General features: G+C 40.8%; 1 protein-coding gene across 1 annotated transcript; it reads right to left on the bottom strand.

Annotated features, from left to right (window-relative positions):
• Window positions 1-35884: 35884 nt before the first annotated feature.
• Window positions 35885-128056, bottom strand: side-IV (sidestep IV). The gene is made up of 12 exons (XM_043416810.1): window positions 124510-128056; window positions 72876-73005; window positions 69670-69881; window positions 68952-69266; window positions 61761-61912; window positions 55622-55897; window positions 54900-55059; window positions 50779-51113; window positions 49909-50278; window positions 38462-38710; window positions 37747-38027; window positions 35885-36217 (listed from the first exon to the last, which is right to left on the bottom strand). Exons 1-12 carry the CDS (start codon window positions 124595-124597, stop codon window positions 36074-36076), a joined length of 2712 nt encoding a protein of 903 aa, XP_043272745.1. The 5' UTR covers window positions 124598-128056; the 3' UTR covers window positions 35885-36073.
• Window positions 128057-144179: the final 16123 nt, after the last annotated feature.

The raw sequence follows: 144179 nt of genomic DNA, 5'->3' as shown, positions 1-144179 counted from the left end.
AACAAATAATTGAGAAAAACCATAACAAATATAAAACGAGAGCAATGGTTATTGGTAGCGAATGAATTTTTACTCGAGAGTTATCCCCAAAAGGGATTCAATCGAATTTCGATTATGACCCGCACAGTTTTCCAAATTACAAACACAAAACCACGAACCACGAAGATAAATGTTCTTCTGAGTGCAATTTTAAATTATTTTGTAGCAATTTTATGCTCTCGGTGAAAACCGCATAGAGTTTTAGCTTCCAACAACAAAGATATTTTTATATTTTTGCGTTGTCGCGACAAGTGGAAGGTATGATGGAACTTTGGGTGGTACTCTTGCCTGTAAACATCCCTTTACTCCCGGTGTTCTCGACGTGAACCGTGCAGGCACCGCAAAGATCTGCCGCAGCTCGGTCTTGAGGCATACCAATTTGGTCGCACTGGGCTCCACGTGCGAACTTCTGGGCTATCTGTCTTCATTCGCTTTCCATGTGGCACGTAGGGTGGAGGTCTCTCATTATCACCCAGCCATATATCCATTCTGATTAGCCTGCAGAGGTCCAGTTACGAACGTATATATACGTACGTCCCAACCTCCTTGCTCCTTACTGTACAGATGGCAGATTCCGTGCAAATTAGAATTAACCGATAAATTAAGTCTACCATTAATGCTCAAGATCCAAAACGCATACAATTGCACTTTACTGCCAAATTGTTGGAATTTTCTTCAAATTATCTACCAGAGTACATCTAGCCGGATGTAAAATTCAAGATCCTAGAGAGACAGGAGAAGTGAAAAGTAATTATTCATTGTGAAATGGAATTACATGGCTGCTGGAATCAGTGGCAGAGAAGATCGAATTGGAATGTCAAATATTGTCCAATTTGAGTCGTCAATCACCATGGAGTGTAAGCTTTAACAATAGATCGCACATGAATAATTTCAAGTGCTGATCTCAAAGACGTCAATTATCATGCTACGTAAGCTTTGATTGACAATAGATCGCGCTATAAGAAACCTTCGACATGAATAATTTCAGGTGCTGTTCTCGATCAATGTGATCTTCAGAATAATTTCACTGCAGGGATTGAGGCTGTTGAGTATTTTTGTTTCGTATGAATCATGAATTCAATGATCGCTGGATAAAACAAAATTTGTAAAATTTTTAGCTCTTTAACATATGGGAAAATAAATTTGGTCAAAATAAACTAATCTTGGAATGGCGTTTTTTCGAGGATGGCAATAACGTCAAAATAAGCTTAAGTAAATAAAATGAATGTGTTTGGATTGAGGTCGCTCAACAATTCTACAGAATTTCATCGAGTTTTCTCACTCAGTAACAAATCTCAAGAACCAATTCAATGTTTTAATGACGAGAAGAAAAACTGCTCTCTGAATAATCTCGTTGATGTACATGAAAATTATAAACAGTTAGTGGCAAGGATGATGAATTTGAAGAGGACTACAGCGCATTGAGAAATAATGAGAAACTTGAAAATTCCTCGATCTACTGACGGAATAACCCAGTAATCTACTTGTCTCTTTCTCGAAATGCAGTTAACGAGAGGTTCTAGCACGTTTCTGTTGGAGACCAATAAGTGGTAAGCAGGATGGGACCTTTCTAAGTTCGCTTTCACGGGATTGCTTGAATAGTAGCAAAGCCAGAAAAGGGTGCAATGTGGAGCTGCAACGATATAAAAGGGTAAGGACCGGCGGGGCATATTTCTCAAGAAAGTTCTAACAATATCCTCGCTGGCAACCGTCGGAATAGAACTTGAAGTAGATTTGGAAAGGCATTCCCTTGGTAGGGAGAATGCGGTGAGAGAAGCAGCACAGGAAAGAGAGAGGGAGAGTGTGTATGAATCTCTCGTTGAATCACTCGATGTTGGATGGCGATGGTGGATCGTGGAGAGAGTTCACTCCTTACTACGAGTTCGAACTACACAACTTTGTGAGTACTCTCTGCAGCCTCGCTGTCTTCTTTGCGCGTTCTCCGAAGCCCGAAGGCGCTTAAAGTTCGGTTCGAGGCGTCCTCTATCCTAGTGCAGCTAGTGGACTCTCTTCTCGAATGGAAGCTCCTGTTGGCAGGCTGAGCGATGCGAAAAGGGAAACTAGCTTTTGCCAGCTGCACGCTCCTCTCTTGCGTTTAACTATGGCAAATTATAAGAAAATATTTTCGAGCTCCGGATAGCTCGACAGTTTAATACCGTCGTACTCGGACCAGCGGCTACGATCTGCTCGTGTGTAATCAAATAGCCCCGATCGATGGGCGGTCAACATTTCGAAGGAGTATTTCGTCCCCGAGTTTCTCCAGCATCCACCGTGAAGTCTGTTTTTCTCTCATCAATCGCAGTTTTTTGCGGAAACAGTTGGGAGTCGCGGAAAATCAACAATTGAGAAGGATACGAAGCGTTGAGCTAGGCAAGCTTCAGCCTTTATTAAATTCGTTGATTCCGGTAGGGTGGTTTTTACAGTTGAGGATCGTCCAATGTCGTTTCATTATAGGAGTGGAAGCAGGCGCCTGCCGAATTGCAGTAGAGAGATTAAACCCGGTCAACAGTGGCCATTATCTCTTTTTCGCTGGGCAAGACATGTGCGCACGCAGACTTCGAATTCTACGAATACGCGTGCGCATGCACGTACACATTGGTCCACTTATACACTAATTCCAGTTTCCGAACGGTGGGATTCCAGAACGAGGCATTACATCTATCCTCATGTCGGTAATGTGCACATCCTGAGAAAATTCTTACTCGCGATCCAATTTAGTTTTCAACAGGCCAAATAGACGGATGCAACAACGCAAGATTTTCATGAGCATATCCTCGCAATTTCCCCGTTTCTTATGTGACGAGGCTTCGAATCGATAGTACAAACGAGCCAAACGGTAAAAAAGCGTTGCAGAAAGTAGTAATGTATAAATCTCTCTTTCAGATTGGCTCTCATGACATACCGGTAGAGAACGACAGAGCTCCAGTTCAATGAATGGGTATCGGAAACTCATTTTGTACGCAAATGCACTTCGGTAAGGCAATTGTTTCCATTATCCTCACATCAAATGAGCGATACATCAAGTAAATAATCTTATAGAATGAAAATTAAAGGAAAATCATTCCACTAATGGATCACAATTGGATTGAGATGCTTGTTGAGATTCACGGTGCATACGAATTTTCAAATGAAACGTCTTCAAACTGCTGTCACTCTACAGCCGTGTTTTGTGGTCCAACATTAGCGTGCGTATTTTTTGAGTATTACCCACTCCAGATTGCTAGAGATTCTCATTTTTTAATAACTTTCGGTAACCCTAGAACTCTTGCGTGAAAATTCACATTTTTCAAAGTCCACATTGTAAAACGTATTGAAATGTTCACCGTCCCGATGAAGAAAGCAGAGTTGCTTGATGTGTTCAGTATGTAAATGTGATTGGAATGAATAAAATGTACAACCGAACTGCGCATTAACAGGGATCGCGATATAGAAATGCACGATGTACACGTAAATTGATTGCAGTGTTGATAATGATGATTATTCGCGTCATTATTGTCGATCAAGATGATGTTGCCGTAACGATGACTGCCTGCCGAACCAAACAGTGGTCAGCCAATCGACCAGTGAATCAGTTAGTGATGGGTATCAGTGAATTCTGGTTCTCAAGCCGTTTGTTTGCAATGATTGCCTGTAATTGCACGACGTGCGGTACTCCGAAGTGGCGAGCCACCATTGCTCATAGTCAATTTATATGCACGCCCCTTCGAGGCATTGCATTCATACGCAGGTGAGGTTTTTAAGCTTGAATCTTTATTTCGGCTACGCGACGATTTTCGATGATGGTTACAAATAATTTTTCACTAAAATTTAAATGCGATGATTCCTCGAAGCGTCGAAGGATTCATTTTTACTTTGATCAAAGTTCAAGTTTTTTATGCTTCACGAAAAACCGGCTGTCAAATATGGGAATAGATTCGAATATTCGTTGGTCTTGATCGATGAGGAATGATTGTGGTTCATTTATCTGAAAAGATTTAAATTCAAGTTAATCGTATGTTTAGATTAAAATCAGAATTCACAATAAATAACTGTTTATTTAGAACAAATTAACGAGTACATTAGAATCATAAATCCAACAGGTCTCACAAAATCGACGCATCACTCCGACTAGAATTTTGTGAGACGACTAATAAGAACGTACGTATTAATCGTGGTTTTATATTTTTGCATGGGTATATCCCTAATTAATGAATTAAGTTATTAAATTAGACACGATCAACTTATGTGTGATCGGATTTAATATATGAAATCGATTTACCATGAATGTTATCCATTACAGATGATTAACAAGATGATGTCGTGGTAATTTTATTTCGTCAAGATTTTTTGATAGAATAAAAAATTGAGCAGCAAAACAAAAGCATCATCAAACTATTTTTTTTCACTTATTTCTAGTTTCTTATGTATTAGTAAAACATCAATTATAACCCGGCAATATTCACAGTAGATAATAAACGTCAACTATATAATAAATCACGTGACCATTGAATCATTTTGAATTAAAGGATAGGAATTAAAAGACAGAGGAAACACAGTACTGATTTAAAGCAGAATGATTTGTCAAAGCTGAAATAAGATGATTGCTAAAGCAACGAATCATAAGTGCAGATCGAAAAATTAATGTAAACGAAACGAAATATTATACTTAAATAAGCTAATCCATTGAGTAATTCTAGCGATCGGGTTGAGTTCATTATTTGATTATTGATATTCGCAAAAATAAAATATTTTCGTTCGTCTTGTTGCCGGATGCCATAGCCGAGCGTACCATGTTGTTTTTCTCAGAGTGCTGGTTTCATATTTCCATTTAGTCAACACAAATGAACTGCATCGTATTTCTCTTTAATGATGTCCAATTTTGATCTATAAAACCGTGATACCCGGCAAGCTGGAAGGATCTCAAACTGCGAGAGTCTTTGGAGCATGTCAGAAGCAATAACAAGGGAAGATGAAGCCGTCGGAAATAGCGCAACTCAAAACATCGTGCAGTGAAGCCATTAAAGGAGCCTTTCTTGATCGTTTTCATCCTCCGTTCTCAGTCTTGAACTTCTGCATCACACCGTCAAATGGATACGTACTCACGCTGCGTTTTAGTACTCTCGCGAGAATACTACTATCGAGAAAATGCACGGCACGCGCTCGCAATGCATTTGGTACTCCTTCCGCAGTGTGTTGGTGGACGTACCAGGTGTCCTAGAAATGATAGTTCAATGGAAGAGTATCAAGTATTCATCACAGCAAATTCTTGCTGAGTTACCAACTGTCAAGCCTAGTGATTCAATCTTCTCACAACGAACAGATCACTTCTGATGACTAATTAGAAATTCATTGAAATGTTTCGAGTTTGTTCGACCGCGGGAAATTTAGTTTTTCTCGCAGCACCCGCCGAAACCCTACTCCCGTTGTACAAACATGAAAGAAAAGGGGAAGTAGCGTGGAGAGCGGGATCGAGAAAAGTGTAGGAATAAAAAGAAGGGTGAGGCGAATGTGAATGGGTTGAGTTAACAATTTGTACCGCTGTTCCATCATCTTTCCCCGAACACCCTCACAGGCTCTCATGATAGCGGAGCGTAAAAGTGAAAATAACAGTTGGGGCCTGGAGAAGATAAACTGGCTCGCGAGGAAACGAGCTTTAGAACGCTCTGCAGCACCAACATCGCCACTTTTACCCGGTACAGAGGGCTGTCGCTTTCCGCCCTGCTCGCTTTACCTCGTCTCCCTTTCTACTCCCTTGCACCATATAACTCTGCGAAATCGCGTCAAAATTGTGTGCTGTGCCTTGTATTCTATCTCCACTTTACGTTTGCACCCTTTGGAATAGCTTATACCCTCGGCAAACGATCCCACTCCCTCGAAGCTGCACTCTAGTTGCCTTTGAAAATCGAACTCGTCGACTTGGTGATTCCAAGTTTATGAGGGCCTCAAAGATTATTCCCACTCCTGGCATCTTCCTTCTTTGTACGTAGATACCATGTGTGCGTTTTACATCTTGAGTTTCAAAACTACATTACTGAGAGTACAGAGCCGTCGTTAATGACTTCTTCATCGAACGGAGGCTTATGTCTAAAGCAATTTGCATTAGCTGTATATTTCTAAACTTTCTGATTGGATGAATGAAAAGAAAAAAACATAAAGTGATCACGTAACGCTTAAGGAGTTTCGGTACATAAGTCTAAATATTAAGAAATTGATCAAATTTGGTGATAATGTTCTTCAACATCAAGTGCGAAAACACAAATTTTTTCAAAATTTTCTTCTACTTAGTTATCGAGTAATTACGCATTAAAGCAGATTTCTTATTCCCGGAGTGTATACCTATGATAATACAATTTTTTAAAGATTTTTCTTCTGTACAGTTATCGAGTAATTGATTACTAAAGTTCACCTGTATACATGCCGGGCACAAGAAATCTGCTTCAATGCGTAATTACTCGATAACTAAGCAGAAGAAAATTTTGAAAAAAATTGTGTTTTCGCACTTGATGTTGAAGAACATTATGACCAACTTTGATAAATTTATAATTATTTAGACTTATGTACCATACATCGTTAAGGTATTGAAAATCAAACGTCACGACTAATTTTCAATAACCTAAAATCCGTTCTTGACCTGAAAATCATGAAATCGTACTAATTTAAAAGCGCATCAAAGTTAGATGTAATGGGTGCTTGTCAGTACACGGGTAGCTCGGATCGTAGCCGCATTTCCTTTGTAACGGTCGAGAACCGCCAACGGGACGAGACGAGCAACGTTGAACGTCAAGACGTGAGTGCAAACGAGCACGTGACTAGTTCGTACAACCGATTGCTCAGACGTATAGATATGTAGCAACCGATAGTCGAATTGCCCTCGGAAAAGGTACATGCGCTATAGAATAACTTGGAACTTGGTAGATGTAGTATTACGGGAAGAAGCTTTTCTATCTCTATCTTTATTGTGCACCTGGATCTGTGGCTTTGAAGCAGAGAAGCACGCGTCCGTCACCAACTTTGGCCAATACTTGGAGCGCTAGCGACGACGAGGAGCCCGTGTACGACGGACGGTGAGAACGAGAGATTCGGACTACTTTAGAATTCATTACTATGATGCCAGCTGCGTGACTAAAAGTTCAGACACTGCGAGCAAAAGAGCAAAAGGATTTTAGTTGTTACAGACGTTCAGCAACGATGGATACATCACGACTCTAATAACTGTGAATTCATTTTGAATTAATCGCTGGCTTCTAATCTCCGTAAGTCATTAACTCGTCAGACTTGGTCTCGAGTATATGGCTACTGCATCGATTACCTCGAAAGATAGCCTAGGAGGATGGTTTGGGCTGTTGTCGAAAGAATACAGCTAACTTGTAACTTGTAACTAAGTTTCACGGCACTCGCTGAAGCTTATGATGACTAAGTGCCGTAGTAAAAACGGATCGGTAATTTAGCTTTGACATTGTCGAACAAACGTCCTCTTTATGAAGCTTTTTACGTCGCTGCCGAAAGTTTGTTAGATAAATTTGTTCAACTTCTCAAGGGTGGTATCGCGATGAATAAGACGAAGTTTTGAAATGAATAGATCGTCGATAAAAGCAGGTTGGTGATATACGCTTTCCGGCTGACATGCAGCGTGGCAAAATACTTTGTGGGTCTTGTTCATGCTCCGTAGTACTCGGGTAATTCATAGGACGACGACCATTAGCGCGTGTCTCGTGAAAACGGCCCTAGAAAGAGCGCGAGGGCGAGAGAAAGCGAAGGAATTCGCTCTCGGATGGTACAGAAAGACCATCAAACAGAGAATGAAAGAGGAGAGCGCCGTACAGTTACAAGCTAAGAGTACGGGCATGGAGAATACAAGAGAGGAATTCGGGGTATGGAGCCGGCGACAAGGATAACGAGGAAGGGGCAGGAAGCTAGCTTCCTAAGGCGACAGGTTCGACCGGAAAAGCTTGAAAGCTCTCGAACAAATGGCTCACCATAAACAAGCAGATCGTGACCCATCTTCGTGCCAATCTCCGCCCGCGGAAGGACATCCTGCGGCTTGACATAACTGAGAAAAATAAGTGGATATCATTTTTCCCTTGGTGGTTAAGCGATCTCTATTTCTCATTTGGTGTACATAAAACAAATGCTGCTGACCACTGGAATGCCGGTACGAAATTGCAACAACAAAAAAGTCGCTTTATCCGAAGGCTAATGGGACGGTGGAACGAGAAGAAGAAGAAGAAGAGTGTATACATTCGTGAAAAGAGATGCGATGATTTCACTTGTTGGATTCTCGTGGAGATTCTACACAAGATTACAAATAGAGGCAATTTTAACGTTTCCTCCAAACTAGTGACCCTTCAACGGTCATAAGTTTTTCACGAAGAAAAACCTTCTACAAGATTTGTTGTTACGATTCTGCGAGAATTCCATTAGTACGAATAAAGAAGACACGCTGAGCGATAAACATCCTGTTACGTATAACCATAGATCGAGAAAATTTCCATTTCTTACCTTATTCCGAACAATCAACGTTAGATTAACCAATGAATGAACTTGAAAAATAATAAAAAAAACAGTGACAACCTACTAGTTTTATCAATATTAAAATATTAAAATTAATAATACAATAAAATCGTTTATCAAGTTCAAAGTTAATATGTGAGCAATGAAAAGTGAATTTCGTAGTACCTGACACATTCATTCGTCATAAATGCCATGAAGCGCCTGAACTACCTTGCAAACACGGAAGAGATAAAAAGCTGAGAAACCTCGTCAATTATATTTTCACCCTTTTATTTGATTGTTCGATCAGATTGTTCAACGTAAAAAAGTTGCTAAATCACCGAATGCAACGAGTCATTAGATCCGATGAGATTTTTTGTCTTCCTTCTTTTTCTTCTACTTCTCAAGAGCAGTAGAGTGAAGAAAAACCGTGGAGGGTAGTCCTAAGTACTCGACGAACCTCTACGGAACTAAGCTCGTGTCCACTTTCACTACCCAAGCGATACTCTGCTGTACACTCTATTCCGCACGAGTTGAGTGTCTCCTCTTGAACAAATGGGACGCCGTAAACAAAGCTTGTATTACGATGTTCTATAGCGCAGAAGAGGTTAGATACCCGTAAGCAGGCAACCTACTACAGAGGGGTTGTTGTTGCGGATGTGTTACGGTCGTTTGGTGGATGACCCTCGACGTGCCGTTCACCCAAGTCTAGTCCCAATAGCAATCCACACAAGTCGATTAGCCGTGGTGTCGGCTTGTCTGTGGCCATCGAATTAAAGACATCATAAAACCATAAATCGCTTCGAACGTGGTTGAATGAAATGTTTCAAAATACCATCTTGAGAAACGTTCGTTTGAACTTTTACCTCCGAGAAAATGGTCAATATCAAGATTTATATTTTCAACACATGAAAAAAGGGGGATATTTATTCCTCCATATTGAATCATTTGGCAGAGACGGAGACTCGAAATTCTCCAAGGACTGAACATCAAGTACGAGAGACGTAAAAGTTTGATTGAAAAATTTGAAGCTTGGATTTTTAGTTCTCACAGAGGCAGAAAGCAGCCTGAGAAAGAACGATTTTCGAGATTGTTTTATTTTTCTTTTTTTTTTTCATTCTTTTTTTTTCAAGTTTTTCTCTTGCGATATCTGCATTGGCAGATCAGAGTGGGAGCATCGTACAGAGATAAAAGCAGAGTAACCGTACATATGGATATTGCATGCAATAATGTGCAGCTCAAATTTCCTTTCCCATCTGTGAATTCATAGCGTAGCACTTGCTGAACCATAAATGATAAAAGTGGAGTGTATTCGATGAGTGAGCAAGATTTTTTTATTTTTTTATCGATTGCGTAGAGGCTTGTATAGTGAATTCCAATGGGGTATTGGCTATTGGAATTCGTCGATAGTTGACCGAAAGTTAAAGTAGCTACGTGTACCGCTGTGCGGTTTGTATTTGGGAGAGGTCGGTGAAAAGCTCGCTCTGGCTTTTGACTCTTCCCCTGCCTGTTTTTTCTTCAGCAGCCTTTTTACTCTCTCCTAGGCAGGATTGGAACGCGAGAAGTATATTGAAGTGGTGCAACAAACTGCTGCTAGTCGAATCAAAGAGAGGAAAGGGAGGAAGAAAAACAGTAAAAGAGAGGAGTGGCGGGAGCTGAAAAAAGAATATGCAGAACTGGTCGTGTTGATCGTACGGTGGTCATAATAGATAGCGGTCGCAAATAGAATAATGCTGAAGAAAACTCGGCAGAGAGGTGACGAATAAAATAGTGAGAGCCAACAGAAAAGCCACCAAGTGTATCGCAGCTTCGATCTTTTTCATTCTTCTCCACTTTTTGCAATAAGTGTAACGATGCGTTCAATGTTCATTTTGCATACAAACGCCTTTCAGTGGTTTGCAGATTTAAGGCTTTCGTTGACCATTTGATTGAAGTTTGTTTGAGTGCTATGGCTCATGAGTGTTTCACCGATGAATGCACTTGAATATTTACAAAGAAAATATGTAAATATCATTCACTGATTTGTATACGGTTGGTAACGACGCAGCGAAACTCCCGTTCGAAAAATCAACAGTTGAATAAATTTTCATCTCGAATAAAGGGCTTCGGCATGCGTAGTCAAAGTCAAAGGAATGTTTTAACGTCGACAACGAATTGAATGTTAGAATTGAAATTAACATTTCCGGTTCGGTGGCTTGATGAGCACCGCGTGGAGTAGAGCCTGCTGCCCTTCGTTATGGCTCGATCTTTCTTCTTTGACGTATGCACAAATAATGTACCAATCGCTGTAAAGCAATGGGTTATTCACATTTGAAAAACGATTCCCAACGAGATGATAAAGTCTCATCAGTTTCTGATTAATCGCACTGTATAATTTCTCGACTATCAATTTTCAATGCGTTTCGTACCGAAGCTAGGCAAACATCGATTCCACCGCACGTTGCACCATGGAATCAGACAAGCACATATATTTTCCTCGGCCGATCGATCTTTTTTTCCTCGTTTCCACTCTATTTTCTGTATCTTGAATCTTCGATCAAGCAGTTCTCTCGCCCACATACCTCTTTCTATAAAGCTTTGCCCTTGTATATACAATCGTACTACCCTTTCTACAGAACGTTCCGAACGTCTGCACCGACCCTATAGCCCTACCAGCACGCGCTCACACTCATTAGGGTGTATACGAACGTGACATGCTTTCAAAGGGACAGACCGAGAGAGCGCCCATGCTTTGCTCTCGGTCACGATCGTAACCCCCTCCCCAGAATGTGTACTCTCTATCTTTATACATTACATATGTAGGTGTTGAGTAACCAAAAAGACGAAAAAAAATAGACTAGCAGCAGGAAAAAGGGAGACGGGGACGAGGTTCGTCTAGGGATCGATTGGAACGGCAACCAACCCACTGTCTTTCTCTCTTTATGTCTATCCATCTTCTTTTACCTCTATTGCCACCTGGAACGTACGTTCGCGAATACGAAGCTCCGCCCCTCTTTTATCCTACACATGTGTCTCTCTACAGCGCCTCTGTGAAACGAGGCACCTACAAAATCGCGAGGAATTCGGTTATATACATTGGGTATCCTCCAAACTGCTTTATTCCGCCCAGTGAAAACTTTATTCGTCTCAAAAGAGAATAAGTTCTTTTCGTTTGATCAATATAATTGTGAATTTATATCTTTGCCTAGCGATTGCACGAATCCACGTAATTTTGCATTTCTGAAACTCTGAAATTTCCAGTAAGTCTCTTCAACCATTCATTTCTGGATGGTTTAAAAAGTTTTTATTAGTTCACTCAATGATGGATACTGACACGATGATAAGAGAATGGATTCATTCATTCGACACTTGTGATGAAAAATTAATTGAAAAATTCATGCGATAACATCGAAATTCAATAATTGCCTCAGAACGAAGTAGAACTCCGAAAGAAACTTATCAGTATGCAGAAAAAAATTAGCTGAAGCTGGATGAAATGAACTCAAAAATCAAGCAACGGATATCAGGTCACAAATGATAAGAACGTTTATGCTGCAGTTAATAAATGAACAGTAAAATGTTACCATTAAACTCTCATTACGAACTGATCGTCAATGTGACATTCAATGAAATATATTCGATTTTTTAGTGGTCAATTAATACTTCGAAATTTGACCCAATTTTGTTGGAGCTCGTTGGCATGCAAATATTTAATTAAATGAGAAATACCACTGACCACGATGATATAGACGTGGAGCATATCTACGGTGTGCTTGTATGGCAAAGGGTATAAATGTGTATGGATATAAATGTAGAATGCAATAGTATGAGGAGACAAGTCAGTGGGAGACGCGTGGAAAGGCGGCTTGGAGTTTAGGTATACATAGTCTACCTGTCGTAGCTCTCACACACTGTAAATATATGATTATGCATGAGCTTCAGCGCTGAGTGCACTTTCACAGCCCCCATAGAGACGCCGTATTACTCCCGTGTGTTACGCTCTGCGATCGCACGGCTCTGTTTATCTCTACCTATATAGTTACGTGTGCGTATGCATATATGTATGCATAAGCCTCTGTATTCTCATGACTGTGCTCGTAAGCGAATCTACGAATTATAGAGCGTAGCTCGTAATTTTCTCGGTCCTCAAATCGCGCAACGTTGCGTTACAGTGAGAACTCTAACTCCACTCTTAGACTACTTCGCGACGTGCACATTCTCCTCCCACTGCACATATCCGTTGCTCTTGGAATCTCTCTTGGCCCTTGTCATATCTCGAGCATGATATATCATCTATTGGCAATGCGCTATGAGAGGATTGAAATCATGAAAAATTATCAATTCGCATAGTTCAGAAGTTCGTGAATGTTGAAAACTTTAGGGGATATAACATTAGTGAATATCAAATATTAAGATTTAATGGTTACTTGGAGCTTAAAAGCATAGCAATTATCCGATTCCTTTCATCGTACGTTTTGGAGAAATTGATCGTATTCTTGAAGTCAAGACCTATGCAATAATTAGCAATTCAAATAGTAAATACCGGTTAAGCTTTGGGAGAAAATTAGAAAACGGTGGGGGCGCAAAATGGCTGGATCCCGAAAGGTGCACCGGTTGAATCCTCTCGTAGCAGTATTTTCACCGAAATTCCTGCGTGTGTATTAAGGAAATACTGCACGCTTGCATTCGTTACGTATACCCTGAGATGCAACGTGACACGAAAATGGCGAGTCGACGCGAGGAAGGTTAAGGCATGCTCACCATTCTTGAATATATGTTTTGCTGTGAATATCTCGCACTCCTAGTTTTGCCTAGGATATTGCTGGATGACGGTGCGTCGAGATAGGTCCGCTTCAATTTGGAAAACGAACCCAACTCTCGGAATGACTCCCGACCCGCATCATACACATGCACGTCAAATTTATTCAACTTTACATATACACATATAGAACTCGGTGCTGGATGCAGTAACGCGGTATAACATCAGAACCACCAACGCTTCTATCCGCTGGGTCATTTTATATGCGTTTTAATTAATTCTCCGCTCCGAAGCAGTGAGTAACAACATCGCTGGTGTGTTGGAATCCCAAACCACTTTATTCACATCTATTTATATATATATATATATCTCGACGGTTATCTCTGACATTAACTCGCGACAAAAATTACACCATTTTCGTTGATTCTGATTGGACGACAGTTGGCGCAATTTCCAACGAGTTATTCATCTATACATTAATAGTATTCGGAGAATGACATGCAGAAATACAATTCCGTGGACCAAAGTATGTCGACGAAATTTAACAAAAGGAATTCCTACTCGTGAAATTGTGATTCTTCGTGTGGTAAGGACCAAAACAAACAAAAAATGGCACCATGTCGAAAAACAGAAACGAAGAATATTGTCGCAGTGCGCGAGAATTTCATATCCTACGAGACTTTAATGAGTCTAACCTGTGCTATTTCTTGTACTGAAATTCATTGACTTTAATCTGCGTGCACGAGCCTGCCAGTGAAATACTGATAGCATCCGATACTCCGACCAACGTTCCCCGCTATGATCTTGATCTTAAATAAAAAGTCGTCCAAGAATCGTGTCAGCTTAGTGACGTGCGATGACATGGGGGTGATGAATTGCAATGGAGCCGGCTCATCCCAGATGCCCGGAAGTCGTGCGACTAAAATGACGACGTTGAGATACCTAACAAGAGACTCTATATCGTTGTTATCGTCGTCCATGCGGTAGGGTGCAGATCAGCTTAAATAATGAACATACACACATACATACACACATGCACGGACCATATAATATGATGCTCGGGGTGTTGGGTGTTGGGGAAATAAGCAGAATCGGGAAGAGCATGCTGATCCGGTGAGATGTGGTATTCCCAATGTGGCTGCCATGACGAAGCCAATGCCAAGATTCGTTGAATATTCAAGCACTTGTCGTTCTGCATCTACATAACTACGTCTCTTGTCAACTCCGATGTCACGTTGCCCACAGCCGTACACTCTCCACACATACCCTCTCAGCCTCTCACTCTTTCTCTCTCTCCTGGTGTCCCTCTTCCTCTCTCGAGGTTATTGCCTCCAGTAAGATCATTCCAGCACGATGATATTGTATTAGTCGTTGAGATGTGTATCTGAAGATCGTTAATTACGTGCGATTCGCTCAGACGCTTCTCGATGTATTGTGCTTTAATGCGCCTCATGATGGATACATGTATAGATTATCTGACTAGCTGGTAATCTGGTAATTGGGCTGCATACGCTCCTGGAGTGTGATGATCCTCGAAGACAACGGACACGTCGCACTGGAACGTCTTGGTAACCATGATCATTGGATTAACTAATAATAAATATATTAACAGCATGAGACAAGAGACCTCAAGTAGCATGATCACACGCAGCGAAGACAGAGATGATGTGAATTACAATGGGACACGATTTCTTTCGAGCTGAAGAGATTGGGAGTGGAGCTTCTGGAATTAGCTGCCAATGGATCGAAAGTCTATCAAATAACACCATATCACATGGAAAAAATGTTTTATGAAAATAGAACAATGTTTTTGCATTTTTATTGGTAATGTCTCCTTAAGCAAGATCATACGTTATTTGTGATTCAAAAAAGCAACTAAATTTTTTTACTCTTCCATGATCAAAGAAACGATTAAAATTTATTTTCGTAATTATTAAAATTATGTTTAACTTATTTATTGAGATTGATAAATTTTTAATATGATGATAGCGGTTAAAATACTTTCGTAGTTAAATCGTCAAACAAAATGTGACAACAGCCATTTTCTATTTATATGCGTATGCATGTTTTTTTAATGCATTAAGTGTTTTTCTTTTTTCATTTCCAAGTAATTTTCACCGGTAACAAGGCTTTCTCAAGGCATCATTGATATCTAAAAACATTATATTTTCTTATTCTCGTTCTCGTTTTTGGCTCTCTACAGTATTGCGAGGATGCTTTTCATTAAATCCAAATCGTTGCACAGGTGTGTGTGCCTGCCATAAGAGCCTGTGTATAGGGCTTCGAAAAATGTGATTTTCGTTAATTTTTTCTCGACAATTATAGAAGGTAGATCCTATAATAATTCCGGAAATAGACACACGCTGTATATTTCTAGCATATTTCCAATTTTCAACTCCTCGAGTTGGAATTTTCGATTTCCATTAGATGCGCGTGAACTTCCTTAATTGAGTGGCAAATTAAACGAGTTTAGTTTTGCAAGAACTCGTTTGTAAACGCAGATCGTGTGTCGTCATAAATAAAATGTTACAAAAGTTTTTCAAATCTTTTGATATCATTCGCACGAGGTCTCGATCATCGATCATCCGATTGGTGCGTATGATAATAAATACACGGGAGTTGAGAAGCTCTCGAGAACCTTCGTGTCGACGGATCAGCCCACGTCACTCCGGAGTCCTTTCTCGAACTATGCCAAACTTACGGAACCGTTAGGGTGAAGCAGCGGCTTTAGAATTTACAGCTGGTTTACGCAAGTATATATCGTTGTGGCCCAAATCGAGCTACGGTTTGGTAGCCGGTTAATGCGATCCAGTGGTGAGAAAGACGGTGAGCAGAAGGGGAGAGAGCAGAGAACGAGCTTATATCGCGTAGGAGTTTCACAACCAACCAAGAATCGCTCTCGTATAAGCCACGTATAGACGATCTATGAGAGCGCCTTCTCCCTCGTACATCCCCTTACATAATCGCACGTATATGTATACAACACGCACGGGAAGAGCTTTATTCAATCAAGCAATTTAGTCCTCAGGGTGAGGCGAGCCAGAATCGTGCTGCTGTACCGATTAATTTCACGGCACTTTGCTCTCTTCGCGGATAGATATTCAAGACCGGAACCTCTTGACTCCTTGAGAGTTATTCTCTTCGAATACGCCGGAGCCTTACGAGAACGTCCTCTCAGATCTAATTAAGACGAGCGTAATCTGAGAACAAACTGACTGTTGGAGAATTCGTTCGTTGAACATAACGGAAATCGATTTTCCATTCACCGGCTACTCGAGTCACCGTATTTTATGACATTTATTAGTGAAATAACTGAAAATCTCCGTGAAAAAAAAAACTCGTAGAATTTGCCCGCAGAAACTGAAGTAAAGATCCATTTTTTCAATATTCTTCAACGAAAAAAGCAATTTTGCTGATCGTCAAAACTCAAACAGCCAATATCGCAAAGTGAAAAAATGACGAATGAATTTTGGCACTTTCCTAAAAAGATTTTCAACTTACTATTCGAGTACAGCATTTCATTGGTGCACTTAAACAAGATCTCCGTTTTCCAAAAGTCCATTAGTAGTCTGATTGTATATTTTTTCATGTCGCGTCAAACTGAAGTGTCGAATCCTCTGACAGAACACATTGCCATTTTCATGTGAAAACGTTGCCAGTTTTTACTTCACTTTTTTCATACTTGGCGTCAAGACTTTATCACTTCTTTGCTCTGCCATATAATTCGTCGGTTGCGCGGATGAGTACAAGTAAAATAATACCCTAAAAACTCTTTCTCTCTCTCTCTCTTTCCATATATTCTTCGTGGAAGCACAATTCCGAACATTCCAAAGTTATTGTCCAATTTTTCACTGTTCAAGCAATATTAATAGTGTTAAATTTGAGAGAAGAAACAATACTGTTGTATTGCAAGATTGCAGGGGAGCGAACTGCTGGATACACCCATAATATGAGTGGTTTATTTGCTATTTTCTCCACGCGTTTATTTATACAAGCGGGTCTATGTATATACGCACGAAAACATGTTCATTGCATGCCTTTTTTTGTTTGCATACGAGCAAAAAGCTCGGCAAGTTTCAACGTCGGCTTATTCGCTTTTATTTTTTACTTATTTTTCTGTACCCAGCTGTACCTGCCACATACTCACAGTCATCTTATCGATCCTGAGCAATAAAGTCGTGTTTGGCAATATTGCGCCAGGGGCACTTCCAGCACAAACAAATCTTACAAGCCTGCTCCATGGTTTTTCTCTTCTCTTGCTCGACTCTCCGCTCTCTGCAATTTATCCCCGTATAACCTTTTAGCCCCTGGTAACGCTTTTTCTTTCACCCTCTTTCTCTCTCCTTGTCATTTTTGGGGTCGACTCCGAAATAGCATTCACACCGTTTAACTCGCTATCACTTTTTTGCCCAACGGGCTCGCACGGAGCAATAAGAATATTTCTATGTACCACCTTTTCTCCGGAATTCTGGCAAATCTATCGACCAATCTTCATATTCTTTTCTAGTAAAATTTCTAGTCAATAACGCTATGCCCAATTTGCTCCCAATCTTCTGCGGCAACGTATCCACTCAAATGTATTTTATTCCCCTTTTAGGCCACAGAAAAGACCTGGCTTCGTATCCTCCAATACATAAAATGTTATGACCTTATGCCCTAGTGCCAGCGCATCGTAACAGTCGTTCCAAAATATCAGAAATCATTGTTGCCATCGGAATTCTTCTTCAATTTCGCACAGCATTCATCTCTCATATTCGGGCTACCAAAATATCACGAAACATAATTTCTGTCGATGTGCTCTTATCCATCCATCAGTGATCACTCGATTTAAAGATAATCGAATGAGCGCTACTCCTCGTTGCAAATTTCAATTTTCTTACCCAATTAAATTGAAATGAACAGAAGCATTCGAGGAGATCTTCAGTAATTTTATTAATAATATAATGAATTCTAAACGTTATTGCTATCAGTAGGAGAATTCATTTTTGGAGCTCGGTACATTATAAGTATGTAACTATTTATGAATCTCTAGTGTGGAAGTTAGCTTCAGCAGGAAGTCAACGTATATCGATCCTTCGTTCAAGCATTCGAGTTCAGCTCCTCTATTTCTAAATCTTCTCGACTGTTTTGCCACGTTCCAATGTCTGTTTTCAATTCTTCTGTACTAACTCGGCAAAGCTTTGGAAGTTTCAATCGCTTTTCTACATCCACTTCGTTACTTTAAGAGAGAATGTGCAATGAAAATTGAAATCGTGGGGGTCATTCGATAATACGTACGTTCCAAAGTTTTTTGGTTACTTCTATTCAATGATGATTTAGAAAAAAATCCGGTTACTGCCGCAATGTTATTATCAGCACGAACATCTAAACATGGGGTTTATATCTGCAGTTGAATTTATACGAAAAAAATTCTTGCCAATTACAAAAGCAACAATCGTAGATTCGGTTTCACGTCTCAGTGTATGACTGTGGATATTCAGTATCGGCTGTAAATCTACGGAAGAATGAAGCCTTCCAATAGAGCAATCGATTGGACGAGCCATTGTAGCAATTGAGAAATGATGAGCGGCAAGAAAAATGGCAGTGATGAGGCTGCACAGGAGTGAATTTTGCAACGACTGCTTTTCTCACGGTGCCAGAAGCGCAGTTGTGGCTTCACATTATCTGTTGCGAATAATCCAGGTTTTCAGTATCCAAATGAACATAAAAGATGATCGACGAGGATAATGACGTAGTTTTTTACGCTCGAGAAAGAGAGAATTGTATCGCATCGGCGGTCCAGCAGAGGACTACTGATAAAAAGCATCGTCATTGGGTTTGCATACCGGACTCGACAACAGCGCAGTGCGTCCACGGCGAGGCTCAGGGCGTAAAAGTGCCAAGTGGATAAGAGTATTTGCGGAGAATATTCTCAGCGTTCGGATAATGGAGTATAATGGGCTTTTGAGAATTCTAAATGGGCCGAGAGGGGGATGCTGGCGTGAGGGATGAACCACGAAAAGTGTAAGCTTCCAGGACGAAAGATCTGAAATCCCAGGAAACATGTCGCGCGCAGAGGAGCTGCCAGCGCAGATGAGATGGACAAAATGGCTCCGAGGATACTGATATATACACGTATACATAAAACGACAGAGAAGTGAACGGAGGGGCGGAGAAATGCGATAACTTAGTCTCAGCCGGGGTTAATCGTTGTAATGCCGTGATTTAATACCTCGGAGCGCTCACCGAGCGCATATACCCATACGAATGTATGTGCGTCTGTGTCAGCGTGTGAAAATACATGTATCTAGTACGGTTACACCAGGCAACGTGAATTAATGGAGGGACGCACTTTGCATCTATAAAGGAAAAAATATACGAGGCTTACGCCAACGGAAAAAGATTCTTCCTATATCTGTGATTCTATATACAAGTATATGAATGGACGCGCCCCACTCTCTTCTCGCCCAGCTGAATTGCGGGGCTCCTCACCCTTTTCTTTCATTTCCAAGCTGATTTACTGCTCGTTAGATATTATCTAGATCACAATGAATGCCTTTCGTCGGGTCTATATTAGAGGAGCCATGAACGCGAATGAGGCAAGAGACCGAGCAATAGTAACAAAAATTGAAAAAAAAAAACGAAACAAAATCGTCGCAATCCTTCTTAACGGCTCCATTTTCCCATCGTTAAGTCCATGGAGGGTCGCGGTAGTATGAGAATAGCCTTAACTAGCTTCCCTGGGGCCAAATGTCAGCGGGAATAAGGTTTATTGATTTTGCTTAATCGCACCGATCAAAAACGTACGTAATACGATTTTAAATACGACTTCATCGGCACGAAGGCTGTTTGTAATGATCACTGGAAATGTGATTGCATCCACAGTGTGTTGAATGCGCCTTACCTGTCTATGAGGAAATTCGAAAATGTGCGTGACAGCTGAAGTGCTCGGGATCGTTAGTGGACGGATTGGAGGGTGTACCAAAAATTGTGTTTCTTTCCAAGATATAAATTGCTTCTTGAAAAATAGGGAGAAAAACGGATTCCCATTATACGAATTCTCGTTCCTTATTTCTGTGACATTAAATTGACGGTGGATCAACAATAGACGAACATCGTACATCTCGTACGATGAGAGGAGCGAAGCGAGAGAGAGAGAGAGAGAGCGAACATGATAGGACGGAGCGAGTACCTCGTTAACTAGGGAAAGTTCGAAGCATCCACGACGCTTAAACAAGCGAATTGAGCCAACGTTCGTATATTTATGTGTGTAGGAAGCGGTCGTAATTCGGACCCAAATAGGAGCACAAATAATAGTAATGCAAGAAATGAAATTTCAGTTTTCAGCAAACACCGTTACCAGCGATCGATTGGATTATTGATGAACTGTCAAAACAGTTCGTAAATCATCTTTTCGCTGTCGTTCGTTTGATGTGGACAAGAACTAAGATCGTGCGTCCAAATTATCACGTTTCCTTTATGGCTATAGAAGCATTTGACTGTGAAGAGAAAGAGAAAGTGGACGAAGGAGAGAATGAGAGATTGCCTTATGCTCCTACGATCAATCAGAAGCGCCGCGGAAAATCGAAGTCCAACGAGAAACGAAGTTTTTAACGAGTTCGACACGTTCAGAGCCCTTCGACTTAATAGCCCCCGACCACGCTGCTGCAGGCTCGAGATTCTCGTTTCCTCTCCTCCTCTCGCTTTCTCTCTCTCTCCTTATTATCACGTTCGACTCTTTCCTTCTCTTCCTTCCTCTGTATTATATGACGAACAACGTAGTGGCCGTGGGGGACGAAGAAGGAGAGCAGAGCGCTAAGCTCTCCAGTACTGTGTGATTTGACGAAAAAAAATGTGAGCTTGACACGCTCCCCGGTGTATTTCCAATGGCTCAATTCATGTGAAAAATACATAATACACTGCCACTCAAAAGTTTACGAATACTACTGTTTATTTCAATAAATTTTTATTTCAATACATGTTTATTTATAAATTTTAAAGAATTTGGTCGTTGTCAAATTTCGTGTTTTTTCATACACCAACAAAGAAACGTAGAGAAAGAGATCGTAGCGATTTTGTTTGAGATGAAAAACGAATTCTGGGCTAATGAAAATTGCTACGTTTTCTTCTAATATTATTAACCACGATGAATCTAACTGTAAAGACCGAATGGGCGAAGTAAAACGTGAAAATTATTCCTTTACTTTTCCTAGTCATCAAAATTGTATGATGGAGAAACAGAAAAGAATTGAACGGAAAGAATTTTGATTTTTTTTGTAAGAATAGGAAAAAAACAATGTGATTCAATCGTAATGAAAATCAATCCGAATCCAGTTATTTTACCGATAAAGCAATCTCGTTCTATCGAAGAGCAAGAGATGAAAATAATACCAAATTGAGAATGCTAGTTCCATCCTCAATTTAAGTTAAAGTAAGAACGAATTATTCTCATCTTGTTTAATTGCTAATTGATTGAGATTTGTTAATCTGAAAGACCGGTAACAACAAATAAAATTGAGATCTTATACTGATACAATTGAAACAAATTAATACTTGGTTTTGCACAGCAGCTAAGAGTACGAACGCAGATAACAAAAAAAGGAATGATCAATTGAAGGAGAAGTCGTTACCTCGAATATAATAAATAATGTATATGAAGTTAATCAGCAGTTAAGTATTTTAATGGAAATACATCAAACGTAATTTGATTCTTTCACATACATTCCGATTGTTCAGTCGATTGAAAAATTGAAGATCCTTTTTGGACGACCCGATTATGTCGTCTTATTTATTCAAAGATTTCTTTATTAAATAAAAAATTGCAAAGCAGTACAAAGAAGAGATCATCTTGTCAACATTTTTTTTCATATACTTTATTTATCATCCATTATGAAGTGGCAATATACAAACTCGATTAACACGAAAATTTAGAGTGTATATAAAATAAAATTTAAGCATATCCTGAAAACTCATTGAAAAGCCGACACATAAGTTTTCCGAAGTTCTTCGAGGGAAAGCAAGAGTTTGATAACTGCCTCTCGGTCGACGATTGACACGCGAGCCTCCTGTGTGACTTATCCACTTAACCAACGAGATTCGTATCGCCACAGACTTTTCAACTTTGGTGATCACTGTGGCCATCCACAGACAGCACACCCATTACTGTCAGTCCCTGTGTAATTTCGATTTGATCGATTCGCCATAACATATCTGTACACTAGAATACCGTTGTCGTTAGTCGTTCGTGTTAACGCAGTTAAAAAGTAATGTAATCATGTTGATGGGGTGGACAAACACGTTGAGCGGTGGTTTTGATTCTCCCGAGAAGGGGGCTTTCCCACGTCGTTTTGTCTGGTACAACCGAGTAATCATCTCTAGAATATGCTTGCCGACATATACGGATGGGGTGGAGAAATGTGCATGCGCTTGTATTATGTCAAAATGTCGTCGAGGGTTAAAACGAGAGGGTAGAACTCGCGCACGGTTTGTTAGCTACGACATACACCTGCTAAATACTACATATGCACTCTGTTCGTGTTAGATATATATATCCATTCAGTAAGTACAGGAGCCATGGGCTATAATAACACAGACGTGAGCCACAGTATGTTCGCGAGCTCGCTGGCTTCACATGGAGCACAATGAAGACCGAAAAACAATGCGCGTCGTAGCTTGCGCCCGAGCTTTTGTCATCTTGCTTTTCTTGCTTGTGGCTTGGGAAAAGCCACCGTTTGCCCTTCTGTTTGTCTCTGTCTCTCTCTCTCTCTAACTTTTTCTCCCTTATCGTTCTTCGCTGCTTTTGATTCAATGTATGATCTTTCTTACTCTTTCTTTCGCTTACACTTTCTTCTGCTGCCACGTGTGTTCTCTTTGTCAGTTTTTTCTTTCGGCCTCACTTCATTACATGTCTCGCCATATTTCTTTCTCCCTACGATAATGGTAATGCTTCGGGCGAGTCTTCGGGAATTCGTATCACAGGTTGAACCCTTCGATGCACCCTGCTCGTTTATCCATGTACTTGATGAGGCTTCATCATATGGAAAAAAGTTTTTCAAAGTGCACCTGAATATTGAAAGTTCTACACACTTTTGAGTGGTTCACGTTCTTGGCGAGAGCGCTCATAATTTTTTTCATTTCGTTATCAAAAAATGGTTCTGTGGATAATTGACGTGACGTATTCGTGATGAATTTGTTATTGGGAGGCCTTCGTCATATTTGATTGACGAGTGTATACGCCTGATCGAATCGTTGGACTATTTTAGTTTTGTTTCTGTTTCGACGTACACCGGGATTCACTCTTTTTTTTCCGATCGTGTGCTCCACCCTCTCATTCGTAAAATCACTGAGTATGTCTCAATGAATAAAGACTTTTGTTTGTTCCTACCAATGATGAGGTAGTTATATTTTGTTGCACTGAATACACCCCCGGTAATGGCATCCTAATTAGCTTGTCACACTTGGCCATTTCGTGTCCCATATTAGACAAGTAAAGTAGGGGAGAGAAAGTAGAAAGAAAAAGAGAGAAAAAAGCACCGCCCAAGCGTCAGGGGCCATTATTATTTTACAACGCTAACAACGAAGAACAACCTGTACGACGAATTTCCAGCGAGCAATTAGATACGCGCGAACGATTAGACACGAGGCCACAAGCGGGGGCGAAAAAAAGACGAATGTCGCGTGAGTCCTTCGTGTCGACGTCAACTACGCTCACATCTACCACAGGCCTCGTATACCCGACCCGACTGCTCGATCGTGGATCAAGTCCCAGAGGGGCCTTCCTGTCGCGATAATAATTTGTGGAAAATCATGTTGCTTCCGTCAGTACGACACGACGAAAGTACCCTCGTGTGTATAACCTGCGAGTTGTTCCTTGTCAAATTGCACCATTATTCGTGCTCAAGTTTTTTCATCATTTTTTTAACTCACTTTTTTTATTCGAATATCGGAAACTGAGGATCCTGCTTTATTGGGAAAATCTGGAAATATCGAAGCTCAGTGTTGCAAGTGGATCAAATTATTTTCAATCTAATTAAGGTGTAATTTCGTTTTGAATATCATTGGATCAGAGTTCGAATTCAATATAATTTGATCAGGGTACTCAGGATTTCAATCCCAGTCTTGGAAGCGAATCTCATTCATTTTGAAAACATGCGTTGAAAGTTCACTTGCTATTTGATTTCATGAGACGAATTTAGTAAACTTATAAGCTTATGCTAGATCAAGTCATTAATTTTCAATTGGGAATTATTGGGTGACTAGTGACGCTAATTATTTAATTCCAAAGTGTGGATTTAGATGTGTTAATCCGCTTCATGAACCTCTCAGCTGAGAGGAAAATTCCAAAAACTCCTTACTCCCGGAATAAGACATAATGATATAAGCCGATACTCTGTTATAAATGAAAAAAAAAAATAATCCAATTGGACTGAGAATACCTCATGTATGACATCGAGTCAGAAAAGGGCACGATTTTTATCGAGGTCAATAGTACTCTGTTAATCAAGCAATAAAAGTGTACGAGAACACGAAATCGCCTCTCACGTTTTCGAGAGAAAAAGCTTAATTCCCGATTTAATTACGCGGTCTGATTTCCCGATAAGATCATCGCGTACGTTGTGTTGAACAAATGTAAAACGCATTAGCAGGGGGTTAAGCACAATTTTACTTAACATCCGATTCAAATTCATTTTCGTGTCATGATTATATGAGTGAGCTTTGTGAGGAACGTGGCAATTATAATTTTGCTCAAATTCAGATCGTTCGCCATTGATTATTTTGCAGTTTCCCTCAAACAAGCGTGCCACAATATTGATGTCGAGGCGAACGCAATTTCTGGTCTACTTTTCCTCGAATTTCATTGCACTAACTTAATTCAGAGACGTTGCCCACAGTGGGATGATGCAAAACCAGCATTTCGAGCAGTGACATTTTATTGGTAAATTATTAGTAAAATTCATGATTACGATCGTTTTTTGTATTAATGGGAGCCAGTAATTGATTTGCTTGCTCGGCCACGACTGTATGAATTCTCCTGGATAAGTTGTGGTTTCCCTGGGGGACACTAATGACAAATGAACGGTATAGTTCCTCTTTGTCTCTCTTTCTTTCTTCGTGCGACGTTGAGCTAGGAGCAGCCTGAATAGGAACGTAGATGTGTACGTTCGGGTAGCCCCGGTTGACCATACACCACTTCTATAGGGTTGAATACTGCGCGTGAACGACGTGCGACCCCTTATTAATCATCGCTTTGTCATAGGAGGCGGCGTTGTAGTCTCTGTTCGAGCCGAGGACGTTTCACGAACTCACCCTCCTGCTGTTGACTATTGGGTGACCAAGCACGACGTTTGAGCCAGCGCACCCTCCCGCCCCCGCGTTTGATCGTGGTCGTCGATTAAGGTGCGAAACGCGACAGAACAAATCCAATGTTTGCGTGTACGTGTATTCATCCATTGCTGATTTCATGTGCTATTGAACACGATTCTTTGATTGTGTTGGGAATTCAATCCACTGGGAAAGATTTTCTCTGTTGGGAGACTTTTGTTTTGGAGCCGAAGAGCTGGGATGCTTATGATCGGGGATTGTTTATTCGAATTGTGAGCAATTCCATTGGCTCGAACATTATTTTTCATGGAGTTTATCCCGTGGAGAAGCCTTCGGTATTTTTATTATTTATTCGATGCATTTTAATGGAAGCTTCTCTCATTTGAAATGGTACCGCGATTATTCTTGGCACAGAAAACGCTCGGTAATCTCGTAGTTTGAGACCGGAAGTGGGGTTGAACTTTCGCCTCGTATTAGCTATTAGCAGTCTCCTCTAAGTCGCTTCCTCTTTCACCGTCTTCCACTTCTTATTCATTGCGATCCGTTGTCTCATGTATTTTCTCTTTGCTCTTCGTTCACTCTTCCTTCATCGGCGAATTCCAACCACATTCGGCATCTTCTTCTAACTCGTTGTTTCTATTACTTTAGACAGGAAAAAGCTGGAGTGAGGGGAATAGAAACGGGGATTGGAATATGTGTGTATGGGAGAAATAGCGAGAAAGAGGGGAAAGGAAGGGGGCAAGAGTCAATGCACAGAAGCCACGGTGAACCAGTGACTGAAGCTAAAACTAACTGTAACGTCGTAACTGGTATAACTGCATTACAGTGTACCACTTGTATAAATTAACTCGGAATTTCAAGAAGTAAGTACCCAAAGAGCAAAGCGCTAGTTGACTTGCTAATACTATTTACTACCCTCACAGTGACGTAGCTCGAAGCAAGCTTTTTCGAGGCAGCAAAAATGTTTCTCTTGCCACGTTTATCGATACGGGAGAAAAGATTCGCTTTCTTTGCCAACCGCAAGGGCATTATAAACGCGTGTGGTTGTTTTTCTGTGAATTTCGTTTTCTCAGCGCCTTTTCATCCGAAAGTAGCACAATTTTAATCGATTGGAAATCCAATTTCATTGCTCGGCTGCTTTTTCAGTTAATCGACACATAAAAACACAAATTCATGTCACCCTAAATGAACAGGATTTTATTTAGGTGCCAAAATTTACGAAAATTTCTGTCAAAAGGACGAAATTTCGCGCGAACTACTTTCTTGTTTCGTTTATTTGTTCGAGCACGTAGGGAATCGAATATATTAACATTCTTCAAGACTTATCTTCGATCGGATATCCGAACGGAGTCAGAAACGAGTTTCAATGTAATGCTAAGCGACATGACTTCCACTAAATAAAGATCTTGAGATAGCTGTTGTCAAAGGGGATCCGGAGGTAGGGAAAACTTCATTTCCGCCGGTCATGTAGGGCAATACTGCACGATCGATATCGTTCATTCGCCCATTTGACTTATCATTCATTGCGATATGCTCCAAAAGCACCGGGTATGACCTTGTTTATTAAGTAACTTTTGTTGATTCATATTCATGAGATATTTCATGACAATACTTAAGTGGTTAACAATTTGCTTGAGATTTAATGTGGGTGAAAAAGGTTGACTAGTTTGGAATGCCGAAACTCATTTTCTCTCTGCCTAATTCGTTTAAGATCCCGCGGTCAAAACCACGAGGCAAAAGCCTTATTTTGCATTTCGTACGAGCCCAATAATATTTTTTGTTACATAAATATGATAAAAAATTGGACTTGAGGAGGTTATTTGTTAGCGGAAAATGTAATGATAGCTCTCGAAACGATGAGCTCGCAGAAGCCAGAATAAAAGTGGCGAGTAGTTTTATTTATTGAAAGTATTCGCGACTTGTGTCTTTTCTGTCAAAGTGTGCACGAGCTGTGCAGTGTGTGCACTGTACGCGGGTGGGTATGCACGTATTATGGACAGGAGCTTTTTTCTCCAAATCGAATTTTGTCGCAGCCCCTTCTCTTGCCACGGCACTGCTATTTGAGAAAGGTTGGCACTCGTCGTGGATTCTCTCGCATTTAAATGGCTGGCTCTTGGGTGTGGTAGAGGTGCGCATAAATATGCAATGTGGAAGAGAGCGATGGTGAGACATCGAGGAAAAAGTGAGATAGAGAAACATGCTGGTGGCTGGCGCACGTCGCACCCCCTTTCGCCTGCTGTTTTCGTCCCAATTTTCAAGATTGATTTTAGGCAGTTTGTCCCCTAGTAAACGAGTCGAAAATTTGTAAATACTCAACTATGTACCCCCGGTATTAACACTCCGATCTAAGCGAACGTTCGATAGACAAAAGTATTCGTGCGGTGTTTTCGTAGTCGAAAAAGCAAAAAGTCAAACTTTCAAAGACGGAGCTCGTGAACAAGCGTCGTTAAAAATATGGCTATCGAGTAAAACACGATGTAAAGTGATAGCGTGGTCTCGACGCCACCACTTTACGTATATCACGAATTTATTGTTAGACGCGTCGTCAGCGAAGCCAGCTATAGAATTGGTCGACGTAAGAAAGGCTTCGGACGGTTGAGCTTGAAGAAAGTCTCGAAAGAAATCGCTGTGGCTAAAACTGTGCGAGCTCAATACTTATAATCATACAACATCGAAGTATCGTACATCCACAAGTACGGAGAAAATCGTTCGCTAGAAAATTCAATATTATTTTTGTATACGCGTTAGTGCAACAGTCTTTTCGATGTAACCATGTTTTTTACCTCCATTTTACCCACTTGGAAGAAAAAATACTTAAGAAACGAGATCATCGATCGCACTACGATGTCAGGGACGTAGGTTCTCGTACCCATTTTACGATAACAAGAATACCGAACGAGGAATCATCAAAGTGCGTTTCTAGGATAAATGTTACGGCATGCATAAAAAGTGTTACTTTAAGTCTATTTATATGTGTGCATAGCTTATACCTGACAATGAATAAGTGGATTCATTTTTTCAGTCTTCAGACTCGTCCGACGTACCTGCGCTCAGGTTAGGGCTCGCTATCTACGGACAGTTGCGTTAGTTTACCTGGCTTTGTGCATATTTAATTCGTCTCAACATTTTACGAGCGAAGAACATTTTTTACTGCTGTTTTCATCTCGCACAATATTTTTAGTACAAATATGTTTTCGTCTTTCAAATTTTTCAGGCTTTATCTCGAAAGTTGGACCACATTTATATTTTTCTAATATTATTCGAACATGAGATTCCCATCGGTAGTGAAAATCAGGATTAAATTAAGTGAGTATAACAAGTACATTAGTGAAACGAGTGCTTGTTTTGGACTCTTATAATTTGACAAACGCATAATGTGACGGAATAACAGAGAGGATTCAAATAAAATTAATCAGCGAAATCAAATTATCTCGTTTAGACTGCGCGTCCACCAAAACCCAGATTCTGCGGGCGAAGCCGTAGGCATAACAGCTAATCACACGTGAAGCTACTCACCGAGCCTGTTTTTAATTAATTTTTGATAAGAGGGGCATTTTTTACTTGGGGATAAAATTATGCTAAAAGCCCGACCGTTTGTTGGATACACGTGTAAATACGATGAATGCAGAATACGTGAAATCAGCGAGATATTTTTGGCATAAATGTTATTAAGTGTCTTTAATTTAGTTGAAATAAGCAGACGCTAAAATTACGAATTTTTGCTGGTTGCTTTGCTGTCGAACTTTGCTTCGCAAGTTGCAAAAAGTTTTTTGAAGATCAAATGAAAATATAAGAATCCAACGACTTCATATAAATGAGAATTTCAATTTTTTAATAAGCATTAAAAACTTTTCAACCGCGACATCCAATTATCGAACAAAGATAAATAAAAGCAGCTCGTTCTAGGAGATGACCAATTTTTTGAGCTCACGCTCGTTTTTGAGATTCGTTAATTTACTTTGGAAATCCTTGGATAGTTCTCTACCAGTTTATACTTTTTTCAGGTCAAATATCGATATTCTATTGGTAGCGGTGTATTCGCGAAAATATGTCTGTATGTAGGGTTGCGGCAGACGAGTTTCCGTCGTTAGATCCCTAAACGAGTCTTCCCGATGTAGACGGGACGAGAACTCGGCGGAGAACGTCGTCGTTGATTCCCAGCGGGACGCGTATCCTCCAAACGATTCACTTGCGTTTCCCCGTACTTGCTTCTTCTTTTTCTCTCCCTCTTTCGACGTCTATTCGCGTCTTGCTCATTTTTTGTCTGTGATGCAGTGCACCAAAAAGCGACGAAAAAAGAGAAAAAGCGTGCGTAAACGACACTGCTGTGTGTATTAGAGAATGAGCGAGAGGGAAAGATTTGCCGTCGAGGAATGCTTACCGCCTTTCCTGGTGAACCGACGTCCAGGATGCACCTCATGACCCTCGTGACTGACGCGCAGCATTCTCTTCCCTCCCTTCGGCCCTTTCCTTTTCTCTCACCCTTTTTCTCAACTTTTCCGTTCTCCGTAAGACTTCAATCTCAACTTTTCACTGCTTTCTCGTGAGCTTGCTTTCCTTCCGTCTTCCCTTTTCCCTTCCTGTTCCTTCTTCTCCTTCTATCTCTCTAGACATATATAATGTATCTTTCTTCGAGAACGCTTTCCACCTCTCCCATTTCCCGGAGGCAACCACGGTTTTTTTCGCTCTCTTTCTTCCTTAATCTCCCGCGAGAAAAGTTTGTGAATCTTTTTACACCCGTGAAACGGGTTTCGCTGGTTGTGCTTCACGCGGGGTCCTTCACGTGTCTCTGCTGCATTTCCACCTGTCTGCATCTTGTCACGAATCTATATAAGGCCGAGGATTGACGTCCCATCCACCTTTTCCTTTGCTTATTCCCATATATGGCTCATCCCTTTTCCCAAAAAAAAATAGTCGCATCACTATTCCTTCTTATTCTTTTTTTGCTGTTATCAATTATTATAATAATGAAACACATTTTTTGAACAACGACAATAGTTCGAAAGAAGAATGCCAATTTTTGTTTTCGACCCTGCTAAGCATGTCTTTCAATCCCAGCAGAGTGTGCACATTTACAGTAAAAACTTGATGCTTCAATTATATTGACTAAATTATTACAACCCGTAATAAGATGGTGACGAAACATCCAGTTTTGCCAGACGTCAACAATAATAAACACGTCGAAATAATCATGGCATTATAGTTACACGTTCGATATAAACTTTTGTGATGAACAGGGGAGAATTTATTTTAGAAAAAAGCGAGGTTTTCATGCTGTCTTCTATGTTAATGAGACCAGTGACGGTAATCGATAATTGCGAAGCTCAAAATTCAGGTAACTGTCAAGAATGAAGCCGGTAAGTAAATACGAGAGCTGAATTAATACTTGATCGAGGCTCATTTCGATAAGCGCAAATGACCCTTTCCACGAAGTCCTTCCGGATCGATTCCCCTGTACAAATTCAGAAGCCAGCCTCAATCATTTGTGGAAATACCGACACGTGCGTTTGTAGAAATACCTGCACTTGATTCCGCTGGGACTTTATTGTAATTTCGTCAAACACCGTGCGGTAAGGGTGGACACAAAATTCACGTGAACCTTATGGGAATTGTATTTTTGTTTTCATCTCATTTGGAGATTTAGGGACATCGAAAACGTCGAACGGAATCACACTCCCGGGCCATTGGGAGTTATCGAATTGGAATTAAAAACATCCCACGCACAAAAACTTCGTTGTGTCGTTCCTCGATTCAGGTCGTCGGTATCGACTCAGGTTCTCGATACTTTCGATGATCAATCGAAAACTTGATGGACAAAATAACGAGTATGAAAAATAGATAGAAAAGTTTAAAAGTGTTGGTACCATAATAGCGTTCATATATAACATAAAACAAAAGTAAAATGAAAGGGGTGCATAGGTATATTGTTGGGTTATAGAATTCATCGTTGTCCTTGTCGATGATAGTCCAGAACATGGTTAGTCTTGATAAATCGAGTATCGACCTAGACTGGGGAAGGGCAGCGTATATGATAGAAAACGAGGCTCGACCTCTGACACAATTTTCCGACAATCTCACATAAAGGTCCCCGAACCAAGTGACTTACCACCCTCATTATGTACTGTTTTCGTCATCCTGATGCATAAAATTCCTCGGTATAATGTACAAGCGAACGATTTCCGTCATGTGCCATGTTCCTCAGTAACCTGGCTGATCGTCGTCGTTTTCTTGTTTTCCTCTTGCTCTTCCCCGCTGTACCCAATTACCACAGCTGTATAGAAAAGCCGCTGGTACCAATCGATGTTTAACTCAGGTGCTGCTATCACCGATACTTCAAATATTCATGATGATTGTATAGACCAGCATTGAAGGTGTTCGCTAAATACACAAGCCACACATCTTACGACCACCGCATCGATCGCTCGATTAACTCGAGCAGGCAACAATAGTCCTTGGTCTTGTTGCTCGAGTATCTTCGCCAGGAAATCCAGCCTTCCTGGCTAAACAAACCAACGGACACTTGCTCATCACCGTAAATTTACCCGATACCAAACCACACATATCCAATAATTGTCTTTGTTAACGACCCCTCAGGGGTAGCCTTTGAGGTACCTACACCGTTTATTTGATGTAGTACATCCCCGCTTGTCATGATACGTGTTATTCCCCTCCTCGCGTCATTAACTCAGTGAAGAGACATTGAAATAGAAATTGGATGTTTTTCGGAAGAAGACGGTTGAAAGATGTTTGTCCAGGAGAAATCTCGTCTAGCAATTCAAAAGCAAAACGTTCAGTTATCCCAGCTCGTTAAAGAAAGACAATTATGATACTCGATTCGCAGGTTTCAGGTCCATCTTGAAAGCTTCAGTCGTTGCACGACTCGAACTTTTTTCAGCGTTGCTACTAACCTCTTTAAGAATTTTCATAGCAACGAAAGCCATCCATACGAGTATAGAAGAAAAGCAGCAGAAATTTGGTGTTTATCGATTATATTGAAGAAATAGAATATCGTAAAGATACAATCAAGTTGAATTTTTTATGAAAATACAGTTCGAAAGTGCGGTAAGCTACGATGATCTCTTAAAAAAGTTGGTCCAGTTACTTTTTTCAATGTGTGCACATATTTTACCTACAAACACGAACTAGCGCTCCGCGTCCAATTTTTAGGACGGGGGGCCAGGCGTTAGCTTTAACGCTGCAGATAGTGGAGGAGCTTGTCGACATGGTTTCAGGAATCCAGTTGATTCGGTAAACGTTACATAAAGGGAGGTTATGCACGAGAAATGTTGGACCTGTCAGCGTAATTGTATGCGTGGGGAGACGTTGGGAGGTTCCTTTCAATCATCATCGATTGATGGGGAGTTTCATGGATCTTGCGACGTCTGGAATTTGGGCAAACGTTGGCATTGGATCTTAATGCTGCGATCGTTCATTATGATAAACAGCCGAGAATTCGATGGCGATGTCTGTGACGAAGACGCATGGAATATGCACAAATATCGATTCGGTGTATTTTGTAGCTTCGGATGTGCGAGCACAAGAAGCGGTAGCGGCTGATTATGCTGGTGTGGATAGTGCAGAAGGTGAATGAGGCACGACGAAGAGAGGAAGCAGAAAGAAGGAGGTTAGGGCAATGGCAATGCTGGGACGAAGTGAACCAGGGTCGACTCAATAGCCCTAGAGACGCTTTTGGTGCATAGAATAATAGGGAAGCGGGATGGCTGGGTTAGTCCCTGTTAACTAAACAAGCTTTCACAATGTATGCAAACACTGTAACGCCCGAAGATCCCTTGAGAATTCTCGAATTACCGCACTTCTCTCTTCTCGGGAAGGAACCCAAGCGCGAGCGATGTATTCGTGCACACCTCGTCTTTGTCTTCGAGAGGTATCGGCTCTCAAAAGAGCAGCCGCAGGAGGAGAGGAGAGGAGAACCGAGAAGAAAAGCAGCCGAGGGAAAGCCAATGAGAGAAGCTTGATTAATTGATTTCTCGAAAATTCGACGTAAAGGCGAGTGAAACTTCCGGGAGGGGGAAACCTGATATTTGCTACAATTATTACATGCCACCTTGTCTGAGCTAATCACAAATTTCCATCATCATCAATAACCAATTTGTTTAATGAAAAATTTTCTGGCTCAATACTCTTATCACGCGGCATTTCCGACTCTGTTTCGGATGGCCCAATGGGAGTGTATACATATTCCATGAAATACGAGTGGATTATGTCAACTGGACGTCAGTCTTTCGCGTATGTGGCAAAATGGCGAAGGTCGGTGAACCAGTAAACGATAAAGTAGCCACTTACCGTGAGAGCGTTATTCGGGTCACGTAGTCGAGGAATTTTCCGGACTTTCGTGAGAGTATTGTGTCCCATTCTCCTTCTCTCTCTCTCTCTCTCCTCTATTCAGCTCCCTCTCTCCGAAAGTTGTAGTGCTTTTTATATATGGATGAAGACACACGAGCACATGTTCGTATGCGCATAAATCCATATACACTTCATAGAGAGCATTTTTTGTTTCATCGATCTGCATGAAAGAAAAAATCACACTTGCTGTTGGCTGGAAAGGATTGTGAGGAATAATTTGAAAAAATAGTAAACAAGGTGTAAACCGTTTACTGTAAAACAGACGAAATAGCTTTCATTTTTATTTCTTCGTATAACTTTGAATGAATATCTTACACGAACTTATGACATGTAGCGCGTGACAATAGTTCAAACGTTTTTCTCTTTTACTTTCTTTGCGGGCGTATTTTTTGGTCTCCGATGTTCCCTCGTTTTTCCACATTTATTATGTTTTCTCATTTTCTTTACTCCAAAATCCAATACGCTGGCAAATAAAATTAAAACGCGCTTTTCGTTTCCCTAGAGGCGAAGATTCTCTTCGCCTATTTACAATTTAGTATACGTATCCTTTGTACAAAAAACAGGGGTTACAGTACGTCGTATCTATAGTTGTTTTTTCTTCGTGTGCTTTTTGTGCAGACGCATGGGTTTGTGTGGATGTGTGTCTGTTTATGTGTTTGTGTGTATGCGTCTGAAGGTTCGTGTGTATTTCGCTACGTTGCAAAGTCGACGTGCGTATCGAACGACATTGGCGAAACTCGTGTTAACCGTCGATTATCGGAAACCGAGAATTCAGAGGAAAAAACGATCCCTCCCCGCCCTTCGCGAGCGCGGGCTTGAAGGAGAAAGAGAGAAGTAGAAAACCGAGGGCCACAAGTAGCAAGATGTTGCAAGAAGGTTTTTTCGTATAAGATTTACAACTATTGGCAAAGTTTTGCCTCATGTTTACCCTCGTATTTTTCCGAGTCTCGGCCGCTCGAACCGTTCGGTCAATCGATGCTGCAAGTTGACCCAGCAACTCTTTTTTTTCGTCTCTTCTCTCTTCCACCGTGCTTCACGAACAAATATTCCTGGGCTTGTGACACGGGATCTTCGCTATGGAAATTTTCAGATTTTCACAATTTCCCAATGCTGCCTCAGCTTTTATTCCGATCTCGATCTCCCTCCCTTTTCAACTGTCATTTCACTTTCTCACCCATACGTCCGAGAGTTGGTGTGCGACACCTTTTTACTTTTCCTAATACGAAAATATCAATGGGTTTGATGCGGAGACTTTTTGCGGCCTCTCACTCGACCGACTTCTCTGTTCCCGATTTATTATCATTTAAATTAGTAGGCTTCTCGATTCGGCCGTGTTAATTTGTACAGTATACGATTTAAGATTTTCTTTCAATTTATTCTTTATTTCAGAGCTTTATTTTGTATTTATTTCACGCTATCGAGTTCACTGGAGGTTCCTTCGTGCCAGGCGTAACCTCCATGCCATTTTCAACGAATTTTTCTCCATACCTCGAACCACGTCAATATAAAACAAATATTGCGTTTACACATGTTGCGTCGATATCGTATTCCACTATATTCTGCATGCACCGAATATCGATGATGCATCCGTGAGAATGGCGTGAAATTACCCTCCGTATCATAGGTACAGATATATATATATATATACGTGTGTATATTTTCCTTATCACTATTAGACCAACGGATAGCCTGCATAGTTGTGTTAGTTTGTACAACGAACGTCAAATGTTTATCACGAATAAAAATGTCTCGCAACCTACACCGACAAGTCTCCTACTCCTCCGAGCACGTTATTTTTTTTCTCTTTTATTCTTATTGTATTATTATTGTTGCTGTTGTTCTCGTTTTTTTTACATTCGTAATATTATCACTACTACTATTATTATTATTCATCTTGTCGAATAGACCGTTTCACCCAGTTTTCGTTCAGTTTTTTTTGCCCCCTCCCCCCCCCCCCCCCCTCCCTCCCTCTCGCCCCTTTTTTCACCTCCAATATTTATAATACATGGCACGCAGGAATTCGCTTCGTTTTTCGAAGAAATCGATTCTCCTTGATGAAGGTACTTGTCGTGCCAGCGAATCTTTGAAAGACCAAAAACCTTCACCGGCACGAATCAGATACTCGGAAAAACCTTGGTCGGAGAAGTTTGTCTCCTCCTTATCTTATATACAACTCTCCTGTATCCGATTCGAACGCGTAACGACTTCCGGTTGGTGAAACTTGTTGTGTGCCGAAAGGGACGAGGATACTGGCCTCTGCGGAATCGATGAGAGACCTTTTCCCGACCTCTGAAGACTATAATAAACCTAACACACAAGAGAAATGAAAATATATATTAGAAACATCGTCCGCACGGAAAATAATTGTTCGTCGAATAAGCAGCGTTCACAGTCACGAGAGAAGAACGCAGAATTTTATAGATCATATTGTTTGGGGGAAATTACACATTTTATGTTGGAAAAACTCCAAATTTTTACTGCTCCATTGTTTGTGGTAATCCAAGTTGATGATTATAAATAAATTGAATTTGCGAACTTGCTTCCTCGTCGGAGTGTGTCACGTTCGTGTCAATCGTGAGTTTTGAAATGAAACTCATTTGAAAATTACACCCTTGTAGTTTTTTATGTCAGTTTCGTTTTCCAGAGACTTTATTGAATCCGAATAAAACTTTGGGTTATCTCATTTTAATGGGATTTGTGGGTGAGAGTAATGGTCACGTTACTGCTGAAGAGATTAGAGTAATGATGGAATTTCGGTTCGTCAAAAACTATGGAACGACGAAGAACGTTGAGCCACATTAGGAATCTCCTCTCTCATCTCTTCTTTGCCAGAGGAAAAAAGGACAGTTGAAGATCGCTCGGTCACAAAGAGAGGATGAGACTGAAGAGAGAGAGAGAGAGAGAGAGAGATTACGTTGAGGCAGCCGCATCCAAACTAGTCGCCTGGCTCACCCCATCTTCTTTCAACTCTCAGTTTCTCACATTCAATTTCTCTCTTCTTCTTGCTTTTATCTTTCTCTTCACCCTCGCTTTTTTCTCTCTCAGTTCACGCTGCGAATTATCGAGAAAACTTTGGGTAATTAAACTCGCGAGAGTGCAGATAACCCAAAGTCCGTGCTAAACCGGAAAAGTTTAAGTGGCTGACTTTCGTGTATTAAATTGCAGGTATATACGGCCGAGACTATCGCGTGTTTTTCTTTGCAGCTTTTTGCTAGCGAGACTCATAATGGTTAAGAGTAAAAAAAGATAGGGGAGGTTGCAGGCTGAAAAACGTAGAGTTTTTAGGCCATTACACATGAGAATTAAAGCTTTATTAAGAATATTCCATCGAAATAGTTGTTGAGAAAGCTATGAAATTCGTTGAAGGAAAAAAGGAAGTTGGAAGAATATTCCGACAGGAGGAACCTGGTGAAAGGAAGCGCAGAGGGAAGCATCGAATATCAACGGAGGGTGAGTACCACAAAAACACATTACGAAGCCATTTGATCGAAATGGAAGCACAATATCGTTGAGAGCATTCAGCGCGAAAATGGATAGGATAGGATCGGTGTTATCAGAACAAATGGCGATCGATTCTGAACCTAAGCCTCTTATCTCTTCATTGACTGTGTCGGAAGCTCGACCACTACACCTTGTTCGTTCGAACTTACCCTCTTCGAATTTTTATTTAGGCCATTGCCCCACAAATCCTCGCCAGGAAACTTTCTCTGCTACAAATTCGTGCTTCTTTTATGCACGAATATGCCGTTCAATCTTAAAATACGGTTCTGAGTTTGCGTGACGTATTGTTTTTAATAAACGGGTTTTATTTTCACGAAAATATTGTAGCCACTTACGTTTTGATGGTTGCGTTGATTGTACGCGTCCATCGCCATTTGTTTGAAATCCGCCATCGTCGGTGGATGAACGTAAGGATTTTGTTGAACAGCGTGATTCTGAGAATAATTGAGCGTCGGTGATGGCGAACAATCTACGAGTCGTGGATCAGGATGAAGATCGAGACTCGACTGCACGATCGGTTTTTTCTCGAGCGCTGTCGCGTCCTCCATACACTGATCCTTGCGTCGTCTTTGAGGCGGAGTTTTGTACACCGGTGTATAAGTTAAGGGTCTTCGTTCTGTGAATCAGATTTAAAGAAGCCGTGCGCGGAGGTTGATGAACGTGAGCTAATTCGATTATAATGGCGATTAAACTGGGAGAATTTGGAAGATAAAGGGATTTTCACAGAGAACTCTCTTGTACGGCTTAGCAGTCTCGTACCCTTTTAACCAATCCCTTTATCATAGTCTCTTTCTCTACCTCTGTGTGAGTGTGTTTTTTTCCTTATATTTCCTGCACATCAGACTCGTGTTAATTTCAATGAAATGTGTCGTGCTCATGGTCGAGCCTTCTTTTTCCCACGTGTGAATGGAAAAATGTAATTTCTGCTTCAGATCATTATTTTTCACGACAAATAAGTGTTTATGCTTGTTAGAACGAAGTGTAGTTTTGATTGCATCAACTGAAAATTGTGACTGGAATGTACTTGGCTAATAAAAGAGGTCTACTCACCATATTCGTTTGGAATAATGTCAGGATCGATGTCGTCAACGGCCTGTTTCGTTGGGGGATGCACGGGAGTAGTGGAGCCTGCATTTGGTGGTTCGCAGACGATGGGCGAGTGCTTTGGACTCCCACTGCGTCCACCCGAATGCTTTCGGTAGAGGGCGGCCAAAATTCCAGCAACGGCAAGGGCCAGAAGTGTCGCAGTCGCCGCGAGCCCAAGAAGCAACGGACTAAGCACGGATGCATTTTTATTTCCTGGTGTCGGAGAGAAAAAACAAACAACACACAAGAATATAGGTATATTTGACGTGCTACAACGTCGAGGAAACGTTTCACAATGATTTATATTCAATTGAAAAGGTTTATGTACTTAAAAACGACTACGAGGGAAAACGCATTACTTGGATGCAAATATAAATATAGTTTCCATACGTCTTTTTATTTCGTATGTATTTCAAATAGAAACATAAAATATTGCCAGCCCGTATATACAGTACGTACGCTATAAAGCAATAAAGGAACATGTTGCCCTGTGAAATTTATGACAAAGAAGAATATATATTCCGGATAATAATATTTCCACGGCTCGTACACTCCAAACGAGCGCAACGTTTACTGTGTGTATAAAGTTTTTACGCGTACATAGGCATGTATAGCTCATTCCACCAATTCTCGAGGAGCCATCCGGTACCAGAAATTCGTCATATTTTGTCTCACTTTATGTCCTCTGATAAAAGCCGATGATTTGTCAAATTTCAGCTTCGCAAGTAGAAATATACGAACGTACGTTTAAAAATGTTTTCATACGGAAAAAAATGTTATGTTCTGAGTAAAGTGACCGTTATTTTCACTCTCGCAGTGGGTCGCAAGGTCTCCAATTTTATTTTCGAGACCATAATCCTCGCACGTGTTAATTTCTGAATCCGGACGTCGACGAGATTGGTGCCTCGGCATCACGCACATTTTTCACGATTATCAACAAAGCAGTGGACGAATTCACGAATGAAAGACTCAAGAAAAAAAATTCCCTGGACTATAGAGCCGCTCATATTTTGAAATGATGGTCTAGCTCGAACAGTAAAAAACTTGGTTGTTCGCGTTAACGTCGTAAGAGCTCTGAAACTCCAATTTGAAGCATTTCCCTTGAATTTTTGCTTCCGAGATATTAAAGCTGACAAGAGTTATTGTCCGGAAGATAATGCAGAGCGAGTGCATATGCGGGGAGCATTTAGGCTTCGATATCACCGTCGTACGGTCGTGTACCCGAAGCTTAATAAGCAGGACAATAATTAATGAAGGTACGTCTCTTACGTAGCTATTACGGTCTCCGAGAGCGTCCACGTTGTATATAAATAGATGTGGATCCTGTTGCACAGCCGCAATATGCTTTGGATACCTCTTGGTCAGGCTGTGAACGACCCCGTTTTAACGCTCCACTCTATTTCCACAGACGTTTGGTACGCGGTCTGCCACATACAGAGCATGTCAAAAGTCATGCAGAGTATTCGGGAAACGAGAGGGTCGTTCGATGCTGAAGAGAGAAATTTTCCCTCGCTTCCATCTCTCGTGAGCACCGATTGAATATTCGAAGTTTGTCGATCGCCAATTACTCGAAATTAATAAATAAATAATCGACGCTTCAACGATGTTACAGTCTATCGATACTCCGCGAAATATTCCAAAGACTTTTGAGCCAGCGTGTATGCCCTGTTAATAATGCAGGTTTTGCTTCTCTCGTACTTCATATTGTAACCCTACGAATGTGTGTACACGTCGCTATGTGTGTCCGTACGTCGTTTGTGCTCGAATATTAGGTTCTATGTACTACCACGCACGTTCGTCTACACGTATATTCTATGAGCACGGTGAATATAATTACGTCAATTAACTCGTGCTCTCGTAGCTACTCGGAGCAGGCTAGTTACGATCCTCTTTTACCCTGAGCCACTACCTTCCTCCAAAATCTATGATGCTTCCTGGGAATACTGGTATCAACTATCTTCATTACTTGTCCATCAATCGATTTCGACAGCTCATCTTCGCCTCGTTCTTCTTCTTCTTCTTCTTCTTTTCATTCCCTTATCCCGTGACTGTCAGTCTGCGTTATTTATAGGGATGGTGCAGTCCATGAATGCTCAGTGTATCGGTTTTATCCCCATTTTTTTCGATACAAAAGACATTTTGCTTCGGAGATCCTTCAACAGTGATTTTCTGAGAATATCCAGAAGCTTTCTTTCGTATTTGGAAGGACTGATTGATTGTAACGAACAATTATTTCATAGGAGACTTTCGTGAGAGGGAACGTAGCAGCGGAATTAAATTTGCTTAATGTAGCAATAATTTTCGTTGGAAGCAACACGTTGCATCGGTGATCGCAGACGTTTGAAGATAACGCGCGGTTGGAAAAGCCTCCTAACTGGAATGCATACATGTTCGTAAATTGGCACCAATCGTGATTAAATAAACGGACCTATAGTGATAATGGTTTCATACTGGAAGAAAACGATTGCCATAACGATCTCTGCTATCGTAATAACGGCCTGATATTCAACTTGATATTAAGCTTGATACGCCATTAGTCATGGTCTTTCATTCGCTTTCGTCTCGCTTTGGCTCTCTCACATCTCAAGAAGCCTCTGCTCCATTCGATCCCATGCACTCAAACATATAACGAAGGTGGAGTGTGGCGTGATTCAGAATTCGTTCAATGTTGAGCAAGTTTGAGAACGGAGCATGTAATACATCGAGGATTTACGATCGAATCAACCTAACGACGCTTCCGATAACGCGTTTACCCATATGGAAATGGGATAAATATTCAAGTGTATCGTAGACCATTTGCGTTATCGATTGCGTTTTATGGCTTCATGGAGAGATTTTTTCCCCTCTTTTATTTCATGATTCAGTCAGTATCCCACGTGAATTCTGGACTCGAACTACTACGTGCGTTCGAACCTACTTTACAAGCATCGAATGCGTGGCACTTTTTCGAATTAAACGAGTTTGCTGCACTTGAGTTAATGGGACCGAGTTCTGTGTTATTTCGCGTGTAAAAAGAGCCTTCTGCGCTTGTACGCGCGATGAGATTACGCGCGTAAACCGATATCTACTTGAATGTCAAGATACGTCAGTTTTATGACAACCAAGTGCATGTATACCGCTCTACTTTCTCCTTTTTCATTTACTGCTATACTGATTTCGTTATTCAACGCGATAATAAACGATGTTTTGACGTCAATCGAGTATATTCGATTGCACTCAACGCACTCAACGAAACACTGTGAGGTTGGAAGCCAAATTATTCCAAGCCCGGTATAAAATATCGGTATGGAAAGAGAGGCGGAAACTGATGAAGGGAGAGCGGCCTGTATTTCATTAGGCCATTATACTTTGCCACCCTTGGGGCGTGAGAACGGGCAGGAGATGCGACGATAAATGGTGCAATTCCCTGGAGAACCTTTGACTAAAGAAAATGCTCCGTCACGAGAAAATCGGATATTGTGACAACGGAAAATGAGGGCTGGTTTTTCTCAGGAATAATCTAAATAAAGGAGTCTTAACAAGTCCATCTGCACGGAAGATCGATGTGTTCTAGCAGAGCTTTTTTCATCGAATCAGCAACGACTCTTTTTCTTGTGCATTTTTCATTCACTTTTCAACTCGAAGCAAAACTTTATCAATCTTCTAAAAATATTATCTGAATTCATTTATTACTTATAAGGCTTCCAAAGTTCTTTCCTCGTTTTTGGTGAATGTCAGTTAAAACCTGTAAGGGATGCTAAATAATGCAATTTATGAAAATGATCCGAACGACTCTTGCAGCATCCAGAAGACACTTAATCGCTAATGGAAATATAACTCGTACCGATGTGAATTTGCAATATTTAATATTTATCGGACATGCAAAATTACAGGTCAGAATAAGAGAAATTCAGTGTCCCAATTGAACCCAAAATGTTCCTGTCAAAAATGATTAATTGAAGGTTTTACATAATATATATAAAAAGGTCACGATGTCTGAGTGGACGAGGAATTGCAATTAATAGTCAACAGATATAACTCGATGTTATTTCAGGGGGAATCTCTTAACTCGTCGAGTTCTGGCGAAATTGTTTGTAGGGTAAACTTGGTGATTTATTCGGTGTTTCTCCGCGTCTAGGTTGGCTGTGTGCTTGGGCATCTTGATTTGAATAAACAAAGCGAAGATGAAAGTTTCGTCAGTGGATATAGCTTTGGGGGAGTAAAACTTTTCTTGATCTTCGTACAATTCGATCTGTGTTGAAGGTAGAAGTAGAGGGAAGGGGAAATGCCGATCTGATTTGTTGGAGAATCGACGGTTTTTCGAAAGCTCTAGGCTCTGCGCGCCGCGGTCGCGGGAGGTTCGCGAGCTTGAGCGCTCGAGCAATTCTCCCTAAATCGAGTCCGCAATCCCATGGAAACCCGGAACCAATTTCAAAAGAATTGCATTCTAAAACCATCCGTGTAGTCGCTTTAGGTTATGCGAGTATTTGTGCGGTGGCGCGCATGCGCAGCCGCCCATAAAAGAGTGAGTCTCCGAGAGAAGGAATAAGATACAGACTAGCCGAGCCCGTGGGTGGAGATGGAGTTTTTCTACATGGAAAAAAGAGAAGTTGATCGCGAAGTAAGCGCAAAGTCAGTGCAGGCGAACGGTCGCAGCTCTTTCATGCTCGCTTTTTGCACGATTCGCCACAACACAAAGAAGCATCCGTGTGTGTATGGCTCTACGGTTGTGCACGGAATGCATGGATATTTATCGATAAAATAGCTGGGTTGGTATTCATAGGGCGAATTTTTCTTCTCTCGAACGATGTTATGTCGTTCCTTTTGCTTTTATTTCCCTCTTTCTTCTTCTCTGCCAATATCCATAGGAATACAAGAGCAAACCATGCTTTTCTGTGGCCTAAACCGATACACAGGATCTACATCAAACTTTCTTGTTCCAATCTCACCTGAAATATATCCCGTGGCTCTTCTTCTCTCTAAGACTTTGATGTTCCGTTGCTGAGTTTCGAAAGCATAATATTTATACTTCTCGAATGAAAATCGTGATTGAACTCTCCGCTCAAATGCTCATAAGCAGACATCAATCTTCGGCAAATAAATATGACAGCCCAATTGTGTCTTGTTCAAAGGCGCTTTTAGTTCGTTCTGGAACAATCTCAGCATTCTATTGATTCTCGTTATTTGAGACGTAGAATATCAACGCTGAGTCGCTGTGCTGTCTATGCACCTGGTGTATGATTTTTTTTAAGAAGGTACAGAGACTTGGTATTCTGGAAATTCACATGTCAGTGTCATTCATGCTTCTTTAATAATTTTTAGTCTTAGAGTTTGCGCACGTGACTGAGGCGTTTTGAAAAGACGCTGTTTTCTTCATCGTGCTCCTTTTCTACTGCTGTTTTTTTCCGCCACTCTCGAAGACGTGGTGCTTGCAAAAAACTCAGACGTTTCTCTATGTTTACTGTTTTGCATCTCTGTTTTTTCAGACGTGGCATATTTCGTTGCAAGCTTTATATTTCTTTGTGACTCGTGACCCGTTGAAATTTGCGTTGCTCAACATTTCAATGCCACAAAAACACAAACGCATCGCGTCAGCAGCTTTTGTATTCGCTAACGTCGTGAACGACGGCTCGTCGGAGCAGCAATAATACGGAGAAATTTCGTGGCCTTCAATGTAATATAATGCAGGTTGCTCCCGAGAATAATTTACTGTCGGAGCGGAAGAACTTTAATTTTCTTAATGGATTAGGTACGACGAAAACGCTGCTCGAGCAACAAAAGTACAAAAAAAGAATGCTAAACACTCTCAATTCTCATTTGAAGTTGAATTTAGTTCGTTTTATCTCGAAATTATTCCCCGACGCTTTATCAAATGACGGTTCCAATAATTATTTCGTTTTTAACTGATTATTTTTAATGCTCTGAAATATTTGGATTGAAATTCCTTTATTTACAGTGATCAACGAATAATTATTTCTCTGATATTTCTGTAATTTTCATTTTCATGACATCGAATGAAAAGATTCAAAAAAAGAATTTCGATATTTGAACAATTAATCAGTATTTCTTTATTTGACCTCAAAAGATTATTGGAACTAATGTCATCAATGAAGAATAACAAAATATTTCTGTTCAATGAAGCGTCGATTATTGACGGTTTTAGAGCAATTTTTTTTTTTTATTCTACTTCATTCGATGATTATTGATTTTTTATTTTTCTTTATAGACCGTACATTCAATCGCGTTTCCGGTAATTTGAAAAATGATAAACAACCTTTTGTCGCAACAGATTTCAATGCAGAGATTGTGAATATGAATTTTCAATCGAACGTGAATGAAATTACGGGCGCACTGAGTTTTTCGAAAGAATTTTATCCGCATGATTAAGGGTGCAACGAGAAATTGAATTTTCCCGAACGTTTCGGCCATCGCTGAGAGTGGCGCTCGTTATAACATGCGAAAACGAAATAAAAAGTTTATCAACTCCGTTGCACTTCGAAATTTTTTTGTGTAGGGGGAAAAAGGTCGAACGTAGTGCAGTGATGAGAAAGCGAGCGGAGGTCAGATTGACGAAAATGCTTTTGGAGGAGCAGGAGAAAATCCGCGCAGCGAATGGCCTCGCCGAAGTGTATGGTGCACGAAAGGGAAGCGAAAAGTTCTGGGATAGTGTCCGAGATAGAAAAGACGTGAAAGACGGTGATGGATGACCCTTCGAGCACGAGTATCGACGATTGTCACTGATGTATACTCCACACCCAAACACACGTATACAAATAGACAGGGGAACGTAGTAATTTTCGCTGATGGAAGTGGCAAAGAAGTGCGAATGAAAAAATGACAATAAAAATTCTGAGTCGTTGGTCCACTGGCACATTATGGCGCTCATTTCTCACGAGAATTATGCTCTGGAATGATTTATCACTGCAGTGCACGAGGATAAGATTCAATCTGTATTATGGATGATCTGGCAAATATTGCAATAGGATATCAGGATTATTAGAACCTTCCCCCTCACTAGCCTCAGCATTCAATCTGAAACTCCTCGACGCTTGTTCCCCAAAGATTGAGGGCTTCTGAGGGAAATTATTCAAATGCAAAAAAAATAGAAACGAAATAGATGTGCAATGGAAGTGTTCTTAACGAGCGAGTTTGACGTCCATAAATTGTTCAATAAATTTAAGATCCAGAAAAACTGACAATTTTTCACTTTATGGATTGGTAAAATTTCGATTTTCCCCCTCACTTCGCGGGCTAATATATGAGGGATCTCTTGAAAAACCACCCTTGAAGTCGTCGTATGTATATTTTTCCTTCAACTCGTATTCCGCAACCGGAAAACACGTTTTAGAGGTAAAAAATAAGTTCGATGCCACGAAGAACTTGCGACCGGATCGATTTGACGTGAAATATTTCGCGCATGAAAAAACACGCATAATAGATGCTGAACTTGGAAACGTGAATGGTGGACGTCAACGATGAGATTGGTTCGTGCAACCACGTTGGAAATCGTGCCGGTAAACTGAATTAACTCTCGTTGTTGACCCGCAACCCCATATGTTACCAATGACTTTCTATTATGTAGTACGGTGGTAACCTCTCTAGTCCATTATGGCTGGGATTCGCACGAGCTCCAGACCGCCTTCGCAGGACTGTATATACATAATATAAATGTGTATACGTACATGATAGTTGTACATATCTACGTATGCCTTCTGGTGCTGCTGATACAGAGCTCTCACGAATGTTAACCGAAGGGTATGAAAGCTCGAACGTATTCGAAGAGCGACGGAAAGAGAGAAAGCGAGCGAGCGAGAGAGAGAGAGAGAGAGAGAGAGAGAGAGAAGGACGGAGGAATATAGAAATTTCAATATGTGTATATGAATGTATACGCGACGACAGGAGCGACAAGGAAATTTGCGAGCAAGGCACGAATACGTTATTACATTTATCTGCATTCCCATATGTTCCTGGTAATTAAAGAGCTTAACTTGCATCATACATACGATTCTCCCGAGTTCATAACATATTTTCCGTATGATTATTATGAAAATTTGCAATTTATAATTTATGCTAAATCTGATTGAAATGTGTAATAAATGGAAAGAGAATAAGAACGATTTTCTTCAATGAATTATACTGATTATAATCCGGTTTTACTGCTGCTACTCGTAATTTGTCACTCGTAATTTAAAAATTGTATAACGGGAAAATTATATTTATGAATATAGAAAAGATATGAGATTACATACAGCGGTGAAATTTTATATATGTTTCAATATACTTTTTAAATATGAGACAATAATATATTATGTTAATGTATGGAATTTTATATCGAACAATATAAGAAAATTTATATTTTCCATTAAAAGATAGCGTTTACCTTACGATATATTTCGAGTTGCAATTCCGACTATGTATTAATCAAAAGACACAGTAACGATTCGACGTCTAGGATGAAAAGGTTAAGTCAGCGCACGCTTCATCGCGCACTCCCATAGACATAAAAAAAGAACGACGAGTATTTAAAGCTAAAGTCACTATTTGAGCTTTTCGGAGAAACTTGAAAAATTCAACGATCAGCTCTGTTAGACTTTCGTAATACACAAGTAAATCTGCAAATTTCTGGATTATTCAAAATGCATAACTTTCAAAATTTATAGTAATTTAACATCAAGTAAATGGGTATTTTCATTATAATATTTTATTTGTATGAAGAACCGCGAATATGAGTGGAGGAAAAGAAATATCTGCACACGTGAAGTGGGTTGGAGGATCTTGGGAGAGCACTCACGCGTCGAAGAAAAGATAATGATCTATCGTAATAAATAAATAAATAATTTCATATATATTTGTGTGTGTGTGTGAATCGTATATTAATAAAGATGATAAAAATTATATTAAAAAATATATTGAATCATCCAACATGATCGGCGGCAATTTATATACCTTTTCTTATATTTTTTCGTATATTGAAGAATATATTCAAATATAATAAAAACATCAATATCTTGGCTTGAAACGTGAATCGTAAACTCTCGACCAGTCGATTTCGGAAGCCTGCAAATAAAATATTTGCTAACCACCATTTCTTCGAATTTTTTGTACAATCTCCGTTACGATTCATTCGAGGAAAAATAAGGCGAAGGTACGAAAGTATTAGATTTTCACGTATTTTATGGTCATTGCGAGCTCCAATCTCGCTGGCTCAAGCTTAGTTCCCTTTATCTCCGAAATATCAGAGATTAATCATATCCGTAAATGTTATTGATATTGGAATAAGACTGGTGCGAATACAATGGCGAAACCCAAAAGCGCAATCGTAAATGGTCGCTTGTTGATCGAGAGTAATCTGTTTTGTTAATTGCAAGCTCCGCAGAGTCCGATAGTTGCGGTTGCGTCGCGCTGCGTTCAGCATTAGTATGGTCCAGGGACATCAACCTCATCCCCGCAACACAGTGCATATACTCGTGCTGCTGGTGTTGCTATACTCAGTACCACAGCTTGTGCAGGTTTTGCGTCCGTTTTACCGTATAGCTAACTGTGTGTGCTCTCGCTCGTCGCATCCCTTTACCAGTACTCTCTGCCTCAATGGGAAACTTCCCCCGCGACTTAGTGGTGGCCGAAGGGAAAGAGGGACAGAGATGTGAAGAGAACGAGTGCAGGAGGGTGGGAAGTGGTTAACCGACTAATTGCAATACTGACGCGTCCGTTCCGACTATTTGTGCACTTGCGATTATATCCCGGACCGAAATATCGTCCTTACACCTTCACGTTTTCCAGGCCGCTCTGCTCCGCAGTGTCTTCCGTCAGTGGGCGAGCTCATTCAAAAGTTCATGCACCGTCACACGCGTCCGAGGAATTGCTACTTTGACACGGTCCTGATTTAACCATTTGGCTAATTATGATCAACCGCTCTTCCGACTCCAGACTATTTCCCTAGTTTGTTGAAAGTCAGAAAATGTTTGATGCTCTCAAACACGAAAATGTTGCTATTTTTTGCAACAAGTTATGTGCTGAAAGAAATGATGTGTTCCGAATGCGTTCGATATCGATCGTAAAGCGATGTCGTTTCGTTTTTTTTTTTTTTTTTTTTTTTTTTTTTTTTCATATTTAATGAATAATAATTATCCTCTCATTGGAGCGAAATCATAATCTGATTGAATTTTAACCATCCAGGTTGAATGCGAGTGGATTAAGCCACAGTGAATGAGTGATCTGAATAATTATACCGGCCGATTTGAATACTATGAGGTCTGACACGGCATCAGGGAGATTCGAATAATTTATTTGAAACTCTTTGTAAAAATAATCATCATCATCGAATAAAATTACGTGCGGTGAAAATAACGTGGTTGAATTTGAATGGGTAAAATAACGACCGATATTTTCCCCTCGTCTGTAATTCTCTGGGTTTTATTCCTGCTATAGTCGCTTCGTAGGAATTTACAATGGCAGGATACGTCAGTAAAAAATTACGCGTATTCAGTGAGAATTTTGATTGAAAAACATATTTGAAATAGGAAGAAAATTGCACATATTCAACGGTGCTTCGCGGATGGAGGGACGAAATAAGGTTGAAAACGATTCTGCCGTCATTAGCAGGACGGAGCAAATAAAACGAAATGAATTTATCGATATGACGTTTGCTTACAAGCACAGGGGACCCTCATTGGTTGTTGGTCGCGAACACTGTGATTCGGCTTTTTGCAGGGCAAGTTTTTGACACGGTCATCGTAGTATTTATTGTCATATATTATTGACGGTTTTGTACAAGTACCAACGTTTCGTGTTCATTCACAAGCCAGCACAAATCAACGGCAGCAATTTTTCATCTGGCACACCGACACGACAGCAGCCCCATTCTCGATTGTTAAATATCGATATATATCGCGATGCACGGTGTTTTTCATCATACTATTTTTAAAACCAATTTGACCGATTTTCTCTCTTTTTCTTTTATTTATTCGTTTAGTCGAGGCGAAAACGTGAGAAATATAACGTCATTAGTTTCAGGGCGTTGCTGGCTGTTTCTGTCTCACTCTTAGCACGGCCACGCCACCGCTCAATAAATTCAATAAATAAAAAAAGTCGTCGGAACTACGACACCGGGCGTTATGAAGCTGATTAGAACGAAAACTAATTCTCGGCTGCTCCTTTTCCTATCTCAGTACGTTCGGCCGCCGATTCCACGTGTCTCCGAAGTCGCTGAACCCTCGAGGAACAAGAAGCCACTTGACCCAATTAAGTGTTAAGAAAAGTCAGCGAAAACGTCTTAACCGAAACGGACAGGTTACAAGGAATAGAAATAAGAAAGAAAGAGAGCCGAATGAGCTTTCAGGCCACGACTCGAATTAGGATCTCGGAAGCAGAAGCCCCATTTGTATGAAGAGAGAAGAATGAGCAGCTGGATTATTGAAAGAGCAAAGACTCACCGGTTGTGTACATTGCTGCACCTTTGAGAGTGACCGGTTCCAGGACAGTAGGATCGCTCCTTCCTTTAGCGTTGATAGCGTACAGGAAAAGCCTGTAACTTCTTCCGGTCGTCAAACTGGTAACCTCGAAAATTGGGCCATTCGTACCAGCGGGATCTGTTCTGTTTATCACAAGCGAACCTACATCCTCGTCGTCGACGACCTCGAGCTGATAACTCTGTATCGGGAGACCTCCGTCGTAGCCCTCGATACAACGTACGGTCAAGCCCGAGGCTGACTTAACCACGTGTTCATCGCCCAGTTCCACCGGACTCGACATCTCGGTCGCTGTGCAATTGTGCAAGGCGTACGGTCGACCAGCTGCTATTACCTGAATTTACACATGAACCAATCGAAATGTTAATTCAGTTGCATTCGCACGAGATTCTCTTCAGGCTGTGGGCAGCAGTGGACAATGGATCGGGTCAATTCTGTCTTGCCTCCATATTCGAAATCTCATTTTGATCATTTGTTTACGAAATTATATTGTTTTTATGTTTGATAGAAAATACTTTGATATTCATTGAAAATAACTCGCAGCGTTTCCATCGTCAGGAATCATGCATTTTCTCTCAACATTGTTGCGGCGAAATGGGTCAAAGCAGGAGTTTATTTGAAGGTTAAGAAAAAATCTAAGCTGCTCATAGTAGGCTGCAGAGACACAGAACGCTGGCTACTTCGAGGGAGATTCATAAACGAGCAAGGCAGCAGGAAAAAGGAAAGAATGAAGGAGTATGTGGAAAAAAAATGGAAAAGGTTTCGGATTAATGCATATGTGTATGACTTCTCGACTCAAAGCCCGACTTTGAGGGCAGGGAAATGTGTACTTGCCTGAAAAAGGCACGGTGTTCGTTGCTTGCCGACCTGGTTATTCGCCCAGCACGCCACTGTTCCGTAATCCATTTCCGTAGTCGGCGTATAGTTCAGCCTTGATCCGTGAAACTGCTGGTACTCTTTCAAACTTTCAGCAGCAGTTGGACTTCCAGGTGTTTGTACGTGGGAGTGTCGAGACTGTGGCACCTCAATCAATTCACCGGAGTTGTTGAACGTCCAGTGAAAGGTCAACGGCTGAGGATGACTCTCGACCGCGCACATGAGGGAAACCGTTTCTTGTTTTAGAGCTCCTACCACAACCTCGCTTTTACCTTCTTTGCAGACCGGAGTAACTGGAAAAAATAAGAAAAAAACGTACGTGAGCAAGAAAAAGAACGTTTTTAGTTTTACGTGAGCCAGTTTTTAGAGCTTGGAAGATCTTCGAGCTACGACTCGCCGACAGTTGATCGATAGAAAAGTCATTTTGTTCGCAATCACTGATAAATAATCGTCAGCATTATCAGTTTGATCATCCCATTGCCCAGGCATACAAGAGCTCGAATATTTGTAGATATCAAAAGTAAGCGATGAAACAACCGAAAGAAAAAAACGGTGAGTGCTGCACCACGCGAGGAACAGATTCCTCATTTCTTCAGAGAGTTTCTTCTCCGCGATGCACAAGTGGCCGGGGGAACGAGCAGTGAAAATTCGAGTCAACATTGCTGGAATGTTTAGTGGGATCACGACGACAGGGGTGGGCGAGAAGAGACACCCATGATTCCCGAGTGCTCGTGACAGTTTACGAGCTCTTGAGGCTCCTCGTTCGAGCGTTGAGGGCGCTAACATGCGTACCAGTGTGCCCTGACCAACCGTATAACTATATGCACTTAGAGACACCGCGTGCGATCAAACCAGCAGCCTAACATATGTTTCCTCACCGCTTCTTTCACCCAGCAAGAAAACTCCACCGGAATCTTCGAGGAATGGTATCTCGACTGTTCTTTGTGTGTGCGTGGAGCCAGCGAGCTCTTATCCTTTTTTTACATTTTCACCCAGCGAAATCAATTTTACATGCGGTAATATAATTGAAGAGGATGGCGGTGGATGGAAGAACGAAAGCCTGAGAGTGGCTCCTCGCATTGACGATCAACATATATGGATAAGACATTCCATCAAACTTCCAACAAGTTTTGAACCCCAGACTTTCTGATCCGACTGCTCTCTCATTTGCTTACATTCTGAGACTACTGATGTTTTTTTTTTAAATTCCTAAAGTACGTTGTGTTACGTTAATCGATGAAACAAGTAACGTTGATTCGTGAGAAGCAAATACGTTACTCAATTTAAAAAAAAAAATCCACGACGCAATATAATTTTCATGAAACAAGAAAATCTTTTGTCGATAACGTCATAATTCTGGAGTATCAATGATAACATTAATTGAATAATAAAATTGAATACGATGAGTGGAGGAGTAAGGTTTGGAATGTTTCGAGAGCTTTGAATTAGCGCTGGTGAATTATGGCCGGGCTATTTTCCTGTCTTTCCATTGGTTATTGATCGCAGACTTAGGGAAAGGAATATGTCGGGGAAAGCTAGTAAACCTGTAAACCCGTATAATTTATATATCAACGAAAATAGAGAAAAGTGTGGGCACAGATATTTCACAAAATAGGATATTTCTCTGACATCAAGGGAAGTGATCTCCGCAATAGTTCCGTTTCACTGGAGCTCGGAGAAGCCTGGGATTCTGGCCCCCCACGCCACATCGTTCGATCGAGCTATCCAACAAACTCACGTGCACTCGGACGATCCCAAAAACCTCGTTTAATTCCCTGCATCGTTTTCTAATGATTTACGGGCAAAACTCTAGAACGGTTCTACGGGGAGGAATGGAAAACGGAAATGGCTGGTTAGATGCGACACACCGCGATCCGCATTCCATTGGCCTCATTTCAGCTGCACATTTATCCGTGTATACGGAAAATATGATGCCCGGGACAAAGCAGTTTCATTTCGAATGAGAGATATGACCGGAGAAAATAAGAATTCCGGGCTCACCGAGAATCATTTATTCGCCATACTTTCGTCGTGTGCATCCCGACGGCTCGCTTTTCAAATTTTCCGTCATTTCGAACAATAAACAAGAGAAAACAGCATTGAAGGTTGAGGAAGCAACAACATCGAAAGTCGAGACAAAATATCGCGACAAATACTTCGGTTTATCTAAGAACTCAGTCAGGAGCCCCGTCGTATTCTTGTATACACTTCTCTATCGGCGTTACCAAATCCGAACGGAACTCGGCTTAGCACATTGCTCCTGGGGCTCTTGGCGCCTTACCTCTTTCCCTCTGACTCATATATTGTATGTACCTATACATGGCTATCCTGTCTCTCCTTCTCTTTCGTTCTCCAGGCACCTACACATGAATATTCAGCCGACGGCGCGCTTTACATACATTGAATATGCATCGGGAGTCCTTCCTTCCCTCTTAGGTCATTTACAAGATGCAGATACGCGGCGCCTATGTCCCTATGTGCTTGTGCCGTGCTTCCTACACTAAATCACGAGTACATACGCGCAGCTATATCTAAATACACGTATATTTCTGGAATTATTAGAAAATGTATAGGTATCGTGCTCTTGAGTTGAACCGGAAACGAAGATCTCAGAACCTGCTCTTGCGATAACTCTAATAGAATAATCCTCGCTCGCGGCTTTTCGTTCGAACTCAAGCATACTTTGTTCGTATCACACAAAGCAAGAATCTCGTCAGTCTTTAAATTTTGTCTCGTCGCATTTGCTTTGTCTCCTTTCTAGTAGTATGTACGCCTGTAGAAATCTCCCATGAGATGCGATACCGCTTGATCGCCACCATAACCACACCTAAATTGTCCTGCGCAACGCCAGAGGTCGCCACCGTACACGAGCAACGTTCCTTCGACCACGTGCCATTGATTAAATAATTACAGCAAAGACTGCCTCGTCGCGAGCCACCCTCGAGACTCGGGAAAATTAGCTAATTGCCCACCTTGTGTGATAAGCATCGTTCCTTTCAATGGAAACGGACTCGTGCAAATTTCCGTGTACAATTTTCTATCAAGACTCAATTTACCGAGTACAATATTCAGTTGGTTCTCCGACGAGGGCGCTTAACAAATGTGAACTCTGAGAGCCCTGCTATCTTTTTGGAGGTCATTTTAATCTTCGGTTTTATTGCAACAAATTAATGAATGGTCGCATCAAGGATAACGATTTGATTTGTCATTTATTTACTATCTATTAATGCATTGCTGGTAATCTTCGTGCGTGAGTGAGTGCAACCTCATTTTTCAAGAATGACTCGATACTGAACCTCCATTTTTCCAACTGTGCTGTGTTTCAACGATACGTCAGAAGCGAGTTTTTTCTTTCCCCATCTATTATTTGTAGCGATATTGAAGATCAACGATTGAGATTGCGTCTCCAAATGGAATGGTATTAAAAGAACGAAGTAAAGGCAAATTATAACTAGGGGCCTTCGTTACTCGATAATTCATTCCCATAATACATCGATCGTATCTTATGTAGGTTGGTTTTTTACATAAGTGTGCTCAGGAATTCACCAACTGTGTGGTCGAAAACGGAAATGATTCCTTCCAGAATTTTTCTCGTAAATGAAATGATCCAACAAATCTCGTGTTTTTTTTTTTTTTTTTTTTTTTTTTTCATTGGTTTGCGTCTTGTTATAAATGTATTTGGTGTGATTTTTACGTTTTTGGGATGAAACTTGAGTTCAATTGTATGTTCTGGTTCCCCAGGGTTTGTTCGTTCATTTGTATTCAATTAATTATACTAACTGGAGCATCGATAGCCAGGGCTTCTGGCAAGTGGCATGTACACAGTCATTAGCGAATTAGAGCGATTTGTCTTTGGAGCAAACGAAAAATTCGAATGTTCATTGTATCAAATGTACAATTTAACGAGCACGGGGATCGCTCACTTGATTGCTGCAAAAGGAAACTGTCCATAATGTAGTTTTTTTTATTCGCCACTTCAATTGTCACTCTTTTGTACCTTAATATTATGAGATTACTCACTCACTAGCCCAAAACCCATGGTATGAGACTAAAAAATTAAAATAACAAAATGCGCTTACACATTATCCGAAGTGGCACAGGATTGCTGGCAGTTTTTCCCTCGCTGTTCGCTGCGAAACAGGAGTATTCGCCCGCTGAGCTTTTCATCACACGCTGAAGAACCAACGAATGATCGCTGAGAACTATACCAGATGTCGCATTGTTCTTTAATTCTTTCCCCTGGGAATGTAAATTAAGAGAGATTTAAAAAATGCTTCGTGGATGTAATCCATCTGAAAGGTCGAATCGATTAATATTCTTTTGTTCTTCGCACTACAGGATCGATATAAACACACGGAATTGAAGATAAAAGTTCGCTTTCAAAATATATTATCGTTGAATACGTTAAATACAGCACTTCCAGCGCTCAAAATCGTGTTTTCGTTCATTTATGCAAAAGATCATGTTCACAGACGAAATCTGATCGATCGGTATCGGAATTATTGGAAGATTTTGAAAAGGTTTTCACAGAAAAAAAACCATGGTGGATAAGAAAATTTCTGATTTCTAATAAGTTTTCAACTCATTTTTCAGTAACTTTTGATTTGATTATTTATAAAAATCGATGTTACACCCGCTGCTACGAACGAATAATAATTATTTTTTATCCCCTTTCTCAGCATTACTGCAAGCATTTGATTGCAGGGCCATTGAGTTTTAAGGTCCCAATCACTGATGAGGTTCATTATTGTTTTGGGTGGAAATAGAAATGTATGAAAGTTGGTTGAAAAATGCAACTCACGTCTTTGAACCATGCGAGTTTGTACGCTTTGGGATTGGCCAGTATCTTGCACTCAAAGTAAACGTCGTCGCCTTCCTTAATGTCGTCCGGATTCAGGGTACTTCCCATCTCGAGTCTAACTATTGGCTGATAGTGCACGTCCAGATGCCATTTGTCCTCGAGTGCACTGTCGGGAATCAACGGATTCTCAGCACGACATGTGAGATACTTGCCATTGTCGTCGATGCCCGGCACGAATTCCAGGATGCTGATGCTCTGATTGTTCTCGGGTGGATACTGCAACGGTCGTGATAGTAAAAAAGGCTTGAGAAAATGGGAAAACGTATAAGGCAAGCTTCGAGGGCTTCTCAGGCTCCGAAGGCCTTCAAGAGTGGCTACTTGAGTAGTTGGTCAGTGTAAGGGATCGCTTCTAGTTGATAAAATCGATGGATTAAAGGCTCGAATAAATATGTCTGATACAAGTGACCTTTTTAGACCTCCGTGGCCAGTTTCAAAAGATTCAACCTCTTTGTTCTTCATAAGATTATATCAGCAGCAATTTATCTCTAATTCGACTGAATATTTTTAGCTCTACGTAAACTAATGCTATGAGAATAAGAATCAAATATTTCAAGTAGGGGAGACCGGGGCAAAACGGGATACCCGAAAAATGAGAGGAATTTTTTTTGTCTTTTTTTTTCAATTTTTATACTTGTCCGAAAAGAACATGAAACATATTTTTTCCAAAATGTCTTGTTTTTTTTTTTTTTTTTAATATTGATTTTTTTTTTCAAAAAATTCGTTTTTTTCAAATTCTCTTTTTTTACATCACTTCCAAAGTGCACAGATATACAAAAAGTATTTGTATAACTGCAATTACTGCTTCGCGCAGATATATGTTTGCGGACCATCATGTGTGGTTACACCTGCACACGAATCATGTGCCCACTCCGCACAATTTTGGCATTGAATCCATGATTCAGTGGATAAAGAATACAATTTTTTACAAAATAAACATTGGCAATATTCGTTATTATTCATATAATTAATTTTTAATTGAATTACAGAGGGTGCGTTCGACGTACATTGGAGCGTTGTAAGCGCTGAGAGCGCTGAGATCGCTTTCAATGCTTACAACGGTAAGTCGGAAGCACTCGGTTACGGGTGCAAAATGCACCCAAGGTGCATTGAATTAAAATTATAGTAAAAAAAATTTCGTGAGTTTTGGAGAGGTACCCCGTTTTGCCTCGGGATTTTTTTTTTTTTTTTTTTTTTTTTTTTTGAAAATTGAAAAGAATTCCAGTGCATTTCTTAGTTTTTGGGAGTAAAAAATACACAGAGCTTCCCAAACTTCTAAAAAGTTCAATATTTCCCTAGGTATCCCGTTTTGCCCCGGTCTCCCCTACACCTTCGTAACACTCTGACTGTTTTTTTGATCTTGAAAAAGCGATACGTCGAAAAACATGCACGCAGGAGTGACATTTATTATTTGCATTATTAACGAAGGACATGGATCCAGGATAAACGTCCCTCGTTCAAATCTCGGAATGACATTCGGGGATAGTGGATTTTCAGCTCGGGCGCGACGTTCGTGACGCTATTCGTGTATATAAATATAAAGACATATAAACTGATGCGGGGCTAGCAAGCAAAAGGGCTCGAGTCATACGGTTTGGGGGAGAAAGTCGTGCCCGTTGGGGCCTTTTTTTGTTGACAGTTGATACGAGGAGCGTCAATGCCGAGGTGTGCAAACCACGAGATCCACAAGCGGAGCAAACGCAGCGCTATCGATATCTCGCGTACGATACACGTTGAATGGAAGGCTACAGTATCTGACAGGATGGATGTCGCTTGATGCCGTCGACCGAGTTTTTGCCCCGATCTCTTCCTGGACTGGACACTGCAACGTCAGCTCCAAATGCGGCAGGCATTTTTCTGTTGTTTTAACGTGCTCGGTATGTGAGAGAAGAAGCGTCGGAATCAGAGAGAAATAGAGAGGAAGAGGAGTCGAATAGCCCGAAAACCGATCGCCACGTTTTATAAAAGCTTCTGTCTGAATGGTTTTTAGCATCCGCCCACCCAAATCATGTTGAGCTTTTAAAAGTATCGACTGTGCTCTTGAAAATCACTCATGGTGGGTATACGGAGAATGAATATTCGACGGAACCTCCAAAACGTTGGGCTTGAAGATCGTCGGGCGAGACCATTACCAATTATTCGCATGGGAAGAGTTATCATATTTTTTCTATGCACGTCAAATTTCTTGTTTTCTATAAATTTTCAAACGCCATCAACAATTTCTCGTAGAAAAAACGTGTAAGGACTTTTTTTTTTTTTGTAAAACAATGTAATTAAACTATTCCGTGGACTCTAGTTCTGTCTCTCGAAACACTTGTGAAGTGCCAGCTCTCAGGATAACCGTTTGAAAAGTTTTGTATATTTTTAAAAAGAAGTATAATTCATAGATAATAAGAGTTTCGACGAGACGGAAGAAAATATGCAAATGTACTTCATGTACATTGTCATATAATTATATAATAACGAGAATAGCGCGAGACAAGGACACTTTAATTATGAGAGTATACGTGTTGGATTCTTAATGGGAAAGAAGAAACGTCTGCGCTCCGCGCTGCACAGTATTTTAGAGACGAACCGACGTGCGAGAAGAAAACTTGAAGAAAGGGAGGACGCCTGGCTCGACAATCCTGAAGGACTACGAAGAAAGAGGGTGAAATATGCGCACAAGCCAATTACGAAAGTTCCCAGTCGAATATGAAAATGTCTACGAGAATTTTCGTTTAGGGTCGCGGAGGGATTGTCACAGAGAGAACTAAAGATCCTCTATTTCCTCTCGCTCTCTCCCCTGCAATCGTCTCTCTCGTAACATCTCTCTTTCTCTCAACATGTCTCTTTCTTGATTTCCTCATGCCCTGTCTCCTTCAAGATACGACACGCGTTCCAGAATTCTTCGGATCGTCTTTCGCAGAGAACGTCATCTCTTTCGCACTAAAAATTTGGGCCAGTGGGCGCGTCTATGCTACAACGTATCTTATGACTACGAGAGAGGACGAACGTGCTTCGCCTTAAATGGGAAAAGTAAGCGGACGTTGCAAGTTCGTTGGGTAAGTTTGAAGATTTGGAGAGAGAGAGAGAGAGAGAGAGAGAGATCGTGGGAAAAGTTGGCCAAGGGGTACGCGCTCTTGTCACCTCTCCGTCTGGCGAAAAGGTGGCGTTATATGACGTCAGGGCGAGGGCAAAACGTTACCGCGTATAACAAGTTCTCTAGCTTCGTGTTGCTGCTGGTTAGGCTCTCTTTGGGAATACGACGACGCGAGAACTCGACTTTCCCTTCTCTCGACATCGTCTATTATATGCGCGCGGAACAACTTTTCAAGATACAAAACTACCAGCACGCGCTAATAAGTACGGCTCCCTACAAGAATTGCAAAGACTCGAAACTCTACAAGTTATACACGTGCCGTAACAAGTCAAACGAAATTTTCATAAAACACATCTTCTCTATGGAAATTTGCAGACACTTCGACTCCGGTACATTCATCAATCTTCCGCGATAGCGTAATATGTCAAGTGTACTCTTGAGTATCGCAAAGTTTCTGGCTCATCGCTTTTTCACAACGCATTTACAATCGCCGCAGCAGGCATCTTCCAACGAATCTATCCGTCGCAAACGTCACGAGGAAGTGCTTATCAACGGTGTGAGTCGAGTACGGGACCGACAGCGATACAAAAATTGAGGGAGAGCTGCGTGATGGTAAACTCAAAAATAGTCACGAAGAGAAAAAATGAAAAGATAGACGGAGGCGTCTCTAGAAATAAAAAAAAGAAAATCTGAAGAGCGAGCTACGCCTCAACGGCATCCGAACATCTGTACCGCGGGTGAAGTTGAAATCCCCAGGAGCTTAAGCGGTCTACTCTAATTAGAATTTTCGAAAAATCGATTTTTTTATTGCCGTTTTCGGAAGTATACATATTTTAAAGTATCATACTAAAATTTCATAAAGATCTGAGCAGCCTAAGTGTACTTTTTAGCGACGTTTACTCGGAAGGTCTGAACGCGCTAATACGCACCGCCCAGTGTGCAGTACCGCGTACCTTCCTCTGTTTGAGGAGGGTGGATCGCGACGATACAATGTTGGCATGCTGAATCATGTTAAAAATATTAAGAATTTTAAAATGATAAGAATTTCACAAAATTTGGTAAATGTGTTCTTTAAAAATATATAAGACAATATAATTTTTTTCAGATTTTTCTACTACATAACTCTCGAGTAATTGAATACTAAAGTTCACGTGTATAAGCATGGAGTTTACATATATATAGTTGTACATCTCGCGGATAAGAACTTCGATTTAACGCTCAATTATGCGATAACCATGTGGTAAAAAATTTTTTTAAAAATTGTATTTGTATACTTGATGCCAAAGAATGTGACCACCAAATTTGAACAAATTCTGATTATTTTTATTTCGTGATCGTTTTTGGACGGCTCGTTGATAAAATCTCCGAAACTATTCCACCGATCCTTACCAAAATTTTATTCCATGTTCCTTATGACTATAGCTATAGCGCATATTATACGAATTTTGAGCAGAATTGTTGCTTTTGCAAAAAAAAAAAAAAACGATGAAAAAAACATGCTTTTTCGTAGTTTTTGGAAATAAAAAGAAATAAAAAATCGTATGATACGCGCTATAGCCATTTGCCTATTGAATTTGAAACCATTTTATTTTTCCCCGATCATCCATTCCAGAGATTTTATCAAGAGCGCACACCCATCTTTTTCTGGGGCTGTCTTATCCAAACTAAGTAAAATAATTATAAAAAAAATGTTGTTAAACCTAACACTTTTTATATCCATATGTATAATTTATACCGGTCAAAAAAATTTGTGAAAATGATCTTTATTTTGCCCGTCTAATTAGGGTAGACCCCTCAAATATTCCGAAAAATTTCACAGCCGAAGAGGAAGATCGGATAACAACTATTTTGGGCATGCATCAAAATACCCCGAATCAACGAACACATATTTTACGAGGCATTGGACACTCGAACGTACTAAGTAGTTAGAGAGCTATTGCCTCATCCCGTGTATTCATATATTCAACATCGATGGAGATTGGGACATTGCAGAGGTGGACTATTGATGTACTTCGCGAGTGCATCAGGAGGAGAGCAGCAGGGTCGACAAAAATCGAAGCCCGTTTGTCTAGTCGTCCCGGCCATTCGCGATACGTACAGTTGATTGATTGCGACTCCAGCGAAAATGTCGAATAGGATAGAAGAGCATATAGGGAGCGGTTCCCCGTGGTTCCATTGCCAAGAATAATACATATAAACTCGTGGGGTGACGCACGAGAAAACCATGAGTTTGGCTGCCGCGGAAGTGCCGGGGGACGCGGTGAATGGCGCGGGTGTATGTGGAGAGCAGGAAGAAGGTGATGAAGTGAGAAAGGGAATGAAGGAGAAAGTATGTAACGAGTGAGTGCGAAAGAGAGTGGTGGCAGGATGAAGCAGGGATGATGGTGAGATTGGGGTGCGGAAGAGAGAAGTAGAGGAGTCAGAGTGTTTGACGAGCAACCAACCCCTACGGGAGTTTACCAGCCAAGTGCATTAGGGGGATAAAGTCGAGTTTCTCTCCACACGTCAAAAAGAGTGTGAGGCAAAGAGTGCGACAGAGAGACAGAAAGAGTCGGATAGAGTTAAAGAATGAGGAAGGGAGTAGGAAAGTGGAGCGTTTACTTCGCCGCGTTGCTCATGGTTTTACTTCGCCGCTTTAACTCAACGCGGATTATCATCCCAGCCCAGAAAAGGCGCCAAGCTTTTCAGCCTGATAATGCGAAGAAAAGAGGAGTGACTACACGAGATCCTGGATAGCGTAGATTGAGTGAAGTTAAAGTATGGGGACTAAGGATTCATAAACATTTCCTCTCAACTTTGAAGGTACGCGGAGGGCTAAATATATAGTAAGTTGAGCGATATAATTCTCTGGAAATTCGTAAACTCTGAGGTTTATTGTCATGGAAATCAAATTTTTGGGGTAAAGGACTGTGATTCGTGGTCTAAATTTATAGCGAAACATTGTAATCACGATGAGTCTTGTGATTAATAATTTTACTTTTTTTTTCTTTTAATACTTACGTTTTGAACTGAATTTTTGATTTGTCTGTTGGCCTTCCACCACGTGATCTCTGCTTCGGGACGTGAACCGGTAGTCCGACACTCGACAGCGTATTTTTTATCCACTGAAACCCTTGGCTCTTTCGTCAAGATTTGGACCACCAGTGGTTTCACTGCAATTCAACGAAAAACTCCACTCAACAGATATTCGCATTTGGAAGATTTTTTTCAAGTGATTTTATGGTTTTCGTAAATCGCGTGGACGTAAAAAGGCAGTGGAACCTCGTCGTGAACCGAATGAAAGGTGGCGTTAAAGTTGACAAGTCAAGCTCCAATTTCTGATGGCTCGTACAATATTGTGCGAGTAGCAATAACCGGGAACCAGAGAAAACTTTGTATAAATGAAATTAGGAATTCTCCAAGGACTGGAATTTCATTTCCTAATGGAAAAGGTTTTCGTAATTACACGCTGCAGGGAATCGTTTTAGAACGACCCGTTTCATGTGATTTTCTTAATTTTGATGCGATTGTAAATGAATTTACACCACAACCATATGTGTTGCTCTGGAGATTGATCGCGTATCCGATCCATTATTATATCGCTACACACCAGGTTTGTGACGCGCGCTTAATTAAATCATCGTCGTCAAAGGGGCGTCAGAGTCACGAACATCGATTCCGACGACCCTTTGTAATGGGCTCTTATTGTTTGACATTGCACATCAAATATTTGAACCGCCGCCGGGTTTTTCGTTATATGGTGCTCAAACTGTCGTCCGTTTTCATAATTTTCGGTTTTTAATTGAATCTTCACAATAATAAAAAAGCTTTAACCTCTCACTACGCGAGTGAAAATTCATTTTCTTCCAATGTTTATCATATTTCATTTTTCCCTACCCTCGTCAATGCAGATCTTAGATAAAACATTTGTTAAAAAACAGTTTCATTTGATGTTTTTGCTCTCGCTTGTGTTTTACCCGTCGAGTCAGACCGCAACGAGTGTTAGGAAACTTTGATTTAAATGATTTGACGAAACAGCTTAACCGACGTAATTCGAACATTCATGCCAGCGATTTAACAAACTCGTTTCATCACATTTTCCTTATTTATGCGTACAGGAAGAGTAGAAACATGGATACACACGAAGAAAAGTGTTAAATAAGGAACAATTTTTTTTGTCTGCGAAGAAACGTTCAACGCAGCCTGTTCGAGAAGTTCAGAATGACTCAAGAGCAGTTTTTCGACGCCTGCCATGTATGAGGGGGCTCAAGAAATGACGGCGTGTCACGGGTTGAGTGAAAGTTCAAGATATATGCTGCTTCTACCTTCATCACACGGTGCCGACAGCGCGCGTAGATCTCCTCCATACTCGCCAAAGTGCGAGAGAGAGAGAGAGAGAGAGAGATCGAGCAAGAGCATCTTTTTAAACGAGCTTCACACGAGACCACGATAGATCTTGAGTATTAAATTTCAAAGTCAACGAACCAGGCAGCGGATCAGAAGCTGAAAGAGCTGAAGAATTCGGCGAAATTGTCGGATTTTCCGAAACTCTTCACAATTATTGAATCACGCCATTGGAGTGAAAACCGTACTGGGAATAATGAAGTAGAGAAATTCATATTACTGTCATCGCTTTTGACCCACTTACAATTCTATTGATTCGTTTATTAACAATCAAACAACGAAGATAAATAAAACGATGGATTTGGATGAGATTCAATTACGCTTTGAATGGGCATCCAATGGAGCTGGCTGCTCGTTCGAGTACTCTCGATTCGAAAACTCATTTCACTTTTTTTGATGGATCACCATATTTTCATGGGAAATTCGAAAAATCGTTGTTTGGACGTGTTTTTTTTTTTTACGAACGTACTTCTTGTTTGGGAATTCCAATTTTTTCGCTTGTTCGCTGAAAATCCCAGCACTGGCAGTTTTATCAGTTTTTGTTTTAATGGAAATAAATGCATTTTGAAAGATTGAAAGACTTACCAGCAGAAAGCCTGAAGCTTTAAATAGCGAATGGAGGCATGGAGATTAAAATATAAGCCGATTATTAATATTCTCTCGATAAAGTTTTCAAAGCATTAAATGTTGCTATCAAGCTCTTCAGGCTTATTCCCAACGAATTTTTTATTTATAAAACTGTCTTCATTCCCTCGAAATTTCCTATCTGATATTCACTGTCTTAACAGTTGTACGTACACATCAATTATGTGATGATTCTAGAAATGTATGGATTCATCCCTCTTGAGGTGCATCAAACGTAAATGTCTGGTGGAATCTTCTTTTGGTTTTCTACTAGGATCGATTCACATTCGGCATCGATGCAAATACTTGTGAAAAATTTTCATTTGATTCTAAGCTCGAGAAGTGAACGACATAAACGATGTAAATAGAAAATTTTTATTGAGATTAATGGAAACATAATATTCATGGGGAACCCTTCATTACTCCAGTTGCCTCTGCTTAAGGTAGATCATGCCCGAAGGATCGTATTTTATGGGTGGCTAAATTGGATCGATTTTTATTTCTTAATTAAAGATATAATCACTTTAAATTAATGTCGGACTTATTAATTCGAAATTGTAAATACATTATTTCAACTTATCTTTTGGCGAATGAAATTATAAGCCATTCATTAATCGGGAATCCTGACTGAAACCCAAATTTCATTTGTCCGGTACAATTGTACAATACTATAGATTTTTATGTAAAAAATCGCTTTAGAGATCCCAAAGGGAAATGGGTCGAGAAAAAAGTATTAATAAATAGACAGAAGTCTGTGACAGAAATGGACCAAGCCAACGAGCAACAAAATGTCGAAATAAGCAAATGTGAGATTATACGTGCGTGTTCATCACCAATTTCATTCAATATTTAACATAATATATCTTTATTAGTAGTAAGGCAATAGTCTCGAATTTTTTCCCAAACCTTTATTATGCACTTCATTGTTATTGTGTTAGTTTTTCATGAACTTCCTAAGAAGCGTTCATTCGTAATATGGAAAAATAAACGATTTTTTACGCATAATAACATGATGTGTATTTTTATTCATATCAACACGTTTATCTCAATAACCAATGAGCCGAATCCTTTAAAATTAGATATGGGTGTCAATCGACGATTCATTTAAACTCTGTGTAAATTTCGAGACTTTCTTAAGGAAATCGTTTCGTGCATGAGCCACCTTAACACTGGCAATGACAATAACAGAAACAATAATAAAAATACATATGGAAATTCACAGGAAAAGTGTATCATGCCGAGCCTCCAGCCATTTATCTCATATTGTTAGGAGAATTACTTTCGTGGGTTATTTCTTTCATAGGATAGCAGGGAAAAAGGCAGGGGTTTATGCAACGTTGGTATATATCCTGCAGGATATTGCAACCGAGAGAAAAGGGTATGAAATCGATGGGCGGGTGGTTGGCTCACTCTCTCTCTCTCTCTCTCTCTTCCTCCTTCGCTCGTTCTTCTCTGCTTCAGCCTCATACTCTTGCTCAGTCATTCCGTCTCATTTTCTATCAACTTTTCTATCTCGTGTTCTTTTTACCTTCATCCGTCTTTCCCTCTTTTGAGGTGCGTGCAACGAGAGTTATCCGTTGGTAGATCCAAAAAGCCTGGGGCACGGTACACGAGGTGGCGGCGGGGGCGCTCTAATGGTTTTACGCGTGTTTACATTAACGTTATCGACGATTCGAGGGCATCTGGCTTCGTGTGTTTCTGATCATCAACGTACATACGCAGGTGATGCGAGTGTGTGCTCGAATGGCTTATATTCGAAGGGGGATACAAGATGGTGAATCCATTGGGAATTCCCTTGGGTAAAGAGCAAACCGCCGCGGGCGTTGTTAGTTAGAGCCGTCGTCCTGTGCTCTCCTCTGCGTACTCGAGTGCACCGCATCATTGCTTACGTTGGCTATTTTAATAATCGTAGCGAACGCGACTTTGTGCCGGGACTCGGTATCGCGATGTTATTGCCGTAAGTTTTCACCAAGAATGTGTTTAACATTTTTTCGCTTAACGGTGCGTACAAAAAAAGTGCATGTAAAAAATTTCGTATTTTTATCTTCCTCGCGATAAAAAAGAAAAAACCCTTGGATGTGAATAATCGAGCTGATTCTGAGGCCCTACACTCACAGTGATTCAGAATAATTATAGACGAATATTAAAAGTCAAGCCTTAAGTACATAAATAGTATCCTTTAAGTCTTCAGGAAGCGATCGATATCGCGAGCGAGCTGAGGACTTTGGCAGCGACTTTAATCGACTTCTTTCGGGCTAATTCGCGATTCCGCGTTTACGTCACCAGGTATAGTCCAATTCCCGGTATGCGAGTGCATATCAAAGAGATTTTATCAGCCATAAAATAATCGTGTTTCAACGACTTGAAAGAGCTTCGATGAATGATATATTATTTTTATATATCCCCCTGGAATGAGTGACACGACGGCACATGAGAGAGGCTTTTCCGTACGTTCATTCCCATATACATGTACTTAAGGTGTCATAAATGTTGCCGCGGAGGTGTACTAAACTCACGAGCCAAAACATAATAGTGTGTGTTACTATGCCGTCAAGCCATGGGCATGGACACGAGGCCCACATCAACTATCCATTATACGCATGAGGATACTATATATCCATATCTCAGAAGTAAATATACGTATATGTACTTCGGCATAGAAGCTCCATATATAAACGCGCAAAGGTGGGGAATTGGAGTGCGGGAAATATGCACAGCACGCAATCCACTGATCCATCTTGCAAGAGGCGTTACCGCTATCTGCCATGAGCAATCTCTGGCTCTGGGACTAACAGGTTCAGCAACAGCAACACCACCAACAGCAGTAGCAGCACCCGCAACAGAACTGCGGAGGACCGGACTGCACGTGAACACCTTTTGCTACGCCGCTCAAGGTGTCAGAGGCGCTTGCTCCTTCTCGCACTGGAGCTCAGCCAGATATATAGGCGCTTCTCTTCGGGCATATATATTGTTACGTGTCCGAGGAAACTCTCCGAATGTTCGTGTATGTTACGTGTAGTTTAATACAGGCCAAGGAGCTCACGGGTCGGCGTGTTGGTAAGAGGACATATCATCGTTCTTTGGAGCATGTTCGCCATGAGATGCCACGAGATCACGAGAGAACAAGCTACCTGTACAAATATATATGGTGCAGTTCCCTATGCTATCTCACTCGCTTTGAAGAACTGGCTTGAAACATGCCTGGCAAAAGCTCGAGCGATCGCAACACACTCTGAGAGTGGGATCAAGGAATGTGTCGGAGGAGACAGTGAAGTGGATATATAGAGGCGAGGTGCAAGCTCAAGAAAGTTACTCGAAACGTGTGTTTGTGAGGAGAAAGAGAAACAAAGAGTTGCAGAAGAGGGGGTGAGCAGGGCGCGACCGTAGGTCACGCACAGCCCTTGCACACTGCACACACGTCATCTAATGGTAGGCTAAAGTAACTCAACTCCATGTACCGCAAGGAGAAAACGTGCGGCACTCACCATTTCGCCCACTCTCTGTTCCTCAGCCTGAACGTCTTCGCCTGATCTTTCTCCTGTTGTTTTTTTCCGCCCGCTGCACCCCCTTTTTTTCTTTCTGTCTTCCTGCATAAGTTTTTTCATTTTTTTTCCTCCTGTTTTATATACTTTCTCCTCTTTTCATCAGCCTCTCTAATTTTTCCTGTTCTCTCTGAGTGATATCTCCCTCGGGAACGCCTGAAGAGATCATCCTCGTGGCGCACGCACGAATTCGTGTATCCACTATTGGACGTACAGTTGCGAAAATTATGTGCCAGTAGGGAATTCATCCGCAAGGAAAAAGATACATGGAGTCTCTCGCAGAGGTGAGAAAATAGGCGTGAGACAAATGGCTCACGAAAAGAATACGTATAATCGGAAAGAGAACACGTCAAGTGACCGAGACGAACGAGAAGGAGGAAATATATTGTGCTGCGTTGTGGATACGAGCTTCATAAAACATTGGGGCTGGAACGATGCTATGAATCACCAGGCAAGTGCTGCTGCTGCTGCTGCTACTGCTTTCGAACTCACAATCGAAATATGAACTTACATGTTTAGATGAAGAATCTTATTTATGGACGCAAACATAAAAACCGGAGGTAATTGAACAAAATTTCGATTCTTTCACGACTCTGAATCCAAACGAGAGTTATCACTGGGTGCGCTGGTTTTGGCCATAAGTTCACGAATCCTTTTCGTTATTTTATTTGTTTTCATTATTTTACTGTTAATGTGGATACTGATTTCGCATTGTGTCCAAAATTTTTTAATTTTCATGTGATTTCTTTTATAGTGGACGTTCATTATCTAGTGTAAATATCAATAAGTAAAGTAAATATTAAATAGTAATAAGTGAGAAATAGTTTGATGCTTCTTTTGTTTTGTTGCTCAATTTTAAAACCATCGAAAATCTTGAAGAAACAAGACCACGATATCAACCGATTGAACCGTTGTTTTTAAGATGAAATTGGTTTATCATGGGTTTTAATGTAATTGGATATTTCACGGTGAAACAACTTCACGTATTAATTTTGATCGTATCCAAAGTAATCGCGTGTGTCTCATTTAATTAATTATTCTGTTAGTTAGCGACATATCCACGCAAAAAAAGCTAACCACGATTATTACGTTTGTTCCTGTTAGTCGTCTCACAAAATTCTAGTTGAAGTTCGTACGTCGATTTTGTGAGACCTTCTTGGATGTACAATTCTTATGTGTACTCGCTGTCATGAAGCTATGATTTATTCGAAATAAACAATTATTTATTGCGAATTGTGGTTTCAATCTTAATGTTAAATTAACTTGAATTTCACTCTTTTCAGATGAAAGAACCACAAATATTCTTTATCAATCAAGATAAAAAAATCTTCGAATTTATCCCCATATTTAACACATTGATTTGTATCTTCATACAATTTCACTGACAAATTTCATTCCTTGAGTTCAACTTGATTCTTCAAGAATTATTGGTTTGAAATCTCTTTTATTTTTCGAAAATTCTCGATCGTATTTCTGTGGATCATGCAATGCAAATGAATCGTAATGGATTTGCTTACACTTTCAGTACGTAACGTATGCAAACTTTTGCCTTTTCATTGATGAATTTTTAGAAAATTTTTCGTCGACTCATCTCGCTCGAAATATTCAAACAATTTAAGAAATTAATGAATAAACGACTTACGATTAACGTCGAGAATGAGGAGCGTAGTCTGCGGATGCACGAGGTTTGTGTTGCTAGCTTGGCAGACAAGCCGAGCTTTCAGATGCTGTCTTCCAACTTTGGGATAGGACAGGTGGTTAACCGTCACGCCGGACTCCTCGTTGTAGTGATACGACTCGTCTATCACCGTATTCTCGAGGAACCATGTCAATCGTGGTGGCGGTCTTCCACCATGTGATTCACAAATCAAGTTCACATCGTTTCCCTCGTTGTATTTCGCCTCGCGGCTTGGTATTTTTCTTATGCTGTCTAATATGATAGGTCTGTTTGGTGGAACTGTAATAAAAGTTTGAAAAAATAGTTTTCATCAGCATTGAAACATGAAGCGAGAGAAGCCACTTGGATTTTACTGTTCTGGAAGATCGTGAAATAATTTTTTGCCCGTGGATGATTTTCATTGCTATTCGAATAGAATGAAATCGACGATTTTCTAAGCTTAAGTATTTCATGGCGAGTTTTTTTTTTGTGACGATAAAAAAAATTTGAAAACACAATGTGTTTCGTTAGTTTGAATATTTTAGTAAAATTTCTATATTACGTTGGGCTATTACAGATTCGAATGATTGGATTGAAGAAAATCTACATGTAGATGAGAGGTCACAATTCCTTATTATTATTTTATAATTAAAAGAAGAAATTGAAAACTCCTGGAGGAAACGTTGTGAATAATTGAACGAACCTATTACGGTGAGATTTATCTTCTGATTGGCAGTTGGTGAGTTCTCAAAATCAATTCTACATCGATAGATTCCTTGATCCCTGAGTTGAAGTCGATCAATGTTCAAATGAGCGGTTGTGTCAGTCGTGATGAAAAGTGCGCGTGGACCAAGACCTGCGGGCGATGACCACAAAACTGCATCGGAGAAAGGTCGCCCACCGCGAATATCGAAGCTAAACATAAAAAAGGTCGTTTTAATGCTTTATTTCGAGACAGACGAATGGTGAATTTTTCAAGTCCAAGCCACTAGAAAACGCCAGCTACAAGCTCCATCGCATGATTAAAGAAGAATGAAAAAATATGGGACAACAATTCTTAAACGCTTTGAGCAATTTTTGAAAAAAGGCAAATTAAATTTGCCCATCGCTTCGTTAGAGTTGAGAAAAACCAACGGAGCTTTAACTATGCGCAAACCTTTTTTCTCATTTAATAGCTGGTTCACGCAGAAGAAGCTTTCTCGGTCTGCTGAAACTCTAACAAAGCAATGAGCAAATTCAATTTGCATACTCGTTTTTATTACGTAAAATATGTAAATGAATTTTTCATTCAATGAAGTAAATATATAATATTGCTTCAAAAGAATATTACACTTATTTTAATGAACTTATAGTTATCGACAATTACGTTTTTCGTTGCAACATTCATACGAAAAATTTCTACTTCCAGACTTATCACGAATAGACAAGTTGACTCCACAAACTCGGATTCTCTCGTAATCATTTTGACGAACAGTTTTCCTACTGAGAAAACAAAAAGCGTTTTAAAACTCGAATTTTTTAAGATTGGGAGGCATCGTAACGACAGAAATGTTCTTCCTGAAGTAATTTAATTGATCATTGCCATTCGCGTATAAAGTTTGAGTAGCTTGCATACGTTTGACCTTAAAGGAATATGCATATTCTAAAGTTTGAAACGATCGTAAGCGTGTGTTGCAAGTTTACGACGTTTCTTCCGGCGACAACGTCACGGAAGCACTGACTGCATGTATGTATAATTTAGATTCAATGATATCCAAAAGTGCTTCTACTTTACAAGCCCCAGAACCACAAGAATTTTCCCATTCGATTATATATTGAGCATTCAAAGAGAGTTTGGTGTGTGGGAAGGACGACTGGGCCATAAAGGGGACTTGCACGAGTTTGCATGTGTGTAAATTGTCACGCCGTTCGACAAAGTGAGACTTTGGCATTGCTGGGTGAGAGACGACAGGGAGAAGAGCTCGTAAAGCATCACACATCTCTATTGGATGAGACCGTAAAGGGTTGAGCTGATTTTTCCCTTCCTCCCTCATTCTTACTTCCCAATCTCCTTATCCTCGTTTCCTTCTTTCGGCTCCTCGCACAGTGAACATTCTACGTCGGCAACTAAAAGTTATAATGCGTTCCACCTTGAAGACCTCAACGTTAGTTTTAAACTTGCAGTCCAACTACGAGGACTGTTTGATATAAAGCTTCGATCAGGAGAAACTTTATTGAGAAACTAAAGTAAATTCATCTCATAAAACGGCTATACGTTAAGGGCTGTTAAAGGTGCTTTTCAATCTTGATGCATATTTGGCTCACCTTCTGAATTTGTCAGATTTGAGACTGGAATTTCGACGCAGTTTCTATTCCACTTTGAATTTTCATTACTCATACTTGAATTTTTATGGTTTTTAAAAGGACTCAAAGGAGAAGAGTTTTCGATCACGAAATTAGAAGAGCCACCTGCGGTGGAACATGAAAATAAATAAATCAAAGAATTCGAAGAGGGAGAACTTTATTGGAAATGGGAAAGGTTTCTGAAGAAAACATGCAAAAATTCTTTCTTGATTTCCGCTCTTTTTCCTCCCAGGAGGCGACCTGCGATGTTCATATATGCGCATCAAGGATTCGTGAAATACTCAGGTTCCTACGATGCATCGCTTGCGAACGCATATCTTACAGCTTATTACATTTCTTAAATATGACCCGCCAGAACGCTTGGAAAATAGTCTCGCGTGTGAGAAGCGAGAGAAGCCTACAAAAAGCCCATTCTAGAAAAAGGTTTCCGCCAGAAGCGACGTAGGGTGGAGATCTCAACGCCGTTCTGTATGAAAATTTCACGGGTCGCGGAAGCGGAAAGCTCGCAAGCGAAAACGACTGAGACTCGAGTGTGGTGTGAGCCAACGTGACAAGATACCACTGAGCACCGAACCGTAGAAGAAGATAGAGAAAAAAGAAACGAGAGTGTGATAGGAAAGGAGAGAGGGAAAGAGAAAATAAAATGAAGGTGAACGGGTGAGCAAATGGACTTTCGGCCGCTTGTGTCAGTGGAAAGCAGTTCGGAATTCCGGGTGGAATTTTTCGCGGTAGCAAAAAGTGGTAGCGATGCCCTTTCTCCTTTTTTCTCCAAATTTATTTAATATTCTTTTTCCACTTTCGCCACTTCCCCTGCCCCTCTTATTTTCCGGTGTTATTCGACTCTGCTGAATCCTCGAACTAAACCGAAGCTTTTACTGCGCAACACAAAAGTCCTAGCATGACGTGGCTTTTCCGTAATGAAATTTTCATTCCTTGGTAAATATCGACTTTCGAATCGTTGAAAAACGCTATGCAATGATGCTGAAATTTTTATGATCGAGATGCGCAGATTTTTCGATATTTTTTTTTCATTTTCCACGCTTACTACTTCCCAAGATTTTTCCATTTTTCGAATAGTTCAAGGTCCACAACAACGAGTACATGAAAGCTTTCAAGAAAATCTACTCTCCGCAAACCGACCCTTTAAACGGATCTGGAACATAACAAAAAACCTCCGCGTAAACGAGTATTCGAAAAATGTTGAATCTAGACGCTGTAATGCTACTAAGAATAGTAAAAAAACACACATAAGCCCTCGTAAGAAATTGGTCCCGCAAAGTAGATTTTTTCCAATTTTTTTCCAACGTGTTTATGAGTGCATGAAACGTATCTGCGAGAAATAAGAAATCCGGGAACTCTGAGCCTTCGAAAAATAACAAAATATCAAAAAGTTTTTGTACCCGAATACCAGTTTTTCAAACTTTTCCAAAACGACGTCGTATCCAAACACTTAACTAACTTCATACTTCTACAGTCACCGAAAGTACGCCATAAAAAAATAAAATATGAAACGAAAGAAATTTGTCGAAAATCTGAATCGATGTTGTCACTGAACGAAGAAGTTACCTGTAAATCGGTTCGCTCGCGTCATTCTTGAACCATAAAACCATGATGACACGATCGTTTTTAGGAGGTTGAACGTCGCAGGGAAGCTTGACTATGTTTCCGGCAACTCCAGCAACGTTCGTGACGGGTACTGCAACAGAAAAAGGCACGAGAGATTGAATTTTAGTGCGAATGAAGACACGCAAGTTTTGTAATCATGGATAAATTATCGACGTTGCGAGTCAGGTATAAAGACTGTGGTGTTTCGTTCGCATTATGAAGTTTGTCTCGTAAAAGGAGATGCAGTTGATGAAGAAAATCGCTGATGCCGTATTCCGAGTTCATTCGCACGTATTTATCGCACAATCGTGGTACGATTTTTGGCCTGGGTTGACCAGCTTAATCGAGAAGAAGCAAAAGAAGATGAGAGCCAACTAGAAATCAAGTTGTTCGCTACGTGACTGCTCGAGCCCGCTTGAGACCGAACGATTTTCGGAGTCAAGATTCAGAAGCGAAAGAAAAAAGCAAAAGGGAGAGAGGGAGCGGAGATTAAGGAGAACAGTTTTCTATTACATTCTTGTATTTTCTTTTCTCCTTCTCGCCCGATCATTGCGCCCCCTCCCACAAACAACCTTTCACCTCTCAATCCCGTTTTGCCTCTCCAGCCGATTTCTCCATTAATTCCCTTTACGTCACACATATAGATGGGTATAAGGTGGTTTAACCACTAGACTAGGAGACCGCAAAGTAGATGCTGTGATAGCTTCGCGGCTGGTAAAGGGAGTGACGACGGCGTTATGACTCCCCCGTCGCTATAGGAGATCGGATTAACATGTAGATGGGGTTATCAAGATTTGACGAGATACCCACAATATACATGACTGAGTGCTTGTTCCGGTATACGCCGAAAGGGAGCTTTATTTTTTTCGTACGTTGCATTGGCATCGCATTAGTCAGGCGATTTTCTCAGAAGTCACATTCTTATATGCGAATTTCATAAAATAAATTTCGACGGAATGAGTTTTCGTACGTAGAACGTTTATTTCTCTCGTTTCTATTTTACCGGGAACTTTTTAATGTTGTCGAATCGTTGAACGTTTCTGAGCTCCCGTATTTGAAGTAAGTACAGAAATTTCATCAGCCAGCAGCAATAAGGGCAGTTATAATGAGTACCTAATCAATTAGCAGGCGATTAAAGTTGATCGGATGTTCACTTCCAAGTTTTAAAGTGATAAAAAGTTTTCAATTTTTCTGAGAGAGTCTTCCACTTCGGCCTTTTTTATGTATTCAGGTTTTATATCTGTTTATACATCACTTTTATATACAAGTATATTTATATGCATTGAATATTTTCATGGATGCGAAGATGTGTGTTGTGCGTAGCGTACACTTTATAAAGTGAACGATATTTATATGGTATCTCTTTTTTCGCGAGTTAGAATACACTTTTTTCTTTTGGCCTTGGGTCGGGTGGTTCAGCGAGAGCGCGAGGTCCTTGCAAATTATGAAAGTTGTCGAGGTTAGCACGAAAGTTGTAGAGAAATCGAGAGGGAAGTTTTCGAAATGTCCAGAGTATGCACTAAGAAAGTGAAAAAAAGACACGATGTCGAGGGGTGGCGAGAGAAAACGAATGAGAGAGAGAGAAGAGAAAGCGCGGGTAGAGGGCAAGCAACCAAGCAAGAGATCGTAGAAAAATTTCATTTATCGCGAGAAAAATGGCGGTTAAACTCCGTGAGCGAGCGTGCCATAAACTTTTGTCGAGTACAAGAGGTATTACACGTACACACACGGCGACGCGCGCATATATGTATCCAGAATGGCAGTGGTTTGTCGTCGAGAAGGTGATGTGTGGTATAAGGATGAGATTCTATACGGCTTTACTGCTTGAAGAATCGTGGGAGGGGTACAGGTGTGGTCGCTACGTTTTCTGTATAGGATAAGGTAAGGAGCGAGGAGAAGAAAAGTTCTCTCGCGAGCGATGATTGGGCTGAACGCTGAGATAGAATGAGCTCTATAATACGAAAAAAAAAAAAATAATAATAATACAACAACAACAGCGAGAATTGTGGAATGAATTTTCTCAATGGAGCATGGCATGCTGGAAAAAGAGATAACGAGAGATAGAGAAGGCGATAAAAAAGGAAGGATAAAAACGAGCATGAAGAAGAACTAGCAGGCGTACACATTATCGGAAAGGTCAAAACCTCACGACATCCTCCGTCGTCATCGGAGAAATAAATGGAAGAAGCAGAAAAAAGTTGCTTCCTTGCATTTTTTGACGTTGCTATGAAAAGAGCCATTCGTCTGAAGATTAAAAAAAAAAGAGGAAACCCCGTAAACCATCCTGCTGAGAGCTCCAACGATATCGAAACCATTATCAAACGATATCTGCGAAAGAGCTTGCACGAAACAATAGGAAAAATTGATTTCCACCGACACCTGGACTGGGTCTATGTTTTACAAAACTTTCGAATCTAGATATGCAAGTGACAGTTTTGCAATGTCTTCGAGTTCGTTGTGCCTTTCCATTACTCAATATCGGTAGAAATTTTCATCGTAAATGTACAATCGACTGAATACGAAAAAGCTGCGTCAAAATTCTTTACTTTCCACTAGAGATTTTCCACTAGAGAAGCACGAACTATTGCAATATTTGTTTGTTTCCTGAAGAAAAATATTTCTAGACAGCTCGTTGTATGTTTTCTTCGAAAATCTTTTTCCACCTATTTTTAATTTCTTTGCAGTCGAGAGTAAGACCCTCAAAAGAGGCAGCAACGTATTTGCTTTCCGTTCGGGGTGAGTGAATAGCGACCGTATCCAGTTTGACATTAAACCGTCAAATGCACACACACACGCGCGCGCACACACACACACACACTCACGCAGCACCACGAAAAGGTGTCGCCTTAAAATTTGAGAATGCACGGGGAAAGTAAAATTCGCAGTGCAACAGAGTTGGAAAGCTCTTAAACATAACCTCTTACACGTGTTTGCCAGTTCACCCGGATGTATATACGTCGAAGTTAAAGTGAGCGAAAGTTAACGTCAACAAAATGTTAAAGTTATAGAGGCTGAGATGCGCCAGGACTGAGTATATAGAATTTATAATTTGAAAAGCCCGCTGTTGGGAGCGCATAAGTTTATCGACATTTGGCATCGACTAACACCAGCACCTGTGTGCCTGTGCAGTAAAGCGAGTGGACCTTCCACATACGACGATGATGACGTTGAGTGTATGGGCTTCGGATAAGTATAAGGAAAGCTTCAAAGAGCCCTCCGACCCTCGTTCCGCTATTTTTAGAGACGACTGTCAACTTGTCAGTGGTGTGAAGCGTTCTCTTGTTAACAAGGGTACACCTAGCCACGAACCTCCTTCCATTCCAGCATTCAACCATCCGGATCACATCTCGGCTCTCGTTATCGTGTTCATTCGTTTCCAACACCACAGTAAGAAACAGCATCGTCGTTCTATAGAGAGATTCGGTGCTATATTTGTGGAGATCTGCTGTGTATTTATCTGACGTTACGCTTTAAAATCCGTGGTTTTTTTTTTCACTTGAATAATCTCTCCAGTGTGCTCCTTGTCACAGAGTTCTAGAAGAGCTCCTGATCGCTGCTAACAAATATAAGCTTTGTATTGATCTCTGATAAATGCTTCGACATTTCACTTCTTCCTGACCTCATGATGTCGCTCGGTGGACTTATATTCACTAAGGGGAAACTCTGGCAAATACCTTCGCGTATGTTATAAAAATAAAAAAATGTATGCTGAAACTGAGAGAAAACGAGAAGCCACAGGCAGCTGGCAGACTTTGGAGACTGCATGTCGTTAGAATCTGATGGAAATTTCAATTGACATGGTAACTGATTCTGATCGCTACTGGAATCGACTATGGTTTTAAAGGCAAAGGGTGCTCTTCAAAGGATACGTTTATGGGAAGTTCATCAATTATGAATCTCATCATGGCAGAGGTGGGATAATTTTTCTGAAAACTGGTTCATGAATTGACTAGAAAAATATTATTTTTTTATCTTATCGATAACGTTAAACAAGCGTGAAGAATTTACTCTTTCAGATTTTACAAGTTTGTCGGATTCCAAAAAATACTTCTGAATTCTTCAGGAGAATAATATTATTTAAAACGTTGTTCTCATCTTTAGTTCTTCGACGTCCGTTAAAAGGGCTTGGGCAGTGCAGTGAACTGCTTTCGGTATTTCTTGAAAACTTTGACTATATTCATCGGAAAGTTCCATTTCCCAGAAACGAGGCGATATCAAAGGACACGAGTAATGGCACTCTCAGATCTGATGTAACTTTTTGTTTTGCTTCTCGTTGAGTTTTGTCTAGATTTTCGATCGTAATTTTATCAGTGAATGAACAAGTTTCTGATGCTGCACAAATTCCCAGTTATCTTCTGCGTAACGGTGAACGAAATTTACTTTTGCTGTTTACTTTTATTCTCCGTTTTATAGGTAATAAAATACATCTCAACAAAAACAGTGGAGGGAGTGGAACTTTATTTAGAGAGATATAAAGAATATTCGGTGAATGATCAAAGCCTGAAATACGAAGCAAATTTTCGAAAGATGGTTTGTTTCAGGAGATTTCAATACGGTTTTTTTCAAACAACGTGACATTTTCATTTAGAACTATTCGAGATAAGAATGTATTGATATTTCCTCCATACAGAATTCTCAAAATGTTAATTTCAGCATATCGTGACCAGCTATTACGTTTTTTACTCGATAAATCTTACATCGGATTCTAGGAATAACGGAACCAATAAGAATATTCATTGGTTGCTGTGTATAGAAAAATTTAGAAAATATTCTTCGCTCAACACTTTTGATCTGTAAAAGTATGTGCTAAGACTTGTATCGTAAGAAAACCACTTCGCGAAGTTCACTTTCAATAAAGTTTTCTCACCTCTAGATCATAAATTGGATGCTATTAATGACTGTTAATTTTGTGCTTCTTAATTGATGTCAATGACGTGACAATTAAAATGTAAAATGTGAAAATATCGTGGGAAAAAGTTCCTTCCGCGGACTCTCACTTCTAAGCGTGTCTTCTCATTTCGTAGTTTTCCTTACTCTCAGAATTACCGATGCATAGTGAGGATTGCTTTCTCTTTCGATGATCGTAACAGTTAGTAAACAAACCTCAAACGAACCCGATGCCTCGGCTTGTTGGCATAACTAGATTCACACTGTCCGCAAGCCATGAGAAAAACAACTTTATAGGCCTGTCGTGTGATGTGAAATAGAAAAAAACCTTGAAATCAAACGTGAAATTATATTACACCGAATGACAGGTATCGTCGTAAACTACGGTGAAAACAAACACTGTCTGAAATTTTGATAGAATTATTGAAATCCAAGAATTAATAAAAAACAAAAAATGATATTGGACGCATTGCATTCGGAGAAATTGCATGATACACGAAGTAAAAAAACCACTTCCCACAGCCTTTTCCACATTCCGTTAAATTGTTTCTCTATTTCCTCGAATTCCTTTATCCCCGAGGTTCTTGATTCGTTATAATTCTCAATTGGTTTGCGTAGATTTGGAAGCTCAAGGGGCTCGTTACGAGACGGAGAAATTCCAACATAACGAAAGATCGGAGAACGTTCGTCGGTCAGTGAGTCGTGCGATACTTCACTTTCGAGGAAAAAAATAAAAGCATGTGGAGGATTCGAAAAATTTGAAGTTCGAAATGGCGAGCAAGCTCCGAGGAATGCGATGTAATTAATAATCGAAGTGAAGCTCCCGGAGCAGGAGCAACCGTACTGAAAATGTATATTCTGTTTGTGTGTACAAGTGTGCTATGAGTTCGGTGCTGGGCTCGGCTCGTTCGTTTGCATAGACACGCATATAACGCGCGTCGTCGGCATAAACCCCCGAGGTCGAGTATGCTGGAAATGGGATAATTCCGGGACTGATTATTCGACGCTAATTACACGCGGAGCGAATTAATAACTGCGCTTGGCATGCGAACGCTACTGGCGTGTTGGCGTGTTCCACATAGAGTTCGAGCGCTAGCTTTGCAGTTTCGTAGCTCGAATTTTCTCTGCCTCTCGGCTTCTCTTGCTTTTTATTTCACTGTGTTTTTCTTTGGGAATAAACTTACGAGCTTCCGAGGGAGCTTTCTAAAAGCCACGAATTCTCTGACACATACAAAAAATTACGCATTTATGATCTTCGTTGCAGATACAAATGTACACTGCTAGAGCGTTGTTGAAACTCCGCGTAGCGGAATGATAGAGCAAACGAGCGTTGAGCTTTTGGTTAAACCGTGATTATTGTGTTGTGACATATCGCGTACGGTCAGTGCCTAATTTGAAGCATGAAAGGATTCTTGTATTCTGCGTGTTTTTATTTATCTCATTCCACAGAGCACGCGTATTTTTCCTTAATTGAACTTTAAATTGAATTGATCGTAGAAAATGAAACTTTGCCTGTACATGAGATGATGGACTTCGCAATAGACCGGGCTTTGCCCAGCTTCCGATATTCTCTCGTGAGTCAAATTGCTCGTTACGCGTTGGCCTAGCCCAACATGAGTTCATAAATTTGTGAGAGCCACAATTTTGTTATAAACGTTGTCATACATCATTTAAGGTTCAATCCCAATGAATAAGTCCCAAGCGATTTATTTCGAATGGGAACATTCGGAGGAAAACCATTTCTCCTATAATAATGCGAGTCTTCGAGCTTTTACTTTATGCACCAACATGATAACACAAAAGAACGACGAATCGTGCCATAAAAACGGCCCTCGATGCTGTTAAGGATGCAACAATGCTCAACCGTACTATCAACCTCTCACTACGTAGAGTGCAATGACCCATCAGAGGTATCGTTTATCAAACATATCCGTGCTGCATGTCATTTGATCGTCAATTTTGTCGTATGCAGCACGTTATATCATTACAGAGGACCGTTCAATACTGACGTGTATTTTCGCCTCTTGGTGACATAGTTCCATGTTTCCATTATTCTGGGAAAGTTTTTTATTTTTATTTTTATTTTTATTTTTTAATTATTTTTATTTTCACTATTCATTTCGGCATGTTGAAATTGATTTATTTTTCAGTTTCGCAGATATGACGGGTTCGTCCAAGATAGGAGAACTGCAACGGTTGTGAATTTTTTAAAATTACAGTTAACGCAAAATCTGATGGTTCCTCGGGCCACTTCGCTCCAAAATTCAGTTGATCATGAGCCAAATTGAATCAGCAGGTTCATTTCGCGAGAGAGATCGAACGAGCACAGCAGAAATGTTTTATTTCTTTTTTATTTTTTGTTATAAATGTTGCTTTCTGCGCACTATTCGAATATCCTCAAACCATAAACGGGAGCTGTGGGGGTTGAAATAAACTTTACATAACAGAGGATGTTTTGGCCACTGGCTCTGCCTGCATCGTGTCCCGGCCGCTCCTAGTGGGGAAGTCATAACGAAAGAATTGCACAAACCGAATTAATATACAAAAAATGTTTGCTACGCCTCGGGCAAGCCCTACGGAATTGCGCTGTGGTTGGTGGATATGCCGCGAGTGAAAGGTCATGCGGCAGAATCATATTTACCATTCGTTTTTCGCGAGGGTAACATAAAAACACCGCGGGTCAAAGTTCACACTGATAGGGCATTCAGTAAAAGAGAAAATAAAAAAATGTTTATAAAGCGGGATAATTTGAATTAATCGAAAATGAGACTCGACAGCGTGAGCTTTTAATTTGTCGAAGGCACTCCACCGATTCTGTTATCTGCTCTGTCGCCTCCGATGAGACCCTCCGTTTGATCGCAATAGCCCACAGAGTACTCACACGGATCGTGCATCCACCGTGCACAACGTGAAAGGTTACCTAACAGAGAACGAAGCTTTATATACAGGAGCGAAAGTGGCCTCAAGTTGCGCCTTTTACCGCGCCATACAAGTATCAACTCTGCATAGATTCTCCTGGCCAAGGGTCCGCGAGCGGAGTTTTATTTATGATCCAGCAGGTATTTACTTGCCGGTAATTGCGTCGGCAATTACATTGCGATTTATTGTAATTACAAGTTTTAGTAGCCACGTGACTAAAGTCGCGCGGGGGTGAAGGATATACGAGCAACAAAACGGGCTGCTGAACAGGGGACCAAGGGATGAGGAAAAGAGTCCACATAACATCACTGCATGTATGTACGGTAGGTATACGGATAATCACGACGTTTCGCTTTACAACTGTAGTAGTCGCGTCACCCGTACCCCCAGTACAAGAGCCAACCATTCGGTGTTGTATTAGTATACGCTTTTTTGCAACCTTTGCTCGCGTTGATGTTGCCGCGCTGCTGTTGGCTACAATCCGCAGCTCTTGCCGTTGACGTTAATCCCGCTTATGAGTTATGATACCTGCACTTCATGGAGCCGTCACGGTTTTACTGCCTGCCTTTGAACGCGATATGTAAAAAAAAAAATAACGCCGCTGTTATTCTTCTGTAGCCATGGCCAAGAGTGAAGAAACGAAGAAAAGAAAAGGATATGCGTATAGGAAAAATAATGAAAATAAAAATGTATGAGGAAACGAGATAGACAGCAGGCTCGGAAGAAAGGTTAAAACGAATCCGGGCGTCAGACCTGCACTCTATATGCGGACACATACTCTCCTGAATAATAAAAGGATAAGGCTAAAAAAGCATGTAGGTTAGCCTCTGTAATCTCGGAATGCCCGGAGCAACTATACTCACTGAACATTATTCGCCCCTTAATGGCAACTCCATGCTATTTATGTGTACATATGGAGCCTTCGCTAGACATACTCAATTTGCCTCGCGATAAGGATCCCCTTTAGTGAGTCTCGTTAATAGAATTTTTTACTACTGCAATAATGTTCTCCGTTGAAAATCGGAGCATCTCGTACGTATACCAAGGATACTTAGTCAGGCTCAGCCGGGGATATGTAAATTTTCATCTCAGCCTGTATACCATCCCCATTGCAGAAAAGAACATCCTTCTTCAGTTGACTTTCATTTCTGATTAGGGGGATCCTACCGACGAGCTCAGGCATCGCAATTTTCGTTTGTACAGATTCCATAAAATTGCAAACTTGCACCATTTTCATAAGAAATAATGGATTTCAGCAATTGTTCGCATGTTAAGGTAGTTCGTGCACGACAGAGTTTAAGTGGGTAGTCGACTGACACGCATATCAAATTTTAATGGCTTCGTATACATGAAGTATGTAATGAAGGTTTGGGAAAAAATTCGAGACGATTGTATTACTAGTAAAAAAGATATATTACATTAAATATTGAACGAAATTGGTAACGAGCACTCGTATAACCTCACATTTGCTTTTTTCGGCATTTCGCTTCTTCTTGGCTCGGGCCATTCCTGTCACAGCCTTCTGTCTTTTTATTAACACTTTTTTCTTTATCCATTTTCCTTTGCACTCTCTAAAGCGATTTTTCACATAAAAAACTATAATATTTTAGCCAGAGATGAATGAAATTGCGGGTTCAGTCGGTGATGAATCCCCGATTAATTAATGGCTTGTAATTTCATTCGCCAAAAAATAAGTTCAACAAATGTATTTACAATTTCGAATGAATAATTCTGACATTTAATTTAAAGTGATTATATCTTTAATTAGGAAGTTAAAATCAACCCATTGTAGACACCCTTAAATACGATACTACGGACATGATCGACCTTAAATGCTCTCTTGTTCTCCCTCAATCGCACTCATATTTTGTCTCCTTGTTTACAAAATCTTCCCAAGAGTGTCGCTACCGCACAGTTAGAAGAGATAATTTCTCGAGTTTCTCGATTCGTGTTTCGTGAACCGTATAAGCCACTTTTTACGATGGTGAGTGCTGAGCTGAGGATGAGCCTTTTCGATTTATCGATCGAATTGGAGGGCAAATGGTTATTCTCGCGAGAATATGTATGGTCACGTGGAAAATAACACGAATGAGGCATGTGAGTAAATAAAGCGAAGGGCGCAGAAATTCCATTCCGTACCTAATAGGATTACATAGTACCAGTTGAATATAGGCTTCAATGCAAGTTGTTTTTTTCTTCCCTTCGACATTATTCATCAAAGAATTTCCCCGGAACAGCCGGTGGTGGCTTGAAAAATTGCGCAAAATCACATGTGCGCCTGCAATTACACAATCGCTAAACGGTACCATCCTTCGCAGCCTACATCGCATGCTGTATATTTATCGAGACCCAGGAACCTCCTCGCGAGCGATACATCTATTACGTGATCATATCCTGAACACAAGTGTTCATATACAGGCTGTCGGTAAAATCGTGACCAACTGCCAATAATGAAAAGATCTCGGTATTTGCTCTTTCGATTTCTCCAAATATGTCATTCGGTAATTGGAATCATTAGATTACAGCGTTGACAAAGAGCACATCGAGGTAAGCACGAAGCGCAGTGCTCTGGCACCGCGTCGCTCAAGCTTCTCATTACCCTTGAACGATGTGCTGCTAAACTTCAGTCACACTGGGTATGAATATACTAAAACCACTAAGAGCTCGCATCGGAGGTACGAGGATAAACTGAACTTGGAGACGACAAACTAATAAGCAACGCACCTGTGGGATAAATTGTGTGGTATCTTGATGAACGCTCGGTATATTATTTACGTTGTATTCCATACAAAAGCAAGCATTCCGATCAAGCCGAAATCTTCATGCGTATGCTCATGTGTGGGCATGTATTGGCACACGAAGATCCCGCCTAGAAAGTTTCCTAGGTACCTCCTCAGGGTATTGTCAGGCTGCCATGCTGCCTTGGTAGGGCGCTTGTAAGGCCACCTGATGACGCCCTGTTCCAAAATGTTACGCCCTGAAACAAATGGCCGTGACCAGGTTGCTTGGTCAGGCCCGAATAAGGCGCCCTGGTCCGGGTCGGTTCACGTTCGTTTACAGACCCTGATCAGGTTATCTGACCGGGCGGTGATCAGGGTTTTCGACTAGGCTACTGTCAGGTTGTCCTACATGAAAATCTCGTGCACATAGACTTCTAGAAGACATCGTTATTTTATTAATCTTTATTAAATCAATCATGTAAATTATAAGTCTTTTTTTGAATATTTTTACATGTGTAACCTATAATTTAATAATTATGTTTTATAAACTGTCAAATTTGAGGAACGTGTGGATAAAGAGTATAATTTTATATTCTTAAAAATACGCGTTTATTGGGCATTTTTTTAGCGTATAGCCCGATTTCCGTTCCAATCCTTGGCATTGTTGATGACTCTGTCAACAGCTTGATCAAAATCTTTGACGCTTACGGATTTCTTCTCGTCGCTGGCGAATTTTGTCGGGCTATGTAAATCTGTGAAATATTGAACAATAAAATAAAATGATTGGTGTGCTAAGATTGGCACAATTTTAGAATTTCCAAGAGAAAAATCACAAATTTGTATCAATAATTCTCTCAACACAATTTTTGCTCGTTTGTATAATGTCAACAATTCTAATTCGTTCATATAATTAATGCAAATCACTTTAAAATTGTACATACCTTTTGAAAATTTACGCATAGAGCGATATCTTCGCATACGCATACGCGCCTTATACCGACGTTGGTCATCTCGATTCATTTCAACTTATGTTCAGATACAATTTTTTTATTGTTTGATTTCAGTTGAAAACTTGTCACTCGGATCTTTTATAAAATACGAATAGAATAAAACTTCATCAAATATATGGAAACTCACTTTGAAAATCACTTGGAAACTTGTCACTCGGATCTCGTATAAAACACGAATGGAATATAACTTATTCACCATCTATTCGAATACGCGTTTGTGCCAGTCATAAGGCAAGCCTTGGAAGGACCTAATAGAACAAGTACTGTCAAGGCAGTATTGTGGTAGATTCCAGCTGGAATCTCATAAGGATTTCCACATATGGCGTGATTAAGTCGAGCCTGAGCAGGACCTGAATGAGATAACGGTCAAAAAGGCCTTATCTAGGCGAACCCGATCAGGGCCATTTTAGATTAGGCTGTTTTGGAAATTATTGTGGAAAACCTTATAGCGGCCACATCAGGCTTTTAACAATAGGATTGCCCGTTTCAAAACCTGATCATGACCTCATCATGAACAGGTGAACCCTAACAAATTTCTAGGCGGGATGGAGGGTAATTCGTTTGGAATGAGAGACTCGCTCACCGCTCTCTACGAGACTAGTTATTATGAGTGAATGTGTAATCATAATGAGGTTTCGAGAACGTGGATAAATCATTCTCTGAAACACGCACGTTTCACAAACCTCAACCGCCGCATAGGAGCCTTCTCGTTTTCCACGTTTGTTCAAGAGCTGTGTTTTTGCATACTTTTTCATCCGCTATTCATCCAGCCAACAAGACAATTGTGTTACAACTTCAACATCGTCGCTCACCGAATGTGAGCTTTCTCGCAACAATAGTCCCATCGCGTTGCAGCTGCTCTTCAATCGTGCTCCTGAATGCTCTGAAAAGACTTGCCTTTTACGAGTCACTTCGAGATTCTCGTTATCCAACAATGGATACTCCAGTCGCATGAGATGAAATGATAAAATTTTACAAATTAAGCTGCCTATTGGACGTTATATCAATACAAGTGTAACGAGGCTTTGAATTAAAAGTTGAGTGAGGGTGGAAATCCTCGCTCCTCTGAAACCTACATTTTTCGCGCAGCACTGATCCTCTCCATTTGAACGTGTCTTCGTAGCATTTACGTATGCCTGACGCGGGCCAAGTTTTGTGGCGCTCCATCCACACACACCTTCAACTTCACCCACATTTTAAATTCTCTCTCTCTCTCTGTCTCGTGGACACTTTTCATTATTTCCTTTTCACCATTTGTGTTCCGAATATTTTTTCGCAATTTCCAGTCTTTTCGACTCATTTTTCTGCTCCTGCCTCTTTTTCTTCGAACGTAACACTTGGTCGCTAAGTGTCGTTATCTATTTAAGCTTAAGTAAGCAAGTCTTACGTTTTCCGGCATCAAGATTTTGTTAAATGCTGGTCATGAAGCTCGCCATACGGAACGAACGTTCTGAATTAATATTGATAATCGAAGGACTCTGTTATTTAGGACTTTTGGAAATTTTCGGAGAAAGCTCTACAGTATTTTTGCATGTGAATTTTTACTGTACTCTATTTGTGCATGTGAACCCAGGAAAAAATGACATCGAAAAGGTCTGAGCTGAAACGTAGCAGACTTTATCCTGGGAAGACAATTTGAGAAAAAATTGCGTCGGAAAAATCAGCGAGGAAGAGCGAGACATTGTTTTTTCAAATTTCATATATTTCCATGAATTCTTCTTTCTCTCTATGGAACGAAACTTCGATATTGAGATTGGAGATGTAAATGAAGATCACAGAGGTCATCGATATTCCTTTTAAAGCTTTTCCTCGTCTCCGTATTCATTAATATTACGGACATTTTCAGTAGTATTAGCAATAAAACTTGATGAAATACAATTCCAAACTTCGACAACTGTAAAATTTTAGTTTCACCGTATCCAATTGGAAAAAGCGGACGTTAGAACAGGACTCATTCGATCGAGGAGCTGCCCCAGGGGCTGCGAGAAATTCGCTGAAGACGAAGTTTAATTTCAGCTATCGAAATGTTCTCGAAGGATCCCACGATTGACAAGTGATTAAAAGGGTAAATTAAGGAAGAAGATATTTTTGAGAGAATATACGAGATGAGATGAATCACAAAAAGATACGAAACGAGCAATTTCCAAATGGGTTTTTAACGATCTACAGTTTTTTGTAGCCAACTAAACGATTATGAAATCAGAGCAATCAATGCTGAGAGTCACGAAAATGTACCGCGCCTTTTTACGAGTTTTCTTGTATAAGAGTAAACGGTAAATGTGCACGCCTTAACTTTTACAGTAACTACATACATATTTGGAAACTTCTTGTAAGTATTTTGAAGTTTCTGGGCGACCATTTTGTACACCATTGCTATCCAAGTTTAAACAGCTTGTACCCTCTGAATGCTACACCCACACCATCAGAGGTCACTTTGAAACTCGGCGCCATGTGCATCCATCCATCTTTTCTTTTGTCACATGTTTTTTGCTGGGCTGGCCACGAGAGAATGATCGTCAAAAAAGCTCTAAGGCAACCAGTTGGTTGGATGAGATTTCTCACTACGTAAAGGAAGACAACCGGCGCGCATGTCTCGGCTGGATTTTCACGATAATCGTATCTCCACAAGTGCTCGGGCTGCGATGATTAATGGAATTTACTTCTCGGCATTTTTTCGTGTTAAGTCATACGCGCTAGATTCTTACAATTAATGATCGTTGCAAAACAGTAGAATTTCAGTGACGGCCATTTAAATAAATTTAAGATTCAGGGCAGAGTTCCAAGGGTCGACCAGTATGCGAAAGGAATATCCGCAGCGTACGCTTTGCGAGTATGGCACTCGTGGAAGTTACTCGATGCAAGTGAGAATGAGATGAGTTGCCTCATTGTCGGGAAAATCCCTTTTTTCAATCACCCAACAAATTCACAGTCCCACGAGTGTCTAAACAATTTTCAAGGCTAAATATCTTCGTTTACCTTTCGCCATTTCATTATCTTCTCACATGCCTACATTTAACCATCTCCAACAAGTTTTTTGGCCCCTTGTTTCACGGGCAAGACTAAAGATTACGAGGCAATCATTTTCGCGGCTGTATCATTGCCTTAAACTGGCGTTCCACGCCCCTGTGCAAAGTCCCGGAAGTACGGCTCCTACAAACCTCTATCCATAAAGCTCCAAGTTTCACGTGCACCACGGAGACCGGATGTGCTGGGGAAACTCGTAGTATGCCAAAAACTGTACTGTACTAGTTATATATCTATATATAAATATCATGTGTAAGTGAGTATATAGGACGATGTATACATATCATACAGATATATAGATTTTCTCAGTGTATATGAGTTCAGTACGTACTGAAGAGGAACGGAACTTGGAGGAACGAGAAGCGGCTCTCCCTATCAGCACTAAAGCGTCGGAGTAACTCTCTTCTCTCTCTTCGTCTCATCCTGCTTCCTCTTCCTCACTTTTCTGCTTGATTTTCGTTTTTCTCTGTGTGTATTTCCTCAGCGCGTCGCCAAGAGCAGTATCATCATCCTCTCTCGTGGATCCTCTCGCATTCTCTTAACAGGGCATTCGCAGGAGAACCCTTCTCGTAAATACGCAACGAAAAAGAAGAACGATACACGCTCTGGTGTATTTTTATTTTTATATACCAACACTTGGGTCCATGTGCTTACGCGCATACACATACGTACATGTGGGGATGCGAGCATGTATGCAATGGAAGTAGCGGTACGAGAGAGAATAGCGAAAAAACTACGCGGTGACACAGTCTCGTTTATTCGGCAAAATAACGGCTCTGGAGAAAAGCATAAATACATATAAAGAACGAAAGAACTAGGGAACATAAGCGTGCTTGCTACTGTCGAAATGCGAATATGTATACGTGTATATGCGTCGGTGCGCCTATGAGTGTATACGTACACGCCAGACTGAACATTTTCCTGAAGAATACGAGTAAAAAGGAACCAGGACAAACGGCAAAGCTGCAGATCCTGTATATAGTCATTTCTACTTTTCTCGAGAGTATTTGTATATAATAGAAATGGTTATTCTCGAGCCGGTCTCACCTAAAACCCAGCGGAAAAGAATTTTTCCAGATCCTTCCCTCTTTAAGAAAGTCCTCGTATTACGACGTCATGGAACTCCGGAATTCAATCAAATTCTGCCGTTGCTATTCTTCTATCCGACAGCTCTGACTTTGCCATTTTTCAAACACTACTTTTCGCTTGGGTTTCTCCTTTTTCGTTTCAATCATCCCCGGGTTCGAACAGTGATAAGTTTGTTGGCTTCCGGGGTTTTCCTCGTTCGAATAATTATAATTCGCTCAAGATAGGTGTCGAGGACGAGTATGACTTTCACAAACTCATCAGACATCATACAACAATCATCATGATCGTGCTATGAACGGATTGATTGTGGACGCTTTTGTTTTTCGTATTAGCGCCGGCTCTCTCTCTCTCTCTCTCTCTCTCTCTCTCTCTCTCTCTGCTAATCGTTATAAGATGTCGTCATTGTGCCGAGCGTACAACATACATCACGCTCAGGGTGCGCAGAATTGAAGAGCGAGTTTGAGCAATGAGGGTTTCCACAAGCTGGAGCCCTGTCCTGGAAATTGGAAACTAGTAATTTATGACGGATATAGAGGGCTCCTATTATCCACGTGAAACATAATGTGCCTCGTATATACACACCCAAATCTCGTCTATTATACATCGAAGCGATATTTCATACAGCCCATGAATTACTGGAAAGGAAAGAACGCATAAATCGACTGCTCTCTGTACTTACAAATAAAAAAATGAGCACAAAGATGCTCTTAAAATATATGGATCTTGAGGAAACGAAATGATGAAGAATTTTCAAAACATCAAATAATTTATCTTTATTTACATACTCTGCCTATAACTACGTTTATTTGACTCGTCATTCAAACTATTTTCATTTGGCAATACAGCCCATGCAGCTCTTGGCGAGAAAAATGATGAAATGGTAACACACTTTAAACAAATGTTTTTAGAAGTTTGGACAGTTTAAACAGATCTTGAAAATAAGTTAGCTCTAGAATACAAAAATGAGTTTAAATTTAAAAAGAATATTCTTCGTTGAAAGTACACTTTAAACTAGTATTTTTTTAATGGTTCGAGCGGGAAATCACGAGAAATTTAGTTGCAATAAATCACGGTGTAAAAAGCGTTAGCGTGTCTATAGAAATTTCAAGAGACGAAAAGCTAGGAAGGTTTTAAAAACTGGCAGCCTACTTTCCGCGAAGTAATGAAGAGGCTCGCCGCCTCAGCAGTCCAGAAAATGTAACGTTATCTCAGACCCATGCAGCTACGTGGAGACTAGCATTCACGAAGGTGTATGCGGTACCATGTGTAGAGGTACTATAAGTCACCGTGAACCGAGGGATGCAGGGATTCACTGTAAGCTGTTAGTCCATAAAAGCCATGCCAGCTAACGTATCCTCGCCCTTTGTGAAGTAGTTTCAAGAAGAAAAGTAACGTCGGTCACTCACTTGCAAAGGCTCCTGTTTATTTTGTTTCTTTAAAGTTACAATCGTAGCCAGTCGCTTCTCCACTGGTTTGGAAGGAAACCTTTTCCTAGTGGAGTGGAGGATTGCGGTTAAGTCTGCGGTGCCAAATGAACAAGGAACCGAAGCGCGATAACAAGAAAAAAGGACATGAGAGAAAAGGAGAATACTTAAAAGGGTTGAAAACTGAGGAGTTGAACCTAACCAGATTTTCACGTCGCATTCGTAAGTACACCTTGCGCGAGCTGTTTACGCTAGGGAAATCCGGATGAAGCGTCGTCTGCAGTTAGTCTAAACCGATGAGCCGAGTTGTGGTTGCTACCGCACTTCTTAACCAAAATAATTCAACAAGAAAATAAAAATCGTCACCGTACAAAAAGATTCCACCTCTGCTTTGATGCTTCAACAGGAAGGGTGAATCGCCTCTTTTCCGGCCTCGCTGCTCAAACCAGTGAAGCAAACCTTTTATTTTATGCACACAGCGGAAAATCAACTTTGGTAGTCCAGTTTGTGTTGGTCACAGATGCGTAAAAACGTACCCTGTTATATAGTCACAAGAGTTTGCCGTTGAGCTTTACTGTAAAGGCTATGTAAGCACCGCTAGTGTTGCCACCGTTGCTGCTCCATGTTTCACTCTCGAAACACCGGATAAAATACAGAAGCTGAGAGAGAGAGAGAGAGCCAGATGAGAAGATTTACGTGGTGACGGGTATTACGGACAGGTATTAGCATGGAAGCAAGTTGCGGGTTATTTACGATCAATAGTCTGTCCAGGAATTGAGTTGACGTGGCAAATCTCCTATTCCGGATGTAATTTTGGTCCCCCGTGTGTGTACTCCGATACCAATGTTCATCCGACGAAGTAGTACATGGGTTTATGGTGTGCGAAAGAGCACGTCAAAAGGAATTGCGAAAGTGAAGAACTTTCATTGCTCAACTTGTGACTTATCTCTGGAGACCTTTTGCAACTTTATCGTAATCTACAAACTGCTGTGACTTGACAATGTAGTGCACTGCTGTCGAAGGTCCAATATCACATTTGTAGATCGCTGCGTCAGAATCGATAATCTTGATTAGTTTTCAAGTGGTATATCTATCAAGTCGCTTCAACGTTGAAGACGCTAGATGCCAGCTTGTATACGTAACCTACGAAATATCCCAACCAATTCTGGACAGAGGTCTCCGGGACGAAAATAGTGAGAAAAGGGAAAAAATATGCGCTGATTATAAGTCAGTTTGATCGAATGTCTTTTTCGTACTTTCATCGAAAATAAGTGAAAGCCGAGCTTTATCATGCGAATGAAAGATCAAGCCCCTTCTCCACTCTGATTAAAAACCATACCATTAATCTTTCAAAGTGACAGACGAATTCCCTCGCCTGAGAATCGTTCGTGAGTCCCTATTTTCCTATGTATCCCCTGGGAAAGGGTAGAATAGAATTATGTAGAAAAGGGAGAAAAACAAAGATTCTCCAAGACGCAATGACAGCTGGGGTGACCACGTCGACCATGGTAACGACCCACGTACTCCGTGCGGTCTGTATGTATGCGCCGTAGAATCCGGACACGACAGTTAGCCTCCGCAGTCTTAGTTCCGTTCGATCGCAGGAACTGCCGGAGGTCTGGCAACATGTGAAGAAGGGTTGGTTCGTTCGTCGGATTCTCTTACTCGCTGTAAACCCGACAGATTCTCCTTTACCACGACCTTTCTTCTCATATGAGCATGCACGTATACGAGCAAACTCACTCACACGAGTCCACTTTGAATCGTCTTCAACGTTCGAAGTCGCTCCCATGGGGGAGGATTAAGTTCTTCGACCTAAATCAATTCCCTGTCGACAAATCCTCGTGGACATAGCAATGACATCACGGCGGGTATACGCTTCAGATATTTCATTGACTTCCACAGTCTGGATTTCCTTTATGCTTCGTCATCCCAACATCCGATCTGGCCCACATCCATAGAATTTTACTGTATAAACTAACCGTTAACTGTGCTCGTCGTCGTCGGTTTCCGTTTTTTCTGCTCTCGTGACTCCCAGCCAATGTAAGTAATAGCAAATTTGCTTCTCGAATATTCTACTGCACAGTTTAGGCAAATTCTGGTACAATTACGGAAAACTCTAATGGATGTTCTATTCGTGTGCAATGATGTCGTGTGCAATGATGTGCGAAAGTTTAGAAATTTTTTTTCACTTTTACAGGATGTTATCGAACCCTCTTCATGATCAATAATTTCTTACGATTCGCTGTAAACGAAAACGATCGCTGGAGCCATCAATCGGATCTGGCTCAACTGTCACAACGTGGGAAAGCGTGCAGTAATAATCAGATCCAGAAAACAATAGTGACGAAAAAGACACGAAGCTAGGACGAGGACAAATGATGACAAAAATACGAAAACAATATTTACGTGGGATCTTTCCCCTCCCCTTTCTTCCTTTCTCGGCATTATTGTTTTCCTCCAGAAAAGATAAATTTTGAGTTTTTGTTTCGAACGAGCGTTCTGTGTGTCAAAAAGAAAGAACCAGGATTCAGAAAATAGAGAGAGAGAGAGAGAGAGCTGGTGAGAGAAACGAAAAACCGCAGAAAACGGACGTGGCAATGGGACGTGGTGCGATGGTGGTTCCACGCCATTCTCCTCGTAAAATTTATCGTTGAAATAATGTGAAAATATTGAGAATGTGAAAGGAGTGAGAGAAACGGTCATAGCTTTGCTACTGGTTCCGATTTCTCCCGTGCAACCAATATGAGGAAAAATCTCTATATCGGTGAGGCTTTGTAAACCTTGATGAAGAATTATCCGTTTTTGTCCTGATGTCTAGTTACGCCAGTGGACAAAATAACAGCAATTTTAGTGGCTTAGAAAATAGCCGTAATATCAATAGACCGATAAGCTCACAGAACACTGTCTACGATACTTCCTACACCGAAAAAGCTTGTGACTGATGTGACTAATGATTGAGTTACCAAGAAATAGCTCATGTACAGTTATTCATTCGAACGAGAACGGGGGTTAAACGGGAAACGAGCTCGTTAAATCCTGACGACGATCCGACAAAAAGGCACAGCGAAATATTTGACGAAGCCGTCCCTCCTCCGTTGTGAAAATACGCGTTTAATATACACAGGCATTAAGGGATCGCTTACTCTGTAATGAATAACGTGTCAACGATGAAGAGTTTATGCGGACTCATTCGACGTTAAAAAGGGACGAGAATGCGAGGCTTGAAGAAGAGCTTCTGACGGAACCGAATGTTGCCGTCGAGTTCGTTGCGCAAAATATCTCCCCCTGGTCGTCTTTCCCCGGTACGGCTGTCCGTTCACTATATTAAAACGAAGTTTCGACGGAAGCTAAGGTAATGGAGAAGTCAGTCAAGCTGGTAAGTTACACACAAACTAGTTAGGGCGCGTGGATCGACTGTTTGAAGGCGGGCAAGGCGCCCCCCCCCCCCCCCCGCTGCAACCCAAAGAGGCACTAAATGCATACACGGATAAACATAAATTCACTACGCTCTCTGGCTTCGAGCTAAACTTCTCGCTCGCTTCAATTCTCAATTCGTTCAAACTCGCAGAGTTAATGGTTCTTTTGTAATGTGATGCGACAATGAAAGGTATTGTTAAATGAAATAAGGGGAAAAAACTTCGCGTGTCGGGCCTTACCTTCTGATAAATGAATTTTTTCTTCGGAATTCATTAAATCCTCAAGTTTTCTCCTCTCTATTTTTCACTCTACACTTTTCTATATCTCATCTTGCCCCCCTCTCAGTTCGCTTCAAACGTTCAAAGGGCAATTGCCGAGTCACAGAGGCGAGAGGTGATTCAATCTTTGATTAATTAATCAAACTCGAGAGGAGGAGATCTCCAGAAAAGATCAGAGAAGGAGAAGAGAAAACGACAGAAATATGTACACATGGCCTCACCCTACAAGTTCATCGATTGTATAAGTTCATTCGCCATTGAGGAGAATAAAACAACGATATTCAATCTCCTTTTACCATACTCACTTTTTTCCACAGAATTGCTCGTTTCAGTTTACTTTGTCATTTCAGCACACACCGTTTATCGAAGAGGTTATTATCGGGAATAAGTAATTAGAAAAAATCTTTCGGTTTTATTTACAAATCTGACTCGGAAAATTGCAAGAGTTTTCAGAAATCTTATCACGACGAAGAATCAAAGAATACAAACGTGTTGCCATGTTTATAGTGAAGAAATTGGGATGAGCAATAAAATCTCTTTGAAACAGTGTGAGATAAATCCAGACTGCAGTGGGTCCTGTCAGTTGTTCACGCGTATTTCCAATTTCTCGCTTCGCTCATTCCGCTTCTCGTTAAAGTCATTGTGTACTATTTTAGGGTAAACCACATCATGAAAATAGGAGATTGAAACTAATAGACCTTGCAGTTGGTTTCCACCGTCGAAGGTGACGGAGTCTTGATAAACAGTTTGGTCTCGCTTTTCTCGCTTTCTCCGGTCTTCGCTTTCGCACAGTCGTTGTCGTCGTCGCCGAGCGATATCGCTGGGGCAGACCACAAGCTCTAGTGGCTGCTCCTCTCGGCCCCTAACAACGATGCCGTGGAATTTATGTTTGCTGGACGGCCTTTGGCACGGAACGATTTTTCATCGGTTTCCCTACAGCACTTGAGAGAAAGAAACGAGCGCGAAAGAGGACAGTATGGACATCGAATGAGAGGGAAAGAGATCAAAGTAAAAGGGACGAGAGAGCGCGTGAAAGATGCAACCAGAGATACTCTGGTGGTGGGTCCGATGTAGTACGTTCAACACTGGAAAAAAGCACGAACCACGACAACCAAACTGAAGAATCTCTGCGGCTGCAGGCGCACACAGATATGAAATGTGTATCACAGGAAAAACCAGAAAAGGCGAATCTCGAGCTGATATTGACCGAGCAGGAAATGGAGTACCCAGAGTTATTGGCAAATCATCGTATGACGGTAGAAGCAATGAATCCTTCGCCTTGAAAAAAACGCCATTTTTTGAGTTGAAGTTAAACAGAGTACACAAAAGATGATATTCGGAGCAATCATTATTGTCTTACATCTAATTTCGTTTCTCCAACTAATTATTCCCTTTGCTATTGGTTTACTTGAATAAATGATTTGTAAACAAAGAATTTTGTTACCGTAGTATGCAAAATGAATACCTGGAAGATGCTTCGAACTTTGTTCAGCGTAGAGTGTTCTACGATGTGAGCAGGGAATTTGGAACGTTGCATGGACTCATGCCTGTCCGTAGATTCGATCGAACAATCGTTGCACACAGTAAGTTATGCAAAACGCGAGCACTTGAAAAAACTTTGGAGATAGATAAGCGCATGGTAGCGTATCATCGGACCGTAGAAGCTGAAGAAAAAGGTTGGCTGATCTCACTAGATAGTGAACGAGATAACCGAGGGGTCAGCGACTGTTATGTCGCAGATTAGCAATGAGCAGCGAGTGTTCCCGTTGATGGTGAAGCTCGTGGAATTCGCGAGAGTCCAATGGAGTCAGGAGAGTTATCAGAGATGACGAAGCGTTCCCAAGATGGTCCTTACCGTTTTCCAGCACCGTTTCTATATACCACAAGTCTGCGCTTGCCTGTGATCGTACAGAGAGACTCGCGTGTTCCAGACGACGGAGTTTCATACCGCGCCGTTTCGGAGCTTCCACTTTTGGTCTCTCGCCCCATAGAGCGTCGCGTTTTCAGAGCAGCGAAGACCCCAAGCGCTCCTCATCGTCGTTTTACGTCTCCTACCAGCAATCACAACTTTTCATCTTCATACTGTCGTGACTGTAGCAACGGAATATAAATATTTACAAGGAATACAGCTCGCACGGGGAAAAATATACGCGGTCAGAACTTCAAAACGATGAAAACTTCATATTTTTTCAGGGTACATATTATTCCGGTGCCCAGGATTTCATAATATCGTGAATACCACTCAGCAAACTCTGGTATCTGTGACACGCGGATTCATTCGAAAATCATACAGTCCGACGTCCCCAATTCAGCTAACGTCACAGAAGTCACGATCAATCTTCTGTGATTAATGTGAACAAAAGTATCATCAACATTTTTTCCAGTCGATCCACCCGGGCTACCATCAATTATCCTCAGAACTTAAAATTCCAGTCAACAAAATCACGTCAAAAGTACAATGTAACCTCGACGATTTTGATAAAAATGCACAGTACTTCCAAACGTGATCGGTTACTGAAATACTATGAACGTAGACTAAAATCTTGGTACATGCTTACCGCGTGAGAGCCTACTCAGGATGATTCTCTGGGCAGCGAATAATTTCAAAATCATGTTTGACAAATGAATTGTTACTGTCACTCGACATTTCACAGAGGGTGTCGTACGCTCGTCGGATAAGAGTACAATTACTTTATGGATAACGAAATGGAATGGAGAAAGGATCGCTAGGATGCTGTATATTGTAGTGCCGAGTCTCCTGGGATAAACATATTGGCTGCTGGAAACAGTACGGTTTTGGCAGTGGCTTTGAATTGAGAGGCGGACGGTAGCGCCGGGAGCGTAAGCGGGGGTTTGTGGTTGGCAGGACGCCTCCCTCGCCGGGAGCTCCTCGACTGCTTCTTCTTCTCTGCCCCCGTCCTAGTTCTCTTTCCCTGTTTCTCCGGGCCCGAACGCAGCATCAGAAACACGATGCTCTCATCTTGAACACGGGCGAGGTTGAGACTTCTCAGGAACTTCCCCCTTTCTCGTTAACCCGTCATTCGCGTCACCCACCTCGGTGTATCGGACGCATTGCAACATCAGGAAAAGTCGTCTCTCTCTTTAAAGAAACAGAGAAAGAGAGAGAGCCAAAGGGAGGGGAATAAAAAGAGATGGAAGCACCGAGGGAAAGGAAGAGAGTCGGTTAACTCCGAAGGGAGGTAAGACACGAGGCTTGGAGCCACTGGCAACCGGAAACCGAGCTCTCAGCCGCAAGAAGCCAACTCTCCGGGAGAGCCAGCAACCGAGGCACTAATAAGCAACCCCTTCAAGAGCATCATTTACCGGTGTGGCAAGAAGGAAGGATATAATCCCCACGAACGCAGCACATGCAACATTTTCCAGCAAACTTGTATCCAGCAGTGAGTGCGAGAAGAACGGAACGATCATTTTCTCTCCACGGAACATTACGTTGGACGGCAAATAGTAGGAAAACTAAAATTGAAAGGAGAAAGAAAAAAATGGACAGCGGTGCGAGGGAGATAAAACGACCAAGTGGAGAGACTATTGCAGATTCGTTCTCCATCTACAGCTCGGGTCTAATCGCGAGTTATCATCGCCTTCGTGCATATAGACTTCGAGTTCGTGTTTATATACGTATATAGATATATAAACTTTAGCTCTTTTTGGTAATTCATCATTTTGACGGACGGGCGCCTGGGTTACCCACATCCTGGCGTAGCCCACAGAGTGCCGGAATTTACTGAGTACACTGTGTTTTTACAATGCTATATATACATATACGGCATCAACACACAACGGAGTATCTGTAAATGTAAAGCATAACGCTGCCTCCATTAACTTTCATCCGAGTTTGTGCCGGGTGGCAAACTAATCGTACGAAAAAATGGCGCACCCTTTGAAACGTCTGTTGGGCCATTACACGAGTCACCTTCCGGAGAGCTAATTTTTCTTCTGCTTCGACAAGCCACCATTTACTCGCGGGAAGAGGAAATGGGACGAAAATTATACCTCACATTCGTTACATACCTACTGGATAAATCCATTTCGAGGAACATCGATTCATTGTCATTGCTGGTCGTTAGATCCCCGCGGTACAATGCCATACGTTCTTGTACATTGATTTTATATACCGAAGTCACAGAATTTCTTTTCCTATTGATTTATACGCTCGATAGACAGAATTAAAGTGCCGTCGGGAATTTATATAGCAGCTTTCGGTTATAGGATTTTCCGAGTGTCTATTGAGCGTCATGCATCGAGTGTCTCAGAAGCGGTGTTCGTGCTCTGTATCATTGTCACTTTCGGGCTTCCTCTTTTTTTCCATTTTGCCAAAAAAGAAAGAGAAAATGAAAGTGAGTTTGGTTGGAACTGGAGGCGGAGAAGGTACGTGGCGCGATGCTCCGGCGACCACTATGTTGCTCTTTCTCGCTCATAGTCACTGGAGATAGCGATGCGGCCCTGGTGTCGAGAAGGAAAATGGCGTGCCAGCTGTACGTGCGGCAATCTTTCGCCGATCTTTCATTGCGGTTGGTGCAGCGGCAAGCTGCGCTTGATTCTTGGCTCCCTCTTATATGCGCTTGTCCTAACCGGTGTATAGGGGTTGGCACGCTCTCTAAGCTTCTTGTCTAGACATCACCACCACCACCATCGCGATCAAACCACTAATACAGCTATTCTAGATACGTGCATGCTTAACCGTGACGATTTCAAAGGGAAGAAATGGAAACGGAGCGAGGGAGATGGCAGGATCTTGGCTATTATTTCATTCCACCGTACGCCCGAGCAATCCTACCGGCTCTTCAAAAATCCTACGAGAGCTAAAAACAGTTGGAGTCTGTTTGCGAAAACAAAATCTGTTTGCGGGGCCGCCAGATTGCAGAGCTTACTGGAGATGGAGGATTAAAAGACAGCGGATAAACATTCGGCTCCGATTTATCTGCGTATTTAAGGGGGGTCTTGCTTCAGAAAGTCAAAAAAATTCATTGTTTTCGGGAATGTTTTTGGATAGACGGAAATAACTCACCATAGAGAACTTTTCGGTACAGTTTGAAGGATATTTCAAAAGTGCAAAAACATTGTTTTAATGTTAGAAATACTAATTTGTACGCGGTCTATGCGCCAAGTCTGATTGTCGAAGTTTCTCAGCTGCGTACAATGTGGAGATCGTAACTATTGTCTGCAACGAAAACTCCAAATTTTTTTCCATTTTCATATATTTTCCTTCCGTATGAGAACCTATGGAAACCCGAAAAAATAGCGAAATTTTGTATTGACAGCACGTTCAAGTGATATTCTTCTTCTTTAAAAGCGTTTTTTTTCAAACTCGCTAAAAATATAGAATTTCACACTTTTTTCAGGTTCTCATAGGTTCGTATGGAAAAGAAATGTATGAAAATGGAAAACAAATTTGGAATTTTTGTTGCATACAATAATTACGATCTTCACATTGTACGACAGCTGAGAAACTTCGACGATCAGACTTGGCGCCTAAACCATGTACAAATTAGTATTTCTCGCATGAAAAAAATGTTTTTGTACTTTTCAAATATCTTTGAAATAATACCGAAAAGCAAGTTATTTCCGTCCATCCTAAAAATATTCCTGAAAACGATCGATTTTTTGACTTTCCAAAGCAGGACCCCCCCTCAAGCGCACCAACTGGTCCGACCATCGGTGATTTGTCAAAAATTTATCGATCCCGCAATCGCCAGATTCTTCAAGCTGCGAGCTTCATTTCTGAAACATCCTGTATGCCTGTACTTTTATCTTCCATCGATACATATATTTCGAAGAAAGATGGAATGATAGTGCAATTTTAGGAGGGATGAAAGCGTATAAGATAAGTTGTTAAACCACCCGTAGCCTCTAGCTTTCCGAAGCACCTTTTCACGCGCACGCTTCTTCGCTGCTGTCGCTTGTGCACATTTCTGTACATGAAAACCAGAGAGTATGTTACATCAGTAGCTCAGAAGAGTCTCGGCGTAGAGCCTCGTACACACCTTGCGACTCTCTAGTTTTCGCAACATGGCTATTTATGGACTCTGCGTGCAAGGCATACGTGCCCAGTCACTCTTGCCTCTACGTCCCTTTGAACAGTACCAATACACAACGGCGGGTATACCAGTCATATATCTAGGGACGCTCTAAGCCGACGTGGGAGATGCAAAGGAGCGCGAGGAGGGTTGACACGCGATCGGGTGCTCGACCACGCGACTCTATATACTCGAGTCATATTCTCACCTCTTGTGGCGTATATGTATCATCATGTTTTTTCTTAGGTTCGCGGCTGGCTCGCCCTCCGCGTGGCTTATACTCTCGTACAGCTTAAGTGTTCATTTATGTCATGATTTTCGCTGGCAACATCTTATATTTTCAATCGATAGATCGCGTGATTAAGAGGTTCCTTTCATGAAAGTGTGTCATTATATTTTCATCCTTGAACACGACAGTTTATCATTCACTGTATTTTCCATAATTATCTCTAGCTTAAAGGTCCCATTGTAAGCAGCAGGAGAATTCAGTTTATCTCCGGATCTCCGAATCGCCTTAACTGATTCTGAATTTTCATTCAGGGCTTATGTAGAGTATAAAAAATTAATCAGAGCCTGTCAAAATGGTTATTGATCCTCGGATAAAGTACATCGACGTGCTTCGCACCGGGAATCACGCATCTCACACGCCGAGAAATTTATGAAAGAGTTATGGTATTGGGTGAAATGAAAAGTCCCGGAAGCGTGCGAATACATTCCGCATTTTGAAAGACCCTCGAGGCGCCTCGTGCGGATGCGGCGGATTCCGCTGTGGGATCAGATAAGTTAAAGTGAGAAAGAGATAAAGAGGGAGAGGAAAGTGAGAGGAGGAGAAAAAGGAGAAAGAGACAATGACAAAGAGCGATAAAGCAAGAAGGAAAGAGAATATGAATTCGACAAAGCGTAGAAGCTGCCCGAGGGGCTTCCTCATCTTGGCGAAGCGCTTCTTCCAGCAGTACCTCAGGGGTTTGAATGGGGAGGCGAAAACCGTGCTCACGTTCGGATCGTGCATCATCCACCAGACCGGTAACCACAAGTCACTAGACCTTCACGAGGGCGATATATCGTTCGCGTCTTAGGCCGTCTTGGATATTCATGGCTAAAGCTTTGCAGCATATCGGAGCGTCACCTCTCTGTGCGAATCATTTGCGAAGCAAAAACATTATGTTTTTCAGAGCCACGACACACGAATATCTTTCCCAATTTCAATGAAAGACGGTTCTACCCTGGGGAGTAAAGAACGAGGACGAAGAAATCATATTTTCGTTGACCCTCGATTAAGGAGAATTTATAAAAAAATCACCAAATTCGTCATCATTTGTTTTTACTGCAACTGTTGAAGATTCTAGCGTACTTTGTTTGTCCTGCTTTTTTCTTCGTCTTTGTTGGATTCACGATACCGAGTACGAGAAGAAAATATCTGATAAATATTTTCCTCCACACGTGGAGTTTGTACGTATATATTCTGACAAAGTCGAAGGATTCACAGGAGAGGTTGGAGCACAGTGGATGCCGGCTGATCTGGTATTTATTTTTTTCTCTTATTTTTTCTCATTTTGCAAGAATAAGTCACAAATACATTCGACGCACGTGCAGGTACTGCGAGAACGAATTCACTGTACGTATTTCAAAACTATCGAGTTATTGCGACGATGATGTCTCCAAGGTCATGAGTTTTTCGTCTGCAAATCGTTTATGAAAAATAATAAAACTTCCATGCTGCGAGATAGTATCTCGCCTCTTCCAGATATTATACGAATACGTTCCACGAACGTTTCCCACCAACTTTGTTTTTTTACCCAACATTTTTCCCGGGCTATATATTACTTTCATAACTTTTCTAAGCATCCGTGTAGACACTGCGTATAGATATTACGAACCCTTATAATCTCGTTGCGCTCTTGTGCCTTACTCAGTTCGTCGAAGGTTCATGAGTGTAGTAGTTTACAAGATTTTTAGTTCAAATTTGATATGAATTTGAGAACCTGCGTGACGTGAAGAATAAACATAAAAAGAAATTCGAAGCTTTTTATGCACTTGTGATGGGCGGAAGAATCGAACACTTTTTTATTAGTTCAAAGTCAACTTCAAGTACAAAGTCTGAAGAATATTCTCACCAAATTTCATAAAGATCGGAGAATTAGAATCGTCTTTTTTGAAAAATACCTTTGCGGTGGACACGATTACTAAAAAATTATGCCATTTGCCATTTTTTTTAAATCAAAATTTTTACAAATCCTTCGTGAAGGCCGAAGCTATCATTATAATAAATAAATGGTATAAATTTGGTATGGATCGGACGAATAGTTTTTTAGTTATCATGTCCACCGCAACTGATGCTCAAAAAAAGGTGCTACTGGAATACAGCTGGAGCTGCGCCATTTTGAGAAATTTTTTGGTGAAAAAGATTGTACAAGTACATGAACATATGTACTAATAAAAGTCGTTCACAGTTTTTCAATAAAAAATTATTTTCTTGTCGAAAAAACTATCAGCGTTACAGTTGTTGCAAAAATGTGGATTAAAGTGAATTATAAAAACTCATTTTTCTGCTGCATGTTTATTTCCGTTTTTGTCTCTTTTATCTCTTCATCAATAACGAATTCGAATGCATAAATTTCTTGTGATTCTCCGAAGAGTACATGAAATTAGCCCGAGTATTTCTGGTTGCCTTTTGGTGTTCCCTCTCACCAGACTTGCCTGGATCGACTTGAATCCACGATTGGATATTTCCCGTTTGAATTCTAACTAAATTCTCGAGTACCATACGTGCCCTCGACGTAATCGATATTCATTATATATCTACGTGCTATCAAACAGAAGGCTGTAATCTGCCTGGTTCGACGTCTCGTATTGCAGGAGCTACGTCCTTTCGTTCCAGTATCCAACTGGTATATAGCCAAGTACAAAGCCATCTACCGTCTGTGCTTTCCTCACATTTCACCCTTATAAATCGCGTCTCTTCGTTCTAGGCCCCTTCCTCGGCGTCTATCTATGCCTTCATCGTGTTGAGAAATCCCTTTTCCTCATACTTATTCCTTCTATCCAATCCACGATCTTCAATTTATTCTGCGTTATTTCATTTTGATTTTAGCGCTTATTCATGTCAATTTTTACTTCCGTACTATTTCATTTTGGTATAATCCATCAGGTTTTTAAGTTTTTTTATTCTCAATTTTCCTGCAGTACGATTTTTCTTCCATTTTAATTGTTAGAATTTGTTTCATCGAATAATTTGGCTCACGAACACACCGTGCACGTTTTTCCGTTGCTCCGTGACTTGTTATCGTCGCTTCATTTTTTTATACGATCTTGAGAATATTCCTGTTTTCGTAGTTTTTTTTTTTGTATCGATAGCCTTCACATTTTGCTATTTGTGATATTGGAACGATCGTTTTTAAATTGCTGCAAGGTCCACTTCGACATAGTTATCAGAGAATCGCCCAAACTCCTCCACGCTATAGTTCCTCAACTCCGACCCTCTTTCCTAAACATAATTCGATGTAGCGTGTCTAGTACATTGCCAAAGGGTTCTGGCACGTTGTCGATCCAGTGATGGCAAAAGGTGCAGCAATTTTGTTCCCTCCAGTCTTGCGGAAGGAAGTAGTAGAGCGCTCGCTGCAGAGCTTTTTCCAAAATACGGACACACTCAATATTTTCTCGTATACAGTCAGGGCCGAAGTCGACAGCTTTAACCTCTCTCATGTATACTTCGTGTAAGCTTTTCTCCCAAGTATATAAAGTCCCTCGATAGCTCTTCCTTCATCTTTTCTTGAAGACGAGTATAGCCTCTGGCCTACGATGGATCTTATCAGCTTATACAACGTAACAAATTATATGCAAGAGCAAACTTTGTGAAAGGAAAAACGAGAAGGAAATAAAATTCTCAAGCACTTACATGAGAGTTGCAGCAAGGACTGCGTTTTCAACGTACAAGTGAACGTTGAAATTATGATTTTACACAAAACTCTTCGATCTTGATGATTATTTTTTATTTTTATTTCATTGATCCTGCGCGCACCTTTTCGGTTTCTCGCCAGGCCTTATCCGATCGTCCCATTTTTTTCTTCGTTTTCTCTTTCACTTTTTCGTTTCTGTTCCCGTCCCTGCGGGACCTCTCAGCATGTTGCCCACAGCCACGTTTCCCTGATGCATTACTGAATCGCATTTGCACGCAGGCCAAGGGAAACTGAAAACTCAGGCCGATTCGAGGAACGACATTTTTACTGAGCTTTCGCCGCTCGGAGCTACGCCAGATACTACCAAACTTGGCAGTTCGCCGGAGCCATAAGCCGACCGCACACTCATTGCCGTCGCTTCGTCGCAGGGACAACAAAACTCCTCCGGTCAATGAAAATTTTGTGTCTACCAATCGTTAGTACTGCAAAACGCGGATTTGAATTAATGGCTCTACGCTGCTCGATTGTCATGCGCGCGTAGAGAAAGGGTTCGAGGAACCAGAAGTTTTGTAGGAGCTCGATAATACAAATGGCGATACCAAGTGAAACTTTCATCCTTTGTCCAATATACTTAAGTATATAAACATACTTTCTGCCCACCATAAATGCTGCCTCGACTACCAACAGGATTTTGCGATACTGTATGAATTCGATGCTGCTTCGAACTCGGATAGAGTCAGGAGCAAGCGTCGAAACGTTGCCCACGTTCACCCTACTGAACAGCTGTAATCCATTTAGGAGAGGCGGTCATTTGAGTGTAGGCGTGGGTGTATTTTCATGTGCAAATATATTTGGTACGCCCACGTGTGCGTTCGTACACACATACACGTGTATATAGATATGTAAGTAGATTTGCAGCGAGTGGCGACTAAAACACGAATTTCAGTTGGATTCGATTGCAACGCACAAATGCCGTGGCTCCCCCCTCCTCGCCGGTGGACGAGATTTTGTCGAAACCCATTCGGAAACCCTTTATATTCTCTATATCACCCGTTCGTTCATCCGCTCAATTCACTCTCTCATTCTCGAAACACTGGTACTCGCTAACCGGCTCTAGAGGAAATCCCTCCCTCGTTTTCGCTCTCTCTCTCTCTCTCTGTATCGAAAGCGCTCATTGTTTTACTCGTGCGAGGAGCTCATCCCTTCGTGATTTTGACAGTATGGTGATTGGGTTTTTGCAAAATTTTCCGATGCCCTAACGGACACGGTACGCGGGTCACCAACCTTCGTGACTAGAAATTTTTCAAAACACATACGCCTATCAGAGGTATTATCGATTAATTGGTTTCCGGATTATTAACATCTGACCAACTTCGGTGCCTTGATTTAGAATTTTTTTTTTTCATTTTTTGGTACGAAAACGCATGGAAATTGTTTTCAAATACCTCGCTGTTACCGAGATGAATGAACTTTTTTTTTTAGTGCAGCTTTTCATTCATAAATGTATCCTAACGCATGACGGATATCGGGTAAAGTGAGTTCCAGCCTCGAAAATATATTGTTTTTTTTCGGAAAACTGATTGGAGTTTATGAAAACGTAAAAAAAACTACGAGTTTACCGGAACGTAAAGTAACGATTTGAATGGAGGAAACACGACGATCCAAGAATTTGTTTTTGTACCAACGCTTCGCAGCTTATTACCGCCGATTGTATTTCTCGTAAAATAATATTTCTACGTACAGGATAAGAATAATTGAGGTAGACAACGAGCCAAAGTGAACCAAACGATATTTCCATTTTTTCAATATTTCGTGATAAAACTCGTCGGCCGTTAACAAGCTCGTCGCGAATGTTATAATGAGAAACAATGTAGCCACCTTCTAGAAATTCCGAAGCCCAATATTTTCATAAAAAATAGTACGCATGTCCTTAACGAGCTAACAATTCGTGCGCAATATACTTCAATCCGAAATGTCCCCTCAACCCTCGATCGCAAGTCTCTTTAATGTCGTTCAATTAAATTCGATATTCCGATTGTACGTAGAAAATCCAACGGAGGATAACGAGTGATTGTGAACGACAAGAACCGAGAGCGCTGGAGGATCGTAAAGAGCGGAAACGAAAAAGTTCACTTGCATGTGTAGGAAAAAAGTAGGAGACAGGATTCTCTTTCCGCAATGCTTTGCAACGAGTCCGTACGGAGATTTAGGAGCCATTTCACGGAGCACTGCGCATCACTGGCGAAGAGTCTTCAAACACACACCCACACACATGCACACAATGTATACTGTGTAGAAATGTACATATATAAATCTACCCAGCTAAACTGAGAACTCGGAAAGCCTAGAGAAGCCATATCAAATAGAGTTCTGCTGCTGCTAGGTAGTGGAATGAGTTGTGAAGCTCTTACCAACATTTTTGCAAATGGCATGTTAGGCCCCCATTAGACGCACACATCACATTCGTTTGCGATTCTACACCCACGAAATCTCTTGCTTTTTTTTGTTTTTTAATCCCTCATGCGTACATTCCATATGGTGATATTCTTTTATTATAATTTGAGAAAATTCTCCTGGCTCCTCTATTTCCAGGGAACAGAAGTTCTGAGCGTTCGTTTCAGTATTTTTTCCTTTTCGTGAAAGCTTGTTTATACTTCGGAGTTACTTTAGTATGTCAATGTGTCAATACGTATTCATTCAGAAACTCTTGAATATTTTCGAATTAAAAAATTGGTGAAAATCACCTTTACAAGTCGTTAGGCACTCGTCGAGGGTCGTAACCGTGAAATCCTTCATCTTATACGTTCAATCGATCGATAAGGGACCGTAAATTTTTAAGCGAGTTCGTTGGTGTAATTGATCAGAATTCGATTGAGTTATAAGCGTGTCGCTGAGAATTATTGAAAATTTTTGAACCTGCGATTGACTTTGATGGATGAAATAATATAAAATATCATTCGGAAGTATCACCCCGCGGTACAGCAGAATCAGTTAGGCGTAACTGGGTCATAGAGATGCGTTTGATCTAATTAAATCGAAGCTAAAGTTATTGCACTACGTATTGAGATTGTGACGGGCTGATAGCGCAGGGGCGATGCTGCTTCGACAGTAGCAACTCCAACAGCAAAGGGATCGACTTTAACGTCATAGGGAACTTCGAGCTGGCACGCGAAAGCCTAATTATCGTGGGTGACGCCCGTCATTCGTCGACGTAGAGCATGCTATACCTACATGCGAATACGTACCACCGTCGTCGATTTATATATGTACACGTACGTACATGAGTTATGTATTAAACTTGTAAATGGCCCAATTTCGTAAAAACACCTGCTGACAAAGCAGTGCATGGAAACATACGAAGTACATGGACTCCTACGTGCATATCTAATATCGACATGGAAGACTGAAGGAGGCATTCTTTGTAGACCGGAAGTTCAGTCAAAGCCACGTTGAATTATCGGAGCCGATATTAATTAGCGTGTGCTATATTATATAACTTACTCTCGTTAAAGAGGAAAAGCACAGTACATGGCATTGTATCTTCTCGTTGTCATCATCATCGTCATCGTCATTCACATTCGCGGTGCATTGATGTGCTCAATTTACGAGTAGCATATACCTCTGACGAGTGACTCTGAGCATTTCAGCCGACAAGGAGGAAACAAAAGAAATCCGAGATTCCAAAAGGGAGCAAACTCGCTGGGTAAAAACAAACTGGAATTTTGCCAATTACGACTCTTCAAGTTACCTCTACAACATTCGGTTCTGAAATTACTCTTTTTTTGTCGTTTTATGTTCTACACTGTAGGCTGAGCTATGGATAGTGATGCAGTAGAAAAGTTTTTTCGACAGGACTTTATTATGCCAGTCAATGATAGCAGACAATACGGAATGTTGAAGAATTGGGTAGTGGGTAACTCTTTGAATTTCATTGTCATTTCCGGGACCATGGGCGAGGAAAAACTCTGACTTTTGCAATGCGAGATGAGATTATCGAAGTTTGGAAACTCCTTGAGTATCGTGCGCTTTGAAAACGTCGACAGTTTCTCGATATTAACTCGGCTTCGGTACAGTTTCATTAATTTTGAAACGCAGCTTTGGATATCGTTGAATTTTAAGGGTCGCACGAGACTGTTGATAAAGGGAATGGAATGCCGGACGTCATTCGTTATCCGATAAGGAGGTTGGCGTGAAAAACGCAATTAGTTTATGAACGAATTTGAGCATTTTTCACTCCACCAATAGTAATCGATGTCGATAAATCGTTTTTTATAGAAACCAATTTATATCCACCCCCAAAATTTCGAAGACACGAGTATTAAAATTTTAGAAATAAAATTATCGTTGAAGCCACGATCGATTGAGTTTCTCAAATTGGAATCCAGTTAGCTGTGAACCCTCCGCTCAACACTCAATTAAACATGATGAATTCCCGTTTGAATAAGTTGTAGCTAATTTAGTTCGTCGAGTTGTTAAACGTTCATTTTTATATGAGCAAACTATGTACTGGATTGACGTTAATAAGAACAAATTGCCTTCACCTAGTGATTCATTATGTTAGCGATAATTTATATAAAACAGGAATTTCACGTCTCGATTATTTCTGTTGCCGTTGAGGTAGCTCTTGAAGAGCATTTATATCGGAAGCACGTATTTCTGACTGACGAAGTTAAATTTTCCCCACGATATTGCTCTTGTTTTCGCCTCTTGTTTCCAATTTTTCTTTTTTCGTACGAAGTCTCGTGAATTTATGTATCAACGTCCATCGACTAATTTGCCTCTTGCTTCGTTGTTTAACTGCTATACATTTTCATTTTAACTCCAATCGAAAGAAAAACTCGAGCTATCAATCCAGTTGAGCTGCATCAAAACGTCCGCAGAGGCTAATTGAAACCATTTTCCATGCCAGTGAACAAGCCTCGAAAAACAAGTGTTTTGGGAACAGGAACCAATCTGATTCTCAGTGAAGGAAATGCCAAAAAACCCATTCAAATGAAATTATCCACAAACTTGGGGTAACCTGAATCAAGAAAGGCACGAAACACAGGGCACGAAACAGTTTCTTGAAACAGTTTGATTTTATAATTTATTGGTTTTCACATTGCTTTTTATCCTCAGGACATTGAGTAATTAATTATGAGAAAGTAGAGAAACCATTCGGAGAGAACATCCAATGGACCAAAGAAAGCCAATATTTAGTAAAATTCTTCGTCAGGCAGTGTGTGTTCTTGAGTAATCATTTTTCGTGGTCTTCATGCATATTTCGAAATCATATAACTAATTTCTGTTACTTTGATTTAATTAAATGTTTTTATTTAATGAGTTTGAATATACATGGAAGAGTATTCATGACTTTGATGTAATGAAACGTCCCTCGTCGCTGGGCGTCTTTCTAATAAAACGTTAATTTTTTCCAACGTTCGAATCTTTCAATTTATTGAACTTAAATACAAGATTAAATACATAATAAACTGATAGTTGGATTGCGGTGACCGTTTAGGCGTGCATCGGTGTAGGTGACATTGTGAAGAGTCTCGCAGGTACAGAAGCAGTAAAGGCAGGAAAAAATTGGGTTGAAGTGATGAAATGGGTTTGTGAAAACTCGAAAGTTGATGGGCGCAGGATCAATAAAAATATGAATGAAGAGGAGTAATAAACAGCAAGATTTCATGATATGAAAATAGAATTTGTTGATAGATGGAAGTATAGCAGTTCGTCACTTCGAGAATTGAAGGCATGATAAACGTTTTCTAATGTACGAAGAAAAATTTCATTCTTGTTGAAAGATATCAGAGAGATCAGAATAGATTGGAGGAAAAGAATAAAACATTTACGCGAAGGATAGAAGGATTTGACGCTCTTTGCGATGATCCTTATCCTATCGGGGGATTCGGAGCCAATAAAAAGATAAACAATGCCACACCCTCGTCGATGAAAAGTGTTGATAAAAAGGTATCGGCTGCGAAGTTTCAACGTGAATTGTAATCCATGGAAACGATCTTTTGTGACCCAGAAAAAGTTCTTCGACCCTCGTCGTAACGGAGCTAAATATTATGATTGACAAGAGCAGATTTACCTCTTTGGTTATTTCAATGAAGCAGACTTTATGCGAATTACAGTAAAGATAAGAAACATTGAATGGTTTTGTCAAAATATAACGAACGTTTCAATTTTTTTTAAGGCCTTATATCCAGCGGGCGAAAAAACGTGATTTTTTAATTTTTTTCCGACAAGAAAATAAATGTTTATTGAAAAACTGTAAAGGACATTCATTAGCACATACGTTTATTTACTACTTGTACAATTTTCTTTATCAAAAAATTTCTCAAAACGGCGCAACTCCATTTGTATTTCAGTAGCACCTTTTTTTGAGCATCAGTTGCGGTGGACCTGATAACTAAAAAACTATTCATCCGTTCCATACCAAATGTATACCATTCATTAATTATAATAATAGTTTGAGCCTGGACGAAGGATTTGTAAAAATTTTGATTTAAAAAAAAATGGCGACAGTTTTAACAAAAAATTCATTCTTCGAGGTGCTAAATTTTTAATTTTTTTGTCACAATTTTTTTTTCCAATTAAATACGAAATCCTTCCTCCAGGCTACACTAAAAGTCGAGTCTTTTCCTACCACATCGCATTGAATTTTAAACCAAATGTATGAAATGTCAAATGTATCAGTTTTTCAGGCTCGAAGATACAGCACTGTTTACACTTTCAGTGTCAATCGAAGCCACCATTTCATATTTTATGATGATAAAAATACCATTGGAAAATTCATGAAACTTATAGACCCATCGATATTAACATCTATGTATGCAAACATCGATCGGACACGTAAGCGTAAACCGGTGTGAATCTGAAGTATTGCAAGCAATTGTCAGTGCCTCGAGAGCTGTGACTTCCTGAGAGTTCTGCATTTACATAACTAATTGCGAACCTTTACGGCTGACGATCTATCACAATTATGCCGTGATACATAGCGACTGGTTGATTTATACTTCTCACCACGCTGTTCGCTTTGGGATAGGGGAGCAGCAAGGACGAGAGTTTAACGGATACCCAATCCCCTTGTCTCGCACTCTCCCCGTACTGGCGCTGCTCTGCTACTGCTCACAGCTACAATTCCTACTATATAATATTGAATTATACACCATATATGCTTAACCGCAAAGCAGAGAGAGAAACACAGAGAATGGTCGGCAGTACACAGCCCTCCCTGTGTGTCTCTCTCTCCTGCATCCACCGATATATCTTTACGTCATTCCATCATGCATGCTCGGATTATTCGCACCTTCTCAACGACGAAACTTAACGCATCAGGCTTATTTGCCCCCTGCCTGCAATCACGCTCGTTGCACTGCAAACGCTAGAATCTGAATCGCTGGCTCGAAGATTCGAATATTAAATCATTTGAGCAGCGATTCAATCCTGTGACAATATCCGGTTTGATTCATAGCATTTTGTCAGATATCATGGCATCGCGTTCAAAACTGTATTGAAGGATGATCCGACCGAGGCGCCGAGTCAGTGGGTTTTGAAAAAAAGACAGAAGCTCAACGCCCTTTACGCTTGCCTGTGGCTCGGGGCTTCATTTTTTGTCCACTCACGATATCTTTTTGGCATCTCAGCTTCTTTTTTTCACTCTTGCATTCATTGAACAGGAATAATCGACTTGATCAAGTTATTAGAAAGGGCTTGTATTGAATGAACGGATTTTTGTTATGTTCGCGTCTATCGAAAGTATAATTTCCAACGAAATGTTGCCTGAAGCTTAAACAACGATTGATTTCGATATTTGGCCAGATATACTAAGAATTTTCTCGTGCTTCTAACGGCTGGTTTCACAACGTCCTCCGTTTCAATGCAGTCCTACCAGAGCCGTAATGCTTCGTAAATTGCTAACGAGAATTGAGTGTAAGGCGATTAAATAGAACGGTACACAGCAATCGGGCATCTGATTGAAGGATCATGAGCTGGAAGAAACAATCGATATTCGCACGAAGCGTTATCCGTTCATCGCATACCGATAGAACGCTTGAAGTTTTACGTTAATTTGAAAAAAATGTTAAACTCGTCAGTAAGAACTTGGTTTAGGTAAGAAACTATAGGATTAGTCCATGGAAGGTACGTGCGCATTTTAAGCCGCTTGAAATTCACCGGTCAATCTCTCAATTATGGGCCATTAATAGACTCGATAATGCTTCAAATTAGCGCGGTTAGAATGGATGGACTCACTAATCAATAACTACTGGACTAGGGTAATTTCGCTGCGTGAATTTAACCACGTTTAATCATCCGACGATTATTGATTGGCGAATCGTAATAAATAACGTGAAAGAAATTCGTTATTCATATTTTATTTTCATTGCTCGTTTTGTTTTCTATCGTTCAATTGAATAATTATGCTTCCACATAACAGAGTAATGTAGGCTTTGAAAAAAAAATTGTTATCTATGGTTGTAAAAGAAGTGGAAAGTACAGCTGCTGAGCCTGTGAGGTGTTCGCCCTTTGCAAATTTCCACTCAGCATTTTTCTGTCTCTTCCCTTTTCCCTTTCTGACAATTATTTTTTATTTTTTTTCTCTTTTCTCCCATCTAACATATCGCGACTCAGACACAACGTTCTTAAGGCATGTACCCTCAGGGCGTGCAAAACAGACCGAGAGCGTTCAAGCTCTCTCTCTCTCTCTCTCTCTTTCTCTCTCTCTGCGTGCATTTCCCGACGTGCCAATCACTCTCGCTCGTATGTATGAAAAAATGATGTCGTACGTATAAAGAAAAGAAAATAAAATGAAGAGGAAAAAAAGCGTTACAAACGACCACGAGAACAAAAGATAATGAGGAAAAAAGATGGGACACACACCAGAGCTTCACTTCTGTGTACAACTCTCTTGCGCTCAGAAAATTGTACAACTTATACCAGTGTATCGAACGTCAGAAAACAATGCTAAAGAATGTTCGGCACGACATATTGATATCGAATTGATAATTTTAGTGGAAATATTTCTTTGACATACAAGTGCAAAAATCAATGAAAAAAACCGTCCCCCAAAAGGACAATTGCGAAATTGAATTCTCTCGTTTTTCATTTTATTATTTCCGACTGTTTTTTTCTCAATTTAGTAATTAAATTTATTTCCCGTTACTTATGATACCACTCGACGAAACTACAAAGATAATAACCGCGTATTGATCGATCCTCACGATTCATTGTCATCCAATCGTTTTTTTGTAGTTTTTGCAGTTCGAAAAACATTTTAATGTCCGTCAAATCCACCATGATTTTTCCCTGTATGTGCTCTGCTTTCCCTCTAAATAATTACTACAAAGCTCTCATCGAGCGCTTTGATCCGAAAAGTAATATTAGTTTATCAAATTCATCCAGATCAATCCATCTCGTTAGTTAAATTTAAAGAAACTCGTGTGTCGAATGAAGCTTCGAATGATCCAAGCTTAATTAAAAGTAATGCCAATTCATCAAGCCTCCCAAACAAACATGCGTGTGTGCTCGTCACAATTTTTTAAATTCGAACTAATATATAACATCGAACGAGATTAAAATCTTCAATGCAGAGATAAAAAAATACGATTTTTCCAACAAAAATTTTATTAAAATACGCATTTTCTTGAGACTCCACAGTCGTTACACTTTTTCATTAATTTCACACTGTGACGAAGCGATCGACCAATTTCTGGATACAAATTTACAAGCTTCGAATACACCATTGAAAAGCAGAATCGTGAAGGAACATTAATAAAGTTTTCCATTTTTATCCAAAGCGTTATCGGCACCGGTGCAATCCCATACGAAGGGGTTTCCATACCAAAACACGATCGTCTATTCCTACGGGATTAAGTCCCACTTATTTTCATTTGTCCTCGGAATTCCATAGCATTTTTCGATTGGGGTATTAGGTGCAATGATCCGTTGTCTGAAGGTTCCGGGTAAGCGATATGTCAAAAGTAACGGTAGCGAGAATCGGAGGGAGAGTAGTGGCGAGAACGCGAAAAAAGTTAGGTGCGAGCACGTTTTTTGTTTCAAACTTTTTTGCTTTTATATTTGCGGACACGATACGGGGAGAAAGTAGGCGACGAAAGCGGCCTGTACTGAAAGTTTCGGTCCGATCACTCGAAGGTGCGCAACTGCTAACACGATCCCCGAGGGATTATGGGTAATCTATACGGTAAGCTCCACTGCTCTTTTCTCTCTACCTTTTCTATCGGAATCGCCGCAATTTTTGAACCGGCTGTCGCTCGGCGTTGCTCACTCTCCACGATTCTACTTTATTTTCATTTTATTCCTTCCTTTTTTCGTGTTGGAGCATCTCCGCTGAGTTAAATGCCAAAAGTACAAGATGTTCAGAGCATTGTTTAGAGCTCCTCGCGAGCAAGCGGATAAGCAATTCGTTCGAAAGAAGCGCAACTCGCTTAACCGAAGAGTTGCTTCGTTATCCTTCCACGTTCCACGCGTTCCATATACAAACTTGCCGGAGCTTGCAATCTCGATTACGAGCGATGATTGCCAAAGTTTTGCGCATTATAACGAATGCCCATGGGTATTACGAAGATCGTGGCGAAAGCGAATACGCGCCCCATACCGCAAAAGCGTATCGTGTTTTATCATGCGCCAGCAGAAGAAGTAAAATGCACTCTTAAAGCGGTCACAACTATCTATATAGACAGAGTGTGACGCATTCGATGGCTTTTATTTGGTCATTTTCGAGCGATAAAAAGACTCGAATTACCAGCTCAATGGATGCGGAAGTGTCGCGAGAAAAGAAAAATGAAGAAAAAAAAACACAAAAAAAAAAGAATAAAAAAGAAACCGTGAAATCTGAAATGATAGCGAAGCAATTCGCATGTGATATGGGAAGCAATGTCAAATTTCTCTGCAATATAAACATCCACCCCCCCCCCTTCCCCCCTCGAATGACGTGTATACTATTGAAGCCATACGCTCAATCGTAAATAACGATAAGTTAATGACGCAGACGTTGGTATATACATCACTTATATTCACGTGTTTCTCTCTGTTTTTATGAGCATCCCCTTAAACTTGTATATACACCCATCCACGCATTAGTTCCCATTAAAGGTGATTACACATTAAACGTATGTGTATGGAGCAACTTAATCACCGACATTCAGTCGCTATTTTGATGCTTCGATAAACTTTCTATAATTGCAATCGTCAATCGGATGGCCAAGCATACCGAGTGATGTGCCATTGAGTGAATCGTAAATGTATGTGTATATCCATTACCAGAGGTATGCGTAATGTATTCACGTCTCTCTGGTTACTTTCCAACTGTCGAGTGCGTTATTTTTTAGCTGATTGTACACTTGTATGAGTCACTCCATGTTAAAAATATTTAATAAAAGTCGTTTTGTGCTAGCGAAAAATTTGTACGTTGAATATATAAAAATCTCTAGAATATCCTGTAGAATTTATAGAAACCATGAAAATTGAATTGATGCTATAACGAAAGTTTACAAAATGACAAAACAATAAATTTTGTTTTAGTCACTGAAAATTCATATCAAACAAAACAACGTCACTGGTAGGAAATAAAAAATTCACGTCAGTTCACAATCGTTTGTTCGTGGCTGTGGCGTAATGATATACCCAAGCTGGCAAATTTCCTTTAACGATGTCGATTCCTACGTTAGCTCTTACGTCCTTAAAATGATCAATTCTGCTAATGATCTTTCTCACGTGACTTCCAGACACACTTTCTCGAAGCATTAATACATTTGAAGTAAAAAAAATTGACGTGATCAGAGTTTACATGAATAAAACCGTAAAGTAACGAACATCGGAATACTAAAAAACGTTGGACTCGAAATTATTAGTGCCATTAAGACCAAAATATGCACGTAAAGAAGAAACTTGATTACGTTCGGTCTCACATTTTTCCGCAGGCTCACATACGATCGTGGTTATAATACTAGTACCATAAAATCCAAGATTCGTGTCTTTATTATTAAACTCAGTTTTGCCAGTGATTTTTGAAGCTTCAATCAGTCATTGTGAAAAATATTGATGAATTATCCTGAGAAAGCCCAAGATAAAAAATTCTCGTTTTATATCGATATCTCAATTTATTCGTAGTGAAAAAAAATCAAGAAAAAAACTGATTTTATTTTATTTCAAATCACTCATAATGAAAAAAATGAAGACCTTCCGACAAGATATTCGCTCCTTTCTTTCCAAGTGTTTGTAGCGTAAAGTCGAGTAAGATATTTCAAGTGAAACATCATTAAGGACTATACATTCCGATTGAATCAGAAACCGAATAGTCCCGATCGCCCAAATTGCATTTTCTCTACCGCGATCGTAGAAAATTCTAGTCTGACTTCGCAAGACGCGCATCACAGACCCGTCTTACGAAAAAAAGTACGCAGCCTTCGGGCCGTTCAATTTTGTTCATTTGATCCGGACAATGAAGGGGGCCTGGCTCGAGAAAAAAATTGGATTTGACCGGGTCGAGAGAGGGATGGGCGAAGAGGAAAATAGGGGACAAAAAGTGAAGTAAAAAACGTAAAAAAAATGGACGTTATATACCAGTGGCCACTAATGTCATACGGAGCTTGGATTAATGTCGGAATGACGTGCAATATCGAAGGAGCAGGGGACTCCTGTTGTCCCTACTCTGTTTCGTCGTGGTGGTTATGAATGCGTGTGCGGGAGTGTGCGATAGTGTGGGAAGGTCCAGGTTGCGGTGGCGGTGTACGCACACACGGCATTGTGTACTACGAGTTTGTTCTTCGAGCGAGAATAAAAAGACTCGCCGGAAACGTTAGGTCGTTCGCGATGGAGTGGTTGCGTTCGAGCATTTCTGTAGTTATATCATGAGAAGAGAAGAAAAAAAGGAAAAGAAATCGTAAGAGAGACGGAAAGAAATAAAGAGAGGAGGGACAATTCGTAAATTGGAATGTGCCCCAACTCGCTCGTCGTTATTGTTCGCGGGGGTGTGAGAGTCGCGGTATGGATAAAAAAGGAAAGGAAGAAAGAGCGAGCGGGAGGTCAAAGTAGCGTGCGAATCTCGGGCAGTTCGGTGAGTCGAGCTTAATTTATAACTGGATAGGTACTACATATATTTGAAGGTCCATAGAGGCTCTCACCCTTACACGAGCTGCAGCCGGAGGGGATGCACCGGAGGAAAGGACCCAGCAGGTCGCTGCTATGATAAATCGTTAGTCATTAAGTCGTTTTGGAGCAGGTTACCCGCGAGAAGAAATCTTCCCTGACTATTCCCTATTATACACCAGCCACACGCTTATTCTCGCTCGTTCTCTACACTATTCTTATTGCAGGCAAAAAGTTAATTATCCGTTTTTGATCTGAAGATGACCGAGGAAGAGTAGCGGATAGCGGATGGAAGAAGAGAACGCGTTTCTGAGTAAATTTTTATCCCCCCTCCTCGCTCTTTTTCTCCCTCTCATTGTCTCTCTTGAACTGATTTAACTCCCCCTGTCGCTCCGACAAAGACGCGCTGGTTTTCACAGTGGAAAATCTCAGCGCGATAAGAATCACTTGAAACCATCAGAGCTACGCTTTCGGAGAATGAACTGGGTCCTCATTCATCCTACTGCCTTCTTCTTTCTTCCGATTCTTTCTCATCGTCGCTCATCACTCCCTCATGAAATTCACATTCTATTAAAGTCTGCCCAGAATAGACGATTTATTTACGGCCCTTCTTCTATATACTTCTCAGCTTTCAAAAACTCTTACTGAGCATTTGCCTTTCGTTTCTTTCGTCCCTTTTGATTTTTTCAGTTCCTGAGTACACATTCCGATTCGAACAATGCACAGAGAGTCGTCAAGATAAACTTGATTTTTTAAACGGTCGATATTTTCGACCGTTCTCAAGTTCAGAATTGCTAGGCTATCGCTGTCCCATGTACGCAGGGGCAGCGGAGCAATGTGTCAAGAAGACGAAACCAATACATAATGGAAAAAAAAAGGGAACGACACGGGATTGCGTATATAAAAGCGCACACGCAGAGGAATGGTAATTGCGTTTGTAACGGTGAAACCAATAATATTGAACGTATGAAAGTGTAAGCATATTCATGTATCGAGACCAAAGCGTAACAATGTCAGTCCCTATTGTCGAGAGAGGAGGCATGTTTGCACGAGCCCTGCCTTTGATTTCATATCAAATTTGCAAGAACATGTAACACGAAAACAAACTAGACAAAAAATTGGATAGGCTCGTTGTAAAAACGAAGACACCATTCAAATAACAATTGACGAAAAGATATTCATTCAAATCTAGAAAAAAAAGGTTATGAGTTCTGGGAAATGAATATTGGCTATCAATATTCGTTTCCAGCTCTCCATTCCCACGTTTCAACAAAAAAAATGCTATGATCGAGTGTTGGATTTATTCGATTATTTAGTTATACTTACGTTGAATAAATATTACAAAATCATTTCACAAGTTTCCTCAAAAATGAAACTTTCCGCGTTGAAGAAATTTAACAATAAGACAAACAACCACTTTAACGTTCGAGAATGCTTCTCCAATAAGATTTCTATCCAAGAATTTGCCACTATCCACAACACATCGATTTCTTCAAGAGCCCAATTAGTGTTTCGATTTCAATCCACTTATAGGAATATCTCGAGGTACTATTCTCCTCGTCATCGTCCATATGATTAGAATATTTGCTATTAACGACTCTCGAAATCTCACGCTCCAAATGTGCTCTTTCAGACTATCAATGCTCGAGGGTCATGGTGCATATGTAATGCCCCTTTCTTACATAATTGAAAGACGTCGATCTCCACGAAAGAGAAAGATCAAGTCTCCAATTACCATCGCATTTGAACATCCAATTAGCCTCATTAGCTGTTAGAAATCTCATTGGACATGAGTTTCGCAGGATAGCGTAGTTTTTTAAGGAAATAAAGGGTTTTTCGTAACAAGTATAAGTCGTGTGTCAAGTGTCTGGCAATCGATCTTGAATAGTGCTCAGGCAATGTTGCGTTTCCTTGGTGCTAGATGAATTTGCACTTGTGCACGTAATTAGTGAGCGTGTGTTTCGTTCATAAGCTTGAGACCCTCGCAAACCCGTGTTTCGACGAGTACAGATTAAGCCTGTCATTTAGTTAAGCCACATTTCTTTGCATTGCCGTTTGCATTGGGTGTATGCATGAGTTGGTTGTTGGTGTAGCCATAACATGGTGGTTCATATAAATCACTGCGACGATGGCGTGCCTTTTCGTTCGAGAAGCCATGGCAATCGCCTCGGACTCGCGTTAGCTTCAAAGTCACGGTGGAACGGGGGTCGCGTGGCCGTTGAAAGAGCCAGCACCAGCAGCAGGCACGTTTCCTCGTTATTCTCCATTTCGATCTTTTTAAGCGCCAATCTACGGTTCTTCGCAATAAATTGACGAGGGGATCAGAGCACTGCTTTAATTAAACTCCACCACTTTTTTACGAGCAAAAGCATATTGGGGGGCGTGCATGCGAGAGCGTGGAAGAATCCTTTCCATCTTCTTTTTCTCGCGCAAAGGATTTCTCGCGTTAGCAAGGCGAAGCTCGCTTGTTGCTCGCCCCGAGTAGTCTCATCGCTGATTCTGGTACGCACGAATGCAATTCCTCTGTGCCGAGTGACGCGTCAACTCGTTACTGGCGGACAGCTCGATTCTTCTCACAGTTTTGTGCAACGAAAAACAAACGTGCTCGCAAGTCCACGCGTTCATTGTACTAATGAAACGCATTATTATGAGCAAATGCAAATTAAAACGTCGGAAGATAAGCAGGCATTAAAAATAATTGCTCCGTGTCGAACTCGACATTTTCGGGAATAAAATAATTCGATGAAAACAATGACCGCTAACAATCGTTCGTGCACTGCTGCACACTCACGTGAATAATTTTCATCCACTGCTGACAAAGTGCTCCAAGCTAATTTTCGCTCCCGGACTACAGATTAGGATTTCAATTTTGAACACATGTTGAAAATGGAGCCGATTGTTTCTAGCGACTTTTAAACGTACACGCACGCCGCTTCAAACAGAGGACGCTAGTCGAGCCCCCGATCCTGTACAAATATTCGCTCACATTCGCAGATATGCTTGACTATTATCGTATGAGGTTTCTATATATCAATAGGTCCACTCTCCAATTGTATTCACGAATTGTTCAACCGGCACCGGATTGTACGCCTTGTTTTTCCCTCTCGCTCTTTCGTCCTATTCCTCTCTTTTTCCACTTTTACCTATCGGCGAGTTTTAATTAAAGCAAACACTCCGTGCTTCATTTCATGGCCGAATTGTCGGGGCCTCTCTCGTTACGCATCGTGCATACATCGTCAAATAAATTTCTACGTACGTGTACCGTGTCATCTATACTCCGCAGACACACAATGTGCGCTTGCGAGATTTAACGAATGAAAACAATTTTTTACTGCCCGCTCCTTTCAATAACGTATATCTGTATTTACTGGTTACACGCTCTCTGTTGTTTCACTCACTTTCGAATAAAAAAAACAAAATTTTCTAAAGCATACATAGATCGTCGCGCAGCAGTTCGTTGTTAATTTATTCATCACGTTGCGAAACACATTTTCATTTTTACTAATTTTTGTGCTTTCTTCTGTTGTTGGAAAATCAAATTTCATGAATTTTCTCATTAATTGGTTAATAAACTAAAAAAATGCTTGGTTTTCTGGTTACTTTTATTATTGGAAAAGTCATGACGGTTTATTGGAGCTGAGGAACTTCGATTTCTGATATTATTTCGAACGTAGTTATCGGTGCTCCTTATGGATCCTTGAATTTTTTTGTCACCCAAGGATCATGAGCACAAAAATATCGACTTCTTTACCAGGGAAGTCGACGTCCGCGTATCTCATTTCGTAATTGGGTTTTCTTAAAACTTCGTGTCTTACGAATGTTCGATGGCTATAATTAAACGTAAAAACAGATAAATTACTTGAAGCGAGGTCCGCGGGAAAGGTAAATCATAAAAATGAAATATATGTGAATAAAGTCACCCAGAAATCGGCGTGCAGGTGACAAATGAGACGGTGGAAAAAGGTTTTTATGAAACAATTTTCAGGGCTTGATGATATTATTGGCAATCAACGTCGTTCGATTGTCCATTAAATTGCAAATTACTTCATCAACTCGTATGATTTCATAGTCACGCTTCCCGCTATCGTACAACTTTTCAACAGCGCATAAATCCTTAAGGGGGTCACCCCGTGCGGCAGTCGGATTTTTTTTGGTTTTTTTTCGCAATTACTTTACTGCGAGGAATAAAAACACAGACTTTTGAAATGCTGAGATTAAAAAACCGAAGAGCGTTTTGATGAGTAAAACGGTGGCTAACGCTTGAACTAAAATCATACAGAAATATTCAAAATTGAAGGATTTTCGCGCTTCGAAACACGAATTTTGCGTTTTGATTTACAAAACGAAACGCCCTTTGGTTTTTTCATCTCAGATAAACCAATCCCCCGAAATCGCGGAGACCATGGAGAAACATGTGGGTTCCTGTGGAGTAGTTTTACACCGAATCTACCCGAGATATCAGAGTTCAAAAATTCTACCATAGAGTTGATATACCAATAAATAAACCCTTCAAATTTCAAAAGTCTATGTTTATTCCTCGCCGCTAAGAAATCGCGAAAAAACCCCAAAAAATCCAGCTGCCACACGAGGTGAGCCCCTTAAGTGTATATTTATATATGAGTTTTGCAGTTTTCAGAACAATTGCATCTGCGTAGCTCTATAGATGATGTTGATCTACGTGCATATTCCATTATATTAGCGAGAGATGCAGTGCCGTGGTTTGATGAAAATGAACAAACTTTTCGGTGCTTCTCATGAATTCGCTAAACTGAATTTGAATTAAGACCAAGAATGAACATTAATTTCACCGAGCTCAAGCTTTACATCTATCGCATACGATGCAATAGATGCACGCTCGTGGGCTTGTATGTATGAATATAAACGTGCACACACGCGAGAGTATTGTATATGGGAACTCTTATGTCTCGTGCGGAGAACGCGGCAAACTGTGCTGGAGTTGTGAGTGCCAAGCATTAACATTAGTCATTCGTTTTTTGATGAATCGTATAAAACCACGAGGGATTTCATTTTCTCGAAAATTTATCACACCAAACAGGGGGGCAGGATCCGTATGATGCTAGAAAAATGGCAACTAATTTCACGATTCACGTCTTATTTTTTTTATCAACAACGATCTTCGAGCGTATGCTGTCCCCATTTCTCTGTGAATATGCTGTGAAAACCGGTCCGAGGCAAGTACAGGTGGGTTATGATAATTAATCGTGTATCGTACTCGTATACGCTTTACTGAACAATCTCTCGCGGCCGTTCGGCCCCTATGAACGTTGAGGATGCTCGAGGATTGAACTGTGTATTCAAATTGATAAAGAATAATAAAAAAAAATAAAAAAAAAAAAAAACAGCAGCTCGGATGCTCTATGAGGAGTTGAGTCATGCACACATTCGTGAGCTCCGTATGACATATCTAGAAAATATTCAATTGAAACCTCATATAGATGGAAACTTCACTTGAATAAATGTCAGAATTCAGAAACCCGCTAGCGGCTCGATCCGAAGCATTTCGAGAAAGAGCCAACGCGCGCGCGAGCACTGTCGCATTCTTATGCGCACGCGCGAATATGACGGTTTTCGGGCTTTTATTTTTTTCCAGACTGCTCTCAAACGGTTTGAGTAAAAAATCTTGGGGCTGGGCCCCATTTTTTTGCTCGATTTTCATCCATTGTTTGTGTGACTCCGACAGAGTAGAATCCCAATAATTTGGAGGAGCGTTCGAGAAAAAATGTTCGATTGAAATATAGACTTGAGTTTTGGGCTGAAAAATTTCGTCGCTGCGCGAAAGAAACATTTCATCAACGATCATAAAAAAAGCGTCAGACCCTTAAAAAATTTCTCGTTTTCTATGAATGCAAAAGCTGTTTCATCGTAAATAAAAATATTGGAAATCCTCATTTGTGGGCATCACGATGACTCGTGTTGACTCATAAATATAAATATGCTTTTCATCGATTGAGAATTACGAAAGATGCGCTTGACTTTTATTGGAGCCCATGTTTTACAGGTCGATAGATCATTGAAAAGTCATTACGAATATTTTCCCTTTTCCCATGACAGAAAACCATAAATATGAATTATCGCAATATTATTTCAAGCGTGACCATATCGAAGATCTCTACAATACACATTCATAACGTAATATGTTTGGAAGTGAATCGACCGACGCGCGATGGACGACATAACTTCGTGACTGTGGATTAATTACCTCAGTTGCCTTGTTTGACTGCCGCAACTTGTGAAGACCCACTTAAATCGCGTATCAAGATTTAAAATAAATGCTCGTACTTGAGTCGAACCACTTGACTAAATAAAAGTATAATCATTTCCATTTTTTTTCATCCACAAATAATTAACCTACTTCACGACTTTTCAGCGATGAGTTCGCAATGAAATTTACAAGTCTATCGTCCTAAAAATACACTCAAAAATGGAACTGCAATTGCTCGAAAACTAAAATTAAAGGGTTTAATCTAATTAGAATTTTCAAAAAATCGATTTTTTTTAAATTGCATTTATCGAAAGTATACTTGTTTAAAAGTATCATACTAAAATTTTATAAAGATCTGAGCAGTCTAGGTATACTTTTGAGCGACGTTTACACCTGCCTTTGTTTAAACGCCTTTTTCGACGGCTCGTTGGACTACCTATTGAATCTAAAACCATTTTTTTCTCCGATCATCCATGCCAGAGATTTTATCAACAGCGCACACCCATCTTTTTTTGGACCGGTCTTCTCTTATTTCATTTTTCCGTACGAAAACTGGGTAAAATAAATATAAAAAAAAAATTTGGAGTGTTTTAAGAGTGTATTTTTTAGGCCCAACACTTTATATATCTATATTTATAATTTATAGCGGTCAAAAAAAAAATCACGAAAACAGTCTTTTTGTTGCCCCTCCAATTAGGCCAGACCGCTGAAAAGGACTATCGAAAAATTCTCCAATCTACGAATCGTAAATGGAAACTATTTGTGCCCGGTTCAAAAGTCGAACAAGAATAATGATCAAATTTTTCCGATCACGAATGTAAAAATAATAATTATATTTTATCTATCTTCTACCATCATCGGTTTCCAACGAAATTTATTATTTTTCAAATAATCGAAAGCAGCATATTATTTGTTCGAAACCCTGTCTGGAGGGGCGAATGAACGATCTTTCATTACTCACAGACGAACGTGGATCGGAATCTGAGAAATTGCACTCGATTTATTGATAAAGGACAGCACATCAGGAATAATACTCGAACGCTCATTCCTTTCAGACTCCGAGAAAGATGAGATCGTACATTTTAATCCCACGAAACAACGATTTGTAAATGTACTTGTCTCGAGTCGCTACCGCGACTCTAGATCTGTTTCCTCGTAACGAAAGCAGATCGTCGGAAAAGTGGGAGGTAATGTAAGGCAACGCGCGCGATGCAGCGCAGGTTCATTCACTTGGTTCAAAGGATCGTCGTTCCGCGATAGCTGGAAGCGAGGATGCGCCTCGGAACGAAGAATGTGTTGTACTTTGGCAGTAGAGTGTGTATGCATGTAGTTTCGAGGCTCTAATCCATCTCCGATGCGTTATTTTTATGCTCAAACAAATGAGGATATCAATCGATGAATGTGTGTGGCTTGACGGTGTATTTTGTGATCTATGTGTGGAGCAAATGGGTTTGTACGACATTGGCGCGTGGGTGTGCGGGGATGTCGCGGTGTAACTGCACAGTCCGTGTGGGGAGGGGGGGGGGGGGGATGAGTGTAGGAAATAAATAAAGTAAGTAAGAGCGTGTAACTCACTTGGCTTATCCAGATCGGATATCTCCACCGCCGGGAACATAGCGCCAACCCCCAACACCAAAACCATTGTCGCGACACTCCACCACATTTTGCTCCGGTACCTTCGGCAAACCTCGCCGCCCTCCCCTTATACCGCTTAGCCCTTCACCACGTTTACTCAGCAACACAGATGAACTCCCCGCGGGGCGTGAACGAACGAACAAACGAACGAAGCGAGCCCGGTGCGCGTACACTAACTTATGCACTCATGCACACAAATAGGACGTATTACAGTGACGGGAGACAGAGCGCAGCAACCCCTGCCACGGGGTTCCGGTTCTTCGTATTCTCGTACTTTCGACCCTCCCGCGTAGCCCGTTTCACCTTCGTATATACGTATAATAGCGTCAACTCTTCCCGCTCAGTCGTTCATACCGGCGCGATGAACCCTCACTAATTGCTGCATCGCACCAACACTGGCACAGCCGCACGTACACGCACACGCGCCCGCGTTCAGTGTAATACAAACACGAAAGCTCCTCCACCGAATGCACACATGGGGCTTTTGCCGAGAGTGCGACCCTCGCGTGTGCACGTCGCCCTCTTATTCGAGCTTCTCCGTTTTTTTCTTTCTCCTATTTTTTTATTATTTTTATTTTCCTCTCTCGGTGTCCGTATCTGAGCTTTCCCTCTAGTCTAACCGGTCCTCGGCCGAAGCATCGCCGCGAAAACAAACACGAGAAAAACGAAGGAATAAACAAGGCTGGATCCCCCGCAACCTGGAGGTACTTTCCAGCCGCGAGCGCGATAGGGGATGAAACAAAATAATTGAGAAAATAAAAGAACTAAGAGCCAGCGAGAAGGGGCGAGGTGCGGCAAGGGCGGGCTGGCCGGAGGAGAGAAAAGAAAGATTGTACGGGCACACGAAGCTGCAAATTTTCTCACGAACTTTTCGCTCTTCTACGACGTAACGAGCTAACGAAAAAATCTGCGAATCGCGAAAGATGAGGAGGCTGATGACACACGCGCTACTTCACCCCAGCCCACTAGATGGAGCCGCATACTTTTTAATCCTATTTTTTTTTTGGAGTAAATCACTCTTCGCACCATCGAATTTTTTGTGTGAGTGTCAACGTTTTATATGCCCACTGCTCTTCCTCTTTTTTTCTGGCACGTTGGTTCATTGGTGTTACACACTGCTGATTTTTACGACACCGAGAGAACTCCGATATTTCGATGTGTACAGATCCAAAGTGACGAGTCGAGCTGTACGTATCGATTCGTAAATAATACTTTAATTTGCTTTAATAAATGTCAATCCAAAACCACTGGAGCCCACCCTTCCTCCACATCCTCTCGACATTTTGCGCTGGACCGGTTCAACCAATTCTCGGCCCTCTTTTTTTTTTGTGTCTCTCGTTTTTTTTCTTTTTTTTTTTTTTTTTTTTTATTCTCGCCTCTTCCAGTGTCGTTTTTCGGTCCCTCGTCGTTCACGATCACGTCGCGCCTCTGTATATATGGCAATTTATCGGAACAGAGATTGAACCAATTGATTGAGTACGGCGATTTGATCACACGTATATACTCGCAAAAATACGAGAGTATTCGTTGACTTTAGCAAATACGTTGGAGCCTGTATCTCGAGTAATATACCGGCGCCGAACTTTAACTTTCTTTCTATCCTACGTCGATTCTTTGTGAATTTATTTTTCTCGATCGTACCGTTATTTTCCATCCCCGTTGATTGACTATTTTGTCTATTTTCATTCGACTCTCAGTATGCGTCCAATTACTTCCTGTGGGTAATTTTCGCGTTCATTTGTTTCACTGGAAAGTGTAGCCTTGATTGCGTTTTATTTATTTTTTCTTTGTTTTTATTCAATGAGAATTCAATACCGATAGAAATTGACGGGAAAGTGCACGGCAGCGATAGGCATTAACAATTTTTTGAGTCCTCAGTCGTGTTGAGACGGATATGAACGTTGCACTGGTGTCTGAACAAATATTGTCCCGGAAATACTCCCTTCGAATTTCAATCGATTGCTCGTTACACTATTTTTTATAATGTCAGTAAACTCTGTACCCATATGTTTGTACACGTTTATAAACATAAATAATTCAAATATTTTTGTAAATATAGTTATATTGTTCAGTACGGCAGTGTATATGATACGCTTTGAATAGAAGAGTTCGAATAATCGAATCGGTCCTCTGATTTCTCGTATACGAAAGAGCTAAGTTGGCACGATGATATTTCGGAAAAGTGTTAGTCAACCGAATTTCAATTCACTAGGATATGGTTATGTTTTTGTTGGTTTTATGTGTGCGAGTGGAAGAGAGAGAGAGAGAGAGAGAGAGAGAGAGAGAGAGAGAGAGAGAGAGCAAGAAAAATGAAGACGAAGCGAATGAATGAAGGGGATGCAGGTGAACACTCGCGAGCACATCCAGTCGTCGGGTAACGTTTAATTATCCAACACCGGTGCAATTAAATCGCTACGTTCCCGTTTTCCCTCTCGGATATCGTCATTCGGCAGCGTGACTTTGTATGTTATTCTCGGTTTCCGCGCTGTGCCGGTATTTTCATTGGTAACAGTGTTATTAACGAGTCATGCTCGGTCACTTTGTGAACTCTGATACATTTGTTTACAAAAAAAGTCACACGCAGGTACCTATGGACTGAAATAATTGAGCATTCGACATGAGAAGGTGGACGAAATGCACTCACAGTGTACACGTTTTTTATGTTCACTTGATTATTCGTTTCGGTACGTTCGACTTCTGAAAGCCGTTATTTATGGGCCATTATCCATTGAATAATCAATGGAATATCACGTAGATTAATAGTCGGCGATGTAACACATGCGAACGATTATTACTCGTTGGTACGATTTTTATGATTCGCCGGGCTCGAGGCAACTTGCCGAATCTCGTGATCCCACTCGACAGTCGTTAATCCCGGGCTCTGCATACATGTCACTGGGATTGATCGACTGCAGATCGTCGTTGGCAGAATGACCGTAGAAACATGTGCGTATACGCGGCAGGGCTGCAGAGTGGGAGGGAGAGAGCGAAAAACTTTTTCAGGTTACAGGGCGGAAGGCTCGCGAGAGGTACACAAGCATTAAAATCTGCATTTCCAATTCTCGACGTTGGATCCTCGATAGAATTTCTACTCCCCTTCAAATGCAGGCTCGCTGAGCTACTGCATCATCCGATCGACGATCGAACTTGATCGAGCTGCCCACGAAATCGCTCCAACCCTGTCGTCTCTTTCCTCAGTAACAACAGTCGACTGTGATCATGAATGACGACGAAATGAGTGAATTTGAAAAATGTTGTCAATGCGAATTCGCTGTCAAATAAACGACAACGAACGTTCGTTTGTTCTCTTGCTTTTGCCACCACTAAACTACGAGCTTCGACGTTCCATTCATGAAGTCCTAGCGCCTTCATAAATCACTGTTATCGGAGTTTGTAGTTCACGCGTGTACCCAAGTATATGCGAGAGTCGAGAACTCATGCCCGTAAAAACCCGACAGCGAGAACGTACCACGTCGGGTCCTGAACCGTGGCGGCTCGGTACTGAATTTCAGAAGCCATTGAATAGCGCGAGAGGCGCTCGCGAGCCGGCTCACGCGCTGCTTCGGCCGGGCTCGAGAAATTTCGTAGGGACTCGGGCGGCGCGCGCTCTTCAGCTCGTCGCTATGATTTACTACTACCAGCTCTCTGCGTATGGCGCCGAGGGTCGGAGGGAGAAAGAAACCGAATGATAGGGAGAGAGGGAAAGTGGGAAAGGGCGAGAAACTGGCCCCGCAGGCGTTTGCAACGGTCTATGGAGACGGCTAATGAGTCGCCGGCAATCGGACCATCGAGCCAGGTAAGAGCACGCGGAATGGCGCCTGAAACAAATAGAAAAAACGCCAACCACGAGAAGCGTGTTGAGAGGGTCGCTGTGCCTTCGTTTGCTCAGTTTACATTTTCTCAAAATGAGGTTAAAACCATGAAATACCACGGTTTTCCCTTCACTAATCGTGTCCAATTCAAACTCATGTCTACGTCTAGAACATCCAATGAAATAGCGCCGACGTCACCGGAACTCACTGTCACAATGCTCATAATCTTACCAGCAACGATCATCAATAATCAATTCACTGATACATAAGTTCCTGTGATAATAGAGCTCGTGTCACAAATCGCGGTCTACGGAATCTGGAGGAGTTTACCGGAATCTCGGATTTGAATTAACTGCATTCCCCTCGATCAACCGTTATATGCCGTTAAAGCTGTAGGATAGATGATAGATTAGAGATTTCCGTGTATTAGCCTCCGAGTTGAAATGGATGCATTATTGGGACAGGGATGCATCGCCGGAGAGCAGCATTACTCGATTATTGTTTCATCTACGTACAAACAATAGATACATCATAATAGTGATGTTAATATATATGACCGACGTCTGCTTCAGAATTGGAAACAATTGTCGCCAAGCTAAGATTGTGATCGAATAGCCTTCTGTTGGTCAGTTGATAGGATATTAGGATTAAGGATGGACGCGTGGCACACTTCCGAAGCGTTGTGAAATGGACGCCTTGACGACGTATGTTCGCTATTGAAGTTCAAATTTTCGATTCAAGCATCAAAGCAGATGAATTATTCAGAGAATACTGGATTTGGTAGTTGAAGCTGTTTCATCTTTTACACGCACCGGAGCATGCATGTAGGTTTCAAGAATTCAGACGGGTTTCGAGTCCATTCGTATGCGCGTGACTCGCCGGAGGCTGTGTGTAAAAGATTTCGGAATGAAGGAGCGATAATCTACGCTCAATGTCTGGACGGCGGTTTGGAATCTGAAACGTTAAGATGTTTCAATCCGTCAATGTTTTTGGTGTTCTTTGAACTCTGGTAAGTGGGCAACGACTATTCCGAGTGCAGAGCGCAAATGAGTGCGTTGGACGAGCAACTGTGATTGCTCTGCAAATTGTCAACGTGGGCGGGGCGATGACAAAAATGGGCTGACGGAGCCTCTTTTTCATCGGTCATACTGTGTCCAAGAATTTCGATTCCGAAAATTCCAAGCGAGGTTAGTCGACTGATCTGTACTCTTAAAGAGGGAAAATAAGAAATGAAATTCGGTTTAGAAAAATTCTGGCTAACCGTGTATAATTTCCTTCGTTGCGGTCCCCTGAAACTGTGTAATTGCAAAACTGCAAATTCTCAATGTAAAAAATCATTTGCTTTTCCATTTTTTTTTTTTCGTTATGGCTTATTTTTCGAAGTAAACAGAGCCAAGCAAATGTATTCGATGCTTCGAGTTGACTGGCATTGAGATCAACTGACAGCTGTGGGAACATCACTTCGGTAGATATGACAGTATGGACGAGGTGTCTAGCAGAACATTCGAGTCTCATCAGGGAGCAGGCTTTCGATTAAGTCTAAAAGCGAGAGCCTGATCGGGGAGAGAATTTTAACGCTCTTGTGCATTCTCAGCGATGCTGAGCTTGCGGCTCTGTCGCCCTTTATCTGTCTCTCTTTTCGTACAACTCGCTCGATCCCTCTGCTGTCGTCGATCCATAGCAGGATGCCCCGCGCTGAGCTTGCAATTGCCAGGCCGAGCCATTTCACGATTCTTCACGATTGTAGTACTTGTGGCTTTTGTATCGATGTGTCTCTCGCTCCATGTGGGTTTTTTGAGGAGTTTCGGTACAGAAGTCAAAATATTAAGAAATCGATCAAATTTGGTGATAATGTTCTTCAACATCGAGTGCGAAAACTCAAATTTTTTCAAAATTTTCTTCTACTTAGTTATCGAGTAATTACGCATTAAAGCAGATTTCTCATGCCCGGAATGTATGCCTATATATATGGAAACGCTATGCTTATACACGTAAACTTTAGTGATCGATTACTCGATAACTGTGTAGAAGAAAAATCTTAAAAAATTTGTGTCGTCAAATTTGGCACTAAAGAATATGTTCACCAAATTTTATAAAATTCTGAACTTTTTGAATTTTTGGATTTTTTTAGCACGGATTAGCATGGCAACATTGTATCGCCTGTACCGAAACTCCTTAACGCTCGCAAATCTCTTACTGTATTTTTCATAGTTACTGAGACTTTTGATCTCCGCCCGCGATTCAGCAATGATTCCGACAAATAAATGGCCTCTCTATTGCACGAAGGATTTGGCAATGGTCAAGCCAAGTCACAGCATGCACTGCGCTGCGCTCGCAGATAGTGTTACTCGAATAGACACAAACGTACAAGTCGCACTCTCGTGTCCATAGGATACCTATACAGGCCCAATATAATACTCATTCTCGGTGGCTCCCGCGAACGACGACGTTATAAAGATCGATCGTTTCCCAAGCGCCGGGTGCGTGCTCGAGATAACGGGGCGACCTGACTTCGAGAACTCTCCTCATTTCGATCGAGATAAATTTTGGCCTCTCTCACGTCCGCGTTCCTCCCAGTGTCCCGCTCGTTATCGGTCATCGCTTGCAAATCATTCGCTAATCCTTACAGACGCATGCCCCCATCGCGTACTCGCGTACCAAGGAAAAGCCTCGCCGCACTAGCGCCCCACTTCCAACTCGGCCTAGAGGACCAAGGGTCTGCTGCCTCGCTGAGCCGTTGAGATCATACATTTTGATAAATTCCCCTCTAAATATTGCTTGCGAACACATTTCAAACGTTTTTCTCGAGTGTAACAGTTTTCTCGAACGAGAGACGGTGAAAATCAACGTATCATTCAAGCGGACTCGACTCCACTCGAACTCTTACATTTCGTTATCTTAAAAATGCAGATTCATGAAGATTATCTTTTTACCTTGTTTCGGATTGTCATCGGACGCGAGAGCGGCTCGCGACGTCAATATATTAACTGCCCTCCTTTTAGCTTCACCTTTGTCGGGTAAAAATTAATAAGCAGCGGCAACAAACGATGCGACCGCAACCTCTGGTTTTTCCTGAACACGACAAAACGTCAAACCTTATCCGATTATTTATTATGTTCAAAGTTAATAAATAATAAACTCATTAAATACCTACTTGTAGCACAGCTTTATAATAATATGTAATTAAATATTATTTCACGTTCGAAAACCGCATCATATTCGAGTATTCATAAGAGTGTAGGAGGGGGCTCGTGGTGGCTTCCCCTTTCAATTCTTCGCGTCAGGCCGCTGCCACGGCTCTTGATTATTACTGTAGGTTATGCCGTTTTTTTATCGCTTCATCTGTAAGCTCAATTTACAAGCTCTCATACTATGTAAAAGTTGCTTTAGTAACGCCACTGATATTAGGGATACCACAAAAGTGTTTCGGAGCCACTGGCCGATCTCATTAAACAATTAGCAGAGTTCAAAAGCTAGAAATTTTAATATTGAATCACGAAAGTGGTATTTAAGCACTGGCCTTCAAAAGATTTTCTCAAAAGGCACACGAATTTCTGAAGAGCCCCATACGAAAATCGTCACAAAATATTCATAATCAAGTTGACGAACTTTCCAATCTATTGGCCGATCGATTTTTTCGGCGTGTGCACCCTCGTAGATGTAAAACGAAAAGAGACGAGTTTGCAAACAATGATGAAAACTTAAAGAAGATCCCTCGACCAAACGTCAATTTCGTTTGAAAAAAAAAAAATCATTTCGACATGATCGACTTTAATTGAAGCTGCCATCGAGTTTAATGAAAATGGCGAAAATGCTGGAGTAACGAGACAGCGAATTCATCCGTTAAACTCACGAACCCGTGACACTTAATGTAAGAAGAAGAATAAACCGAATGAAGAAGTTGATTTAAAAGGGGTTGAGAGATTACGATGTTGGATGGACTTTGTCCATGTGTCGGTCAGCGGCAACATTCAGCACGATTGATTTACTCATTCACGAGCGTCGTGCGAGGTCCGTGACGATCATATTGGTATGTATATGTTTATGTGAATGCGTGTATACATTCCGGCGAACACAAATCATGACTCTGGTATCACTTAACTCTCTACGGTCTGGTAATACAACTTTGTTCATGGATGAGCCGCGATATTTAACAGGGAACACAGAACTGCATTCATGATTCCCCCGACGCTGGCGATTGGAATCCGACACGCGTGCAAAGCTGTACTCGCTCCTCGTCTCTCTTGGTCTCTCTTTCCTGCTCTGTTACTGGTTATGGATCATGCGGTACATCATGGGCATGTCGACAGTGACTGTGTACAAGAGAGCTGCGTTAATCCGAAGCAGAGTTCGTCCCTCGAGCTAGTTTGCAACCCCGTAGTAGTTGCCTCTATCGGTAGATTGTTTTTGCATGCACACGCGTGTGTGTGTGTGTGTGCGAGAGAGAGAAAGAGGGAGAAATAGGAAGCAAAGTGTGCGTTACCAGCTTGTCCGTTGACCCGCGAAGCCTTTTAATCACATCGCGCTCACTGCACATGCATTTTTTTATTTTTCTCATACACATTTGCGGTCGCACTAAAAAGAAGAGACACGCGGAGACGAATTTTTCAAGAGATTTAAAATCGTATTCGTGCTCTGAACGCTGACGCCATCGTCGTGCGAACGCATATACTCGAGGTACGATCGATGGAAAGTTTGCCCCGTTCCGCAAGTGCGTCAACGAAATCAATTCTATCGGCAGTATGCACTTCTCCATGGCGATCAAAATAGCTCGGAAAATCGCAAGTATACGAAATATTTCAAATATAGGGATTGATATTTATCGTTGCAGGTTATGGCCTGAGGCTTTCTCAGAGTCCGAAAATATTACGAGATAAACTCTGCTTTAAATGCTATTTGAAAATTACACCACGCTCTCGCGATCCCGACCGCCCGATCCCAAACTCTCCAACAATTTTTCATTTCACCCAAGGGAGATCCAAGCTTCTTCGGTGCCTTTTGTTCTGACCCTTTTTTGCGATAAACGCGATATTTTATATCCTTTTATACAATTTGTGAACAGCGCTGACCCGCGACCTTCAGGTTTTCATGCTGTCTGGCGACAGTATTACTGCATTGAACGTTGCTCGAACGAATCATTTTTAGATCGAGTCTGAAGTCGCTTATATGGAATAACTGCGCGAGCGATATCGGTGAATTGTTTCTATTCTTACTTGGACAAATTAAGGGAGCGATTCGATCGCACTTTACTCGAATGTGATTGCCACCTTTCGTTGGATGGCGATTACACTTATAATTCGTTAGGATTTCCACAATCGGCCCAACGTAGGCCAAATGTGGCTCAAAGTCGGCCAATGTTGAGCCGATTTTGAACGCTTTTTAGGAATACTCGACACACAGACTCACTGAGAAACTGATTTCCCATTGATCAAATTAATCTGTTTTATTCCAAATTCATTTTCAAACTATCGAATTTTTTTAATATGCTTCTGAATAGGTCGTCAACGTTCAAAATTATTTCCCCGACACTATACCCATTGGATTAATAATTTATACAACGAATTGCCGTATGCCCTGTGCCATTTTCACTCACCACATTGAATATTTATCAGTGTTCGATATCCCGGACTTCTCACCGAGCGCAATGAATTTGCTTTTAATGATTTTTACGTCGCGTGCTCAAAACCAATCTTCAATTTTTTGTAGTTCATTTTTTCACGATAATAAATATAAATGGAATAAAAGACTCGCACGTTTTTACTTCACACAAACTTCAACATGGTTTGCAATTGAATTTCGTGATGGCTGTGACCGCTTATGTATACATTTAAATGGGCCATGTCAATTAAACCTATTTTGACAATATACAACGAGGATATGCGCGCACGTAAAGTTGAATACACACTATATTACGTAGTTATGAAACATTCACAATATTGCCGTACACAGGAAAACTCTCCTCGTATTGATGTATACGTAAAACGCGCATTTACTCTCGTATCTGCTTTATTATAAATGAAAATAACGTTTAACGTGCGCTCGTCACTGAATTAGTTCGCTGAGCAGCAAAATCCGGTTATTCATACTAACATGTAGAATTTCACCTCAAATATTTATACGAGAGCTCCATGATGTTTGCACGCGTAGTGAACTGCATATTTTTCATTTCTGCTCGTTCAATTAGCTTGGAAAATGGTTGAATCTGAAGAGCGATTTCGGGAGACTGTGCTACATTCGTGCATATGGGAAATGGGCGAATGGGCGAGGAACCATGAGACGAGAGGTTGGTCATAAGTACTTTCAATGTACAATTCTATTCTTCTGGGAATTCGCTTAGTTCGCTAGCGTATCATAAGGAGATTAAAGTTGGATAGAATAGAATTGGAAAACGTGTATACGAATATACGAATGTTGGCACAAGCATTTTTTAACCAAATGTTTGACTCCGCTTTAATCACCCCAGCACTTTGAATTTCGTACACGAATCCCATTAACAAAAGCTGAATGTTTCTATGTCCCATTTTTTATGACTGTTTTTGTCCGAATAACGTCTACCTTTAACGATTAGTAAGGCTCTTATGAATTTATGCGAGTATAGCGGCTGTGACCTGGAGAATTTTTTTCTCTCGTAATCTCCGAAAATGAAAAGACCCGGAGAACAATAACAGGATTTTGTCGATTTTGCATATATTATTCTTTTCATTTATTCCGCATTCACAATGAAAAATCCAAAAGAAGCAATTATACACTCGCTCACATTATTGCACCCACTATTTTTCTAGTCATACGAACACACCAAAAGGAAACCTCGAAAAGTGTTATTTTAGTTTGTTAATGATATAGAAAATTAATTAAAAACTCTGAAGCTAGAATTATAGAGAAATGGATTGAAGTAAAATGACAAACCGAGTTGTTATCTTCAGCGGAATATTTGGATCAGTTGAATCTGTTTCGTTGGTGCATTTATGAACGAAGGCCCCTCGAATAAATCCACTGCGATGCAAATGGGCGCTAGACGTTTAATAAATTAACCATTTCGATTTTCGTTCGCGTCTTTTGTTCATTCGCGATCAATATGTGCGAAATACGCACAGCGAAAAAGTCGAGACAAAAGTAAATTGTAGAATCCTTTCTAGATTATTTCTTATCTGCTTTTCTTTTGAACCCACCACGGTGCTCGGATATCAATCAATTAGCCAGAAACCATTGGATGCATGAAGTAAAAAAACTCGTTCACTCTCGAGTCTTTGCTAGGAAAGAATAATTGGACCCTATCGCTCCAACGCTTGCCACGCCCGTCGTCTTCTATCTTTTCGCCAGATTAGTTATAGCTAACCATTCATTACACCATGGAGAATGAATCTTCTAGAAAAAAAAATGAATAAAAACATTGAAACTCAGAATTCGGAGACTCTGTTTTCCACATTGTTTTGCCTCCGAGAAAATTGCAAGAAAATAACATGCACGTGCACCCTGAAACGTTGCTTTGAAGAATAAACGAGCGCACACGAAAGTAGGCTCTCAATATGTGAACGAGGAAAAGAGCAGGCTTGGTCTCGGGCTCGGTCGGCTGTCGCTGATAATGCTGGAGCTTTCGTACGATCGCCAGCGGTTAGTATACGCGCATCGTTCGTGCCACGTAAAGGAACAAGAGCAATGGGGAAATAGAGTGGTGGAAAGGAATGGCCCGTTTAGAAATTTACGTTGCTGTTTACGCCGCGAGTGGATGTCCGCAGTACTCGTGCGGAAGAAACGAAAGGGTGGTTATTACGATTAAGCATCGTAATGTAGTTATGTACAGGGTGTCCTGTGTCAATTCCTGCACATTTTGCCATTATGATGACTCAATCTCACGTGACCAACTCAAAAAATCGATCGTCGCGCCTCTCGTAATATGAAGTATATCCAGATATAATAAATACGGTCGCTGTCACATGTCCGGCGCCTCGCGTCTATTTAACCGGATTTCTCTGTGAGTTTTTATTGAATTCGCGACAAATGATTTTCGTAATGAGCAGTACGAACCAGCGGAAAAGGTGTCATGGCGTACGTGAACTGCTCCGCATTTTTATCACTTCATTGCGTTCGTGAGCAAAATCTGTTGTCCGAAAACGTACCACAGCCGCAATCGGCTAATTTAATCACATTTTTTCATATTTTTTTATATTCGCGTGACAGTTGTATTATTGACGAAATCCAGTAGAAACGGATTTTAGTTTGATTTCTGGACACTTGGCGCTGCCTATGCCATTGTTCGCGATGACTCTTCATGGAAAATTTCGTTATCAATTGAAATTCGAACATGGCAGCTTCTAACTTGAGAAAAATGCGGTGACCAGAATAATTCTTATCGACAAAGAAATTAAATTGGCCAGTATACCGAGGAGCTTTTACAACATTGTAGAAACTCGACGACCCTCGCTCCTCCGCTACGTATACACACAAATCCAAATAGCAGTTCACGCCTCAAAGAAACGAGAATCCCCGACGGCTGGTTTACATATATAATATGTATGAGTACGTGGACGTAGGTCCAATAAGTTTTCTATACATATATATATAGAGAGCCGCAAATGCGGCCAAGTCCATATGTGCGTGTGTATATAGATACTGCAGCGGCGTAATACATATTACAAACTCTGCAAATGTGTTATGGCGAGTTTGGAGAAGGATATTTTGCAGAGACCTGACGTGTCTGTAACCATAGCTATTCCCTGTGGGTCGTCGCAAGGGATGGGGTTGGCGCAGAGAGTTGCGGTGGGTGAACCCGTTCACGCGCGCCCCTCCTGTATCCTCCTGCTTGCGCGGTTCAGTCTATATGCCGCGTACCCTTTTACCCCGAGAACGCGAAATTCACAACGCGCGAGCTATATCGTCGAAAGAGCTCTCGTGCTGCCCTCCCGCTCCACTGGCTCCAGCTATACCTCGGCTTATACCTTATTCTCAACCACACACATATACACACTAAGTCATAAATACACTCGATTTCCGCCGAGCAACGTCTTGTCGAGGTACAATTGTCTGGGAATTATCGCGGGAACAGCAGAGCACCGGAGCATTTGCTTCGCGTACCTAATATATATACCGTATTTAGTTATTCCGTCCCAAGCGAATATGCAAGCAAAATTGCATTCTTTTATTCTACCTCGTAGTGCTTTTTTCAATCGATGCTCTTAACAGCTTTCGCTTCATTCTTGAATCGGAAGTGAAGGATCACGAAAGAAATAGCTCGCTTTTTCTGTTTCATCTCAAATCAGAAACCTAAATGAAGCTACCTTAACAGCGCAAAAGCTGCAGGAAGAGGCTGAATACGCCAAAATTTATGCACGAACCTTTGTTGATGTTAATAAAACGAGCTTCCTTCTGATCGTGTAGAAAATTGAACATTTAGTTTCATTTATGCAATTACAGTTCCGTACTGCTTCTCGATGGAATTGGTGCTGTTTATTAAATAAATGCAAGATGTTTTTAAGAGCTTTTGCGTTGAGTTGCCATTGAAACATTTGTGGGGTCTGAACAATCACTCTATGAAGTTGTTTCAATCCACAAACAAGGTTTATCATTTAGTTAATGTAACTTGGCGTCGAGCCGCTACCGCGTCTCTTAATTTGTTTGTTGCTGAAGAATTAAAAAACAAAAAGAAAAATTCAAACTTGATTGGAGTTTCATAAATTCGGAACCAACTTTTGATGGTTCGATACGAAACCCAAATTCATTTTTGCCACGATTTTTGATTTTTCTTTTGTTTTACGCGTTTTCAGGCACTCGCTGTAGGTAACTGTAAACTCACGATATGGCTCAGCGGTTCGGCCGACAGGTAGAATAAAGTCGATAGAGCTAACAAGCTTCAGAGAAAGATCTTTCTCACTCTAGCTGGGGCTGAAAATTGCCAAGGTTTCTATACATGCTCCAAAGAATTCAATGAGGAAAGAATTTTCGAAAATATCTCTCAATAGGTCATTATTAAAAGTACGCCAAGGAATTTCATTAATGCTGAGGCGGTTATTTCATCATTTTTATTGTCTTCGAATTACATTAGTTTTTTTCTTTTCATCAGGTTAAAACATCTCCATTATATTGAATCGATCGAAGGTCCATCAGGAATTCTGGAAATCAACTTGCATGTGAAATTGCAAATAGCTTGAAAAAACTGTACTTCGACGAGTAATCCAATATTAGCATAGTCTGTAATATTGCAAAGATCGAAATGTAATTGAAAAATCTCGAAGAAGCGTATTATCGGAACGAAATCACACAAATATCGCTTTCAACCTTTCTCATCTTCTTACACTCGGATGATATTAATGTCTATTTTCTCATCGACGAAAAAATTCGTGGTATAATTTGTGACGCGTTGTATTCTCGATGAATTTCGTGATGTGAAATTCGGAGAAGAAGGTACTTGTGAGTCAAGGGAGGTAAGTTGCATACGAAAAGCGATAAGACGGCGTGGGTGACGAGCGATGGCGCTTCACGTCGGAGGTGTCGTAAATAATCATTAATCAAGGCATACGCGCACGGAGAATCGTGTTAGCGGAGAACCTCCATGACGATGTTTACATAAAAGCTTATATATCGTACATGTATATTCAAAGGAAGGACCGTGCACCGAATATCCCCAGGGTTTCGCACATCTCTTGCGATTTGTAGGAAAGTTAAGAGGGCGAGAGTGCGAGGGAGAAGGAGAAAGACTGTGTGAAAAGACAGAAAGATGGAAATCAGAGAGACTCTACAGGTATACTTAATTCAGCGCTCGACCATGGGAACGACGTTGGTTTGAACAAACTTACATTATGCAGATTCGCTGCGGTGTCTGACGAGAGAAACGAGACGTTCGGCGAGTTGGTCTGTGCCATTCAAATGAAAAGCCGCGAGCACTTCAGGGGCTCACCGGAACGAGGCGCCGCGCGAGAAACGCCGTTAAAGTGCGAATTGAGGAATAATAGAGCTATAACATGATTCCTTGAGACTACCTAAGTGAAAAGAAAATCGAGATATTGTGAGCAACAACTTAAGAATAAGGGAAACTGTTGACCTTTTCTCCCGGCTTATAACTTATTCTGTTTGCTACTCATTCTTTCACGTATCCTGATGCTTTCTTCAGTTTGACCAAAGACTCAAGAAGTTCAGCACCATTTATGAGGAACATGCTTAAAGCATTAGCAAAAACGATTGTTAGAGAGTTCTTACGTCACCTGAGCGGGCACAAGAAAAAGGAAATCTCAAACAGATGCTCATACTTTTTTATTTTTCACATTCAAGGCTACTGTTACTTCTGAAACCATTTGGATGAGTTGCAAATACATTTCGTAAGGATTAGATTGAACTCAATGTCGTCTCGATTCAAATAAACGAGAGCGATATAAATAAATATATTCTCAAGATCAGTTGTCGATATTTATTTGCGTATTTACACATATATGCGAGGCACAAATACATAAACGCGAGAGCAGACTTACTCTACATACTGCAAGGGGCAAACAATCTAGGAAAAATCCCGAACGAAACACGCGTATTTCTATATCCGTCTTCGTGAAAAGAGTCTCAGTGCAGATCCGAGAAGCAGAACGCGTGCAAGGAAGCAAGAAAAATGGTCGCTTGGGAGTTTGGATCCTTTAGTCCTTAATGCGAAACAACTTGTCCTTGTTACAGTCGGGGCCCGTCGACATTGTAAAGTCAATGGCATTGGTACTGGTACGTAGAAACGAGAGAAGCTTGTGAAATAAAAGGACTACTGAAGAAAGCAGGACGACGTAAAGAGACTGGAAGTAGAAAGGAAATAAAATAAGCTACTTCGAACAAAAAGCGAATCGACAATGACTTTTATCGCGCGATGCGTGCTATGATTGGGACATTTATATATTCAATGAAATGACATATCAAGTTGCATCAACCTATTTCCTTACATTGTAAACCTCCAAAGTTCACCCAACGTCGTATTACAGCTAGTCGAAAAGAGGTTCAACGAGTTTGATTTCTGAGTGGATTGAAAAACCTTCTGCAAGATCTTTGCCCAGCAAGTTTGCTTTCAACTATGGATTTTCTGCTGCGGTAAGTTGAATTGGATGAAAAAAAATTGATGACGCCATCAGGAAAGAGTCGCTGTAAAATATGCTCTGCTTTTTAGTTGAAAATGAATTTGAACAAGGTTTCCTCCGATCTCCATTCAAGTTCGTTTACAATGCTAAGATACGTCTACATCAACTGAGCCATTGGCAACACGTATCGAAATCGTGGAAGAATAGAAACCCAGAGAACAACAGCAGCAGCAAAGCGTTAGCGTTAACGTTTATAGTGTGGGAACCAGCGCACCTGTTTGCATATTGTCGTGCTCGGAGTAAATCCGAAATATGGATGCACCAAGTGAGGTGAAACGATCTCCAGAGAATCGGAAGTAGAGACGCTCTCCTTTCGCGGAAGAGGGATTCGCAAGGGCTTTGCTATCGTGTACAGAGGATTGGAAGCTCTCCGGGACAGGCTGTTCGTGGCCGAGACGTGAACTCGGGACTTCTGAGGGCTTGCATAATGATAACCTCAACGGCGAAGACGACATCGAGAACGATTGACAGTCAACAACTGAAATCCCGGAAAACAGGAGCTCCGCATCCCATAAAAGAGATCAAGTGAACCAGTTTTTTTTGGTCTACGCTGAGGTGGTGTAATTTGATTGGAATTCCCATAATCTCGAGCCAGAGATTCCTCCTTCATTCTGTTACCCATAATCTGCTCCTCCGACTTCGCTCATACCTATTTGCCGGACTCTGACCGTATCTCTCGTCTTATTGGATACCACATTTCATTCCGAACTTCTAGAACTATCTCCGCTGTACTCTTACGTGTCTCGTCCCTTCGCCGCACTTCAACGTCTAGCAACGTTAGCTGCTTTACACTTTCAGCAAGAACTCCGCGTTTCGCCCTGAGAGAATCCATACACATTTTGTGTGTATATATTTATTTATACGTGGTTGTGATAACCGACTTTGGAAAAGACAATATGACGTTGATCATCGACATGAAACCAATATCGACTCTTGAAGTTCGTGGGTTATTGCGATCGTGGACATTTTAATTCAGGAATAATAACATCAAAGACATTGACTGTTAATAATTAAAACAAACGAAAATTCTCGTATAGGAAACTCTCTAGTTCACAACTGCATTAGAGAATCATTCATGATAAATGCTCAGGGAAATATTGATGGATGGAAAGGCACCGGGAAAAATTAATGAAAAGAAAATTGGATACGAATGTTGTTCAATTTCCCCTCCTGACTGTCGTCGCTGACTCACGATTCTCCGAATTTTTTCCAATTGATTTTACTATCCTTTAGTAAGGATACCAACTGAATATTGGTATGAATCTTTCATTAACCTTATGAGTTTACTGGCGTCAGGTACTTTTAGGACCATTTGGAAAAACTATAATATTATTGAAGAAAGAAATAACACATCGTATTCAATCGAGGAGCCAAATTATCGACTACCTTCTTCTTCTAGAAACACAAGAAGTCAAAGACGTTCATTCAATATAAAGGACTAATCACTTCAGTCTAATTTCTATGGATGGAAATGAATATTCAATCGGTTGAGAATTCGAGGGAAACTCTGCAAACCTATTTTTTGTACAATTTTTTTATCCACTCGTTTCGGTTATCAGGGTCCTCTGAGTTGCGCTATATCGAGCCGATAGTCCAGTTTCAAAGCTTTGTCTTCGCGTTTAATTTCGAAAACTCCAATTTCAGTGTTATCTATGTTGTCGGAGGCTTTTGTGCAGAGTAATAAAATATGTAGATACTGCTCGAACATCGCGTTTCGACCCCTACTTTCAATCAGGAGAACTGTTAATTTGTTTTTGGTTGTTCCCTGTTAACAGAATATTGGAACTAACGAAAATGCTGTGAGCAAAAAATATAGAACGGAAAGCGTGAATTTATTATTTCCAAATATTGCTTAGCATGGTTTAAAATTTCCATAAAATGTGCATGACCCTCAACGAATTCCGACAAAACAGCTGTTTCAATGGAAAAGATTTTTTATCATTAGTAAGTTTACAGTGACGTGGAAACTAGAGGAATTGCGTTTTGAGTTTGGAATTGCAACGTTTTCGTATTGTTGCTCTCTTCATCGTTTGTGACGCGACTGCCTTAATATCTATATAAAGCAGTTTTAAAGTGCCTACCTGATGCAATAGCGGAAGGCTTTCGTCGGAGAGGGCGCACTCTGACAGAGCAGGAAAGAGGGAGGAATGGGAAAGGGAACACTTCGCCAATGTGGCATCGGATTTTCATTAGCGAACGGTCGGTTGATATTCGCTCCAGTTGCTTCGTACGAAACTCGATCATCTCTTGTCAACCGTTCACCAGATGAAGAGATATAGAACGACCAAAGTTAAAGGGGAAAAGTGGACGTTGCGAAAATAAAGAACTTGGAAAATAAATCTCTTTATAAAAATCATTGTCCATCGATGGCGGATATTATTATAGACACACATTCGAGGGATAAACCATTTTTATCAACTCAATCACATCATATTTCACTACTACATATATCATTTTTATACATGCTTCTTTTGGGAATCATTGACGAAAAGATAATTACAAGATTCGCAAGGAAATGCGACAAGCAACGAGATCCTTTGATATTCTTTGAAGCTGCATATCAACTCTTCAAATCCTTGATCACATATCGATGTATGTTTGTGCCGTTGGTTGGAACAATAAAAATTGAAGAACTTCTAATAATGATCGTTGTAATTGGCAAGGAACTGTGTTCCTTGTACCGTAATCCAACTAGAATTCATCCTGAACATGTGTCCGGTCCTGACCGGGTAAAAGTGAGGTGCGTCAAAGAAGGCAAACCTCGCCAGGACTCGATCTGGACCAACCACACGAGGATAACCGGAGATAAAATGCCACAGGATTTACCTGGGTAGGTTCCAATGAGGGCTAGATCAGGTAAACCTGAGACAAAATGTTATCAAATATACCAAGGTTATCCTGGTCATGATTCATCCAGGATCAGATCAGGTTAACCTGAGATACAATGTGATCAAATATGCCAAGGTTATCCTAATCATGATTGATTCAGGTCTAGATCAGGATAACCTGAGATACAAAGTGATCAAATAAGACAGGGTATCCAGATCATGATTCATTCAGGACTCGATCAAGATAACCTGAGATACAATGTGATTAAATATGACCAGGTTATCTTGAACGTGATTCGTTCAGGACCATATCAGAGTAACCAGACGATAATAGTATATTCTCGTATACGTATCGATAGTACCCAAATGTAGGTAATCCTTGTCTTTTTTTTAATTGTTGAAGGATAATTTGCTCGTAATGTTCAACCGATGATGGGCTGCGTAATAATTCACAATACACATTTATTGTTAACTCCGAATACTCCATTCAACTCAGTGCAGCTGTCGATTCGGTGTCGTCCCAGTTTTCATTCTTGTATTTCGAGGTATACTTTGGAATATTTATGAAATGATTAACAATTGTGATGAGTCTCGGTGAATTTTAATGCAAATACTTGAACAGAAGAATTTTTTGCCGACCCAGTTTTTCAGCTCGTGTCGAATCTTCGATGACAATCGATCAAATCGGTCTAGACGTTCTATATAACTATTTCATAATTAAAAGCGCGAACAAATGAATAAGTAAATTACAGCGTGGAGCTTACAAATTCTCAAGAACAAGCCAATGATTTACGAAGGCGAACAAAAAGTATTTAAATATAAATCCATCACAGGACAAAGATATCGTTTGAAATTGGATTTTGAATGAAAAA

Source organism: Venturia canescens, chromosome 4, assembly GCF_019457755.1.
Source record: "Venturia canescens isolate UGA chromosome 4, ASM1945775v1, whole genome shotgun sequence".
NCBI classification, from domain to species: Eukaryota; Metazoa; Arthropoda; class Insecta; order Hymenoptera; family Ichneumonidae; genus Venturia; species Venturia canescens.
The sequence above is the reverse complement of the archived record's forward strand: the minus strand, read 5'-3'. Positions and strand labels throughout refer to the sequence as shown.

Excerpts from the sequence above, each read along its gene's own strand:
- side-IV (XM_043416810.1), bottom strand. The coding sequence starts at position 124,597 with ATGTGGTGGAGTGTCGCGACAATGGTTTTGGTGTTGGGGGTTGGCGCT. Across the intron at positions 69,882-72,875 it reads GCGAGCGAACCGATTTACAG|CTTCGATATTCGCGGTGGGC; the intron begins GTAACTTCTTCG and ends TTTTATGTTTAG. Across the intron at positions 55,898-61,760 it reads TCAAAAATTCAGTTCAAAAC|TATCCACCCGAGAACAATCA; the intron begins GTAAGTATTAAA and ends CGACCGTTGCAG.